At 31.5% G+C, this 144,179-nt stretch overlaps 6 protein-coding genes across 6 annotated transcripts; 4 read left to right on the top strand and 2 right to left on the bottom strand.

Moving 5' to 3' along the window:
- The first annotated feature begins 52,686 nt into the window (after positions 1–52,686).
- LOC109815913 (protein NRT1/ PTR FAMILY 5.6) lies at positions 52,687–59,845 on the top strand. The gene is made up of 4 exons (XM_029274890.2): positions 52,687–52,949; positions 57,112–57,329; positions 57,652–58,199; positions 58,830–59,845. Exons 1-4 carry the CDS (start codon positions 52,811–52,813, stop codon positions 59,701–59,703), a joined length of 1,779 nt encoding a protein of 592 aa, XP_029130723.2. The 5' UTR covers positions 52,687–52,810; the 3' UTR covers positions 59,704–59,845.
- A 17,802-nt stretch (positions 59,846–77,647) lies between these two features.
- LOC145957432 (uncharacterized) lies at positions 77,648–78,238 on the top strand. Its single transcript, XM_083073692.1, has 3 exons — positions 77,648–77,897; positions 78,012–78,062; positions 78,150–78,238. The coding sequence occupies exons 1-3, from the start codon at positions 77,648–77,650 to the stop codon at positions 78,236–78,238; spliced, it is 390 nt and encodes a 129-aa protein (XP_082929818.1).
- Positions 78,239–85,915: 7,677 nt separating this feature from the next.
- Positions 85,916–92,173, top strand: LOC109815922 (BEL1-like homeodomain protein 9). Its single transcript, XM_020380740.3, has 4 exons — positions 85,916–87,222; positions 90,442–90,803; positions 91,001–91,061; positions 91,260–92,173. Exons 1-4 carry the CDS (start codon positions 86,413–86,415, stop codon positions 91,755–91,757), a joined length of 1,731 nt encoding a protein of 576 aa, XP_020236329.1. The 5' UTR covers positions 85,916–86,412; the 3' UTR covers positions 91,758–92,173.
- Positions 92,174–98,883: 6,710 nt separating this feature from the next.
- On the top strand, positions 98,884–102,868 carry LOC109815921 (uncharacterized). The gene is made up of 7 exons (XM_020380739.3): positions 98,884–99,433; positions 100,449–100,625; positions 100,728–100,874; positions 101,071–101,172; positions 101,270–101,340; positions 101,454–101,521; positions 102,219–102,868. The coding sequence occupies exons 1-7, from the start codon at positions 99,254–99,256 to the stop codon at positions 102,449–102,451; spliced, it is 978 nt and encodes a 325-aa protein (XP_020236328.2). The 5' UTR covers positions 98,884–99,253; the 3' UTR covers positions 102,452–102,868.
- A 21,178-nt stretch (positions 102,869–124,046) lies between these two features.
- Positions 124,047–132,474, bottom strand: LOC114917031 (uncharacterized). The gene is made up of 2 exons (XM_029274889.2): positions 130,623–132,474; positions 124,047–124,238 (listed from the first exon to the last, which is right to left on the bottom strand). The coding sequence occupies exons 1-2, from the start codon at positions 130,758–130,760 to the stop codon at positions 124,047–124,049; spliced, it is 330 nt and encodes a 109-aa protein (XP_029130722.1). The 5' UTR covers positions 130,761–132,474.
- A 142-nt stretch (positions 132,475–132,616) lies between these two features.
- Positions 132,617–133,826, bottom strand: LOC109815910 (MIZU-KUSSEI-like protein (Protein of unknown function, DUF617)). Its single transcript, XM_020380726.3, has one exon. The coding sequence runs from the start codon at positions 133,527–133,529 to the stop codon at positions 132,843–132,845; it is 687 nt and encodes a 228-aa protein (XP_020236315.2). The 5' UTR covers positions 133,530–133,826; the 3' UTR covers positions 132,617–132,842.
- Positions 133,827–144,179: the final 10,353 nt, after the last annotated feature.

Raw genomic sequence — 144,179 nt, 5'->3', positions numbered from 1 at the left:
TCTCTAGTCCCAAATGATTTTAGAATAATCTAGTGGAAGCATGGAGAAATAAATCATCACTGAAAATGGATCTAATCTGAATAATAAAATGGTGGAAGAACTGTGCCAAGAATTCAAGATCCAACACCGCAACTCTTCCCCATATCGGCCAAAGATGAATGGGGCAGTCGAGGCAACCAATAAGAACATCAAGAAAATAGAGCAAATGATGGTTGCCTCATTTAAAGACTGGCACGAGATGTTACCCTTCGCTCTTCATGGTTATAGGATTTCAGTACGCACATCTACAAGAGCTACTCCATTCTCCCTCGTCTATGGGATGGAGGCAGTTCTACCCATCGAAGTCAAGATACCTTCTCTAAGGGTAATTATGGAAACAAAACTTTCCGAGGAAGAATGGGTTCAAAGCCGGTATGACCAGTTGAACCTCATTGAAGAAAAATGGCTGAACGCCATATGCCATGGTCAAGCCTACCAGAGGAAGACCAAAAAGGCTTTTGACAAGAAGGTCCACCCTCGAGTCTACCATGAGGGAGAGTTGGTAATGAAGAAATTGCTACCAACTCAAAAGGACAAAATCGGAAAGTATGCCCCAAATCACGGAGGACCATACGTGGAAAAACGAGCCTTCTCAGGAGGAGCATTGATCCTCACAGACATGGATGGAAAAGAACTTCGATACCCAGTCAACGCTGACGAGGTAAAGAAGTAATATGCTTGAAGACGTTGCTTGCATAAGCCCGCTAGGATGAAAACCCGAAAAAGGGCATCCTAGGCAAAAGTTAGGGCAAAACAAAAAGCCCGCCAGTACAAGGGTACTAGGCAAAACAAAGGAAAAATTATCCCCGCTAGGATACGTCCTAGGCAAAAGTTAGGGGCAAAAGAATAAGATGTAAAAGCAAAGCAAGCAACGGTCACTTGAATCGAAAACCGAAAGGCGGTTCAAGTGATTATCTTCTAGAAGCAAGCGTCTTGCAGCATCTACACTCCTGGCTCAGGCATCTCACCCGAAGCGATTAGGGGAACGGGAAGAGCGACAATTACAGATATAATTGTTTAAGCCAAAAATGTATATAGCCTACCCTGGCCAGCCATTCTTCAGAAATTCCTTCTGTATATCTTTCTGTAAAAACACTTGTGAATATTAATAAAATATCTATTCATTTCTTTTCTCTCTTGACCATGTGATTATGCCTCTAAATTGGTATTTCTAAAAAAATTGTATGAAATTCCTTAATAATCGGTCAATAAAGAAAATTGGAGGGGTTCCTATAAAATCCATAATCTCCTGCATAAAAGGCTCACAAAAATCCTCCCTCGCGTCTATGACAGAAACTCCTCCAAAGAAGAAGAGGATAGGGAGAGCCATTCACTTTTCTAAAGAACAAAAATAAAAACTTGCATCGCGTGCATCACACACATTAGTTGCACATTTAAAGACCTTACCACGAGGCAATTGCATAAAATAGAAAAAATAGAAAATTGCTTGTGTATGACAGCAGTCAACAAAAGCCGAAAACGAAAAAAGGCAAGGATACAAACAATACTCCTCAGTTTGTACAGAATAATTGAGCCTGGAGAGGCTTGCTGAAAAAATACTTCCTCAGAATAATTAAGCCTGGAGAGGCTTGCCGAAATAATACTCTCTCAGAATAACTGAGCCTGGAGAGGCTTGCTGAAATAATACTCTCGCAGAATAACTAAGCCTGGAGAGGCTCGCCGAAATAATACTCTCTCAGAATAATTGAGCCTGGAGAGGCTCGCCGAAATAATACTCTCTCAGAATAACTGAGCCTGAAGAGGCTTGTCAAAATAATACTCCTCAGAGACATTTCTGTACAGAAAAAGCCAAAATCCCCAGCGAGAGCTATCAAAGCAAGATCGACAAAATTCCCAATGGAAGCACGATCGCCCAAGCAGTATATCTAGTCAAAGGACTTAAAACTTCCTCAGTGGAAGATAGCTCTCCAACTCAGGTGTTGAGTGAGGCTAAGCCTGCAGAGGCTTTCTAAATAATACTCTGGGATACATAAGATCCCCAAATCCCCAGTCGCCTATCAAGTGGCACCCCTACAAAAGGAGAAAAATAAAAAATATCAATAAATATTCCCCAAGCGGAATCCGGCACTCAGCCGAACACCAAACATCAAGATAATTCGCCTACTCAGAGGCACTCTTTCAAAAAAGAAAAAAATCCAAAAGATCAATAACAATTCCCCAAGCGGAATTTGGCTTTTCAGCCAATCATTGAGCGTCAAGATGATCTGCCTAACAGAAGAGGCTAATCACAATCAATGACAAAATCCCCCAGCGGATAATAGCCTACACAGAGGCAACAAAATCAGAAAATCAAAAGAGTCACCCGAATAAGGATAACCGGGATACTCCACCAACGTCAAAGGACGTCAGCCAAACATAAGGCATCGCTCAATTCAAGAAGAGCATCTTCGTGTCTACACCCCAGGGAAACAGAAATTCCTCAATGGGCACCAACTACGCAAAGGAAAGTTGGGACACAAGAACCTATGAGTAACTGCACATCCCCTAGACGGATCCCTGCGTTATCCAGCCCTCAGTGGCACAAAATCAGAAAAAATGTCGAAGCAGCATCGTGGACTGTGGAGACAAAATCATCTCAAAAGTCTGGAGAGACGGTACTCAAACAAAGTCTGGAGAGACGGTACTCAAAGAAAGTCTGGAGAGACGGTACTCAAAGAAAGTCTGGAGAGACGGTACTCAAACAAAGTCTGGAGAGACAGTACTCAAACAAAGTCTGGAGAGACGGTACTCAAACAAAGTCTGGAGAGACGGTACTCAAACAATGTCTGGAGAGACGGTACTCAAACAAAGTCTGGAGAGACGGTACTCAAACAAGGTCTGGAGAGACGGTACTCAAAGAAAGTCTGGAGAGACGGTACTCAAGGTCTGGAGAGACGGTACTCAAGGTCTGGAGAGACAGTACTCAAGGTCTGGAGAGACAGTACTCAAAGTCTGGAGAGACGGTACTCAAGGTCTGGAGAGACAGTACTCAACCATCAGCGTCGTCAGAGACATGTCGATGTTCAACTTCCGGCTCGAGCGTCGAGTGAAGTTGACCCTGGAGAGGGTAAAACTCAGCTACCGAGGTTGTCAGAAACACCGAGGTATGCAACAACCTGGAGAGGCTACTCAACAATTTTCCACCGGAAGACGCTACAAGTCAGAAGGTTGGCATATTACCCGGACAATTGGGTCAACTCCTTTACTTGTCAATCGGTACACCAAAAAGCCGTTTGACTAAGTAAAGGGGGGGCAGCTGTAGACCCCTAAAATTGTCCGGGTCGGAAATAAAACTCGAAGACCCTCAAAGATCGAAGGAAAGTCAGCCAGAAGGACTCCTAGAAGACCATAGGATGGCTATCTGTAGGTTTAGAGGTCTTAGAGTAGCTTAAAATAAGGAAGTGGAGGGAATGAAGCCCAATACGGCCGTACTAAACTTAATACGGCCGTATTGAAGCTTCAATACGGCCGCAGTGAACTCAATACGGCGTATTGAAGTTTCTGAAACTTCAATACGGCCGTACTGAAATCAATACGGCCGTATTGAAGCTTCAATACAGCCGCAGTGAACTCAATACGGGCGTATTGAAATTTCTGAATTTCAATACGGCCGTATTGAACTCAATACGGCCGTATTGAAGTTCAAAAATTTCAATACGGCCGTATTGATTCCATAGCCCGTATTGCGCCTGTTCCCTATAAATATGGCGTCATTTTGACGTCATTGGACACTTGGAAACAGAGTTTTAACCCTCTCCTTGAGTATTCTGGGGTTTTGGAGCAGTGTTCTGCCCTAGAAATCACTCGGAGAGTTGATCCGACGAAGTTCTTGAGCCCCGAGCCATTTTGCTTGAGGATCGAACCTAGTCGAAGGGAAATCCTCCGGATTTCCGTAGTCCAAATTTTATAGGAGGGAGCGAGCGGGCTTGTAGAGCGAGGGAACGCCAAAAAGCTTCCCAGTTTTACGAAATATATAAAAGCACGCTTCAAAGGTTTCTTCTTCAAAATCCTTCCTTTTACTGCTTTCTGATTGTTGCATCGCATATCTAATTTATTCGCCATGTAGATATCTTGTTCATAATCGTTTATAATAAATAGGGGTAATTTAGTAATTTTACATTGTTATTTATAAAATAATCTGTCATAGGGAACCCGAAAGGGGCGCTGTGGGGTGCTAACACCTTCCCCACGCGTAACCGACTCCCTTACCCGACTCTGGTTGTAATGGCCGAAGTCGATTTTTAAATCGATTGCCTTAAACTTCTTTTTCCAATGTTTTGAGTAAAACATTGGTGGCGACTCCATGAACCCTCCTTTTGCGAAAACCACTAATCCATGGAGGGTCCCGCTTGGGATTAACATGGATTGGTGAGCCTTTTAATAAAATTGCTCGTTTGACGAGGTCTCAGTTTGAGAATAAGTCATTCTAGCAATCCACATTTTTAAACAAATAAACGAGTCCAACCATCCTTCGCGAATGCCGAAAGCCCGTTTCGGGCAGGTGGCGACAATATATAGGCATCAAGTGTCTCCGGAACGACCTGTTCTGGACACTTAAATCATAAGTAAAATTCACATCCAGAACGGCCCGTTCTGGGTTTGCATTAAAAACTCTCAACGGTCATAATTTGGAACGGTCCGTTCTGAAACCAGAACGACCCGTTCTCAATAAGATTTAAAGGCCATTTCTGAAATCCAGAACGGCCCGTTCCAGTTGGGAACGACCCGTTCCCAACTAAAAATCATAGGCAAATTTAATGATTTGGAACGGCCCGTTCCGAGCCACTAAATCACCTTCATTTTAGTAACTTGGAACGGCCCGTTCCAATTTTGGAACGACCCGTTCTGGGCTACTAAAACACCCCTATGAATTACTAAATTAACCTCATTGGGCTTTTGGGCCCTCGTACATTCTATGAAAATTGGGCTGTTACAATTCTTCTCTCTTTTATGAAATTTCGTCCCTGAAATTTTTGCAATTGGTAGACTCCTCGTATCTTGCTTTCTAATTCCCATGCAACCTCACTACCTTATAGATGTACAACTCTATTAATTTCACCAAGGAATGTCTATTATCAACAAGGGTAAGATAAGTAAACTTGATGAGTCTATCCACTACAACCTAATTAGAATCAAATTCTTAAGCATCTTAGGCAAACCTACAACCAAGGTCTATTCACACACTATCTCACTTCCAAACTAGGACGTCTAAAGGCTATAAAAATTTTAAAGACTTCTAGTGTTCCACTTTAGACTTCTGGCATACTACACACGAGTACACAAATTCCTCTACTCCTCTCTTCATCTTAGGCCACCACGCTTCCGCTACACCACTCTGATACATCTAAGTAGCTCTTAAATGAATGCTAAGAATACTCTTATGTCCTTTCTCTAAGATCATCTTTCTTAATTCGAGATTACTAGACACATATATTCTATCCTCGAACCCTTTAAACACCATCACTCCACTTGGTTCACTAAGAAAAGATCTAACTCCTAGGCTTCTCTAATCTCATCTGTTGCTTTTGACATACCCAACCCAATGCTCTTAAGGGTGAGCTTATACATCACGCTTATGTTTTTAACCTCCTCAATTAAATCCAACACATACATCATCCAAAAACGATATATCAGAGGTCATCATAATCAAGGCATATGCCACAATATTGGTTTTACTTTTATGATCATCTCTAAAGATCAAGCACCTAAGCGTAAGTTCACTAGGTATACATATCAGATCTCTAATTTCACCACTCCATCTACACCCAAGTCAAACTATTATCCATCACCTTATCCTATAGCCTCATATCTTGTCACCAAAATGAATCAACTAATTATGCTTCTCCAATTTCCTTTAACAATCCATTCGTTACTCAAGTCATACTTAGTCTCACACTACTAAGGGTAACCTTATAAGCCAAACTTAAATCTCTAATTTGAGCCAAAAAGATTCATCTCTCTCATCATAAGGGATGATAGATGTAGAGGTTTCCTACTCAAAACATTGGTCACCATAATGACTTTACTCAGATAATAACTAAGTTTGAAATATTTGTCCTCCATAAATTTAAACTCTCTTTTGTCTCATAATTTAATTCCTTCAGTCAACAGATAATTAAGGCTCTAATGATCAATAAATACCTCAAGCTTAGAATCATATAGGCAGTGTCTCTAAATATTACAACCGCTAATTTAAAATCATAGGTAAGGTAATTCCTATAATGAGTTTTCAATTGCCTAGAATCACAAGCTACTACCTTTCCTTCTTGCATCAACACTCCACCCAAACCTATCTTAGAAACATCAACCTATACCAAAAAAAAGGCTTACTAAGATCGGCCAATGCTCACACTAGTGCATTAGTCGATCTTTCCTTAAGAATTTGGGAACTACTCTCACACTTACTATCTCACACAAAAACAACACTCTTCTTAGTCAATCTGTTCAAAGGTAATACTATCTTAGAAAGTTACTCAATAAATATCCAACAACAATGAGCTAATCTAAGAAAACTCTTAACTCTAATTTGATGATATCACACCTTACAAAATGCCCGCTAATTGATCCATAAGGTCATCTATCTTCATATCAACATACATGCATATCAAATCATATTAGAATACCCACTTCAAACAATCAATATATATCATTCCTAAGCATGTACAAATCAATCACCATTTACTCCATATAGCATGTACATGAACCAACTTTACCACATAACATCATACAACCTTAAACAACCTCTCAATCCTCATGACATCTCAGAATCATGACAAAAATCAATTTTTATTCTTGCATTGCCTAACGATTCAAAAATATCATGACATCATACATATCCCTTCAACAACGATCAAAGAAAATGATACCTAGAGAGTTCTACTCATCCAAATGATCTCAAACTTATCTCAAAAGAAAGCTAAGAGAATAAGCTACGACTCTTATGAAGACATAAGATTCTAAAAGATCATCTTCTTAGCTAAAGATTTCAAAAACCGCAGTAGATATATTCGGCGCTTGCAGTTAGACCTTTGATCACCAATAGTAGCTATAACTGGAGTTCTAGACCTCCGCTTTACCTGATTCCTGTTCCATTGGAAAGATAACGTCCAAGGCTACAACTTTTGTGAAGACCATAAAATCTAAATCTATCAATACTATACTGATATTGGCACAACAAAACTGCAACGAAAATATCCCCTACACCATACAGCAATAGTGTACTAACATCCCACAAATAACCTCAACCATTCCAAAATCACTTCTTTCCACCTTAAACTCATATCCAAGCTTTTCACTACAATTCTAAACCAAATCAACTCACACATTCAGCACAAAAGCCTTATAACTGAAATAAAATCCTCATGCAACCTAACCCCTAACTAGGTTAATATGCAAGTATCAAAACTTAAGGAAATCACCAACACTTTGACCTTTCATCAAGAATGCTCAAAGCTCTAATGCTCAACACATAACCTCTTGGATTCAATCACTACAACTATAGCTTTCAGAAACTCCACCAATCGTAAACTCTTAATACACTCGACAAATAAAGTCTTACCCACATCCAAGGTTCTAATAGTTCTAGTTGGTTAGCACAAGGCTTCGTCCACTATTACTGGCACATATGCTCACAACACGAGCGATACCACTCAACCACTACTTCTTACATAAGCAAGAAGTATCAAAATAAATAAGCAATCATGAATAGCATCAACGCAACTATATCATGTTTTTCAGCCAAACTATGAGAAAATAATATAAGTGTAAGCACAACACTAACAATACAAGGGAAACATCATCATCATTATCATCATCATACTGCAAAACATTGTTAGAGTACACACAATTAAATAACAACAAACAAAATCAATCATCATACTAACATATCAATAAATTCCACAATCAATTCATTCTATCATTCATCTACCAAACAAGCATAGTAGAGTCATAACTCACGGCCGATTGGATCGACCTGCTCTGATACCACTAAATGTGACACCCTTACTACCCCAACACATATATTGTAACAATATAAATAAACTAAGGAAATCAAATTTTCAAAATAGGTAAAAAGGTTCACCTAAAACCTTTAGAAACATTCTTCAATATCTAAAATATTCTGAAAATGAAACTTGGAAAATAAAACATAAAAGGTTACAAAATGTTTTCAAAATAATAGGTTCAACTCCGTATACAAATACAATTCATGTCCTAGAAATTCTCTACCCCGATGTCACAATATCAGAGCATACCCATAAATCAACTGTTGACATTCAAGATGCCACTCATAGCCGGATCTTCCTCACCTAAAACATCCACAGAATGTACAGTGAGAAAAGAAAACATCTATATGTAAAACACATAAGGAAAACACAACATAATCTCATCATTATTCATTACTTAATGAAATATTCACAAGTATTTATATATATATATCATAATTAACAATCCTTTATCATCTTCACATCTCAATCCACAATTTCATCAATCCATCACAATCCATCACAATCCACACAAATCTTACAATTAAAACTATGCCAAGGTCACACCACAACTGACATAAGTGATACGGGTTAATTGCCTCACTCATCCCACACCATGCCAGGGTCACGCCCTCCCTATAGCATCACTTACCCAGGGGCCGTGTCATCCCTGGTCATTGATGTGAGGAACCACAATCACATCACAATCCACACAATCTCTTGCAATTAACCCTATGTCAGGGCTTCCATATTTGACATAAGTGATATGTGTCAATTGTCTCACTCATCTCACACCATGCTAGGGTCACGCCCTCCCTGTAGCATCACTTACCCAAGGGTCATGCCATCCTTGGTCATTGATGTAAGGAACCACAATCACAATCATAATTACATCCATACAACATCTCATCTCATAGCTCAATTCCATATCACATACACAATTCGATATACACAACAAATAAGTCCAACAAAATAAGGGTTTACACACCCCTCAAGCAATTCACATCTAGATTATCAATTCTTATCAAGTAATATAACAATAACATTCATAAATTGATAAAATAATCAATGGAATTATCAATTTAATATAATTTTAACATAAACGGTAAAACCCCCAATTATTTCAAAACCTAGCTCACAGGCACTTTTCTACAATTTCGTTTTCTCTCCCAAATCATCATTCTTACAAATTAAATATATATTTCTAATCCTCAACACATACAAAATCTAATGGTATCATTAATTCCTCAAACAGAAATAATCTAATTTTTCCAAAACCTAACTTACAAGCACTTTTCTATAATTTCGTTCTCTCTCCCAGAGCATCTTTTTTACAAATAAATCATATATTCGTAGTCCTAAATATATACAGAATCACATAAGATCAATAATTCTCCAAACAGAAATAATTATAAAATTACTCATAATCCTAAGGGACTCTTCCTCTACCCAATTCCCTCATGTAACTCTACATATAAATAACCTCTTTTTCCCCCGTACCTGGATAAACAGTAGTTGAAACTAAAATAGAGATCTCCTTGGTGTCCCTCGGTCTTCAAGAGTGTAGAAGGAGAAGAAGAGAGCAAAGAAGAAAAGAAGAGAAAATTGAAAAGTGTGCCTTTTGGGAGTGTCAGAGTGCTCTATATATAGGCATCATGTGTCTCCAGAACGACCCGTTCCAAATCCGGAATGGCCCGTTCTAGACACTTAAATCATAAGTAAAATTAACATCTAAACCAGAACGGCCCGTTCTGAAACCAGAATGGCCCGTTCGGGGTTTTTATTAAAAACTCTCAACGGTCATAATTTGGAACGACCCGTTCTCAATAAGATTTAAAGGCCATTTCTGAAATCTAGAACGACCCACTCCAGTTGGGAACGGCCCGTTCCCAATTAAGAATCATAGGCAAATTTAATGATTTGGAACGACCCGTTTCGAGCCACTAAATCACCTTCATTTTAGTAACTTGGAAGGCCCATTCTGGGCTACTAAAACACCCCTGTGAATTACTAAATTAACCTCATTGGGCTTTTGGGCCATCGTACATTCTATGAAAATTGGGTTGTTACAGTAATTATAATTTTTTTATATTTTATATTTTTAATAATTTATTTAAATAATATTTATGATATTTTATTATTTTAATTTTTAAATTATTTATTTATTATATTTTTATTTTATATATTCTAATTTTATTTGTAATAATATGATTATATATTTAAATAGTTTAATTTTAATAATTTTTTAAGTATATTTTTGTCTTTTCACTTAAAATATTTGAATTTCTATATTTTAATTTGAATTATTTTTTAAGTATATTTTTGTCTTTTTTTCCTAAATTTTTGGATTTCTATATTGTAATTTTAATAATTTTTTATTTCTATTATTTATTAATTCTTTTATTTTTTATTGTTTTATAACATTATTAAAATTTTATAATTTTAATCTCTATAATTTTATCTTACTTTTTATTTTATAAATATAATTTGGATTATTCATTTTATAATTAAATTATTTTTTTAAATTTTTTTATGAGTTTACATTCTAAGAATGTATTGAAACCCCTCAATCTTTGAGGGTACCATAACAATTCCCTAATTTTTTTTATATCAAAAAAATATAATGGTCCACTAAAAAGTGGAGACCAAAAATAATTACATAACCTTAATATATTTTGTATAATAGTTATAGATAAAATTTAAAGTTGATTTAAAAATTTAATATAATACTAATATATTTAATAATTATTTTGACAGAAAAAAAAGGTGTGTCTTATGTTTTATATGCCCAAAGGCCCTTAGCTGCTGCAGGTGGCTCATTTACGTGGAAAGGGAATTTTTCCTCCTCCCTCATTGTGGCTCCTTGTGGTCTCATCTCATTGCAGGTGATTCCTTTGTTGATAGATAGGAAGTTTTTGGTCCCATTAATGATGCAACTTCTCCTTTTCTTTCTTTATTTATTAAATCGCATGTTAGGGTTTCGTTTAAGCTGTGTTTCGCCCAATTTTTGTTTCTGGAACGGCCCGTTCTACAAGCAAAACGGGTTGCAGAACGGGCCATTCTGCTCGTATTGTGTTAATTATTCATTCGAAACGGCCCGTTCTTCATCTGGAACGACCTGTTCTTCATCCGGAACGGCCCGTTCTTCATCCGGATGAAAATATGATTCTGATTAAATATTTTGAATTTGTTCCCCGATTTTATATAAATTATATTTCAATTTTTTTATTAACAGATTGAGATTTTTGCTATTAAATTCTTCTAGTGGACGTTGTACTCTAACTTAGAGGAAACAAATTGTTTCACCGTACTTTCAAGGTATGCTTGTTAATTTTGTTTTTTGTGTTTATAGATAGAGAAAAAACTATTAGTATACATGCATGATACTGAGGCAATGACTAATATTTGGAAAACACTGAAATTTGTTTATATTTTGTGCTTGTATTTATGATTAAATTTTACTATTTTGTAATATGACTATATTGTGCTTTACATATAACTATTGTACTGCTTTTCAAGTTATATAATATAGAGGTCCACGTAACTAAATTAGTTGACAATTATATAATATGTGATAATTAACTAGGTAAATTTTTTGAATCTACAAAATATGTATTATTTTCTCTCAAATCGTGCTTGGGTATACGATAGGTGTTATAGTGGTAGAAGAGGTTTGAAAGAGTCTTTTGTACAAGGGGTAGATGAGTTTGTAAACAAGGCTCGTCAATAGGATCGTTTTCATAGTGATGGTGGGATTAGATGTCCATGTGTTAAATGTGATTGCACACATATTTTGGAGGATAGAGTTGTGAAATTTCACCTTTATAAACATGGGTTCAAGCCAAATTATTGGATTTGGACAGATCATGGTGAAGAGATGCCAAATATTTATTTAGATATTGATGATAATTGCATGAATGCATCAAGTAGTGGTGTAAATGTGGCACAAGGTTATCAATTTATGTCAATGCAAGAGATGGTGTGTGATGCTTTTAGGCAACAAGAGACATTTGAACCGAGAGATACACATGACATGGAAGAGCCTCCAAATGAAGAAACTCAAAAATTTTATAACTTGTTGCTAGAGGCAAATAAGCCATTGTATGAAGGGGAATCCGAGTCTAAATTATCTATGTGTGTGAAGTTGTTAGCTTGCAAATCCAATTGGAAGGTTCCTGATCAATGCTTAGATTTTATTTGCCAAATGTTATTGGACGTCACACCCATTAAAAGGGGTTTGCCAAAAAATTCTTATGATGCAAAAAAACTAGTATCAAAGTTGGGATTAGAGACTAAGAGGATTGATTGTTGTGTTGATGGTTGCATGTTGTTTTATGATAATGAATATGGAAAAAATGATGGAGAGTTAATTAAATGTAGATTTTTCCATAAGCCTAGGTATCAGAACCATAACACTGGAACAACTAATAAAAAACCAGTTCCAGTTAAGGCCATGCTCTATTTGCCTATAATTCCAAGGTTACAAAGGATGTTTGCATCAATGCAAATTGCTGGGCAAATGACATGGCACTATGAGAATAGAAGAAGTTCGGGTATATTACGTCATCCATCTGACGGTGAAGCTTGGAAGCATTTTGACCGCGTCCATCCAGATTTTGCCATTGATCCACGTAACGTTCGACTTGGTTTATGCTCTGATGGATTTACACCATATATTCAAGCATCAATTGCACCATATTCTTGTTGGCCAATAATTTTTACTCCATATAATCTTCCTCCAGAAATGTGCATGTCTAAACCTTATATGTTTCTAAGTTGTATCATACCAAGCCCATCTAATCCAAAGGCTGGTATTGATGTTTATTTACAACCCTTAATTGATGATTTGAGAAGGTTGTGGAACGGTGTTCTAACATGATATTTCAAGGAAGCAAAATTTCATGATGAGGGCAGCTTTGATGTGGACTATCAATGACTTCCCTGCTTATGGCATGTTGTCTGGTTGGAGCACTCATGGTAGATTTGCATGTCCTCATTGCATGGAGCATACAAAGGCATTTACTTTAAAAACTGCAACAAAGCCTTCATGGTTTGACTCACATCGTAGATTTTTACCTAGCGATCATGCATTTAGGAGGAATAAGAATGCATTTAGAAAGGGTGAAGTTGAAATGGATGGGCCACCACCTATGTTAACTCCTGAACAAGTTTGGCATAGAGTCATGAATTTACCAAAAGTCATAGAAGATGGTGTGCTTAGACTAGATGGACATGGACAATGACATAACTGGACAAAAAGAAGTATCTTTTGGGATCTTCCTTACCGGAAAGACAATTTATTGAGACATAATCTTGATGTTATGCACATAGAAAAAAACTTCTTTGACAACATATTCAACACTGTGATGAATGTATCTGATAAGACTAAAGATAATGAAAAGGCAAGGAAGGACTTAGCTTTGTATTGTAGGCGAAAAGACTTGGAGCTAAAGCCACAAAATAATGGGAAGATGTTAAAGCCAAAAGCAAACTACATATTAACTGTAGAGCAAGCAAAACTAGTTTATCAGTGGATAAAAGAACTTAGGATGCCTGATGGTTATTCTTCTAATTTGGCAAGATGCGTTGATGTTGACAAGAGAAAAATGATTGGAATGAAAAGTCGTAATTGTCATGTATTTATGGAGTGTCTGCTTCCAATTTCTTTTAGTTCATTACCAGTTCATGTTTTAAATCCACTTATTGAATAAGTAATTTGTTCAAAGATTTGTGCTCTACAACATTGAGGGAGGATGATCTGAGTAAGATGGAAAAAAACATTCCAATTATTCTATACAAGTTAGAGAGAATATTCCCTCCAGGATTCTTTGATTCAATGGAGCATCTCCCTTTTCATTTAGCATATGAAGCTAAACTTGGTGGACCAGTCCAATATAGGCGGATGTATCCGTTTGAAAGGTAATAGAATTATGACTGAAATTTAATGAAATTAATTTTGTTTAATTCTTATCAATTATTAATAAGTTATTACATTCTATAGATTCATGGGTAATGCTAAACGATCTATAAAGAATAAAGCTAGGGTTGAAGGCTCAATTTGTTATTCTTACTTGCACCGTGAAACAACTCATTTTTGCTCTCATTATTTCAACAACTTTATGTTGTCACCACGAAATTATAGAAACGAAATGGAAGTCGAAAGTCAAGGGTGGCCATATATGTTATCAGTCTTTAACCAACTTGGTCGTCATTCTGGGAAAGAGTTGAGTCATTGGTTAACTGATGCAGAGTTAAACTCAGTTCATGTTCATGTGTTGATCAATTGTATTGAAGTTAAACCATACCTTGAGTAAGTAATTTACAAAATTCCCAATATTTATTATATTAGGACTTCAATATCCTTATCATTTACAATTTGAGTGATATAATTGGACAGTTCATTCCTACAATCCCAACAAATAAGTGAATCAAATGCTTCTACTCGTATACATGCAGAATTTCCTACATGGTTCAAGAATCAAGTATGTATCCATAGACTTATTTTACTTTTTCTTAACTAAAATTCTAAACCCTAAACCTTTCATGAACCTTACCTTTGTAGGTTAACAGCGAGCCTTTATCTGTGAGAAACCAACACTTACGAGATTTATCATATGGTCCTCTGACTTGTGTTAAAGAATGGCACACATTTTTTTATCAATGGGTACAAATTTCACACCCATGCCTGGAGTGAGGGTGAAAAAACAATAAATTGTGGTGTTTATGTTAAAGGCCTTATAGAAGGAGGAGAAGATGATTTTTATGGAGTTATTCAACACATGTATGAGTTAAAGTACAACACCTCCATATATCCTAAAAAAGTTGTGGTATTTTATTGTGATTGGTTTGATCCATCGAGTAGAGGTACAAGAATTGATCCCAAATATAATATTGTGGACATTAAAATGGATAGAAGATATCAACTATTTGATCCGTTTATCATTGCACACAATGTAAGACAAGTGTATTATGCCCCGTATCCTGCAACACGAAGGGAAAAACGTGGTTGGTGTGTTGCAATCAAAACAAAGCCAAGAGGTAGAATAGAATCTAATGATATAGAACATGATGTACCTTATCAAGTAGATGAAATGTTACATGCCAATGAAGTCATTGAAGTTGAAGGAATTAGGGGATTACAAGATTTAAAAGTTGATCTTGAAGAAGTCAATGAGCAAATCAATGAAGAAAATGATTTGGCATAAAACAATGAAGAAAATGAATTTCATGATGATTTTGAAGATGAGTTTGAAGACTATATTTAGGAATAGGATTAGAAAAATTGGATTTGAAGTGTATGATTTTGATATCAAAGTGTATAATCATAATTATGCAACTAGTATTATAAATTTGATTTGTTGTCTATTTTTATATTATAATTTCATTTTGGGTATTATTTTGTAATTTTATTTTCAATGAATAGATATGTCATCAAGAGGTTGTGATCCTCCCCGTCCACCGTCACCTAGCAAGAATAAGGGGAAGCGGGTAATGAAGGGGAAGAAGAAATATGCGATTAAAGTATTGTCACGTAGAGACAACTTCACATCATTTATCCCATCCCCAGTTGTAGCATCCACACAATCCCCATCCCCAGTTATGGCATCCAGACCATCCTCATCCCCAATTATTGGTTCTATGTCATCCCCATCCATAGCTATTCATTCTACACCATCTCCATCCCTAGGTGCTACATCCACACCATCTCCATCCCCAGATGGTATAGGAACACCTAATGTTAATCAACCACCTGCTAATGAAGACTTAAATGATGAGGACCCTCCACTTGATGATCTTCCTTTAATTAAACCTACTCGTAATGGGTAAGAATAAATTAACATTTACATAATTTCTTAATTATAAGTAAATTTAAGTTTATTAAGGTTTAAAATATTATGTCTTTATTTTGTGTAGGTTTCTCCCATCAAAGATTGCATCAAGTGCTATCACATGGACCATTAAGCAGCAATATCATTCACCCTGGGTCACATGGGGGAAATTCCCCAGGCTGATAAAGATATTTTCTTTCAACGTTTTAAGGTAAATTAAAGATTTATAAAATATACACTTATATGTCTATTTAAATATAGGGTATTAGTTTGTTGATATGGATGTGGATCTGTTTGTTGATTTAGGTGTTGATGGAACTAGGTTGAAGAAGATTGATGTTCTTCAACATTTCCACCGTCCAAGACCTTTGCTCAATGAGGTTGAACACTTCAAAACAGCGGAAGCTCCTTGAAGAAATCTCCAATGGAGGAGAAGCACCTAAGGAGGTTCGGTCACCTCTTGAAGAAGTGAAGAAGCTTGAGGAACCAAGCTTCTAGGAGAAGGAACCTTGAGAGAGAACTAGGAACTAGGTTCTCACGGTTTTGACTCTTGAAAAATGAGAGAGAATTATGAATTCTATTTCTCATAAATGTCCAAAAGTGAATACAAGTGAGGAGAAAATAAATATATAGGGAGAGGTAGCTTCTAGTGTAAGCTAACCTTAACCATGGTTCACTAGGAACCATGGTAAGGTGTAGCTAACCATCCATGGTTTCTAAAACTTGTAGGAGAAGCTAACCTTGACCATGGTTCACTTAAGAACCATGGTAAGGTCAGCCTAACCTACCAAGGTTTAGAAACTTGGAAGGGAAGCTTCAAAACTTGAAGAAAGAACTAGCAAATTTTGGCCAAAAACAAATAAGAAGGCTAGGCGGCCAAGGCTCCAAAATGCTCCATGATATATTTTGAAATTCTTTGATTTGGTTTAGTTAGGTTCATCATATGATGATGAGACCTAGCTAAATCAAATCTATGAAAAATTAGGAGCAAAATGAGTCTAATATGCAAAATTTTGCCTAGGCCCAGTTCTGACCCAATTACTAGTCACACCCTCAAGCATTGTTAAATGCCACCCTTTTTTCCCTACTAAAAAAATATAAAATGAATGTATCAACTAGGGAGGTTAAATGGAGTTAAACTATCCAAGTAGCCTACCCTAAAATCAATATACAAACACTAGAAAAAGCAAGTAAAGTGCCTCACAAATACAAAGGCAAAAATAACCTATACAAGAGACTATGTACAAACTATACAATATTCACAAGTAGAACTAGGCCTTCTCTTTATGATAGAGTAGTCCAAGTGAAGAATACCTTGGGCTTGAAAAGCCCACTAGTCTTCAATAGGTCCAACTCTTCTTGAATCCTTCTAGTCATAGCTCTAGTGACTGGGCCCTTGGCCCATGGTCTATCAGGTGTTGATATTCCAATTCTTTATATTCAAACATAACAATTACCTTCTAGTTATAATATAAAGTTAGTATAGTAAATACTTCTTGATTCTCAATTTTATTCCAGTTTAGTTTTGTGTAATTAATAGTGTTAATCAATGAATTATATTGTATTGAATTATATATTATTGTTAAATACTTGCTTGTTCTCATAGACTTTCTAAGATGTTTCTTTGTTTATTAATTAATATATATGGTTGTTAATAGAGGATGGTGAAATTGAGTCCTGACCACGAAAGTAATATCAAAAAAAATTTCATTGCAAAAGCTTCTCATAGACTTTCTGAGATGTTTATGGATGCCCAGAAGAAAAATAAGAAACCAGATTGGATTGGAGATCGTGTGTGGAATTCTTTATTAGAATCTTGGAATGCACCTACATATCGTACAAAGTGTACACAAGTACAAAAAAATAGAGCATCTGAAAAGGGCGAAAGTATGCACACATGTGGCTCCATTAGCATGAATGAACATGCCATTCGCATGGTATTATATTTTACTCTTCATTTTTTTAATGCTTAATTTTATATGTTAAATTTTTATTTATATAATGTTTATATTTGTAAGAAAAAGAGCTTGGTCGACCTGTACACCATGATGAACTCTTTCAGCAAACTCATCTACGAAAAGATACTGGTCAATTTGTTGATGATAGATCTAGGCGGACACATGTGAGTCTATTATGTTACTTATTTTATTTGTCTTTAATATAATTAATGTTTACACTATTTTAACGTACTGTTTATGATCATAATAGGAAGAGTTTGAAGCTATATTTTCTCAAGCTATATCTAAGGTTGGGTCCACTGTTGGCACCTTAGAATGCACCCCTTTAGACCCTATTGAGGAGGATAGACTTAGGAGTCAATGTTGGAATGAAGTTATCGGTGCAAAATACAAGGGACGTCGTTATGGTACAAGAGATCTTTATGAGAATGAGGATAGCAGCTTTGTGGGGACATCTTTAAGTCAGTCTCAGAATACACAGGAGATTTCTCAATTGACACAACGAGTTTTAGCTAATGAGGAAGAGATGCGTCAGATACGCTCCCAGTATTAGACTGGGATTCAATCCTTGTCCTCCCAATATCAGACTCAGTTCAACACATTTCTCAATGTTGTACTCCCATTCCTACCACCTACTATGCAAACTACTTTTCAACAGCAACAACAACAACATCAACATCAACCTCAACAACCAAACAGACACCAACAAGACCAACAACAAGACAATCGGTGGCCAACAGAGGATCAACAAGCTAATGACCAACATCAAAAAATTCACTTGGATATTCTGATTATTAGACATTATGTTATAATTCTACTGATCGTACTATATGTTATTTTTAAATTTGAACTCCTAAACTTTATTTGTTATATATGACATTTTATTTTGTATGAATGAACTTGTTTTGATTTACATAATTATGATTGATTTAATATCTTTAAATAGGATAATTATTTAATACAATTTTGAATTTAAAAAAAATAATTTTTCACAGAATTTCTCACGGATTTATCCATGGGTAATTTCCCACGAACTAATCCGTGGGAAACTCCGTCGAAAAGTTACCCACGGATAAAAATTCGTTGGTAAATATTTCAGACGAGAAATTTACCGACAGATTGGTGTCTGTCGGTAATCCGTCGGAAATGCACTATTACCCACGGATTTTTGGCATTTCCCACGGATTCTGGTCGTCTGTAATAGCGAATTTTCTTGTAGTGCAAGCTTTTGAGCTCTTGCGTAATTTTATGCTTTTGAGCTCTTGTACCTTTACAATCACAAGTTTCTAAGCTTCCAAGCTCTCGCGCCTTGACAATCACGAGCTTTTGAGCTTGTGCACAATCCTAAAATTTCAAGCTCTTTTTTCCTTTACAATTATGAGCTTTCGAGCTTGTGTGTGATTCTGAACTTCTAAGCTATCATTCCTTTACGATCACGAGTTTCTAAGCTTATACATGATTCTAAGCTTGTGTGTGATCCTAAGCTTCTGAGCTCTTATGCCTTAATGATCACGAGCTTTTAAGCCCATGCGCAATCCTAAGATTTTAAGCTCTTGCATCTTTAAGATCACAAGCTTCTAAGCTCATAGGTGACACTAATCTTTCGTGCCTTAATGATCACTAGCTTTTGAGCTTGCGCATGATTCTAAGCTTCCAAGCTCTTGCACTTTTACATTCACAAGCTTCCAAGCTCGTGCATTATCCCGAGCTTTCAAGCTTTCGCACCTTTATGATCACAAGCTTTCGAGCTTATGTGCGATCCTAAGCTTTCGAGCTCTTGCACCTGTATAATCAAGACTTCTACAAACTTAAGTTTTTGAGCTCTCATGCCTTCACAATCACAAGCTTTTGAGCTCATGTGCAATTGTAAGCTTCTGAGCTCTCGTATTTGTACAATCATGAGCTTTCGAGCTCATACACTATTTTGAGCTTCTAAGCTCTCATATCTTTACAACTATAAACATACAAACTACGCAATTACAAGCTTTTCAAACTAATTAAAATCGAAGAGATCACATGATGACAAGTATTATGTAGACACAATCATAAAACAAGATAAAAGTACTTAATCAAAAACAAATTACCGACAACACACTCAAATTTTCTCACCACTTGTATCTTGGTCAAGCACAAGATCAATTACTAGATCTCCTTCAACAACAGGGACTTCAACAATAGGATCTATAGTTTCATTACTCTCCTTAACAATTGGTATGGCCTCATCAAAAATCATAACACTAGGAACCATACCTATCTCAAGAATAGGGGCCTCTAGTTCATGTCCATTGACCCCTCAACCACCTTGGCCTTAATACCTCATCAAGGTACCTGCTCATAAGTTTCCTTTGCCGCAGTAAAGTCATGCCTCCCTCAAACATGAAAGATTCTTCATTTAATTCAACCACCTCAATCTCGACCATTACCACCAACGTCTTAGAAGAAGCTTTCGTTTCCTCCTCGTTACCCTCATCCTTATCCTCATCAAGGATGTCAACCTTGTTCACATATTCTCCATTAAACATTTAAGGGTCCAAAAATGCACCTCAATGTTACAAATCTACACTTCATTTTGGATTTACTTTTGGAACTTATTATATCAATAGCCTAACTTTGTTAATTAGTTGATTAGTGGATCGGGGCTTGTAAATATTTTGATTAGACTCACTATATTGGTCTATTAATAGGCGTTGTGAGACTTGTCATGTACACTTTCTCTCATTTTTCATATTTTATAATTGTTTCTTTTACAAGTTTCTCTAAATTTTCTCTCTCTCTTGGATTTAACTTTCCAATTACTCTACACAAATTGACTGCAGTAACGTGATGAAGACGTGTGGCTAATCCGCTCAATTTGCAATAAAATTTGAATTTTTTATTCTATGTTTACCGTATAAGTTCTCTTTATCTTCTTCTTTGTTCTAGATTTAATAATCATTTTCATGATTATGAATTTCATTTTGATTAGATCTATAACTGAGATTCATGTTTAATTTTGGATCTTAATCTAGATTTAGATCTAAATCTAAAATAGCCTAAATCTTCTAAATCAATTGTTCACCATTTTTGAATTTCATGAAAATTGTGAGATTGTGATTATGTTTCATGTTTTTATGAAATTAATAGATAGAGATTTACATCTACATATAATTACGTTCACATTGATTGAACTCAGATTATATTTGAACTGTGAAAATTTTGTCCCAAGGAATAAATCTTGAATTGATACATTTATTGATTGAAATTTTCAATTGAATTTTCTGTTTTACATTCTAAATATTGCAATTTTTCTTTGTTGTTCACAAAAATCTCCTTCCTAATTACATAATAAATTTGGATTTAAGTGACTTGTGTCTTTGAGAAAAATGATTTAAATTGTTTACTATATTACAAATTTTGGGAAGAATCTAGTAATTTTTTAGTAATTTAGCAACGTTATCAACTATTATCATCATTGTACCGCCACTTATACCACATTATTATCGTCCCACCTCCACCACTATTGTTAGTGATAGTGATAATGATAGTAACAATAACAATAATTATGATAGCGACGACAATGATAATAATAATAATCACTAATGAAAAAAGATCTACAAAATTAAATATTTTAAATCAATTATATTAAAACCAATTTTAAAAATAGCTTGGTCAATTTTATAATTATCACACACTTTTTACATCGATTAAGATTTAACCGATTATATAAATATCTTCAAAACCAGTTACAAGGATAACCGATTTTATAAGTAGCTTATAAAAACGGCTTCTTTTAACTGATTATAAATAATTCAGGCATCAATTCGTCTAACTAAACATAGCAAATAGATATCTTTGACTAGGCAAACCCGGCTTGCTTTGTTTGCTGCATCTAATAATCCTAATATAAAAAATACCCAACAACCTTAAAATACTAAATTTCTAAAAGTTACAATAAATTCCAACATTTGGCATCATCTTTATTATTTTCACACATGACAGGCTTACAGTCACATCTCAGGCAAACAGATCAACATCCGGCATAACATGTGTCCAGATTTCCATTAAAAATCATCCATAGTTTCAGGATAAGTGAAAAATGGTAAAATAATGAGGTAAGCCTCAATAGCTTAGAATGATGAAAAAATCAATCCCTAGGGTGTGAACAACGCATACAAACTCGACAAAATTGTTGCTACCAGAACGAAAATGATATGCATCAATTAGAAACCTATGGAAAAATATAGTAAAGTTAAATTAAGTTGAAAATTAAAAAATAGTGAAAAATTAGGTACAAAATATATGCGAGAGAATTACCTAAATTAATTAGGTGTCTTAGAATTAATTAGGTCACTTATATATAGATAAATTAGATACCTAACTTTAAAAAAAAATTAAGAATCTTGTATATGTGTTATATATTTTTTGTTTTCTAGCTCTAATATTTTATTTGATTATGTGTTAGTTTATATATATTTTAAATATATTTTATATTGAGTAGTAACTTAGCATTTACTAAGTTAGCTAAAAATTAATTAAGGATCTTATATTGCTTAATAGAGTTCCTAATTTAGAAAAATTAGTTATTTTATTTATTTTTTTTAATTAAATTTATACACGTGTTAAGTGAACCTTAGTTTTTTGTTTGAGATTCAATATAAAAGATTAAATTGATTTAATCATTTGTATTTGAATTGTTCTCTTGGACAGTTTGAGATGAGTAATTATTTTTATACTTGTTTGATAAGTACAAGTTAAGTCTCATCTTAAAATTAATAGAATTTTGATTTATTGCATTTCGTGTTGTCCTTTAAATGCATATTTGGCTGTGATATAATTTAATGTCACCACTTTCATTTCATATATTTAAAGACTAATGTGAAATGCTACCGAAATTTTGCTAAATTTAAGTAAAGGGATTGTACTTGTACGTATTGATTAAGTATATAAAAAAAACATCTTGAATGGGATATAGTTAGGCATGACATTCTAACTCGAATCCGTGGGTACCTGCCCGAACCCACTTCAATTTAGATGAGAAAAATCTGTGTTGGCCAGGTTCAGATTTTTCCCAATTGGCAAAATCAGAGATAGGGGCGGGGATGGAATGTTAATACCTGCCCCCTCTCCCATCCCGCTTAATAATATAATTACAAATCTACCCCTATATATATAAATCAAAAAGAATGTAAAAATTATATATTATCTTACTTTTCTTTTATTTTTTTTAAATTTTTTCATATTTATTAGAAAAAAAAAAGGTCCAAGAGCGGGGGTAGGACTTGCCCCATTGTCATGCTTGGATATAGTTACACCTTATATAAAATAGTGAGATTGACATGGTCTTTGTTTGTTTATGGAGAACAAAAGTTATGGATCGATGTTGGATACATACGTCACACATATGTGAATAGTATGAGACTATATGATATTTTTGAATTTGTAGGTTTTATTTTGAGACACCCTCTAAACAAACTAGCTATTTAAAAATCATTAAAGTTGATTATGTCATGACCAATTTTAAAAATAAAAAATAGTCAACTTTAAAAGTCTTTTTTTCACTAGTAAATGTGACAACAACGACGATGATGGTATTAGTAGTGACACGATGATGGAAGTGATGGAATATACACACTATGAGACGATAGTAGACTAGTAGTAGTGACATCAATTACAATGATGATAGTAATAGCATAGTTTTAAAAACTGGACTGGTCATCAAAACGGTTAGGATACTAGGTCAGTGTGGGTCAAAGGTTGAACCGATGAGTCACTAATTAAACCTCATGACTTGGTTTTTATTAATTTTTTTTAAAAAAATATTCATGTTAAATATATTTTATACTTATAAATTTCAATAAATTCATATCCTATCTTAAATTTTAATTTTCATCTTAATTAAAATTATATATTTTTTATTTTGGATTAAGAAATACATAAAAAATTATTTAATTTTTTTTTGTTGAACCGGTTCAACCCACTGGTTCACTGGTTGAACCGAAAAACTGACCGGTTCACTCCGATTTGAAATGGGTCGAATGCATAACAGATCCAACTCAAGATTTGGACTGACTAGACCACCGATTCCTGGTTCAACCGGTCTGACCAGCCAGTCCGATTCAATTTTTAAAACACCGAGTAATAGTGGTATTAATAAATATAATCAATACAATAATAATATGTGATAACTTCATTTATATATTTTGATCTAAACTATTTATTTTAATTTAAAAATTATTATTATTAATTCTTATATTCTCCCGTAAATATATATATATATATATTGAATCATTAATCAATTCCCACTCATGATGTTAAAGTTTGTTTGCAGGAGTACTCACAGCTCTCCTCGTCATAACATAGATTTGGCGGAGCTCCGCCGTTAATAACTCGACTATCATCCCAAAAGACACAAGTTTACTAGAACAAATAATAATGAATTGAACATGAATGTAGGTATATATCATACTTATATAATTATATTTACAAATTCACTCTATATATGTAAGTATATGATACTTATCTCATGAATTTAACTTAACAGTTGTCTTTGAAAGTGTTTGTAACCATATGTAATCAAGCTTGCATACTGAACGCCAGTCGATACTGCTCGGGGTTCTATATATACCAGTTCAAATAGTAAATAGAGACTTGCACCAAAAGATAATTTCTAAAGATCGATAGATTCAGGTTATATAATAATATAACTAGCTAGATTTCAACCTTTAAACAATTAAAGAATTTTTCTATTAATTAATGAGACAACCATTACGAGGGATACCGTTCTAAGTGGAAATATAAAGTGAAGCATTAAAAAAATTGCAGAAAATCTTATCCAAGTCTCGTCAGATAGTATAAAACTGTGGAAGATGTTACATATCTAATAATAATAATTAAAAAAAAGGGAGTTTTAATTCGTTATGTTGTTATACCATCAAGCTTCTTTATTTATGTTTGTCTCTTTTATTATTGCAGTTTGCTTTTATTTTTTGTTTTTTTGTTTTTTTTTTTGTGTCTTTTATTTGAAAGTTAACCAAACAGTATAGGAATTTTTTACTCAAATAAATTTTTTTAAAAAAAATTACCAAAATAACATCTGTTCCAATTTATTTACAGAAGTAGCACCTTTTACTATTCAGACTCAAAATTCAGTTCCCGGGAAACCGAATTCTGAGCTGTTAAATTTTTTTTTTGCTCAAAATTCGGTTTCCGGGGAACCGAATTCTAAGTAGGGTTAAATTTTTTTTTTTCTGTTTGTAGCTCGGGGGGTGTGTGAATGTTGCAACTGGAACGACCTGTTCTCCAAGCAGAACGGGTCGTTCTGCTTGCACGTGTAGTATGTTATTTTTGAAACTGGAGCGCCCAAGCAGAACGACCCGTTTTGATCCATTCGTAATGTATGTATTTTTGGATCCGGGACGGCCTATTCTGAAAGGAGAATAGGCAGTTCCGTTATCTTTTTAGAACGGGTCATTCCGAATCCAGTTTTACACCATGCTCAGATCCAAAAACGCAAAAAAAAATAATTTAAAATTTAACAGTTCAGAACGTGAACAGTAAAAGGTGCTACTTGTATAAATAAAGTGGTACAGATACTTTTTTGGTAAATTTTTTATAAAAAAAAAAATTATTTTAGTAAAAAATTCACTGCATAGTGTACACTCCAAACAACAAAAAAAAGCCTGAGATGACATCTCTCACTTTCGCAGTCTCATCGGAACATTTTAGTCATTACGAAACTGGTGAGTCTGGCAGGATGCATGTAGGGCTAACATTATTTTATTATAAATATTTATATTAAAAAAAATATGGTCATAAATGATAGTGAATTCTGAGACATGTTTTTTTTTTTTTTTTTTGGTGCAATTAACTAGTACTTTAAAGTTTAAATAAAGCGGAAGCTGACATGTTCATGGGTTTGGTTGCTGTTGAGTAAATAATGAGATATAACTCATATATATGTTGTGGTGACAATGTGGGGTCCCGACAGATTTTAGCACATTGCTGATATGATTCACAGCTAATTAAGAAAGGCACACTTACGTGCAGCTAACAAATTAATTTCCAAATGCTGATAAATTAATTTGGTATTCAAAATCTCAGGTGGGGCAAGATGATCTAAGATGATAAACCAGCTTTAGGAATAGGGAGCACTTCTGTCAATAGAAAAGTACTTTAAACAATAATAAAAAAAGAAAATGCGTTTTGGAAACTAAATGTTAACGGTATTGAAAGATGTGTGGTAGCAATATAATGCTTTCTACCACCTTCTCTTGGTAAAAATAGCTCATTGGCCACAGTTGAGTGTATCGAGAGGAATTGTGAAAATTAAAAATTATTTTAAAGATTAATTATTGTTATTAGTGATTATTGTTATAATCAATTATAATAATTGTTTTAGATAAATTTGATGCAAATTTGATTTTAAAAAGAAAATGTTAAAAAATAATTATAAGTTTTAAATTTTCAGTTTCATAAAGATAGCTTATATTTTTTAAGTAAATAAACTGTTTACAAAATTAAACTGTTGTTCAAAACATATAATTTATTATACAAATAACTTTTTTATCATTTTTTTAAAGATATCAGATTGTAAATTGTCCCATGCTCTGATAGGACAGTGCTACTTGCTATACAATCAATGATAAGCTTAAAGTAATTCACAGTTTTCTATTTGCATTATGTGGTAACTTGTGTCCTCAACCTAGGTGAAATTCCTTTTATTTCATGCATGACCAAATTGCAAAAACAAAATCTAAGAATCTATGATTTGATTTTTAAAATTTTCAAATCTTTGATACCAAAAACTTGTTTGCACCCAAAACTAGCTAGTGTAAAATCATGTTTTAATAATCTCTATATAATTTTAATCTACTCAATATAGAAAGTGAGGCAATAATAATTTTATAAGTATTATCAACTTTATTATGTCTATTGTACCTTTAATTGACATAGAATGTGCATTTTATGTGGATGACTTTACACTCAGCATGTATAAAATATGACAAAGTGACATATTTATAATTTTAACTAACTTTATTATCATGTTAATATGCAAAAGTTCTTTCATATTAGCTTTTAAATATATTTAAATTTATATATAAAATAATTTTAACATAAATAAATTTATTTTAATTATTTTATTTTTTAAGAAGTACTCTTGAATAAATTGCTTATATACATGATGGAGGACCATCTTTGGTACTTCATGTGAAACCCATCACATGGTTCATGGCTAGGAGAATGGAGAGATATCATGTATGGATCCATTTCCTAGGCCCAATTTGAGTAGTATAAAATTTTATTGCTATATTCCAATTTTACCTTTGTACTTTGGAGTATTTTAGTTATAGAGTTTATTTTACTTGTATTTCCAATACCCTTGTATTTTGGGGTATCTTAGTCATAGGAATTATTTTCTTTTGTATTTCCCATTTTACTCTTGTATTATGGGGTGCTCTAGATGATTAGGGTTTTGATTTTGGACTAGGGTGTTAAATTAAGGGGTGACGCATTTTTGGTGCTCTTGGACCTATTTTTTGGTGTTAGAAAGGCTTAGGCCCAAGTGGAGGGCAAATGTTGCATGGTCTTATCATGCACCTAGATATAGCCAATCTAAACCCAAAGATTTCATCCTTGGCCACCAAGTTGCATCTAGGGTTAATTTGCATTTCATTTGGAGTGCATTTGCCTTGTGAATTTCGGCCATGCATACTCCAAATGCAACCCTAGATGCCTCCCCTCCTATAAATACCCAATGCACCACACCTTGTAAATACTTTGGATTATATGATATTGAGTGAACATTATTTGCCTCAACATCCCTTTCCTTAGTCACTAGGTTACCTTTGGCTAACCTTCTCATATCTCCACCATTGGAGAGTGAGAAACCTAGAGTGGCCTCCATCTACCTTTGGAGTTGCCAACCTTTGAGCACCCAAAACACTTCCGCCACCCTTCACCATATCACGCCTAGCTTCCTTTTTCCACCATAAACATTCATTTGCCTAACCTTTGGTGAGCCTAAATCATGGGCAAGGTGACTCCCTTCAACACATCACTTACAACCATGGAAGGAGGGTCTCCATCAATACATATCATTATTATATCACTACAGAAAAAGGGATTTTAACAACCAGAAAAATCGGTCACTAAATTGCTTAAATCGGTCGCTATTTACTTTAGTGACCAATTTGAAGTGGTTGCAAAAATCCTAGTCGCAAAGTTCTTTAGCGACGAAAATATGGTTGGTCACTGATTAGCGACCGAAATTTTCGGTCGCTAAGTGGTCACTATATATCATTATTGTCACTATAGCATATGGGGACCAATTTAGTGACCGAACCAAACGTCGCTAAATCGGTCGCTAAATGTATTTTTTTTTTAAATGATTTTCCTTTCCGTCACTAAGTTAGTCGCTAACATTTTTTAAAATAAAAAAATCATTTTTCATTTCGGTCGCTAAAAACGTTTTTTAAATAAAAAATCGATTTTAATTTCAGTCGCTAAAGTGGTCGCTAAGTGTGTTTTTTTTTTAAATAATTTCTAGTTCGGTCGCTATAAATCGGTCGCTAAACATATTTTTATTTTTAAAAAAAATAAAAAATTGATTTTTTTCGATCACTAAAGTGGTCGCTAAGTGTATTTTTTATTTTTAGAGACAAGAATATTGGTCGCTAAATTCGGTCGCTAGGCTTACTTTATTTTTAGACATGATCGCTAATTTTATACCTGAAACACTGTATTTTTTTTTTTTTTTAATTTTCATTTTGAACCTGTTTAACAATCAAACAATAACAGTAAAATTGATAATGCATATATAGTCCTAATATCACAATAAAATTAATTAAAATATATAATATATGATACAATCTACAAAATCACAACTAATAAAAAGAATCCAAAAAAGAAATGACATTTAACTAATAACTAATAGTAAAAATCAAATAAAGTATTCTAAACCATAATTAATATAAAACATCCAAAATAAGTCTTCAAATACACAACTAACTAAAAGCATCTAAAGGGAGTAATATAACATTTAACTAATAGTAAAAACTAAAACAAGTATATGATATCATAAAAGAGAAATACACATACAATCAACAATCTTTCGGTGTATCATCAACTTGATCATGCTGGTCGTCCTCAACATGGTGTCTAGGGTCATCCATAGTGGTAGTTGGTAAACTAGGCCCTGGCATAAGAGAGTTAATCTAAAAGTGTCGTAAGATTAACTACATCTGCTGATCTTGTTGATGCATACGCTCACTTTGCTGTCTCATGTGCTCATTTTGCAACTCATGATTTTTCATTAATTGTTCCATCTTTTGCTCAAACATCCTCTCCTTATCTGCCTTTGCTAGAAGCTCAGCATTCAATTTGTCAATTATTTGACACATTTCCTCTATTGCATCTACCATTGGAGGTTGAATTAACGTAGATTGAGCACGTGTTAACCGACTAAACTTTTTGCTCAAAGTACCAAGTCCATACACATGTCCTTTTTCATTCTCACCTACAACACCTAAATATATTTCATTTTCATTGATAGAGGCAAGAGACTCTTGTGTAGATGTTACTTCCACAGTACACTGTAGGACCTCCTCTCGACGTTTTTGATATCTTTCCTGCAAAATAAATTAAAACATCATATTTTTACAATTAATACATAAAGATAAACTTCAAAATATATTTAGAAAAGTTGAAAGGTAAAACTTACAGTAAGGTCCCGGGTCTTGTCATTAACCCAATCTCCAGTCTTCAACTTTTTTGTTTTCTCCACTATCTCCTATGCAGTTGGTTGTCGTTGAAATTCCTTAGACTACATATTTAAATATGTTTTACAAATCATCTTTTAGAGTGAACATAAAATTTTATACATCATTGTAGACACCCAATTTCGTCCGGGAGGTACAAAACAACAATATAGGACGTCAGGGACCCAAAAGACAAATTAGGGATTTTTTAGGGGCCCGGAACGGGCTGTTCTGGTTCCCCCGGAACGGGCCGTTCCGATTTCAGAACGGGCCGTTCTGGTTACCCCGGAACGGGCCGTTCCGATTTTGGAACGGGCCGTTCTGGCCCCGGAACGGGCCGTTCTGAATCCAAAACGGGCTGTTCTGAATCCAGAACGGGCCGTTTTGGTCCCCCCCGGAACAGGCCGTTCCGATTTCAAAACGGGCCGTTCTGGGGTACAAAATTTAGGCACAACGGCCATATCCAGAACGGCCGTTCCGGTTTTGGAACGGGCCGTTCTGGACCCCCTTCCTGAAGTCTATAAATAGACAGCTGGGGCTCATTTCTCCGGACTCCAAAATTTCGTCCAAACTTCTTATAGCTCGAAATTTCTCTCTTTTTCTCTCTTCCCCTATCTTTTTGTATTTCTTGAGATTTTTGTGAGGCATTGTAGTGTGAAGGGTTGCCAAAAAGCACCCAAATCTCCATCTTTGAAGATTAATAGAGCTCGTTCAAGAGGTATTCAAATCAATTTTCTTCTCTCTATTTTATTTCTTACATTTGATAAATATTGTTTATAATAAGAACAATCATGTAGATATTTTAGAGTCAATTGTTAATTTAAATTTTAAATCATGTAAATAATCATCAATAAAAGGGGATATAATATTTAATTTATTATTTCTTATCGCATTAACTTCATCATAGGGTACCGATTTAGGGCGTTGTAAGGGTGCTTAATACCTTCCTTACACGTAACCGACCCCCGAACCCAATTCTGGTTATCAAGGCCATTATTGGATCTTTTAAAAATCTTTTCTTTTTCCAATGTTTTGAGTAAAACATTGGTGGCGACTCCATAGAACCTATTTTCAAAACCATTGATTAAGGATTAGTCTGGTGTCCGGGCATTCTATTGGGAAAAACCCAAGTCCCACATCGACTAGAGATTAGGCAATTGAATAGTATATAAGTGGAAAGTAACCCTCACCTTACAAGCCGGTTTTGTAGGGTTGAGTTAGGCTTAATCCACTATTCTAACATGGTATCAGAGCTATCCTAGATTCTTAAAAATGGGCCACCCACCATTCATTGTTACATGCACCATGGGCATGAGGGGTGTATTCAAGTCCCGTCATTAAAAAAAAAAGGGTCACCTACTATTCATTGATACATGCACTATGGATATGAGGGGGTGTATTTCAAGTCCCGTCAATCCTAGATCATTGAAAAAGGGCCACCTACCATTTATCCACGTACCAAGCCTAATAGTGCTGGACGTGAGGGGGGTGTATTGGGAAAAACCCAAGTCCCACATCGACTAGAGATTAGGCAATTGAATAGTATATAAGTGGAAAGTAACCCTCACCTTACAAGCCGGTTTTGTAGGGTTGAGTTAGGCTTAATCCACTATTCTAACATGGTATCAGAGCCATTTAGATCCACTTTAAAAATGGGTCACCCACCATTGATACACGTACCAAGCCCAATAGTGCTGGACGTGAGGGAGTGTATTGGGAAAAACCCAAGTCCCACATCGACTAGAGATTAGGCAATTGAATAGTATATAAGTGGAAAGTAACCCTCACCTTACAAGCCGGTTTTGTAGGGTTGAGTTAGGCTTAATCCACTATTCTAACACATTCCTTAATTGATGAGATCTTTAAAAGGATGTTTAAACCATTAGTCGCAAGATCGGAAATTTTCGGGTTGCGACAATCATGTATAATGGATCTACAAGAACATCATATATATTTCTCTTTACAAAAACATGCAATTAAAGTAAATAAATTATAAAGGGTTTAACTTTTATTAGATTGTTGCTAAAATTATGATATCAATACAAATTATAAAAGATATATCTTCATTAATTTTTATAGATCATATTTTAATATAGCTTACTATAATTATCATATTTTAAATTATTAATCTGATGAAAATATTTTTAAAGAATCATGTAGCTGGGGTTAGTAGTTGAGTTAAATGATAGGTTTTTTAAAGGAAAGATATAGACCCTGAATGTTCTTTGGGGCAGTATGCCCTCTTTATAGTGTCTTTCAAGGAACTTTTCTGTATGTACAGTAAAATTGAAGAGATTTTCTGTATAAATGTTTGTTATTTTAAAAATTACTACAGAGGCTACCTTATCTTCCTCCTAAGTGTACTCCTTTAATTATTGAAATTATCTTTTGCCAAAACAAGGGAAAAAAGTGATTTTTTTGACTACTAGTTTATTGGTCAAAATCTGGAGTAACAGTCTACTTCAAATGGAGGATGAACCCTCAACATCAAGTATCAACTCCTACCTCCACATTTTAGTCCCCAAATTTGGCTCCTAGCATCAGAAAAATACCCCTCCCCTCCCCCAAAAAAAATAAATAAATAAATAAAACTTAAAGAAAACTACTATATGTATGTCTTATACAGAAAATGGCTCACTTCACTATGGTCATCCTAAACGTCTGGATAATTAAACCAAATCTCTAAAACCACACTCTCAGGTTGTTCCAAACATCAACTAACGCAACTTACACAAGTGTCAACCAGCCCAAACTCCCCTAAGCAACACATCCACGTGCTTGCTTTGCTACATATCATTTCCTCAATGTTGGATTGGCATAGTGGACAATGCCCGGTGGATCCCACAGACAGAACGAATAGAGTTTAAACAAGGTTGTCAAACTCAAGTCATTAAAAAATATATAGGGGGAATATTTTTAGCATCATTTTAAATTAATCTCTACAGTATTACAAATTAGTCTTTCAGGTAAGTCATGGTTTAGGCTCTAAAAACTGTTAGAGGACCAAATGACATGTTAATGTTTTTCAGAGTCTAATTTGCTTCTGCCAAAAAAGTTGAAGAAATAATTTTGTAGTTTATTCACTGTCATTTCAATTCCAATAGCAGTTTATTGTTCCTCTCCCACAGATTAAAACTATGCAGCTTGATTTTTAATTATAGTATCAGAGTCATACAATATTGAGATTAAAGTTGAAATAAAAATACCAATTTCTCATAATGAGCTGCTGTGGATATAGAGCCACCACAATAGGCTGAAGCCCCCTTATCAATAGCTCAATTTGCCTTGGCAGTGGAACTCTTATTTTTGAAACTCTCAGAACCCCAATATTGGTCCAAAGCTGCTCGAACACTAGCTTGAATCCATGTCCCTTTATCTTGACCATTCCTGACATTATTCATGGCATTTTTTAAAATGCGTGAACCTTTTGTTTCAAAATCAGACATGATGACTAGCTCTTGTTGTGGATCCCACCTAAACTCTTTCTGTAAAAAAAAAAGTGAGTTATTCAACAAACATAATTCAACAAATAACACATTTTAAATGAAAATCCAACTCAATATACCTTAAACTCTCCAAACCATCTGTCTCGAAGGTCAAGTGTTACTTTCTTCCAAGAAGGACTTGGTTGATCAAATTTTTGCCTAATGATTCTTGAAATGATAACAGACGGTCCATTGGCTAGTGTAAACCTATGTAAAAAGATATTGTCAAAGTTTAGGATATATAATATTATAGCAAAAGGAAGTATAAAATCAAAATTTACTTACTCTCTTTTTCTGCATAAAGTCAAGGCCTCTGATCATTTGGATGTCCAGACTCTGAAGGTGGTGGATACTCAGGTGTAAGTGAACCTTCTAGTGTCGATGGTGTGTCTTCTCTAAAAAAAGTACCAGGAACCGATTCTCCTACAATTGTGGGATTATGTTCTTCTTGAAGGGCATGTTGTGAAGTCTATCCAATAGGATTTGTTGACTCTGAATAATATCAGACAATATTCCATAAAAATCATATTCTAATTGACCATTGGTTCCTCGTAGGTAAACACCATGATTAGAGGACTTCATGCCTTCACTCCAACAAATAGTGTGGAATTTGTATCCATTGATGATGTAGGTATGCCATGATTCAACTTTTCTTTTAGGACCCCAAGCCAGATTAACCAAAAGTGGATCTTGAATATTATTTTCTGAATTTAGAACCTACAAAATTTAACCATGAACGTTGTAAATCATATTATTTTGGAAAAAGTATTTGGATAACTTATAAAATGTTAACGTACATATTTTTTAAACCATGTAGGAAAACTTGTCGAAATGTCTTTGTCAATTTGAGCATCCGAAGTAGTAGGATCAAGCTCCCTTAAAAATTCAGTATAAATACTAGAAGAAAAAAAACGATTACTCAAACTACACATCATAAGGTGATTAACATGTATAGTTAAAGTTGTATATTAGGATCAAACATTAATATCTTACTCTAAATATGGCTCAACCTCTTCACAATTTTGAAGAACATACAAGTGGGCAGCTTCAAGGTCACGTTGGTCTAAAAAGTACGTCTTTGATTTGTCAACCGCTCTTCCTAGGTAATTAAAAATTGATATAGGAGGACTAGATGAAGAACCTTCACTAGCTTCAACATATCGCGACATCCTTGTCCTTCTTGTTTCAATATGATCAGGATAGTAAAATGAGGCAAAGGTAGATGTCTCCTCCACTAAATAGGCTTCACAAATTGAACCTTCTACCCTAGCCTTATTCTTGACTTTTTGTTTGAGGGAATGTAAAAACCTAAATAGAAAGATGAATTAATATTAAAAATATTTGAAGATATAATTTAATGGTGTGCAAATGATGTAACCAATTTTGTACTTCTCAAAGGGATACATCCAACGATATTGGACAGGACCACCAACTTTGGCTTCATAAGGTAGATGAATTGGGAGATGCTTCATTGAATCAAAGAAGGTTGGTGGGAATATTTGTTCTAACTTACACAACAACACAGGTATGTTATCTTCCATAACTCTAAGTTGTTCAACATTTAGTGTTGTCAAAGTAAGCTCTCTAAAAAAATGGCTAAGTTCAACAAGAACCTTCCAAATAGGTTTTGGTAATGAGTCAAACGCAATTGGAAGCAACCGTTGCATAAAAACATGACAATCATGACATTTCATTCCATGTAACTTTCCCTGTTTAAGGTCAACACATCTACCAAATTGGAAGCATACCCATCTGGCAACTTAAGTTCTTTAACCCAGTTACAAATAGCAATTCTTTGGGATTTGGTCTATACATATGTTGCCTTTGGTTTCATAAGTTTTCCACCACCAACATCTTTCAACTCTAGCTCCTTTCGATTGCAAATTTTTGCCAAATCCAATCGAGCATTAAATGTATCCTTAGTTCTACCATTGATGTCCATCACAGTGTCAAACACATTCATAAAAAAATTTCTCTCTGTGTGCCTGACATCAATGTTATGACATAAAAGTTGCATTTTCCAATATGGTAATCTCCAAAATATACTTTGTTTCTTCCAATTATGTTTAACACCATACTCAGGAAGTTTTTTGTCTTTATGTAAATCATGGAAAAAGGGTAAGTGTGCAACCCTATCCCAAACTTCAAGACTAGTCAAACGTGGAGGAGGGTGGTCAGTCTCGACTAACCCTTTCTTGAATTCCTTTTTATTCCTTTTGAACGGATGATCAGGTGGAAGAAATTGGCGATGACAATCAAAATAAGAATTCTTGAGACTCTTATCAATCCAAAATGCCTTTGTTCGTTCCATACACATGGGGCAACCAAGTCTCCCACTAGTTGTCCAACCTGATAACATGGCATAAGCTAGGAAGTCATTAATTGTCCACATCAAAGCTGCCTTCATCATAAAATTTTGTCTTAATTATACATCATAAGTCAATATGCCATCATTCCACAAGGTGCACAACTCATCAATGAGTGGTTGCAAGTACACATCAATCTTGTGCTTTGGATTTGACGGACCTAGAATTAAGAATGTTAAAAGCATAAATTCCCTGTTCATGCACAATCCAGGGGGTAGATTGTATGGAGTTAAGATAATTGGCCAACAAGAATAAGTTTTTCCAGATTGACCAAAAGGATTAAACCCATCTGCACATAACCCTAATCTAACATTCCTAGGGTCATGACTGAACTCTGGATGAATTCTATCAAAATGCTTCCAAGCTTCACCATCAGATGGATGACATAAGATAGTCGGGTCCCTTTGATTCTCGCTATGCCATCTCATGTGAGATGCAGTGGCCATTGAAGAGTACAATCTTTTTAATCCTGGAATGAGTGGAAAATATCACATTTTTTTAAGAGGAATCTTTTTTTCAACACCTCTTCTAGTGACCATCTTGTAACGATCCATTCCACAAATAAAGCAATTTGTTATGCTCTTATCTGAATTTTCTTTATAATACAACATGTAGGGATGGCAAATATACCCGTATCCGCGGGTAATACCCGAACCCGTCCTGACTTTGACGGGGAATACCCGGTTTGACCGGGTACGGGTAAGGGTACGGGTAAAACTCGATATATTAAATCGGGTACGGGTACGGGTATGTACTTACCCGCCCCGTACCCGTACCCGTACCCGTACCCGTCCCCGTTCTCATTTTTAATTTAATATTCACTTTCAACTTGCGGGGACGGGAATGAGTTTAACTTGCGGGGACGAGGACGGGTATCATGAAACCCGTACCTGCCCCGCCCCGTTGCCATCCCTAACAACATGCATCCTTATGGGCAACAATCAATTTTCAAACAACCTAGACCCAACTTTTGCACCGACCTCTTTGCATGATTAAAATTATTAACCATTAGGTTGTCTTTTGGCATCATCTTACTCATAAGTTGGACCATTCGATTAAAACACACTTTAGACATGTTATAATCAGATTTCAAACTTAAAGCTGCTAAAGAAGCTGACCATTCAGTGTGACTCTCACACCCTTCCCATAATGGTGCTTGAGCAGCTGCAAGCATGTCAAAAAAAGTTTGAGCTTCTAGATTAGGACTTTCCTCCATAAACTCAAATTGAATTACACCATCTTGTTCTATGTGTTGACCAATTGAAGGTCCAGCATGATCCATGATCATTTGCTCATAAGGATTGAATTCTTCCTTTCGTTCACTGCTTCCATAATATGAACCTTCAACCACCATCGAAGGAAATTATGGTAAGTCTTCACCATGGTTTGACCACCAGTAATAATTAGGCATGAACCCGTGTTGATAAAGATCTAACCCCACTTGATCCACAAACTTGAAAACTTTACATTTGCATTTGACGCTAGGACATCTCATTGTTTCACCATCTATTTTAAATTTCTCTTGACTAATAACAAACTGTAGGAACTCATAGACTCCTTCTCTAAATTCGTCTATCAAATGTTTGTTAGCATCCAGCCTCTGATACATCCACTTTCGATTCTCAGGAATCTCCATTAATACCTAGTTAATAGTTATTCCCTCATGCAAATGTGTCATACATAATAGAAAATATTTTATTATGTAAGTCAAATCTTAAAACACATTTAATGTTCTAACTCTAAGAGCCAAAAGAATAGAAAATTGTACGCTATAATTCATTCTCACTTATAAACCATAATAATATATATCAGAAACATAATAATATGTATCAGAGACATAATAAGATTAAACTAATCTTAAAAAATAAATATATATCAGAGACATAATAATATATATCTGCAACTAGTTTTATAATTGTTTAAGCAATTGTAATGATAACAACTACTTTTAAAGGCCTTTTCACTTATAAAACAATTATAATAGATCTAGAGGTTTATAAAATAGTTCACAACTATTGATGATAACAATTATAATTTAAACAAGGTCATTAAACTACTATAATTTAAGCACTATTTTATAAATGAAGCTATCATTAAACACTAACATATTTTGGTGGTGTTGGAGATGGGAAGACATCAAATATATAGCAGAAAGCTAACACAAATCTTATAGAATAAGAAAACATTGTAAAATATATACCTTGCTGACATAAGGATGCAAACACAAATGATTCTTTTCAAGCATACTTTATATATAGTAATAATAACTCATTACTATTGTCCAACATATTATATTCATATGTTCTCATATAGTAAAACTCTAACAGTAACAATTAATCCAATTACTATTAGTTTATTATCATCACAAATAAGGATGGGTAGAAAATAGTCTTTTACCAAAAAGCTCTGTCTTGAGCATTTTTTTTTTATTTTAAGCTTTGTTAACAAAAAATGAGATAAACACACTAAGATGATAAAAACTCAATGATAAAAAGGCCATAAATACCTTGAGTAAATCGGAAACCTTCTCAGCAATATATTTTTGTTGAATATTGGCTCCCTCCTATGTTACTTATCAACATGAATGCATAGTATAGCTTTTCTACGTACAAACCTTTTTAACAACAAGAAAAATATCATGGTGAATAATATATTAAGAATTTGGTCTTAAATCAAGCCCAATGACATCATGTGATTCATGTACCCCAACTTTACCTAGTGGGATAAGAATTTTGTTGTTATATAAAATCGGAAACCGATTTTATTTGGTTGCTAAAATTGTTATAAATAATATTATTTTTATTTTTTTAGCGACCGATTTTAACTTGATAGCTAAAATTATCATAAATAATATTATTTTTATTTTGTTAGCGACTGAAACCGTTTTGTCGCCAATTTAACCAACAATTGTTATTTTAGCGACCGATTTAGTGACCGATTATTAGTCACTACAAAATTCGGTCGCTAATTTGGTTTTTAAATAAAATTTGCTGTCAAATCAGATTCGATCACTAATTAAGTCGCTATTAGCGACGGAAATAAATCGGTTGCTAATTTTGGTGGCTAAAATGACTTTTTTTTGTAGTGACACACGTACAATTTTAAATTAAAATTTTGTAACTCTTTTTATAATTTTCATGGCTTAAATATGTTTTTAGTCCCTCAAATTTAAGACAAATTTATTTTTGGTCTCTCAAATTTAAAATTGTTGTTTTTAGTCCTTGTAATTTTCAAAAATCTTGTTTTAGTCCCTTATTAGGTCACCAATAACATATTTGAAAGTGACTAATTAAGACAGTTATGCAATATCAACCATATTTAATGTGATATTTTCACTAATAGAGACACTAATAGGTAGATTTTATGCAATGATGTTTGATAAATTTTTTAACAAAATTTGAATATAAAGACTAAAATAAGATTTTTTGAAATTACATGGACTAAAATCGACAATTTTAAATTTGAGGGATAAAAACAGATTTATCCTAAATTTGAGAGATTAAAAACATATTTAAGCTAATTTTCATTAATGAAAAAGATATACATATCATTATTTTATTTGTTTTGGTTTTGAATTGATTTGACATTTATAGCTTTCAATTTCAAAGTTGAACGTGAATGAAAACCAAAATGTAAATCACATGGTGTATTGAATAATTAAGGACATGGTCCACTAATGGTTGACTAAAATATATTTTAAAAATATTGCCATCTTCTGTGAGGTTATAGTGCGTTGAAGAAGGTCCAAGTGCTTCGGCCACGAAAGAGTATTGAGCTTAATTACCCGTTGACAAGGACGGAGCCAAGGGGGGACCTACGGGTGCCACGGCCCCCCCAACAATTTTAATTTTTTTTTATATACATATATATTACTATATGGCACCCCCTATTTTTAATATAAACTCATATTTTTAATATAAACTCATATGTATATTACTATATGGCACCCCCTATATGGCACCCCTAGTATTGAAATCCTGGCTCCGTCCCTGCCCGTTGACCTCAACTTCTATATAGAGTCCACTACTTGATTACCAAATTGAATTGTAATTTGACAAATAATGTTGCCAATATATATATATGTTGCTCCACGCCTAACAAAAACAAACAAAGACAAGAAAGCTAAAGCTTAATAGACAACATCATTAGGGTCACAAAGTTTTGATCACCAGCTTTAGTTTAAAGGAGATGAATATAGCTGTCTTCGACCATGGGTGCTCTACGCCCACAACGCACGGAGAGACAAATAAAAAAAATTGTGGCCATGATTAAAAAATATAAATTTTGAAAATGCATTTAAATTATCTTATTTTACCATAAAGTCGTAGTATTAAACTTGATTCAACAAATCAAGACTCAAGTTTTATGAATAGAAAAAATGTGATTAGTTAGAGACTACATTAAAGATGGTGAAATGTTAAGTATATATATATATATATATATATATATATATATATATATATATATATATATATATATATATATATATATATATATATATATATAATATAAGACTGAATATTTGGGCATAGAAAATTTCTCTCAAACCACATTTTTTATCCACAATATTCAAATTTGAGACATTTAAAGAATTAGAGTTTAGTTTCAATTGAAATTAATTAATGTAAGTTATGAATTATTGATTAAAATGACTTTATCTAAATTTTCTTTTGGAGTAAGGGAATTTTTTCTCATATATAGATAGAGAAAAAGGAGGGATTTATTTACTCCAAGCAAGTTTACTTAGACATACTTCACTCAATAACTCATGTTTAATATTAAATTTTAACAATCTAATGGTTAAATTAAAAACTTTTAATATATACATCAAGTTTGTAAGTTTTTTAAAAATTTGAAAAGTATTTGATAATCCATTTCATTAATTCAAATTGACAAATAATCATAAAAACATTTTATATGTTAATTTGAATTAATGAAACAAAGTATTAAATAATTACAAAATTTTACAAAAAAATTTACAAACTTTTAATCATAAAAAAAATTTATATATGCATTAAAAACTTTTAATTTAATAGTTAGATCATTCAAACTTAATATAGAATGAGAGTTATTGAGTGAAGTAAATTTAAGTAGACTTACTTTTAGAGTAAATGAATCTCTCTTCATATATATATATGTGTATATATATATATATATATATATATATATATATATATATAAGTGGTGATCAAATAACACTGATGTAACTTTTATTAATTATAACATCGCTCAATAATTTTAAATTATATATGAATTTTGTCGATCCAATTGTGAAATTATAATTTCATATCACCTTGCATGTTAATGTAAAATTTTGTTAAAATTGAATAGTAATTTAAAGATAATTAAAGTATTCATATTTTAGTATATTTTGAAATATATATTATATTACATCAATTTTAATCTATATGGATGAAGTATCAAATTATCTTGAATTAATATAGAATTATATATATATATATATATATATATATATATATACATATATATATATATATATATATATATATATATATATATATATATATATATACGTGTGTGTGTGTGTGATCCATTTACTCTTAAGTCATGGTAAACTTACTCCACATAATAACTTGTGTCATACACTAATTTTAACGAACCAACTATTAATTTAGAAGTTCTTAATTAATGAAACGAAGTATCAAATGATTTTAAAATATTTTAAGAATTTGTATGTTTAATATATACATTAAGAACTCTATATATATAGAGAGAGAAAAAAAAAGAGAGAGAGAGAATGAGAGTGTATTAAGTGGCAAATTTAGAAATTTGAATTAGTGAAGCCAATATATTTTAAAAAATAAAAATGAATAATTATTATTTTACATTAAAAAATATATGTTAAAATAATAATTTTTTAAATATATTTCATCATATAAATTATACTTTATAATTAAACATGCAAAAATTAGAAAAATGTTCAAATATATAAAAATAGAAGTATAACATTGATGATGTATGGCCATAATTAAATACTTTTGCAGGATGATCTAATTAGAAAATATCATTATAAGTTGTTAATTTTTATAATAAATAAGTAAAAAAATTTATATCAATAGTGACATCTTATTGATTGTGAAAGTAAAATAATTTTACATTATTAGAGTATCACTATTAAACTCTAAAAATAAAACGATAAAAGATAAAAATTCAATATATTTTTTTATAATTGTATCAAAATTAGGATACCCATTTACACAACCTCAAACATACGTATGTTTGTCACTGCAAATATAAATGGCCTGATTGTGGCAATAATTTTAATTTGTAAATTGTAGTTGAGAAAAAGCATTTGCCAAAAGTGAATAGTAACATTATTCATTATATTTTATGCTATGAATACGACCTAAAGGACAAGCCCAATATTCTCAATTGGGTGGAAAAGCCATCGTACATTCCATATTTAGTTGTTCAGAATAAATCGTTAATTTGTTTGGCTATGCAATTCTGCTTTTATGTATCTCCATTTCTTTGGTACGGTATGGAATAAAAATTATGACAGGTTTTAATAACTGCACACAAAATTAATTATTTTACTTTTCAAAGGAATTCCTTCTCGAGTTTCAATCCACTCACACAAAAATGAATTGACAGAAAAAATTTTCTAAAAAAAAAATATGCTGGTTCAATTCATATATAGTTAATTAATTAACTACAACATATTAGAATAATTTTTTTAGTTCTTATAATTTTTAAAAATATTATTTTAATTTTTTTATTTAAATTTGTTAAAGATACTTATTAATGTTTCTATCAATGAAAAAATCTAATTAAACATTCAATCTATCATTTTTCAACTGTGTTATTAATGATTTAAAGGGTTATAACCAAATTTTTAAAAATTATAGAAATTAAAAATAATAATTTAAATTTAAAAGATAAAAACAAATTTATCCTAAATTTTGAAAAATTAAAAGTATATTTAATTCCAATAATAATTATAAAACAAGAAAGAGAGGTGCAATCAGAACCGACCAATATGAAGGGTGTTCATTCGAATACAATTTTGTTGTTCGCAATAATATATTTTCATAAGAACAGTTACCGTAAAAAAATCTTCTTCTTCTTCTTTTTTAAGAACAACAAAAGCTTTGATATCTTACACTTTTGAAGATTCGCATCTTGCTAAATCGTACGTAATTGTTGGAAAAATGACTAAATTTGTAAGTATATGATAAACTATAATTTCCATGTTTGACTAGAAACCCTGAATCATACATACAATAAGTTTCGATCTTTTTGCCTAATGTATTTAATGCAGACATCTCACTTTGAACATGACACTCCAATTTTTTCAGATCTTATCACCTTGCTCACAATCGATTGTACTATAAATAAATTGTACTACTAATTTTAAAATTTGGGTTCGGTGCAAATGCGTTTGCGTCGCGATCTGACAACGAAGCTTAAAATGGTTTTTTTACAAAAAGAAAAAAGTTAAGAGATAAAAGATACATAGTTGTTGAAATATCATGACTTTCTATATGTTTACGACCCTTTTTCTCATCAAGTTTTTATGCACTTTTTGCTGCATGAGACTAATATCTACTTATACATGCATAGAGAACAAAATCAAGTAATACTACTAACAGTTAAATGTACTAAAATGACATATTTCTTAACTATATAACAATATTATATAAAATTTTAATTTTTTTTATCGATATAATCACTGAATTATGTGATATTATCTTGGTGATTATCAAAAGTATGTAATTAAAAAATTAAAATTAACTTATATTTAAAATATCATATTGTATATTGAAGTAATACAATTAATAAAGTAACTTTTTTTTTTTAAGATTTTGGAGTAATTGTATTTTATATACCTTTTTTTATTATCAATTTTCCTTTTTTTTGCTTCATTTCTATCACTGTCACTTTTTTCCTTTTTTTATTTTAATGTCTTCTTTTTTTCTCCTTCGCTCAAATTGACTCCAAAATAAAGTGATGTTATATTTTTCCAATTGCAACGATTTAATTGATTAAAATTAATAAAAGGTTTTTAAAGATGTCAATATATCAAATCTGACACATCCATGCGATGTAAGTTGATACTTGATGTTGAATCTATGAATTACCGGTGTTAAGCGATTCAATCAATCTAATCCAATTTGTTATTAACTTAGTGAAAAATTAGATTGAATTGTGTTGCACACATTTGTTTGGGTTGAAAATTCCAACTCAATTCATAGTTACTAGTTAGGATGATCCGCTAATTTATTAAAAAATATATAATATTTTCATTTTATTTATCAAATTTCAAGATCAAATATAATTAAAAATAGAAAAATATTATATAACCGGTAATGAATCAAATGATTTAAATGTTCAATGGAAACATGTATAATAAGTCTATCAACAATAATAAAATAATAATAAAATAAGTTCTTCAATAACATTAAAATTAAATAAATCTACAATACAATCACTAATCAATTCATTAACAACAATTTATCTATTCTATATCTATAAAGGGATATATTTTGCTAATCACCTTTTTGGTTTCTACTTTGCAGTTAACCATTATACCTTTTGGATTAAAAAAAATATTATATTATTTCTAAATAACTATTCGTAACTTATAATATTTATCTACGTGTAATTATTAGATGTACGAAGTACCTCAACCCCTCTAGTAACAATAAAATACATACACAATACAATTATAAATAAACCTTAAGCAAATGAACTACAAATAAAAAAAATCATAAGTCATGATCAACAATAAAAGAAAGGAAAAATACAAATCAACTTGTCATTTAACTCATTGAATTATTAGGTAAAATACACAAGTAAAATACAAGGGGATTGACTTGTATGTTTAAAAACTTCTAATTAAAACTTTTTCAACCTAAGTTAATTAAGCGTGTTAGCATATACCAATAAGATCCATCTACTTTTTAAATAACTCATTACTTTAGAAATCCACAATTAAACATGCTTAATTTAGAGTGATTTAAGGATGAGTAACCTTCTAAAAAGTTTTCTGAAAAGTGTGCGAGTAATGACAAAACACATTGAAAAGTCTTATATTGATTTGTGGGAATAGTCGATGATTTTAAGGCATTTGAGCATCTCAAAAAGACTTACCTATGGAAGGATTCTAATCGATGAAGAGTTTGACTAACAATGAGTTGTGTGGAGCCACTAAGATGTCAAATCTGACGGTTGTTACAAATATATCATTACCACGAATACAATACATTGTCATTGAATGCAATCAATTCGTTCAAATGATTTCAATATTCCTTTTTAGTTTGATCAAACTGCTTACACATTACAACTTCAATATGTTACTTTTGTTTTTATCAAAGTTTGAAAATTCTTCTATACTTGATTATGAAAACTATTTGGACCTCCAACATGAAATTAAAAATTGTCACTTTTTTTCTTCTTCCAATTTATAAAACATTTTGTTATGAATACATCATTGTTACCTTTATGTTCCCCAACATGTGATCTCATAAGATAACAACATTAACAATATGTTGCATCCTCCTTTCAGTAAATGGACCCAATTTGAAGATGATTTTTTTAAAAAAATATCTTCCTATTGTTAGAAACAAAAACCATTCTAATTTTAATTAATATAATATCCATAACATTCAATATTTATTTTAAACATAAATATAGAATGAGTAAACAAAAATAAAAAAAAAATACTTAATTTCCTATTAAAAATTAAAAATAATATAAACAAAATAATATAAAAACCATAACTTTAAATATACTAACCTCAAAAATCACTTTAAATATATAGTTGAACTACTCATATATGAAAGAGTAAAGATGAAGAAAGAAGTGTTTCTTTTTTCTTTTCAATGTCACTCTTCTACACTTCTATAAAATATATTAGAAGTGGAATATAGCCTCAAAACAAGAATAGAGTCGTGAAAAGTTAAAAAAAAAGTTGAGAGAAAAATATATAAAATATCTAAATAGAAATTAATAACAACTTGCGATTTTCTTTTTCTTCTTGATTTACATGAAATGCATAACAACTAAGTCATTTCTACGTTTTTTTTAGACACATACATTACTATGGGCATAGCTTTTATAATATTTAAAAATATATTTTTTAAAAAAAATTCTTCTTTTGCGGAAAAATCGTTGCCAATGGCTCGAAGATTTAGTTTTAATTGTAACTTCCTTTTGTGTTTTGGTTTTTAAGTGGGGCTATATACATAACTATAATGTTAAGTGAGGAAGGTAGATCCATCTTTGGATGGAGCTAATGAGTTCACTCAAGAGTTACAAATAATATATACCAAAACTTTATGAGATTTTTGCAGTGGTCAAGGATAAAGAGGGATATATGAATTTGTTTATGTTTGCCTAATATGTCAAAATTCTAAGGTAGAATGCCAAAAATCTTCAAGAGAATTGCAACCTTTAGATGTGCCTAAGTGAAAGTAGGATAGTATATTCATGGACTTAATGGTTAGGTTATCTAAAACTGCAAAAGGGTTTAGATGTTATTTGGGTATTAGTGGACATGTTGACTAAATTTTCTCACTTTAGGTACTCTTTAGAAAGGTTATAAACCTCTATGTTAGTAAGATAGATCAGTGTTTTAAAACTCGGACCGACCTGGCCGGTCGGACCGGTTGGACCGGGAACCGGTGGTCCAGCCGGTTCGAATCTGAAATTGGATCGGTTATGCAGTCGACCCGTTTCAAACCGGATTGAACCGGTCAATTTTCCGGTTCAACCGGTGAACCGGTGGGTCAAACCGGTTCAACCACTTTTTTTTTTAATTTTTTTTTAATTTTTTTAAGGGACCATAAATCACAAAAATAATAATGAAAATTGAATCTCTTAATGAAAAAGCAAGGAGTCTTATTAAATATAACAATGACTACTTGTTCTAATATATTTGTTTGCAATATATACAACTTAAATAACTTTTATAGTATATTATTAATTTTAAATTATATATTTAATAATGCAATATCTATGTAAATATTACATATATTATTTTGTGATATTAATTGCAAGCATATTATATATGTACATATTATTTATATTTTTAATTTGTATTAATATACCGTTTAACATGTAATTTTTTTATGTATTTTTTTACAAAATAAAAATAAAAATAATTTTAAATAAGATAGAAAAATTGAAATTTAAAATAAGATATGAATTTATTAAAATTTATAAGTATAAAATATATTTAATATAAATATTTTTTAATAAAAATCGAGTCACGCGGTTCAACTAGTGACCCACTGACCCAGTACCTTAACCGGTTCGATGACCGGTCCGGTTTTTAAAACTATGAGATAGATAGATTACATGGTGTAGCCTCTAGCAAGCATTGTTTTTTTACAAAAATCTCAAGTTTACGGCTAGATTTTGGGACTGTTTGCATAAAGACTTGGCCATTAAACTTAAGTTAAGTTCAACCAATCATTTTCAAATAGATGACCAATTTAAGAGAACCATCTAATTCTTAGAAGATATCCTTAGAGATTGTGTGTCAAAACAAGAAAGCAGTTGGGATAGGTTTTTTGCCTTAGATAAAGGTCACTTATGATAATAGCTACTATTTTGGTATTTGGATGATACCTTATAAATCCTTGTATAGGATGAGATGTAAGATGCCTTTTTGCTGGTTAGAACCTTATCTTAGGGCCTAAACTGGTGTAGTAGATCACTGAAAATGTTAAGTTAATCCAAGAGAGAATGAGAACCAAAGTAGACAAAAGCACTACCATGCCTAGAGAAGAAAATTACTCAAGTTTAATAACGGAGATTATGTATTTTTGAAAGTAACTCCTTGGATTAGAGTTTGAGCATTAAGATCTCACAAACTTAAACTATAATTCATTGGTCCTTATCAAATCTTGAAAGGATTCACCAAAGTCGCCTACCAAATAACTTTACCTCCTTCTCTTTCAAACATCCAGCTAAAAGAATATACCTATGAGAGGATTAATGACATAAGAAAGGTGAAGTAACTAAGAGGGAAGAAAATTCTAATGGTCAAGTTGTTTGGGGAGGAGCTTCTATGGAAAGAGTTGCATAAGAGCTAGAAAGTCAAATGTGAAATTCATATTGAGTTTTAGGTAAATTTCGAAGACAAAATTTCCATTAAATAGGGAGGATATTAACATCCAAATTTTTATAAAATAAAATAAGATAAATAAATAACTAAAACAACTTGAAAATATTAGTTGTAGTAATGGTTTTTAATCAAATAAGAGTTATAAATAAAATAAAAAGACTTTGCAAAAGTAAGTTGTTAAGCTTTTGGCCCTCGTCAATCAAATAACATAGTTATTAATTAATCTAATACTCTATTTTGCCTTTTTTTAGTTTTTTTCTTTTTAGAACCTTGTGCCATCGAAACCTTGTATAGCGGAGCATGGATCTACAGGAGAGAAATATCACACCATTACACTTTTTCTTTCATAAAAGCATTATAAAGGGGTGAGTTGCCACACTCATGAGTATTAAATAATTGTGGATAATGAGGTTTCTCCTCAACCTACAAGTTTTGGAGGGATCTTGAATACCCTAAAAGTATGTTGGATCATATGCATATATTGTTAATTTCCTCTATGAATGATTAGATTAATTATAGTGTTGTTTTTAGTATGTTCTTATTTTGGATTGATTTGACTCTACTTGTTTGATTTGGTACTTTAGGGTTCAAAAAATTGACAATTGGAATTGATTTAGATAATATGATAAATGTTATCCCAAATGCGTGTTTAAAAAGAGCTACATATATCATACCTTAATATATAGTTGAGAAATGTGTCTTTTAGAATTGTGTTCACACTGTTTGGAAGTGTACGTCATTCAGAGAGCACGAATGTGCTTAAGTGATAACCACGATCATGCATATAGGAAGCATAGTTATACTGAGTTTTCCATGGTTATGCTAAAATATGAAGTGAGGATGTACTTTCATGAACATGGATGTGCTTAAGGGTAGAACGAATGTGCTCAACTTCGAGAAGGAGTTGTGAGAAACCAATAATACCCAATTGTGCTTACCCTCACCTAGCATGACCATGTTGGTACCTAGCACAACTGTATTGCTCCCTTGTTGGAACTAAATGCCTTTGGGACTTGAGTATGGAGGTGAAACAATTAATAATGAAGAAAACTAGTACGATGGTAAAGTGACAAAAGTATTAATTAGCACAAACATAAAGTTTAAGAACAATTGAGAAATACTCCCTTCATTTTTTTCATTGTTGTTTAAGGTTATGCACAAGAATTAGGAAAATAATTGATATTTTAGTTTTTCAAAATATTTATTACTTATTTTCCTGTTATATCCTTTAGGTGGTTGGAGAAGAAATAGGTACATTAAAAAATAAATAGACACATTGTTCAGTAAACATATATTAATTATCAAGGATAAAAATGAAAAAAAATTAATAAGTCATTGACCTTAGAAAAGTGACAATGAAAAAAAAATAACAAAATACTGACAAAATGACTATGAAAAAAAACGGAGGAAGTATAATCTAGTAAACGTGTGAACAATCAAATATAGTAGACCATGCGACAATAATTGAGATTAATTAAAATCATGCTTATTTGTAAGATGCGTCAATTGCATATATTGTTTCTTTGATGAGATATCGGTGTGGAATCTAGGCATGGCAATCTAACCCGCCTCCGTGGGTACCCGCCCGAACCCGCCCCGATTTGGATGGGGAAAACTCGTGTTTATCGGGTTCGGGTTTTCCCCGATTGATAAAATCGGGGGCGAGGGCGGGGGCGGGACTGTTAATACCCACCCCGCCCCCGTCCCCGCGCGCCCCGCTTAATAATATAATTAATTTTTTTTATATATATATATAAACCAAAATTATAAATATTTATATGTAAAAATTTATATTATTTTACTTTTCTTTTATTTTTTAAAAATTGTTCATTTATTTAAAAGAAAAAAAGAAGAAAAAAATTATGAGCGGGGGCGGGAAACCTGAACCCCGCTGGGGGCGGGGATGGGGACCCAGATTTTATCTCCGGCAGGTATCGGGGGCGGGGGCGGGGAACGTAAAACCTGCATCCGCCTCGCCCGGTTGCCATGCCTAGTGGAATCCAATATTAATGAGGTCAGTGAAGGTTTACTCTAGTTTATTAGTTTTTAGCTTGTTTGATAGTTTAAATTGTATATATGATTATTTTAGGATTTTTTAATTAGTTTATCTAATTATTATATTATGTAGAGATTTTTGATGTACTAGATGTCTAGATGATACTAATTTAGATCATTTTAATTATTAGTTTAAATATTCTGATGTACTACATAGTTAGTAATATATATGTATTAATTTGGTGCATTGGAAACTTATTGATTATCTAGATTGTCTAGAATTGTCAATGATCTGTTTGATATAGTCAAATTATATTTGCATATTTAAGATGACAAAAATCAAATTTACTTATTTTGAAAAAATACCATTCTACGTCGATTAGAATAACTGAAGTAGAATAATTTATTTTACATTTTTTTTCTGATGTGAAAATGTCTTTGATTTCATATAGTTGGAATATCCATTGAACAACTGGTGTAAAAAAAAAAAAAACATTTTAATGGATGTGAAATGTGAATTATAACGTTGAATTGTTGTGGTTGGTTGAGATGTAACTTAGATGCACAATGCAAATGCAATGAGGTATATATGAACCCATGAAATATAATGGGCACGCATGTGGACATTGTTCCACGCAATAATAATGTTTTCCAAAGGGGCAGTTACTAGGACCATATTTTTATCAAGATCTTTCCTTTCGGTGTAACTTCTGTATTTCGCTGTTATAAACACTTCGTCTCTCTTAATTTAAAAAAATTATAAATAAAATGAAAAGGAAATAAATTAAATGAGTGATTGTTTAAAAATTTGAGTAGTTGTTTCGTTTGTTTTTTTTCTTCTTAATAAATGAAAGATGTAATGATTTATTAAAAGTAGAAATCAAAAACAATTATGAATTATGTATCACTTTTATAATATGTGTGTAATTTTGACCTATCACGATTCACAAGCCACATTCCGATTTATTTGTTTTTACTAAAAGTTAGTCACATTACATTGCATGTTAAGGCAATATGGATGAATTTTTAAGAAATTTATTCAAACTTAATTATGTCATGCCATGATTTTATAAACTACTAATATTTTAGCGTGTATATATTTCATAGCTAAATGTTTATTATATTTCATAGTTAAATGTTTATTATAAAATAAATATATATATTTAAATTATCATATGTATAAAATATAAATTTGGAGAAGATGTTTATTTATTTGATGTCTGTCAAATTTTTTAAGGAGATTAATTCTCTTATGTGATTAAGAATACTCCTTAATAATGAATTAATTTTTTTAAAAAATTTAATTATTATATATATATATATATATATATATATATATTAAAACTCACATATGTAATATAATATATTAAAAAAAATCAATTTTTGATAAAATAAAATTTGCAATATGTATGTTTACTTTTTGTATTTTTTATTTATTATATACGCTGATTAAAAAAATCAAAATAGTAAAATTGTATACGTTGATTAAAAAAATCAAAATAAGAAAGATCAAAAGATTTATATTATATTTAGAAGTGTTATTATAAAATATATTTTAAATAAATTATCATCTAAAATATATATTAGATATTAAAAACATGTTTATATCATAAATAAATTAAACTTGATTTTTATAAGATTTATCATATTTATTTTTATATTTTTAATAGTGTTAAATTATTATAAAGTAGGTCTTTAAGATTGTAGTTCTAACCAAACATTTAAAAAATATCTATGATAGATAAATAAGTCATACTTGAAATATATATTTTTAAAGAAAGTTAGGTTCAAACCTACTAAATTATAATAAAATCTAGTCTCACGTAATTTATTTTCATCTTTAATTATAATCGTAGATATAAAAATTTATAAAAAAATAATTATGATATATATTTATGCTTTTAAAAATTATATGTAAAATTTTTAATACTACAAATATATAAATAAGTATTGTCCCTACTATCTAAAATTTCTGGATCCGTCACTGATTATAATAAATTATATAGACAAATAAATATTATATATGAATATAAAAATTATATTTACATTTCATATAAATATATATTATGTAAACTATATTTTAAATTTATGATAAGTATTTTAAACTATGAAATAATATTATTTTTAATTATTAATAATATTTATAAAATATTAAAATTTAATTCATAAATAAATATTATAAATAAAAATTAAATTAAATAAGAAGTTAAAAGAATCTTTAAAAATGCTTTAGATAAAAATTAATCTTCTAAAAATACTCTTGAACAAGATAACTTTTGCATTAAAAGAATTGAATACATAAAAAATTAGATTATATAAAGTAAAGAATTCCTACAAACGTTTTCAGTACCATTAAAAAATATATTGGTTGATTAGTTTTTATTTTTAATTAGTTTTCTATTTTTATCTTAGTTACTTCATTTGAAATATTTTTTATTTTAAATAATTAAACATATCTTTTATGTCATTTTAAATGTATCAACTAACTTATTAACTAATCTTACAAGACATTTTCAATTCATTCGGTTGGTTTAGAAGTTTTTAGTTTTTTAAGTCTTAGCTTAAACTAATTCTATCAAATACATCCTTAATCTAAATTGATATATATATATATATATATATATATATATATATATATATATATATAACAATATTTTAGACATGTGCCCTTTTTTAGATAACATGTTGCTTGTTCATATGAGTATTTAATATAATTGTATATTCAAAATTTAAACTTGAGATTTCTAATCAAAGTAGAACAATCTTATACCAACTAACTCATACATTTAGTGATTCTCATTTTTTTTTTATAAACTACAAGTATACTTCATTCAAGATAGACATATTTAAAACACTTATTCCATGTATTGTGCATTGTTACTGATCTAAAATTTGAAGTAAAAATTATTAATTAAGTTGAAATTAACAATTTTAAGCACGTGCTATATGATTTGATCATATCTCAATTGAAACAACTGCCAACATAAAAAGATTAAAGTTTTCTTTTTCGCAACTACTTTTGTGAGGAAAGAGAAATGTCGGAAGTGAAAAAGAAAAAAGTAATAAATGTTATTTATAAATAAAATATGGGGGTGAAAACTGAAGAAAAGAAAGAGAGAATGATATAAACACAATTAAATACATATTTATTATGTCAACAACAGAAAATAAAAAGGAATAAGTTTACAGAAAAAGAAAAAAGGAAGAAAGCAAATCCTCCTCTATAAAAAGAGGTGACCATGTATTAGACAATAGCAAGGAAGGATATAGAAGCCTTCACCACCCTTGCAGTGTTAAAGTATAGCAATACTCAATCAACCCTGTGAGATGGAGAAGGTGAGTGTGGAAGTAAAACCAGAAGAGGGTGATGAGATGAAATGGGTTCATGATTCTTCACTGGACCACAAAGGCATGGTTCCACTCCGAGCTTCAACTGGTTCTTGGAAAGCTGCTCTCTTCATTATTGGTAAGGAGTTCAGTTTAATTATTATTGCATAGTAGTTATTGAACTTGGACAAATTTATTTGCTATGTGCATGTGTGTCTTTTCTTTATGCTCCTTTTGCTTCTCAATAAAGTGCAGGGAAATTGCTCCTTCCGGCCCTTCAAATATTCCCTTCATGCATATACTTTTATCTTTTCTATTTAACTTTTAATCATACTTTTCAATACATGTTCAGTTTTCCCTCCTTGTGTTTAATTTTCTGAAAGCCCGTTCTGGATTTCTAGTTAATTATTTGTTTGTATCACTTTTGTATATGTAGAGTTAATTCACACAAATATTGAAGGGTAGCTCAGATGACTATTGCATAAACACATACAAATTTTTTTATGAAAGGAGTTTGCATGCTTGGTTTCTCACGTTATATTGAACAAAAGTTATTAATTACTGCTAATGAAAAATAGATGTTACTAAAGAGACACTCCTTGATGCAATATGTTTTAGGCACTGGTGTGCTCAGTTAAATAGTTTTATTAAATACTTTAATAAAAACAATTAAAAAAAATGAGAGTAATATATTTTGTCATAAAACTTACTAAAATAAATTAAAAATATCTGATAATAATAAGTTTTTTTTCTTCTGTGAAATTAACTCATTAAAAATTGTAAGCTATAAAAATGGTTATAAATAAGCTGCAACTTATAAGTAACTGCACACTCCTTGCAAATAGCCTAAACAAATAATCTCCTTAATTAATCATACCCCCAAGTTCATATATATGTAGTTGAGTTTTGAGTCTTCATAATCTCTTACATTTTTTCATGAGAATATTTCCAACATAAACTACATTAATCGCCCACACATGCATGTATCATCATCAATTCATCACTGTATATATATTCCCAGCCACAAAGCAAACAATCTCCTCTCATAAAAAAGAAATGTCTCATCCAACTTATTAATACATACACACATAAATACTCAATAATTCGAATCATCTGAGTAGAATAACTTTCCGATTCATGAAAATAGAATGAATTAATAGAGTTTACATACGAAATATCTATATTCCATCACGAGAGTCAAATCAAAACTCTTATACAGAAGACTAGATGGTGGATATAAGGTTCTCAAAGCCGCATATAAGCACGTTGGAGACAAGAGTTGAAATAGCAATAGCAAGCATCTACTCTATGTTTAGATGCTCACACTTAAATCCTCTCTATTTACTTATTTGGTTACTTAGTATGGAGATGAATTTAGTAAAAACATATTTAGAAATTCAACTTAAAAATCAAAGCAAGCACTTGCAAAATCATTTTAGGATATCATTTGAGTTGTCAGTTAAAGGTACGTAGTAATCATGAGGATATGTTCAATCGAAAGAGGAATTATTGGCCTGAACCAAAAAAGAGAAGCAGCAAAGAAAAATATTATGGTCAATTTCCCGTAGTAGTACTCTACACTAGTTAGGTCAAAAACAGTACAACCATGTAAAGCGGTGGATTCCCAGTCCCACATGCCACTACCCACATATAGATTTTAATTATCCCAACACCATTAAATAATGATCATAAACGATATCAACCACATAAAGACTAATGGTTGCTATCACTAAGAATGTTGCCATTAGTAGTGGTTCTTCTTTTTAAGATGCTGACCCTGATTGAAATCAAGCATAGTGGATGGTGTTTAAAGGTTGAAAATATACGTGATTATTGTCCATGGACCAATATTGCATGAACATGGAACTTACTGAGTTTATGTATATAAATTGTGCCACACTGAAGTGGCCGACCTTATATCCTCAACCACAAACTAACAATTTCAACATTTCACTTGAGAATAATACAATTATTCAGAACCCACGTGACCTTCCTCTAGCTTTGACTTTTAAGTGTGAATTCATACTGTGAATACTAACGGCCTTCAAATCAAAACTCATGTGAAAAAAATCAATCCAAACGAAAAATTAAAACTCATGTGGAAAATTGTAAATTAAAAGTTTTATTCGATTTTTTTATTTTCCTAGATTGTATTGTTCATTTCGGTTTTTAAATTGAAATATGAAATTATATATAAATATTTTTTTAAAATATAAAATATATAAGTATAAGATATTTGATACATAATATATATATATATATATATATATATATATAGTTAATCATCCATACACTGCCGGTGTAAAAATTTTTACACTGGCAACCAATCATATCTTTTAAATTATTTTATTTTATTTTTAAATCATTAAATAAGCAAGTGACATGGCACTATTAAAATATATGATTGATTGTCAGTGTAAAAAAAAACTTTACACTAATAATGTATAGATGATTAGTTCATATATATATATATATATATATATATATATATATATATATATATAAATTTTATCTCAAATCAGTCAAAATTGGTAGACTCGGCTGGTTTGGAATTCTGCAAGCTGCAAGCACTGCCATATTCACTTCACGTGTTCCCCATATTTACTTTACATTAGTGCCATGGGATTTTAAAGTTTTGTTTTTGCCACTTTACCAAAGCTTTAGTACTTATATGGCAAATGTTATTTACATAAATTTAATATAAATTTTATAAATTTAATATATATAGTAATAATTTAAATTGTTTTACCAATAATCCAGCAAAGCAGTATTTTGTTCGAATTGATATCAGTCTAAATTTTAAAACATTAGTACAGTGTAAGTGTACTCATATTAACATGGGTCTCAACATAACTATATTAGTGATGAATCTCAATCGTAGTAACTAAATCTGACTCTTTATGTATCTCTTAGATCGGATTAGAACCCACCAAAAAACATCTCCTTTAACAACTCAAACATCTCCATTATCTGTAGCTTTAGGTAGTGTATGGATGAAATTTTTTTAACAAAAAATTAAAGGATTTAAAATTTTTAAAATTTGTTATACTTAGATTCAAAATTTTATCATTTATTAAATATTTTATTTTGATAAATTAATTTACATGTTTTATTTTAAGTTTTTTAATTTTTATCATTTTTATTTTTAGACCTTAAACTTTTCTTTTCGTTAAAATTTTGGTTTTAAATGTTAAAATTTGTTGTTCATGAATTTTTTTTTAAGAATTGAGTAAAATTTATTCATAGACAAAAGTGAAAAATTGAGAAAATTTTCAAGAATTGAAAAATATTTAATCGATATATATATTAAGATTAAAATTTATAAAAATAAATATTAGTTAATTTTAAATATTTAATAATTTAAACATGAGTAATGATATATATTTCAAAATAATCGTCCGAAATTTTTTTCAAACACTTAAAGATTCACGTTGATATATTTGATTTTTTAAAAAGTTTAACCGTTCAGAAGATATTTTGGAAAAGGATTTAGTATTTTAGTTTAAACAGTATTCTTATTATTTACGATAACTAAGCTTCTCTACTTGAGTTTTCATTCGTCATTTTCTTTTATGTTATTATAGCAAGCTACAAGTCATATCAAATTATACTTACTTTATTCATAAATAAAAAAATTTATTATTATACTTACTTTAAATGAATCAAAATCCTTGGGATTTTTTTTACTTACTTTTTCCCCCTTCTCCTATGTAAGACTTTGACTAAACCCATGATTCTCTTTGCGTGTAAAAAAACAATAGAAAGAATGGAATCGTACCTGTTTGCTTTCTCGTCGAACTGACGCTTTCCAAGCACAAGATTAGGGATTAGTGGCTCGAGTTGTTTGTTCTCTTTCAAATAGTACGTTCATCATCCACCTTTTGTGATCCTATCACTAAAAATAAATTTTAAAAAATTATTATATAATGACATATACTATATAATGATACAGTATTTATTATTAAAAAACAATTTTTATCTATAGTATAAGTAATATATATATTGATACATTATTAAAAAAATATAAATATAAATTATAATAATATTAATAAATTTTATTTAAAATCAACATTAAAATTATTTATTCCAATCATTTGAAACAAATTTTAATTACTTCCCAAAATTAATTTGTTACCAAATGCCCACAAGATCTTCCGAATTAGAGTATCTAGAGCATAACTATTAGCATGTGTTTATAGAAACAATCATGTTGGAGCTCACAATTTTTAAACTATAATTGTTTATTTTCATCAAGTCATTACTCATTAACCTTACCATTTTAATTTGATCCTTGTTTTCAGCAATTGAGACTAGTGAGAGGTTGAGCTACTTTGGAATAGCAACCAGTTTGGTTCTTTACCTGACAAAGGTTATGCATCAAGAACTCAAGACAGCAGCAAGAAATGTGAACTACTGGTCTGGTGTCACAACTTTGATGCCACTGTTTGGTGGATTCATTGCCGATGCATACTTGGGTCGTTACTCCACTGTGCTCGCATCATCCATTGTTTATCTCGTAGTAAGCTCCACCTTTATTCAATTACTTCTTAGCATTACACAAGTCCTATGCCTATACTTTTCCATAAAAATAAATAAATAAATAAATTTTTTCATAAATTAAAATTAGTTTATAAATAAATTATTTTATAAAATTCTCTCTTACAAATATCTCCAAAATCTTACTTTTTAACTTATGTATAAAGTAATTTCAATTTGAAAAAACTTAAGCACAAATATTTACGGATAAATTTATCCCACAAGGCTATATTATCATTTTTAATTTGTTTTCTTCGGTATCTTCTAACTATGAAAAAATTTCTCATGGGTTAAAAAAATCACAGGGTTTGATTCTCCTTACTCTTTCTTGGTTCTTACCAAGCTTAAAGCCATGTGATCACACAAACGTCTGCGCTGAACCAAGGAGAATTCATGAAGTGATTTTCTTCCTTGCCATCTACTTAATATCTATTGGAACTGGAGGGCACAAACCTTCCTTGGAGAGCTTTGGGGCTGATCAATTTGATGAGGATCATGATGAAGAAAGGAGGCAAAAAATGTCCTTTTTCAATTGGTGGAATTGTGCACTATGCAGTGGACTTATTCTTGGAGTGACCCTCATTGTTTACATTCAAGACAACATAAACTGGGGTGCTGCTGATATTATCTTCACTGTGGTCATGGCTTTTTCACTGCTCATCTTCATAATAGGAAGACCATTTTATCGTTATAGGGTACCAACTGGGAGTCCCTTGACTCCAATGTTGCAGGTTCTTGTTGCTGCCATTTCCAAAAGAAAGCTTCCATATCCTTCTAACCCTGCTCAATTGTATGAAGTTCCCAAGTCTCTAAGCAACAATAGGAGATTTCTCTGTCACACTAACAAACTCAAGTAAGTAGCATGACTTCGTAGTATTTGGAAAGCAAACAAAAGTTAAACAATTGGTTTAATTACCCTTTCCAATCCTCACATTTTCATAAACTTTACCTTTGAATCTTAATACATATTATTTTTTGTCTCCTTTAATCCTTGTTGTTTATTTCTATAAAGACTATGAGATAAATCTTATATAAGTATAGAAATTAAAATGAAACAAAAATTGTATGTATAGAAACTATAATAAAATATTTATAATTATAAAGACTAAAAAATAACATTCATGAAACTATAAAAATTAAAATGGTAGTTAAACCTAGTTCTTAATCCAACCAAAATGTATCACTTTTTTAATACTATGTTTTAGAGATTAATTTTGATATACTCTCAGCTCAAAGATTTTCGCAAAGTGAACCAATTAGAAATCATCCTAAATTTGACTTTTAAAATAATTGTTACAAAAATTACCAATCTAACCATACATGACAAATCCATGATTGAATGACAGAATCAAAAACTTTTATTCTCTATGCTTCATTTTGCAAACACAGAAAAGAACTGATATGTTATGCTTTGTCCCATTTTAACCTGTCTTGCAATTTATATGTTAACATGTAATTCATTATTTATATAATTTGATTGCAGATTTCTTGACAAGGCAGCAATTCTTGCTAGTGATGGAAGTTCAGCAGAGAAGCAGAGTCCATGGAACCTAGCAACTGTGACTAAGGTTGAAGAAATGAAGCTTATAATCAACATAATCCCCATTTGGTTATCTACCTTACCTTTCGGTATATGTGTGGCACAAACATCCACATTCTTCATCAAACAAGGTACCAAGTTGAACAGAAAGGTAGGCAATGGATTTGAGATTCCTCCAGCTTCAATCTTCACCTTTGCTGCCTTGGGGATGGTGATTTCTGTGACCATATATGACAAGATTCTTGTACCTGTGTTAAGAAAACTAACTCAAAACGAGAGAGGAATCAACATTCTTCAGAGGATTGGTTTTGGAATGCTTTTCTCTGTTGGCACAATGATAGTAGCTGCTTTGGTGGAGAAAAAGAGGCTTGAAGCTGTTGAGAGGGATCCACTGAAGGGTTCACTAACAATGAGTGTCTTCTGGTTGGCACCACAGTTTCTCATCATTGGCTTTGGTGATGGGTTCACTCTTGTGGGGTTGCAAGAGTACTTTTATGACCAAGTTCCTGACTCAATGAGAAGCCTTGGCATAGCATTTTACCTTAGTGTAATTGGGGCAGCGAGTTTCCTAAGTAGCATGCTAATAACAGTTGTTGATCACATGACAAAGAAGAGTGGGAAGAGTTGGTTTGGGAAGGATTTGAATAGTAGTCGCTTGGACAAATTCTATTGGCTTTTGGCAGCCATAACCACTGTGAATTTCTTCTTGTTTGTGTTTGTTGCTCGTCGATATTCATACAAAAATGTGCAAAAGGTAGCAGTGGCTGATTGCTATGAAGGGAAAAGTGATAGTGAGGGTGTGGAAACCAAGGTTTAGGGGCATGTAAACAACAGAGGGAAATGTTCCTGTGTAGAACAATATATTATCACCACATCTCTTGTCAGCTTATATTTATGCTGCTTACTCTTATATATTGTTCTCTCATCCTTAAATATGATTTTGGTTTTGGGTTACTTAATCTGACGAAAAAAAGTTAGGTAAATTATTACACCTACTATCATTTTTCTATGATCAAAATTGAAGTGTTATCTTAAAAATATGTTGGTAAATGTATGTTATTAATGTTTACATTAAATGTAAATATGTCTAAGTGTAAGATGAGTTGCATTAACATTTAATACAAATCTTAATAATATACACTTGTGTATATTGTTGAAGTGATATTGAACTCTGATAGAATAAAAACAAAAATAATATTTATGTTACATTACCTTAAGTATAAGTAGCATAGTGAACAATGCATTTTCACATACTCTCTGAAATGGTAAATTCTATATTAAATGTCAATTTTATAACAAGCCATGTCACTCAGTAGCTCAATGTTATCACAAGGTTCAACACCGTTCACTTACAAACCCCTTTAGCTTTAGTTGATTTCAACTTTTGCGTCCATACCAAGTTTTGACCTTGGGAATTCGAATTTGCTAACTGGCAATGGAACATGAATTTCTATTTTACTGTAAAAACAATATCTCCCATGTTTGTTTACATCTCATGATAAGAAAAAATTTATATTGAAATGCTTAGTTTCCATTAAAGAAAGGAATTGATGATTAAAAGAAATAGCAATAACAACTTGGTAATCAACCAGAATATCCATTCTCTATCTACTCCATGTTATAAGATTATTTAAAATCTTCCACAGCCACAAGCCCTAGTTAATAGCAGTTGTAATTTTAAAAGAATTAATTCTAGAAAAATAGGAAGAAAAAGTTATAAACTTATTTAGAAATACTTCTAGTGGAGAAAAATAGGAAGAAAAAGTAAAATAATTTTCATAAATTAAAACTAATTTATACATGACTTATAAATAAATTTTTGGAAAAGCTAATAGGAAAAAGTTCCTTTTGTATAAGTTAATTTTATCTTATAGAAAAATTATTTTTTTTTCATTTTTCTTATCTATTTTTCTCTTTTATAAGTGTTTTTGAAAAAAATTATTAAAACAAATTCTAAGTTGTAGATCTGACTTTTAGATTGAATATACGAGTCCATCATGATTAATACATTTTCAAGTTCAGTAACCTGACCCAATTTAATGGTGGATTAAAATTTTGCTAGTTTAGCTAAATATTTGGTAGGATGTGGTCCACATGGAATGGTCCATGAGTTTCTTTTTTAAATGTGAAAATTAAAAATTGACAAAAGTTATATACACCTCAAAAGTTTCTTTTAAATATAATTTGAATTTATTTTTTAAAAATAAATTTTATTTAAAAAAAAAAACTATCTTCTTCATTCACTCCCTTTTCCTCCATTCAGCGCTTTATCCCTCTATAGTCATGTATATGTCTCTGGTACAGTGCATAATCAAGCTCTTCCTATTGAGTTGGTCATACACCTATGCACGCACCTGCTGAAGGGATGATAGAGGAACCATTGGTGGAAAGTGGGAGGCCCAAACGCATCATCAAAAAGCCCACTAAATTGCGTGACTTTATTTGCTATAAATAAATCTTAATATACAAATAATACTGAATGGTGATACTCTTTTGTTTTTACTAGTATTATATTGTTAGCGCAAGGTGGGTGGACAATCTTTCGTATTGAGTCCATATAAATTTTGTAGTGGAATTGGAAAAGAGGTGAACAGAGATCATAACAAAATTATTCTCTCTTGCTTTTTTCTTCCTTCGTCTTTTTTTTTCTAGAGCAAACACCTGCTCGAAAGGTGCTCTTCTATTCCTACTGTATCACTGGTGCTTTCATTGATTATTCTTCTCCATTTTGTAGATTGGGTGCCATGTCTTCTTCCACTTCTTTTGTTATTTCTCAAAAACAGTTGGATACTCTCTCCGATTCAATTCATGCTTCCTTACAACAGTTCATGATTTCTGTGGAGACCAAGACGGCTAACCTTCGTACCGAGTTTCAACAGACTCACGCGGATTCTTTGAATCATCGTTCACACACATTGACACCTCGCTCAATGAAGCTCGATGTACCGCGTTTTGATGGTGCTGACCTTGATGATTGGTTGTTTCGTATTGAAGCTTATTTTGATTATTATGGAACCCCACCAGACACACGATTGCAGATTGTCTCCTTTCATTTGGAGGGACGTGCAGGGGCTTGGTTTCAATGGGCCAAGAGAAACGATCTATTTTTTAATTGGCCTTCTTTCATTACCGCGGTTAAACACCGATTCGATCCTAATGTTTATGAGGATTATGAGGGAAATCTTTCGAAACTCACATAGACGTCATCGGTTGCTGAATTCCAAACTCAATTCGAGGAATTGTTGAACAAAGTTACGGGTATATCGAAACCTCTTCTCATTAGTTTTTTCATCACCGGTCTTCAGGCGGACATTCGTCGTGAGTTACAATTCCATCGTCCAGCAACACTGATGGAAGCCTTTGTCATGGCTAGTGCTTATGAAGCTCGGATGGATGATGTAGTTGTTACGGTAAAAGGAAGTCCTCGTGGGCCTTCCTCCTTTGGCTCCAGACATGTAACGGGTCGACCCCAACCTTCAAGTGTAGGCCCAGGGGATGTCTCTCGTATTCCAACCACCAAGCCCAATTCTCAAACTGCACATACAGCCAAACTCCCACCTCTCCTACCCTCACCGACCCTTCTGATTCGACGACTAACACCAGCAGAATTGCGTGATAAGAGAGAGCGGTCTCTATTACAATTGCGATCAAAAATTTGGACCCAATCATCGTTGTCAAAGCAAATACTTATTGCTTCTTGGTTGCAAGGATAACGATGATCCTACCAACGAGGATGTGGGAGATCATGATACGACACCCGAGGAGGTTTCTGGTGATATTTCCACCCTTCACACTCTTTCTTGTCAACTTCAGGGTCGCTCTCTACGCGTGTTTGGATCTTTTGGCTCTAAGCAATTTCAAGTCTTAATTGATAGCGGCAGCACTCACAATTTCATCAAACCCTCGTTGGTTGAACAATTGGCTCTTCCAGTAACACCTATTTCTCGTTTTCGAGTTTCCATAGGCAACGGTGCTTTCTTAAGTTGTCAATATAGTTGTCTTGCAACGTCTCTGATTCATCAAGGAATTGAATTCACAGTAAATCTCTTTGTGTTGGAGATTGAAGGTCCTGATTTTGTTTTTGGGTTTCCTTGGCTACAATCGCTTGGTCGAGTATCACATGATTACTCAGCTCTCACTATGAATTTTATTTGGCAGGGTCAACAGGTGACTCTTAGAGGTGAAACCACATCTCTATCGAGTCCAATTTCTATCCATCACTTACAAGCTCTTGTTCACCATAAGGATTCTTCTTTTCTTTTTTAGCTTTCTAGTTCAGTGGTTGATAGGGATAATGTTTCATCGAAGTTTGCCTTTCCATTGGACATTTCCCCTGCAGTTCAACCATTATTGCTTAAATACAAGGATCTTTTTCAGCCCCCTTTAGGCCTACCACCTCATCGTGTTATTGACCATCGCATTCATTTGATCGCTAGCACCAAACCTGTCAACGTTCATCCATATAGATACCCACACTTTCAAAAGTCGGAGATGGAAAAGTCAATTCGCGAAATGCTTGAGCAAGGGATCATTCGACCAAGCCATAGCCCTTTCTCATCTCCTGTGTTGCTTGTTCGTAAGAAAGATGGGTTGTGGCAGTTTTGCATCGATTATAGGGCCCTTAATGCGGCCACTGTGAAGGATAAATTCCCAATTCCTACTATTAATGAACTCTTGGATGAGTTAGGGGGTGCCTCAATTTTCAGTAAGCTAGATTTACGTGCTGGATATCACCAGATTCATGTACACTCTAAAGACGTATACAAGACTGCATTTCGTACTCATGATGGCCACTTTGAATTTCTTGTTATGCCTTTTGGCTTAACAAATGCCCCATCGACATTTCAGGCAACCATGAACCAACTATTTTCATCTTATCTTCGAAGGTTTGTCATTGTTTTCTTCGACGATATTTTGATATATAGTTCTTCTTTGGATGATCATCTTCAACATTTAGAGCTGGTTTTGCATCGTTTATACTCACATAAATTCTAGGCTAAGCTCTCTAAGTGTTTGTTTTGCAAGCATTCCATCGAATACTTGGGCCACATTGTCTCTTCTATAGGTGTTCATGCTGATCCTAAGAAGATTGAAGCCATGGTGCAGTGGCCTCATCCCAAGAACATCAAACAGCTCCACAGTTTTTTAGGACTCACAGGATATTATCGTCGATTTGTGGCTAAATATGCCTTAATTGTTTCCCGTTTTACAAACCTTTTGCATAAAGGTGCCTTTGAATGGAATGTTGTTGCAGATTCGGCTTTTGCAGCTCTCAAACAAGCCATGGTCGAAGCCCCTGTTTTACAACTTCCTAATTTTTCTCAAGAATTTATTGTTGAGACTGATGCTTCTAATGATGTTGTTGGGGTTGTTTTAATGCAAAAAGGCCATCATATTGCTTATTTTAGCAAGAAGTTGAGTCCTCATCTTCAAGCCTCCTCTATTTACGTCAAGGAATTACATGCAATTGTTGAAGTTGTGCTTAAGTGGCGTCAATATTTGCTAGGTTCCTTATTTGTGATTCGCACTGATCATAAAAGTATCAAAGAACTTTTGCAACAAGTGATTCAAACCCCGGGTCAACAAGCTTATGTGAGAAAACTTATGGGTTTCACAATTCGCATTGAGTACAAATCAGGTAGCTCTAATAGTGTTGTAGATGCTCTTTCGAGGGTCCCTGCTACCCAGGACGATAATGCAACTACTCTGCCTTCAATTTTTCTTGCCTTAGTTTCTGGTCCTGTCTTCCAAATTATTGACCAACTAAAGCAAGAGAATCTCACTGACCCTTTTCTTCAATCATTCCATTTCAAACATCAACATGGAAATCTACTTTTTCCTTATTCTGTAAGGCAGGGGTTGTTGATATTCCATGGTAGATATGAAATTAGTCCTACCTCATCCTTATGCACAGTGTTCATCAATGAATTTTATGATACTCCTAGTGGTGGCCATGCTGGCATCAAACGTACTCTTTCTTGGTTATCTTCTATTTTTTATTGGCCCAAAATGCGGCAAGTTGTTGCTAACCATAATGCTCAGTGTCTTTTATGTCAACAGGTGAAGTATTCCACTCAAGCCCCGACGGGCTTATTGCAACCTCTGCCTATTCCTGAAGCTATATGGGAGGACATTACTATGGATTTTATTATTGGACTTCCTCCATCAAAATAATTTTCTGTCATTATGGTGGTGGTAGATCGTCTCTCAAAATCTGCTCATTTTGGTCCTTTACCTTCTCATTTTACAGCCAGCAAAGTAGCTACTCTTTTTATTGATCTGGTTGTTTGTCATCATGGGTTTCCTCGCTCGAGTGTCTCTGATCGTGATCCAATTTTTATGAGTTCCTTTTGGCAGCAACTATTTGCACTAAGTGGTACAAAGTTGGCCATGAGTAGTGCCTATCATCCACAAACTGATGGCCAAAGTGAAGTTGTCAACAGGGGATTAGAGCAGTATTTGCATGCTTTTACATAAGGCAAACCAACAGACTGGGTCTCCCTTCTAAGTTGGGCAGAATTTCATTACAATACTAGCTTTCATAATAGTCTCAACATGTCACCATTCCAAGCTCTATATGGCCGCATTCCTCCCACGATTCCTCAATACACTGGAGGCATGACGGCAATTCAGGCTCTAGATGAGAGCCTTACTACTTGAGATGAACTGTTGCGCACCTTGAAACCAATTTGCTGGCTGCACAGAACTGCATGCAAATGAAAGCTAATCGGCATCGTCGTGAAGTGACCCTTGAGGTTGGCGACATGGTTTTGGTCCTTTTACAGCCTTATAGACAATCGTCAGTTTCACAAGGTCGTCATCACAAGCTTTGCAAACGCTTTTATGGACCATTTCCTGTTTTGGAGCGTGTGGGCCAAGTTGCATATCGTGTGGGCTTACCCGCAGAAAGCCGTATTCATCCTGTTTTTCATATTTCAGTTCTCAAGTTGTTTCAGGGTCAGATGGTTTCACAAACTCACGACTTGCTAGCTAGTAGTTTTGATAACAAGCCTATCAAACTTCCTGTAGCAATTTGTGCATCTCGCACTGTGTTGAATCATGGCATTACCCAAAAACAAGTTTTGGTGCAGTGGGAAGGACATACACCAGAGGAAGCCACTTGGGAGCCATTTTCAGAATTCTGCTCTGCTGATCCAGCCCTTCACCTTGAGGACAAGGTGAATTTTGAAGGAGAGGAAAATGATACAGTTCATAATCAAGCTCTTCCTATTGAGTTGGGTCATACACCTATGCACGCACCTGCTGAAGGGATGATAGAGGAACCAGTGGGAGGCCCAAACACACCATCAAAAAGCCCACTAAATTAAGTGACTTTATTTGCTATAAATAAATCTTAATATATAAATAATACTGAATGGTGATACTATTTTGTTTTTACTAGTATTATATTGTTAGCGCAAGGTGGCTGGACAATCTTTCGTATTGAGTCCATATAAATTTTGTAGTGGAATTGGAAAAGAGGTGAACAGAAATCATAACAGAATTATTCTCTCTTACTTCTTTCTTCCTTCGTCTTTTTTCTGGAGCAAACACTTGCTCGAAAGGTGCTCTTCTATTCCTACTGTATCAGTCTCTCTTTTTTTTTCTTTTTTTCTTGATTTTTTTCTGTCTAGTAATAAAAACACTCACTTGCTCACCTTTTTTTATATATTATTTTTTAATTTGTTAAGCCCTATTTTTTTGCACTATTAATTTCAAATATTTTTAAACTCTAATTTTTCATTTCATCTTTAAAATTACATACATTGAATTTAAGGTTATGAATTTTATGAAGACATCATTTTTAAAGGTATGACTCGTCAATTTTATAATGAATTATTGATTAAAAATAATATATTTATTATTATTATCGCTATGAAAATGTGTTTTATGGTTCTTAAAATATAATTTCGAAAAGTATTTTCTAGAAGAATTAAAATATTTCTCTTTTAGAAAATTCTTTCCGAAAGGTTTTTTGTTTGTCTTTCTGAAAAGTACTTTCTAGAAGTATATTATTTTCCCCCCGAAAAGCACTATTCAAAAATATGTTTTACCACCCCCAATTTGAAGAGTAAAAGTATATACATTATATTTTATATTATCTTGTGATTTTAAAAATATCATAAAATATAATAAGCCACCTTGTACTATAAATTATCAAATGATAATAATGGAATATTAAAAATAAGGCTTGAATATAATTTTTGTTTCTGTAATTTAGTGATTTTTTACTTTTGGTTTCTATTAAAAGAAAATTGTTTTATCCTTAACCTTGTTTGGTGTAGCATCCCAAATTCTCTTAATAAATTATTAAAGACATCTTAATTTAATCAATTGGAGGCCATTTTGAAAACGAGAGTATTTGATAAAAAAAGAATATCTTATGAATTTAGTTATTGTAGATAACTGGAATATTTGTTTTTATTAGTGAGAAATAATTAATTGGGCATTACTAACGGACTACGTGCGATTAAGGTTAGCATTTTATGTAAATACGTTAGTAAGGTTAAGGTTGTCTCACTTTATTAGCACATGTATCTTTTAATCTGAAGAGGAGAGAAAATCAAAGGTAGTGGGAAAAGACCATGAAGATCCAAACCAAGAGTTTAGCATCCATCAAGGTAAAGGGGAGTGAGAACCTCACTCTGAATGTGGATTATATGTTAGGTAGTGAGGTTGACTCTCAATTTGTTGGTTTTGTATGTATGTGTGAGGGATTAAACCCAAATCTTGTTTGTAATAGCAATGTGTATTTGTTGTCTCTTGATTTCTATATGTATGTAATTGTATTATTGATATGTGAGTTGCCTTTGTTGTGAATCTATAAGTGTCTATGGGTTCTTGGAGAATCCTAAGGATGAATACTAGGGGTGTTCAAATTGCTAAACTAAACTAAACTAGAAGAAAACTAAACTAAACTATAATAAATAGTTCACTAAACTAAATTGAACTAAAATAAATATTGACTAAACTAAACTAAACTATTATCTAGATTAGTGCACTATAATTCTAGGAGTTTGAACTAAACTATAATATCAATTAAATTAAACTATTATTAATTATAAATTAAACTATTATTAATTATAACATTTTTCTATTTACGTGAGATTATTTTCATTTTTTGTTAATTATAGGCGTGCAGAAGAAAAAATAAACTTCAAATGTAGGTGGAAAATTGAATTGGTGTTTTTTTATTTCGGTAAAAATTACCATAACAATAAAAGTGTTCAAACTTCAAATCTAAAATCGGATACTCCCATGAGTGTTAGATATTATTTAACCCACAGAAATTACGTGTCATGTAAGTATAAATTAATTCTTATTTATCAAGATTAAAATATTATATAAATCATGTTTATGAAAAATAAATAAATATTATATATAATACTCTAACTCTCACTATCAAGTCAATATAATAATTCAATTGAGTTGTGGTTTAACCGCGTAATAACAAATTTTTACGTGTAAAAAAAAATATATGCATAAAACTTTAAATGTAACGTTCAGGACAGTGAAACACTATTTTGCTAATTTTTCTCTAGAAGTCAAAAAAGAGCATTCACTAGTACAAAAGAGGTGTACTACGTCGGTCATTTTTAGCTTTTTACGTCAGAAAACATACTGACGTAGAAGCGGGAGACGTAAATTTTACATCGGATACGCAAAACCGATGTAAATTTACGTCGGACATTACGACATCCGACATAAAAAAGTAGGAAAAAAATAAAATAAAAAAAATAAAAAACATAAAAATGCCATCAGAACGGCACGTTCAGAACAGGCCGTTCTGTTCTGCTTGCAGTACGGGTCGTTCTGCTTGTAGAACAGGCCGTTCTGCTTCCAGAACAGGCCATTCAGCTTCGTATAACAACCCAAAAGAAAACGCCCACTACCTATACAAATAGAACAACCAAAAAATCAAATAAAATAGATAGCGAGAGTAGCAATGCGAAGTAGAAAAGTGTTAAGGAAACCTTGATTCATACCTGAGGAGCAGCAACAATGTGCAAATGAGTAACAAAGGATTCATCCCTCTGCAAAAGACAAAAAAAAATGATTCAGTAAAAAGGAGAGGGAGAGGGTTTAGAGAGAAAAAAATGAAAAGTGAGGAAGAGTGAATACGCGCGGTGTGCCTCGCGCTCTCTTATTCAAATTTGCGTCCGTAAAAAGTCCAATCTACGTCGGACATAACACACCTCCGACGTAGATTGGACTTTTTACGTCAGACCGTACCAGGTCCGACGTAAAAAAGTTCGCAAAAATTACAAAAATGCCACCGCATTTTTTTTACGTCGGATTTAAGTATTTCTGACGGAAAAGGGGTGATGTAATATGCTAATTTTCCACTAGTGATTAACAACACCCTTAATTTTGTTGATCCTTTAAAAAATTAACTATCTTAAATGAAAATATTTTTCAACAAGAACATTTATTTTTCTCAAAGGAAGTGTTCTGGTAATTTTTCTTAACTTTTTCCCTTTTTTAATAAATCACTTTAATTTAATTTTAAATTAAAATTTAATATTGTTTAAAATTATCAATAATTAAAAACAACTTTATATCACAATATACATTATTTATTATAAATTTAAAAATATAATTTATATAGTAAAAATATTTATTTATGACAAATTTCAATTACAATTAATAATTTATATAGGCAAAAAATATTTATTTATTATAAGTCATATATATATATAATTAATTATCTTCTACAAAAATATTTTTAAGGACTACTATTTAATTAAAGTGTTTTTAGTTATTTTTCTTTTAGAATAGTGTTTCTTGATATTTTTTCATATAGCTTATAATTCATCATTATTGTTTTCATTTCTAAATTAAATTTCAATTTTTTTCAAAGAATTAATCAATAGTTAAACAAAACTTTCATACTAAATTATTTAACACGGATATAAAACGTAATTTACATAATAAAATATTTACATATTACAAATCTTAATAATAATATAATTTTCATATTGAAAATATTTTTTATTTTAAATTTTAATTATACTGAATAAAAACTTATGGTATGCACTGCAAATAGCCACATATTAAATATGAGTTTTTGTAAAATAGTTAAAAACTGAGTGTTAGTAATGTTCTCTTTAAAAGTCCGAACGACGAATGTGGTAGTCTGGTAGTCTCCAACTCTCCGTGAATGTGTTTCAGACTTTCAGTGCTTTTATTTGGTTTTAGTGAACTGAACTATTAATTTTAATAGTTTAGCTTTATAAACTACACTAAAAATAATAGTTTGGTTTAAACTATTAAAAAATAATTTAGTTTATTTTAGTTTAGTTTAGTTTAGTTATTTAAAAAGTTTAGTTTTAAATAGTTTTGTGGACACCCCTAATGAATACTAAGTAATTATTGGGGAAAAAATTTCATATAGTAACACTATTAATAAGAATGAATTAATTAGATCATAGATACCTTTTCTTTAACATAAATTTGTGTAAGTTGTGAGACTTGTATGGGAGCAATTCATAAATATGCAAAAATAGATTTTACTGATACTGCATTAGGCGCCACTTAGGAGACACCAAGCACTGAAGCAACAAAGGGACTATTGTGGCAATCACACAAGGCATGGGAGGTGTGTCTCAAGTGTTAGAGCCATGTGACACCTTCTACTCCATATATCATAATAGAAGAACAAATGAAAATTTGAATAAAGGAAACTATCAAAGATAAAAAATCAATGATTTCAATATAGAGAGTACCACATTTTCAATATAAAAGGTATAACTATTGATCATCACCATTTACAAACTAAATTTTCATAACTTAATCTTTTAAGACATTGTATAGTTCAAACACCTTATCTAGAGTTATATATGTGCTATCAAGTTGATCTTAATTTTATTATAAATCTAATACAATTATCTACAACTTCTATGTTTACATCAAGAGTCAATTCTCTAATCTACTATTTTTAAAAATTACAAATCGAAACATTTTAGCCTAAATTTGACAAATTGACTTTCGCTCACTAATTTGAGTTTTAGACCTTCTTTTTAGGTGATTTCAACGACATTGGAAAACTAACATTCAAGAATACAATTCATATGAAGACTATGAAATCTAATTCTGATATTATCACACTCGATGCGACTATTTTCGTGCTTGATGCAGAGAGGACAAAAGCCTTTCATGAGTACCTATATATGCTTGACATGGCTAAACTCATACTTAGCACAAAACGATTCAAGAATAACATCAAGTGACACCCAACATGACCCATTTGAGCCTGGTGTAGTACCAATTTGTGAAAGACTTACAGGATGTGTGAAAATCACACAAGACGAACCTCAAACCCCAGAACTCCAAACTAATTGATAAATTTTTTAATTAAAGTCTAATATTACTCTATTAAACCATCAATTACTTAAATCCAACATCAATTTCACATATTCATTCAATTAATTTCAATCTTCACTATATTCTATAAATCATGGGTTTCCTATGAGAACTACATGCACTCACAAATTCTCAAACAATTCAAATTACATGAAATTAACTATACATATAGTTCAAACATCATATATAACACACATAAGAAGAGTACAAAACAAAAATTCACAAATTGCAAGACATAATTGAGATTCTTCCCTCACAATATACAAGAATAGATAAGAAATTAGAGGTCACCCTCACTATCCAAACATATATTTTACACCTTGAGAGAGAGACTACTCACTCCCTCCTCTTACTTTGATGAGCGCTAGAAGATGGACGTGGATCTTTAGGGCTTCTCCAACAATTTTTGGCTTTTCCCATTCTCCATAGTATAAAGCATATAAGAAAGTAATGAGACACGTGAAAAATAGAAAACTAATGTAACCCTTTTTTTAAAAATTTAACCTTCATTTAACCCTTCAGTAAAAACATTTAACCATAGCTCTCTTTTCTTTTACCTCAAATATTAATACTTATAAATAAACATTATATCAAATAAACATATTTCTCCCAACCCAATTATAAATAAAATAAAATATATAAACATTTATAATAAAACACATATTTTCCAAAATGTATTTAATTACATAAATAATTAAAAAATATATATTTCTCCAAATACTTTCAATAACAAAATAATTTCATAGATCTTCTTTATTAATAAAAACACTCATAATTATTACAAGCTTCTAAAATATTTTATAAAATTCCTTTAATTAATTAAAATAATTATAAGAAAATAACTTAGATAACTATATATATAAAAATAAATAATAACTAAACAATTATATTAGTAGAAAATCTAGGGTGTTACAGGCCACAAAATGCTCACAACATTATTGACGTCGAGTGTGAACATAGTCAGTCAAGTGTGAAAGATCTAAAGGCTTCCTATTATGAATTCACTAGGTGCAAGGATAGTCACATCGGATATGATGTTTCTAAAGGCTTTCAACCTCGACACATTGAGCATAGGGTAAACCATATTGAGCGCTACCGTGTTCTTGAAACTAAGTTAAAATAAACGTTTGCATAAAACATGTGAGTAAAGTGAAAAGTAAACCTTATGAACGAATGATTAAGATAAGAATTATGTGCATAGAGTTGGGAAGAATGTATGAGATGATGATGTGAGATATGTGAAACTGTGTGAAATGTGAAATGTGAAACTGTGTGAATATGAATTGTGTAACCGTGCATAGTACATCATGTGTATTACATGTTTTTGTGATAGGTATGATGTGAAATATGCTACCAAGGAAGGTCCCCCTTGTATAAAAGCTTGAAAATCAATGACGTTGGGGATAAATAGGTTTGGGAGCCCCAATTTCACCATATTGTGCGCATAGGGTGAAACTTGACCAACATAACTATCTCGACATGCCACTGGTGTATTTTCCCTTAGTGTAGAATGTTGTGATGGCCTGACTTGGCATGAATTCCTAGGCTACTTAGCCTTTGGACAAATCTAAAGTGATTTTTACTGGTGCCACATGCATATAGTTAGGAGAGTCTTGTCCTTGCATGAACATAACATAGCCATTGTATTTGAACTATGACTTTAATGAATAACGAGACATGTTGTAATAGCATGTGATTAAATAATTATTTCTTTGATTGTTATAATGTTATAGATGGAATAATTGCTAATGAATAACATGTATGTTTTATATTAAGTTTTTGTATATGTGTGGCAACTCGATCATTTCCTACGTCGGTAGCCATAATGAGATGTTTCTCACTCTCCTTTTCTTTTGTTGTCTTGTTTTGGTGTGTTTATGTAGGTGAATATGATTACGAAGGAATTTGAGTTTTAATCTAGGATCGCTCTAATAGGATGTGACATCAAGGCTTTATTTAGGAACTATTTTCTTTTAACATTGCATTAGGAATTTAGTTTCTTTTGAGATACTTTCGCTTCAGTTAATATTCTTTGTAATTGTTTTTAGTTTTTAGTCTTGTTATTTTGGAGAGTTATAATGTGAAACCCTTTCCTTAGTTTTATGTTTAGTGTTGAGATTTCCGTTAAAACACTTTTGTTATAATTGTAAATCAGTTTAATTCTATCAACGGTCTCAAACACGGCAAGTATACCGGCCGTTCAAGTAGTAAAATTATCGTATCCACAGGGATTAGAAGGTAACATAAGCATTTATTGACTATTCGTGACTAAAGAATAATTCCAATTTCATAGTTTGTCATGCAAGTGTAAATTGAAAGTTATGACTATTGGAATGTTTAAACTATAAAATTTGTTTGGTTATGAGTGGAAAAGGCTAGAAATGGTATAATGGTTTTTGTGAGATTGTGGGGTAAGATTTCACCGAACGTTATACTAATGAATCCTTAATCTCTTGTTACATACATTGCTTAGTCAACCCATAAGTTTACTCAAACTTAATCCCTTAGAGCAAGAGCCTAGGTGCGGATATTGAATATCAATCCCTTGAGTACCCAATATCTACACCCGCATTACGGGCTAGGGTTTAAGACTACTAATGGGCCAAGCTCCATTCCCAGATACATTTCCTACTAGGCATTTGTTTCAGAGCTAGTTTCAATGGTTATTTTCCAATACCTTATGGAACCTATATCATGCAAGGAGAATCAATTCAAAGCAAGCATTAAGAAACTGAAGGAAAGAACCACTCAAAACAATGAGGGTAAATACAAAATAGAGATGAAGGGAGAATGAAGAAACTGAAGGAAAGACCCACACACGAACGACTCCAAGCTCCGGGAATCCCTTCCACAGCTCCTAAAAGGCGCCTAATGTGTGAATGAGGAAGAAGCCCTCGAAAATGTCTTCAAATACGAGCTTGGGGAGTCAGATTCGGGTTTCGCGCCCGGCGCATAAGTCTTTGCGCCCAGCGCAGGGCCTTCAGGAAGGTCAAGTATTCTCTGCCTCAGGACACGCCCGGCGCAATTCCTTTTACGCCCAGCGCAGATATAACTTGCAAAGGTGAGATACTCTGTTTCGCTCAAGCCCAGCGCGGGTCATCTTGCGCCCGGCGCAGTTACTCTTCTCTGCTCCTTAGCTTCTTAGATTTCCAATCCTAGGGGTCTTCAATCCTCAAGTCTCTAGCTCAATACCTGCACAAAAAATGAGGTGTATTAAGGTATTGTTAGCTAAATTTGGGTTAGTTATATCTGCACACAAAATGAACCAAAAAGAGAACAATTATATTGCAATGGTTCAAAGGATGAGTAGAATTGTTCATTAAGTCTTGTCCAAAAAGAAGTATAATTGGGACTTAACATTTAGTTAATGAAGTATTTTTCAAAGTACTATTTTTATATATTTGAATTTATGCATCAGAGTTAGAGGGTGTCATATCTAACCTTTCAAAAATAGTCCCTAATGTTTACTCTTATTAAAAGAACTGACATGACTAATGAAAAACATCTTATATTTGTTATATTCACGTAACCATTGTCACATAATTAAATATTTATTTAATATTTTGAGAAAAAGTCAAAATGCACGTTTCACTTCATATAAGTGTGTATGTCGCGATGGCTTTAGGGGTTTATGATTTGCTTTATCCCCAATATTTATCTCTCCCTTCAATGGTTGCTAGCCAAGCTTCATCTCATGTAGCCTAGTCGATTTCTCAAGTAATCGTGCCAATGTATGGGTGTGGAAATGCAATGCGATATATATTTTGAAGACCGACAATGCTTGAAAAAGGTTTTGGAAATATAGAAATTGGAATGTGGGTATGGCAATCGCAGTAAGGTTTTTTTCATAACACCCTATGATTTTTCACCTTTTTTGTGTAGACAGAAGGAAGTTGTAAGCTTTTTGTTTGGGCTAATGAGGTTGGTGCAAGTAGAGATACTCAAAGTAGTTGTGCTTTATTAGATTAAAGGACAACCTTTGATCCCTCCTTAGGAATGAGTTTTAATGTTAACAAACTTGAACATTTTTTATAAACAAATGTTTTTCATATCATATAAGAAAGATTAATTAGAAAGATGTTTGGTTATGATAATGTGTAGCCTTTCAGACAAATCACTTTATTTGTCTAAGACGAATGAATTAAATATATCATTTATGATGTATGATAACCAAATCATGTATATCTATGTTATTCCTTAACAAATTGAAGGAATAAAAATCTCTTTGTTTACTTGAATTTCATAAGGGAATGAAGATTTGTTTTTCATCACAAAGAAAGGCAAGAAAATATCTCAAAGCATGGGAAGTCTCAAATAAAGTCATTTCCAACTGGCACAGACAATAATTCCTCCCACTTTGTATCTTAAAGGTGATAAATAGTCTCATTATCATATAAGAAGTGACAATTTAGTGAAACACATTTAATACATCAACAAATATCATATCCTACAAGGAAGGAAGATGAAGAAAGACGAAGTAAACTTAAGAGAGCAGCTCAAGGATTTGCAACGGTCATCTTTATAAAATACCCATATAAAAAAGCTTGAAGATTCAAAATGAAAGAGAGAGAGACACATATAGAAGAGCATATTCATTGTAAATGCATTATGTGCAAAATTTAAAATATAAAATAGCATTATGTGCAAAATTCATAATATAAAATAAAATTACAAATTAAGAAATTAAGTAAATAATTTTTAAAATATTAACGAAAAAAATAAGGTCGCTATAGCCTATAGCGACATTGTGTGCTATAGGCCATAACGCCACTTATTTAAATATTTAAATACATAAAAAGAAAAAAAATAAACTGAACGATAAGTATATAAAATAAAATATATAAATAAAGAAATTACAAAAAAGATAAATATATAAATATAAATTTATATTAAATTCATAATATAAATTAAAATTAGAAAAAAAGAAATTAAGTTAATAATTTAAAAGAAAAAAGGAAAATAGAAGTCGTTATAGCCTATAACGACATTGTGTCACTATAGGACATAGCGTCTTCATTGCATGCACACCACGTATCTTTTAACCGTGAATTTAACCAATGGCAGGTGGACACGTGGTATGGTAAGAGTAAAAATATGAAAATTGACCCTATATATAACCTATTTATCACTACAGATGGTCCCCCACCTCCCCCCAATTTGGTTCTGGTTTGAAATTTTTTTTTTCTAGTGTTATTTTTTATATTATTTAATTTTTTTTATATGTAACTTTTATATATTTATAAAATTTCAGGTTATTGCTTTTTTATTGGGATATTTTCATATCAGGTATAATCTATTTTAGGTATTTTTAATTTTTTGTAATTTTCCAGTGTTTTATTTGCTGTAATTAGTTATATGTCTTTTTTTTTATTGTTTGTAATATTTGTAAAGTCGTTATAGGTTATATCATATAAATTAATAAATTAAAAATTAATTTATACCAATTTAAAATTTTGTTATTTGATTGTGTGTAATTTAGTTATGTTTATATTTTATTTTTTTATTTTCTGTAATAATTATAAAGTCGCTATAAGCTATATCATGTTAATTAATTAATTGAAAAAATTCATTTATTTAAATTTAAAATTGTGTAATTTGATGGTCTGTAATTTAGTTATATTTATATTTATATTTTTTGTAATAATTATAAAGTTGCTATAGGCTATATCATATAAATTAGTTAATTGAAAAAATTAATTTATACCAATTTAAAATTTTCTAATTTTATTGTGTGTAATTTAGTTATATTTATATTTTATTTTTTATTTTCTGTAATAATTATAAAGCCGCTATAGGCATGTTAATTAATTAATTGAAAAAATTAATCTATTTAAATTTAAAATTGTATAATTTAATGGTATGTAATTTAGTTATATTTATATTTATATTTATATTTTTTGTAATAATTGTAAATTCGCTATAGGCTGTATCATATAAATAAATTAATTGAAAAAAATTATTTATACCAATTTAAAATTTTCCAATTTGATTGTGTGTAATTTAGTTATATTTATATTTTATTTTTTATTTTCTGTAATAATTGTAAAGTTGTTATAGGTTATATCATATAAATTAATTAATTAAACAAATTAATTTATTTAAATTTAAAATTTTGTAATTTGATTGTTTGTAATTTAGTTATATTTGTATTTGATTTTTTACTTTCTGTAATAATTATTTAAAATCATTTATAATAAAATTAGTAATAAAGTTGTTGTAGGCTATATCATGTTAATTAATAAATTTAAAAAATAATTGTATTAAACTTTTAAATTTAACTTCTAAATTTATTAATTTGAATGTGTGTGATTTATTTATATTTTGAATTTATTTTAAGGTTGTTAGTGTTATATTAGGATTTATTTATAATTGTTAATGTTTTAAAATTAGTGTTATAGATGACATCATCATCATCTTCTAGAAGTATGCGTGTCACATGTGGACCTATTGACGATGATTTATTGACACTGCAAAATATACATGTGTCACAACATGTTTGGAATGGAGAAAATGATAGGAGATTAATAACACGACGTGCTGCTCTAATGCGTACCGGCATTTTGGGAGTTCCACACCAAATAGTGTCGTTATTAGAGCAAGCTGGTTTCGGATGGATTGTTCGTCTAAGTTATATCAAAGTTAGTCCTGGTTTGTTAATAGCTTTGGTAGAACGTTAGAGACCGGAAACACACACATTTCACATGTCATTTGGAGAGTGCACAATTACGCTTGAAGATGTTGGTATGCTTGTTGGTCTTCCAGTTAACGGGGAACCAATATTGACTCGAGGCAATGGTAATATATTGGAATTAGGTACTAAAATAATTTTTTTTAACTTAATTTTAAATTTATACTAATTGTTTTTTATAGTCGCTAAATAATTTGTTTTATTTTATGCAGCTCACGAATTGTTAGGGGTTGTTCCACCTGAATCTAAAATTAAAGGACATTGCATTAAGTTATCTTGGTTGGCAACCAACTTCAATTAGATTGCAGATGACATAACTGATATACATCAGCTGCTTCCTTATGCTAGAGCTTGAATATTACGTTTTCTAGGAGGACTTCTTGTTCCTGATAGATCTTCCAGCTTTGTGTCATTAAGGTGGTTGGTGTTTTTACGTGACTTTGAAACTATAAAGACATATATGCATGGGGTGCAGTTGTGCTTGGATGCTTGTATCGCAATTTATGCACCTCTACTGATTACAAAACGCCAAGTTGTGGTGGGTTTACACTTTTGTTACAGTTATGGGCATGGGAACGATTCCCAACCATTGTCTCTTCAGCATTGCCACCTATTCCTCCAGGCTGTCCTATTGGTTTAAGGTATGATCAAATTCAAATGTTTACATTTTTATAATTATTCAATTAATTTTAGAGAATTTAAATGTTAACATTTTAATTTCAGGTGGTCCAACACAGCCACTAAAATAAGTATGAGCAATTTCTTTCATGTACTTAAGCCATCGAGGTAAATAAGCATACGATTGTTCCCATTCTCTAAAAAATTTAACAATTGCTTTTTGTTTAGCCATCCAAGCCTTTCTATAAGATATTTTAAACCCAGTTTGAGATGTTATTCTCTCTTGGATAAGGCTAATCTTGATTGTTGGATCTTGGTTAACCATTCCTACATATTAAATATTAGTAATGAGTAATATAAATTATTAGTAATATAAACAATAAACTTTGCAGAACTTACCTTGTATAAATGATGCAATTAACTCAGAATCTAACTTATCATGATCTTGTGACAAAGTCATGTTCAAACACGTATGACGTCCACCCCACTGAGTCACTTTCCACTTATCATATTTCTTTGACTCAATGGCTCTCATATACCATCAACATTCATCATGTGCATTTGGACACCTAACAACCCACTTGGTCTTTTTTGACTCAACCACATAAAAACTTTGATACATTCTCATTGCATTTTTCTTTACTGCATTTTTAACGACATCTTTATTCTCAAATTCCAACCCCACATATAAATCTTGGCCAATTGACCAACTATTACGCACATCCATCTCTGGGATATCTTCTTCATCGGGATGATTCCAATTGATGCTAGTGTAGTGGGGTAAATTACCCCAAAATTAACTTTCACCTAATTTAATAATAATAAATTTAGTAATTTCAATAAAAATCAATTTCAACAAGCTTTTTTTAAAAAATAACATAAATTATTCACAAAATTAATTTTCAGATGTTACTTTCAGTAGATGGATAAATTGAAATTGGTTCAACCATTGGACTATGAAAAATAACATCCAACTCCACTTTATTATCAGATGCTTCACAATTATCAATTTCATCTTCATTGGATTCATCAATACTTTCATATGATAATGAAACATGATAATCTTCATCTGCTTCATCATCTTCATCTTCGTCTCTTGTCATCAATGGTGATCGTTCAATTGACAAATTTTCTAATGAAAATGTTGAAGATTCTTTCATACTTATTTCAGCATATAATTCCATTATTGTCATCACATTCTGGCTCTGAAATACTTCTATCATGCATTGTACATCTTCATCGTCACTCAATTCCAATGAAGAATATTTGTTGTCATCATGCTGTGAAACTACAAATCTGTAACTTACACATAATATCACTTGATTTGACTTAAGACGAAATTAATTTGTTGTGAATCCTTCTCTTTAATATATCCAAAGTTATATCTCGCTTAATATACATTTCTTTTCTTGGTCCATCAAATGTTATACCTTCAGAACTTTTATACATCCTTCCAGTGTAAATATAAGCTATTATTTGATCCATAATATCTGCAAAAAAAACTAATAATTAGTACAAATAGCTATAATTTAAATTTCAACTGCAACAAAATTTCACTCACAAATTTTAATCAGAGCTCCAACTATTATACTTATAGGTGTGATTTCAAATGCGAATAAAACGTAACTTGGAGGAGATGTATATATGCTGCAATAGTCGTTATAGGCCATAGCGACATCATTTTATTTTATTTTTTTATAAAATTTTTATACTGATTTTTGTGTTTTTTTTAAATTAATTATAATAAATCTAGAAAACATAAAAAATATATTAAATATATAACGCATAAAAATAAAACTATAAAATCAAATATTAAAATTAAATTTTAAGGTAATTATGCAACATTTTAATTAAATTAAATTAAAAACTAAGTCATTAGGGTCCATAGTGACACAAAGTCGTTATAGCCTATAGCGGCACCTTTTTAAATTATTTTTTTTATAAAATTTTTATACTTATTTCTATGTGGTTTTTTTTTTAAATTAATTATAATAATTTTGAAAAACATAAAAAATATATTAAATATATAATGCATAAAAATAAAACTATAAAATCAAATATTAAACTTAAATTTTAAATTAATTATGCAACATTTTAATTAAATTAAATTAAAAACTAAGTCGCTAGGGCGCATAGCGACACAAAGTCACTATAGCCCATAGCGACACATTTTTTTAAAATTAAATATTAAAATTAAATTTATAAACATATTACTGAAAATATAAATTTAATTATATTAAACAAAATACTAAAAATATAAATTTAATTAAATTTTTTAATTTGTGTAGTTTTAATTAAAAATATAAAAATGAAAATTTTAAAATAAAATGTAAATATTTGAAAAAAAAAAAAAACAAAAGGATTGTCTTTATAGCCCATAGCGACACAATGTCGTTATGGCCCATAGCGCCTTTACATAATTTATTTTTTTAATAATAAAATTATATTTTTTATGTGGTGATGTAGCCTATAGCAACTTTAGAAAAATCACTCCAGCCTATAACGACTTTGTTTGGCTAAATTTTAGCCAATCGTAGTTACCAAAAAAAAAAATCCACGTGTCAATGGTGTCACTATGGCCCATAGCGACACCATAGTAAAATGTCCCAAAGGTGTATATAGTTTCAAAACAGTCCCATTTACATAAATAGTTTGGGAAAGTGCCCTAAATTGGTCAATTAGCCTAACATTAAATACAACATAGTTGCAAATTTTTTTACACTATTACACACCACCAGAGTCACCAAACTATTTAACTTAAGTACAGACTATCAAAGTCACCAAAATGTGTACATCACATATGTTAACACAATACTATTGTACTAAAAAAATATCATACGAAATATTTCATGGCACATGGTTATGCCACCAAAAAAAGGATAATCATACACTTTAAATAAACCAAAATTAGTTCAAGGTTTTTGTGACCTTTGCCTTGTCCTTTCTATTGATATTTGTATTAACTCTTACAACCCTCTCTATTGTTAGATTTCCCTATAATTGACCATATGTCTTCATAGTTGCATTCACTACTGATACACATATCAACAACTATCTTGAATGGTTTTGGCTTATTAATTGCATATAAAGTAGATGTACAACATTTAATATTATGTTGAACATTTGTACTTGATATGGCTCCATCAACAACATTGGCATAAATATTGACATTATTTTGCAAGATTGTCATAGATTGTTGTAATTGTTGCATTCTCTGAAAAGAAAAGAAAAAAGAAGGACATATGGTATAAACTATGGTAAAGCATAAAGTAAATAAAAATCAAAGGACATTTGTCGGGGCATTATCATTGATGTTAACTCTTGAGTTAGCTCTCGCTAATTTTTCCTATAACTCTTTTAGTTTGTTGACTTGATTGACTAACTCATGCAAGTTATTGACTTAACTTATTCATAATTTCATTGGGACTTAATTCAACAAACTCACATTGTGGTTGTACATTTCATCCCTATTTTTATTCATTTCCTCCTTCTTCTACCAATGGTGCTGCAACATTTATAAGTAGGGTAACTTTCTCTACCTTACTTTGAAATTAAAGAAAAATTAAACAAGAGGATGGACATGGGTTTATATACACACACTTGTCTCCATTGATTGAGAGGCCTTTTAGGTGATATCCAAAAGTAAAATCGTGAGAGCTTGAGCCCAAAGCGGACAATATCTCACCAATGTGGAGATATGTGTATATGTGTGGTAACCCCCTCGGTGCACAACAAGTGGTATCAGAGGTCTGAGGTGACCGACTCGACGAGTATGATGGATGGTAGGTGGATCCAAGTTTGGGATCCCTTGTGTCAAAAGTCTTCTTAATGGTGGGTTCATGTGGAAGAGAGGCTTCCCAGTAACATGGAGGGTTAGGAGGCATGTCCCGCTGTCACGAGGGAGCTCATGATCGAGCGGTGGTGCAAGCACTCTAAGCGTGAGTGAGCTCTGTGGGGCCACCATCGGATAATACTCGTAGTTTTCACTGCAAGGGAAGGGGTAAAAACCATGGTCCTTTATTTAAGGGGAGGATTGTTGGGATGCAAGAAAAGTCTCACATTGTTCAAATAAGAGGATGAACATGAGTTTATATACACATACTTGTCTCCATTGATTGAGAGACCTTTTGGGTGATGTCCAAAAGTAAAACTGTGAGGGCTTGAGTCCAAAGCGGACAATATCTCACCAATGTAGAGACATGTGTATATGTGTGTGATAACCCCCTGGTGCTCAACATGGATGATTGGTATCGATTGGTTTACATGTTTGCTATCAATGCATGGTGTTTTCTCTTGTAATGAATGAATGATAATGGATAATAAAGGAGTTTGAATTGATATAATGGAATTTGGGTAATGGAGTTTTGAGATTTTACGGAGTATATTTTTAAATTAAAACTTTTAAAGATTCTTTGCATGGGTAACCTCATTCAATGAATCACATATATATTACTAAAAATTCATACAAGGTCTTAATGACAACCTTTGTAGCATGTTTTACAAAAATTAATATTTTAATCAAAAAGCCTTTAGAAGTACTTTATTAACCACCAACACCGAAGAAGATGATACCTCTACTTAATCCCATGTATAGTTGTCGGTGCTTCAAGTAGTAGGGTTTTATGTGATGAAACAAAACCCACATATACAATTTTAAATGAAGACAACATGTCCTTTTGTAGATTGTTCCAATATCATCTTAATTTATTATTGGACTTGAACATTGCATGTCTAAAAGTATCAATTTAATTAATCTATCTTAATTAAATAATCTTTTGTCAAATAACAAAATCAAATATTTTTTAATTAATTATTAAATTAAGTCATATTTGATATAATCAATTATTTAAAATATTAATAAACTTTGTATGTGATCCTATAAATTCTTATTTAATATACAATAATGTTATATCTAATATAATATTAAACTTATAAATAGTAATTGAAATCTAGCAATGCATCACTATTACTCAAGCAATGAGAAAGTTAGGTGATTTGGTTTCAACCTTGAGCAACCAAAATATTGGAGAAGACAATGCCTTTTTTTTTTCTATATTGATTGAACATGAGACATAAAAATATCATTCTTATTAAGTTCGATATATCATATATTTCCTGATATTCGAGTAGACGTCCTATTATAAACAAACACAATATGATCCTAATGGCTCATTTTTGTGTGATCATGCATATTCACTTTTCGATCTATCAAGATACCAAAGAGATTACTTTTATTATATAAGAAGGATGAATTAATCTTGTGTTTACCACTCATATCCCTCAACATAATTCATTATTGAGTTAACACTTATCTTTACAAATATCTTGTTACAAATATCGTTTAATAGTTTTAAATCTTACAAATCCCACATATAGGAATCATTCAATCAAAGAAAGAAGATGAAGTATCATATCTACAAAAAAAAATTATTGGTTTAATATCAGTTCAATTGGTTAATTTCTTTTAAATTAAATAAATAAAGGAAATTAAGTTTTTTTTTAATTTTGTTTTCAAAATATGAAACAAGATAAAAAGACACGAAAAAATATTAAGTAATTCAATAGATCAAGAATGATTAAGTATTAGCTATAATTCCCTCGATTAAGATCAAAAGAAGAAATTTAACAAGTCTTTTAAGAAAAATAATAATAGAATCATATTTTGAACACAAGAAATTAGAACATGACTGAATGTCATAATTTAAAGAGAAAAAAATTAAAAACATTCATGATCACTTAAAATAATTTAGACAAAAATACGAATTACGATTATAAGAATAATGGTAGTTAATATAAAAAGAAGAAGAAAAAAAAAACTACCATCTATCCTACAACAAATACATACCAAGCATCACTTGTTGTTTTTTAATACATACAAAACAATTTTTATTTTAAATACACCTATTATGAGGATGACATGTCTTAAACAACATGCTTTAGGTGATTGTCACGTGACTCTCTTGAGTTAAAGGCTTGTGTGGCGCAAGCATTAAATTACCATTGATTAGAATCACTCATCAATCATCATCCAACCTTGGTGACCTATTACAGACTTAACCACATTTATAAGGATTCCAACCCCCAACCCATACCCGTCAAATCATTATTTACATAGTAATAAATAAATAAGTTAAACACATTCGTCAATATGCATATTTTTTTATTTCACTCCGAAATGATGTGAAAGAATAATCTTTCTTATTTTAACCTCAATGACGGATTAGAAATTTAGAATCCACTTTGTTTATTTAATCCAAATTATTGTTCCATAAACGTACCGTTAATTTAAAATAAATAAAAAATATTAAAAAGAGTAGGGCATTATTATTTAAACCCTCGTAAAGCGAGAGAGGATGAGTGTTGAGAACGGCAAAAGCCTTTCTTTCATTCACCGCTCTGTTCCTCCGTTCTCACGTGCGTCATCCTATCACCGTCAGTATGTATCACTACCATTACTTTTATTATTATTAATGCTGAAAATATTTTATTTAATAAAAATATTTAAAATTATCGACATTTATTATATTAGTTAATATTATATTTAATATTCAAATTTTAAAATCTTGAATTAAATTTATGTTATAAAAATTGATTAATTTTTAATATTATTTTTTATTATTTAAAAATTTAAAGATAAAATTATTTTAAAAATGGATTATTACTTTTATATATATTATAGATTATTATTATTATAAAATAAAAATTAATTACACTTCTATCATTTTCATTGTGCAAATTCGATTTTCTACTTTTTATGATTTTCATTCTCTGTTTTGATTATAGAAATGTGATCTATTTGTTAATGAGATATCTAAAATAATATTTAACAAAAAATAATGATAACATTAATAGAGTATGATGTTACCATTTCTGTTAAGTACTAAATATTGAATTAATAGATGAATTAAAATTCTACGATTAAAATAATGGGATTAAATTCAAAAAGTATGAAAATTAAATTCCCAAAAAATGAGACAAATAAAAAATAAAAATAAAATAAACAAAAGCTTTGAATCTATTTTAATAATTTTAAATCATTTTCTAATCCAAGTGTTTAATAATTTTTTATTTTATTTCCATTTAATTGTTGATTTTTCTTAAAGGATATTTTATATATTTGTGTTTTAAGATAACATAATTTTTTCAATTAGTATATCTTTATTTTATTTATAATTAACATATATTTATAATAACACTGGAATAAAAATAAAACAGAAAACTTCAAAATTATTATATGGGAATAAATGTATACAGTATACTACATATTTTAACATAAATTCACAAAGACATGCGACACAACAGGGTTCGGAAAGCGACAAAAACTGAGAAACCCGGTTGTCAGAAATATCTGCAACACACACAGGAGCAACGTTGTTCGATTATTACCGGAAATAGCCGGTTTTTCTCGAGCCCCAAGGTGTATCATGAGCACCTTCTCTTTGGAGTTTCAAGAAAAAGAAAGAGACTGGAGAAGCCACAGTTACTTGTAGAAAACACTGCACACAGAGAGAGAAAAGAAAAGAAAGACAAATAAATAAATAAAACACTGTGTTGCTTGTGTGCGAGTGAGTGTGTGAGTTTGTGTGCAGTGGTTTCAGATGCGTGTGGAGACCAAACCCCATTCCACACCCCAATTTCTCAAATCAGTTCACTTCACGTATCTCTGTGACAAACTGCGCCACTTTCGCTGCTGCATAAGATCATGATAATTATTATATCCTTTCCTTTCACAGTCACCATCACTTCCACTATTCTTCTCTGCAACTTCCGTCACCTCTTCTGCTCCACTCTCTTTCTCTCTTCTCCTCCTTCATCATCAACTATAACCCTTCTCTTTTTAACTCTCTTCTCTTCACTATGGCTGAGGGCTTCGAGCATTACCATGTCCCACAACAAAGTAGAAGGGACAAGCTGAGAGTTTTTCCTCAGAGCCAACCTGGTTTCGTTGAATCCTCCACTACCCTTCACCCCACTTGTCCAACTTTGCCCTCTCTCTACGACCCTTCACTTATTCCCTCTGATTTGCTAGCTTGTGGCACCCCACAAGGCCACGCTACAAAGGAAGAAGGTTCCAATTTGATGATGGGGTTTGCGGAAGGAGGGGTTGTGAATGGTGACGCAATTCAGTTTATTAACAGTGGTAGCAGCAACAACCCTTTTCTCTACCACCTTCAGAACCTTAGGGAGTTTGGTGATAGCTACAATGATGGGAGTGAGATGATGGTGTTTAAGCCCGAGCCTTTGGCTTTGTCTTTGTCTTCTCACAGTAGCAACACTCACCACCCTTTGGAACTTAATCTTCAGCGATATGGGGGTGTTGTTTATGGCGATAAGGGTGGTGGTGGTGGTGGTTGTGTAGTTCCGGGTTTGGTTGGCGGGAACTGTGAGGTTTTGAGGAATTCAGTTCCACTTGGACCCTTCACGGGTTATGCTTCGATATTGAAGGGATCGAGGTTCTTGAAGCCTGCACATCAATTATTGGAAGAGTTATGTGATGTTGGGGTTCGTGGGGTTTACGCTACCGAGAAGATTATTGCTCCTGATGCATCGTTGATGGAACCTACTCATGAGGGTTTAAGTGCTAGTGGAATTGGTGGGGATGATCCACTCGGAGAATATGGGAATGAGGGCAAGAAGAAGTGTAGATTATTAACCATGCTTGACGAGGTATGTTTATTTTTATTTATTTATTTATTTATGATTTTGGATCTGAGGTATTGTTAATTGAAGATTTTTTTGCTTCATGAAATGGAGTTTCATGTTTGTTGATGTAATTACTATTATTTTTTTTTTGTTTGTGTGTTTCGTTCTGCTAAGTGTTAAGGTTGTTACTGTTTTAGATAAATTTTGTGGAGAGAAATAAATGGATTCTTGGCTAAAGTTTGCCTGGGTTTTTTTGGCCTTAAAAAGTTGAGTCCTAAGTTATCATAAATGTATACTTAATGATTGCATTAAGGGGTTTGGTGGTCACTTCTGTACTAGCATTCGATCTTGTGGATTGCATGAAGGAATCATGTTTATTTATGGTGTGATGTTTTTGTGATTTGTATATGGCTGAGCTTTCATTTATATTCTATTTGCTTTAAGATGCTTGTGTTTCGTGGGATAGATGGCCTCGGTGAATTTGGTTATCTTTTTGGAAAAGTTATTGGGAGGGAATATATGCATGAAGATAGGGGAGTGTAAAGTGCCTGACATGTATAGAAAGATTTTGTAGCAAGGGACTATGTCATCCATATTGGTTTGGGTAATTAATGTGCAATAAAGTGATTGAAGGAATCCATTGGAAAAGATTTATACTCCGAAAAAGTGTGTATTGATATGATCGTGTTATTCTAAGATTTAAGAAACTTACATATGTCAAGGTTTTTTTTAACCTTTATCTACGATTGGCTTTAGGTTGAGATTGGGATTAAAGTAATTCTATGATTGTGTGATTGGGATTTTACTCTAACAATTCTATTAGAATTCCTGATGCGATAATAGTTGCATGATATGTCGTATCGTAGAATATAATGTTTCACTTTATACTTGACAATTATTAATTGCAAATTGATTCTACGAATAAACTGATCTTCGCACATGAAACTGTACTATTCTACAAATAGACATATAGATGTATAAAATGATTTTAAGCCTGTACATGGCTTGTGATGTTTAATTAAAATTAGGATGCAAGTCTTATATATTTTGTAATGAATATTAAAATTTATAATTTTACATTAAATATGAATTAACTTTTTCAAGTATGATGAAACTACAGTGTAAAATTATTTAGATATCATTGTGCCACCACAAATATGTCTCTTGTAAACGATCATAATACCTGTAAGGCATATAGACGTACTATATGGGAGCACAGTGGGCTTATATTGTCAAATGTAGGGTATCAACGTACACATGCATTGTGTCCCGATCAGTTGCTTCAAAGAATAAATATAGCCTTGAAAAGTGAAAAAGGTGATGAATAATAAAATGTTATATATCTACATGTGGCATTAGAGCATGTGACTTGTCATCTTAATTATAAGATTGGTAGTGTTGTACCATTTGGTAGTTGTCATGTTCGTGTAGGCTTTATGGTTTTTCTCTGGTTGGAACCTATTCTTCTTAAGCAGCCATTTTAGCAGAGTTCAATATTTTTTTTTTTTGGAGGAAATACACGGCATAGACATGTTTTGTAGCCCCTTAAATTGATAGCTATTTATTGAAGTTGATATCAAAAAATAGAATAATCCATGCAAGCATTTAAACTCAATATGGAAGTGATCGTGGAATATAAGCAATACCTATTTGGCCAGGCCAACTACTCAATGATAGAATAAGTAATCCATACAAGTTGTCTGATGTGTATAAATCGATATATATATTGGTTTTAATCTTTTGTTGGTAGAAAAGTTGGTCAAAAGACATGATTGAAAGGTGAAAAGAATCGAAGGGAAATGGAATAAGAATATTCACTAGTTCAAATATTGTATTTTCCTTATAAGCTACTAGGAAAATGTTTAATGAACAACACTACTTGGTCCCTACATTTCTTACACCGCAGTTCTTGGACAGGAATTGGTTCCTGCTTGTGGAAGACCCACATATCTGTGGGTCATTGCCCTTATGCACTAATACAATTATAGGATTATTTGGATAAATATTTCCAAAAGCACTTATAAAGAGAAGAAAATAAGAAAAAATGGATTTAAGTCTTTTCATAAGCAATTAGTTTATGCACTAATTTGTAGAAGCTCTTTCATATTAGTTTATACATAGACTGATTTTAGTGTATGAAAAGCTAATTTCATTTTCCTTTCTATTTTCTTCTCCTATAGGTGCTTCTGGAACAGTTTATCAAACATGCCTATAATTATAATTTTACTATATGTTTTCGAAGTGGAAGAAATTGTTTACAATAAGATCAAGATATTACTTTAATCCCAATTTCATTTCAATAATATATAATTATCTTAAAGATTTCTTCCAAATTGATATGGTCAAAACTCTAGTTGTTAGACGCAGTTTTATTTTTGGGCCATTTGACATGCTGAACTGTATCTTGTTTGATATTTTTTTTTCTAGTTTCATGTTATAAATCTTTGCATGGGCAGAATAGTTTACCCTTATAAGGATTAATACTCCAAGCATTACAATTTACCAGCAAGCTCGAACTTCTGAATTTTTAATTTCCTAATATATCATAAAACAAAGTTCACAATTTAATTTTTACTGGACTTCTTCACATCTCCCTATTGTACAAAATGCTTCGAACTTCAACCTATGATTATGGCTTCTGAAATTCAAATTTATTGGATTCAAGGTCTATAAATGTGTGACTTTCTGTCTAAGTTGTTTTATTTGCTTGCTATTTTGATATTCTTTAATTTGTTTGTATTGAGCCTTGTGACGTGTAGATAAGATGTTATTATTAGATGCTATGATGAATAATGATTTCTGTTATGTTGTGTGGAGTTTCACATGTGACTATTACAAATTATGTGCTCCATCTCTATCTTAAGAATGTATAGGTTTATGGGAATGTAACCAACCATGGGTACCAGATTGCTTTTGCCTGATAAAAATAAATGCAATCTTAGCTCTAATTTTTTATTGGATGGTGCATTCCATTGCTTTGTTCTTCTCTACTTTTAGATGGATGATCTGAAATATGAATATATAGAACCAAATTAGAAGTGAAAAGTTGTAGAATTGTATGATTAATTACAAAGCTTCATGTCTTTCTTTTAGTTATAATATGATTGTTAAATTAAATAGTCCCTGCTGCTACTAGCTTTTATTTTAATTGGAATCTGGTGATCTAGTCTTACCTACATAATCACCGAAAATTTCAACATATGATACTAATTATATGAATTCTTCTTTGTGAATCACAAACAGGTTTGCAGGAGGTACAGGCAGTATTACCAACAGATGCATGCAGTAATAACATCATTTGAGTATGTTGCTGGCCTTGGTAATGCAGCCCCATATGCAAGTTTGGCTATAAATGCCATGTCCAAACATTTTAGATGCTTGAAGAATGCTATTACTGACCAGCTGCAGTTCATCAACAAGGCTCCTTTTCAGATAAGCAACAGGAAGGATGAATCTCCAAGGTTTCACAACAGCGATAGGGGCACTTACAGCCAAAGGCCAGGGTTTCTTGAGCACCAACAACCAGTTTGGCGACCTCAACGAGGACTCCCCGAGCGTGCCGTTAGTGTTCTCAGGGCCTGGTTGTTTGAACACTTTCTTCACCCGTAAGCTCTATTTAAAATTTATTAACGCATGTCGAGTAATGACTTGTCCTTGATATAAACTTTAAGGACATGTTGGTTTTTCATTTTTTTTCCTTTCTCACCTCAACAACCTCTACATGAATGTTTACATGTATGGAACCCCTAACCCTTTCATGAGACGGAGTTTATGTTACTCAACTTTGGTTCTCTTGATACAGTTATCCAACTGATACCGACAAGCTAATGTTGGCTAAACAAACTGGTCTATCTCGCAACCAGGTGAAGTTTCTTGTTATAAATCTTCTATTTTACGATAATTGTGATGAGAATCGAACTTTAGTCTTAAGTCTTTGTACATGTACTTCAACTGTCAGCTCTAGGTTGACCCTAATGACCCTAGTGGTTCATCTTATAAATCATTTGATACACTGGTTGACAGATGCCATAAATGTTTAATTGACTATACCTGTGCAACAGGTGTCTAATTGGTTTATTAATGCAAGAGTGAGGCTTTGGAAACCCATGGTGGAAGAAATACACACGCTAGAATCACAGCAAGGTCAAAAACGGCCACATAGGGAAGAACAAAGTAGGAAAAACTTGAATGATCATTTACCTTCAGACAACTCTCTTGTTACCGAGAATCCATCTGCATGCATGGAAAAGTTTCATGATGATGGCCCTTACAAACACCCTAGGAATGAACTTGCAAATATTCAAGTGAGGAATAATCAGGAGCAACTGAATCAGAGTAACACAAGCAATCAGCTAGTGGGTGTTGGAGTGAGCAATAATGGTGTGTCTCTCACACTTGGACTTCACCAAAATCATGGTATTGGGTTGTCTGAGCCATTCAGCATGAGTGCAGCTCAGCGATTTGGTGTTGCCCTTCAGCATGAGGGCTATGCTATAAGTGGTTTTGAATCACATAATCGACATTTTGCAGGACAACTGTTGCATGATTTTGTAGGCTGAAGATATCTTCAATCTACTAACCTTGTTGCTTGGACTTCATTTAATTTGGTATTATATTATACTAACCATATTTCTGTTGCTTTAATCAACCAACAGAAGTTAGGAAAAGGAAAGTGATTGAAATATTGGCCTTCAATGGTACTGCTACTAAGTTTGTGATGATTAACTGGTGTTATTATTAAGCCCTCAAGAAGTTCAAGACTGTAAAGTTATTGTAAATTCATTTTAAGGGGAAAAAATATTGTCATAGGTCTATCCAATTCACCCTTGTGTTGTTGGCCTTTGTCAGCAGCATAAAGCTAAATATTTTTACCCTTTTTGTAATGTTGATCAATCCAGCAAAACGGATTTCAATATGTGATAGTTGAATCTTGTGGACAAGGTTAAATATATATTTCCCTTTCTGGAATGCTCAAGGACTAGTGGTATCCAATATTTGCAGTAGTTTTCTTTTTCTATTTTAATGGAAGCGGAAGCATGCTGCTGATTTTCCCTGCGTGATTCTTGTGGACTATTGTTAGTTATAAAACGATGGCTAAATGACATGTATATTTATTTGATACCGTGCCTAAATTTTAAGGAACTAATTATATGTTTAATTTTTATAATCAAATATTTTTTTTTAACTAAAAGATTTCTTATGAATTTAATTATTCATTTTTATTCATTTTTGTTTTTTGTTTTGTCATGGTTTAGAATGTTAAATAAATTTAAACCATGTGGAAGATAAAATGTAATGAAAATTTATCGTTTTATAAAATTTGATATTGCGGTTTATGTTTCATTGAATTATGGTAATTAATATTAAATAGCTAAACAAAGTGAATTTTAATTACTTATATGAAGTAATTATAATTAAAATGTTGATAAAAAAAGGTATTTGATTTGATAGGTTAAAATTTGCTATAAAAACAATGCGTTAAAAAAAATGGCTCTGCCATGTGAATGGATTCCAAAGGTAAATCATTACTTCAGTAAGTAAATTCAGTCAAATTAATTTGGATGATATGGTTATCAACTTAATTATATTAATTAATCGTTTTAAATTTATCGCATTATATATCAAATTATTTAAGTTTGAACTTTGTTTTTAATATAAAAAAATATTTTTTAATCTCATGATTGATTGAAAGCAAAATTAAAGACAATCAAGATAAAGCTTTTAGTATCATTTGATTTTATGATGTTTTAGTATCATTTGATTTTAGGATTATTACTTTGGTTATTGAATTTGTTTAAAAATTTTAATTAGATTTTAAATTAAAAAAATTTAATTAAGTTTATTTTTTGTAATATATATAGACTGTGGCATTAGAAATTTATTTACTATATGTGAAAATTTCATATATTTATATTCCCATTTTAACGATTACATTAAGTTATTATTCCATAATATTATTCTACCGGTTAAAACTTTTTTATAATTAACCTTTTTAGTCAAAAGAATTCTAAAATAACGAGATAGTTAATTTTACTCATTAAAATTTTTTTATTAAACTTTTTATATGTGTTAGTTAATAGAGTTTCATAAGACATTTTATCATATGAGCTATATATTTAGTACTACCAAATGATTTAGATGAGTTATGAAGATCATCATTTATCTCTACTTTTTCTTTATTTGTTATAGGTAGATGTTGGCTTTCTCATTCTCTAAACTATTATTGTTTAGATTTTTCCAAGTGGTTATTAAGGTTTTCTTCTTCTTTGTAGTTGACAACCTTTTTCTCAATATGGTACATTTAACCTTTATATCTTTTGGTTTCTTACATTCAAAGCATAGGATCCCACTCTTTGATAGATAGACTTTTTGAACTTGTTTTTCTTCCTTCTTGGTTGGAAGCTTTTTATCTTTCGTTCTTTTTCAGCATCTTTTTGAATTTCTTGGGAATATGAGAGATCTCATCACTTATAGATTCTTCAAAATCCTATTTTGAAGTAGAAAATTCATAATGCACCTTGAGAGTCTTTCCCTTTTCCTTCTTTTGACTTGGTTCACCTATTTTAAAGACTACAAACTCAGTTTTTATTTAACCTCTTTTAAATATATGAATTTCGTGCACCCTTAAAGCTCTTAAAAGCTCATCAAGAGTGAGAGTTTTATAAGATCACGAGTTTCAGAGATAATTGTTATCTTAGGTTTCAAGAATTTAGGTTGATTATCTAAGATCTTCTAATTATTTTGGTCTATAATGAACTCAATGCTCAAGGACTTCATACCATTGAGAAGTGTTTGAAAGTTGACAAACATTTCATCAATATTTTTAGTTTCCTCATGATGAACAACTTCTAAATATTTTTAGTTTCCTCATGATGAACAACTTCTAGTGTTTCTAAAAGGTGGCAACATGTCTCAATTAATCATCTCCAGTCCTCTCATGAGTAACTTTTGTTAAAATACGCAAAATGTTGACATTAGAGACTATGGCTAAACATTGGCGAAACATCTTACTTAGGAAAAACATAATGCTTAGAATTAGATGTATGTTTGATTGGGCAAATGCTTGTGGGAGATTGTTAGAGTTAGCCCTAGTGGTCAATCTTTATTTGTATTGTGACTTTGATAAAGACATTTAAGTTATCATGTTAGTTGTTGTTTGTATAAGTATAATAATGTTCTTAGAATAATATATTCATTCAAAGATATATCAGATGTGAATGATTGTGATATTTTTTGAACAAAAAATGTTATTATGAAATCATCAATAGGAAAATATTATTGTTAACTAGGACAACAAGAATACATTATAACTATGATGTGAATTGACTAATGACCACATCTCTCAAGTCATGGATATGAAATATCAAGTCAAATACACATGCATAAATATTAGGAGTGAATATTTATAATGGATGGACCTGTTACAAGAAAGCTTCATAATAAGTTATGCAAGTGTCATAAGGGTTTCTCATAATGACCATAGTAAAGTAGTCATTTGACTTGAAATCACTACAATTCCTATGTAGCAGTTGTAGGATTTGATGCTATCAAATGTTATCTATAATAGGATAATTATAAAGGTAATTAATTGGGTATGCAATGAATCATGTGGAGGTATGAGTGATGTAGAAATGAGTCTTCCTTCTTACATAACAAGATTTGTGTTTGTGGTTTCTCGATAGAGTGAGACCTGAAGTATGTGTGGTCACTTAGGAATAAGCCAATATGAGATATTGGACTTATTCGTGCTTGAATGTTTATTTGGGTATCAAGAAATGCATGATTGGACTTATCGAGAATGACATTCTTATGTCGCATGTTCAATAAAACGTGTAATAGCCTGAACACACTAAAATGAGAGAATCCATAAGTTTGTATAAGTGTGAGATTGTATAGTTGAGGAAGGTTCTAATCAGTGAAGGATTCTAACCAATGAAAAATTGCGTGAAGTGTCATTTTATGAAGTTTTAAGGAGTGAAACTGCTAAGACATCAAATCTAAGAGTTGTTACAAAAGGTATATAGATGAAGAGAAAAATTACCTATAGTGATTATGGTTGCGAAAGTTTGAAATTACATCATCAGATTTTTCTCATTAATTTGGTGGTAATGATGCATTGCTAGATGCTAATATTTATTTATATTATTTAATATTGTTATATTTAAATATTATTGTCAATTTAGTGAGAACTTATGAGATCACATACAAAATAAATGTTTAGAGCAAAGTTGTTAAATTAAATATGATTTACTTAAATGAATAGGATATGGGACTTGTATTATACAAACCTAACAAGAAGGTAAATTAGGTTAACAATAGTTTATTAATAGATAGGTTACCTATTCTTGAATGTGCATCCATCTAAGAGAAATAGAGAAAATCACTTAGAGTTTTGTGTCGTCTCACAAAACCTAATTGTGTTCACCCCATGATTGACATCAAAACCCTACTTCTGCGTTGCTTGCATGGATTAACTAGAAGTACCATATCCTTTGGTGTTGATGATTAGAAGGAAACAAGTTATTCATCCTTCAACCAAGGAAATGACCTTCTAAGAACGACATAAAGTGCATTTCAAAGGTAAAACTCCTAATCCTTAGTATGGTTTTTGCGTTTAATGTGATTTGTGGGAAAAAGATTATTAAAGAAATTGTTTTTGAAAAAATTTACCACGTGAAACCTCAAAAACTTTGATGACATCACACATTTCCTTTATAGTCTTGTGGCTTCAAAACTTGTTATACTTTGTACTTGATAAAGAGAAAACTATAATATATCTAGCTTTGGAATTAAGCTACAACATATTATAGTTTTCCTAAGTATATTAACTTTATGGTTTAAGAACATGTATAACCACATATGTCTTGATCTTTTATATCTTGTATAGAGTGGACTTAATGAACATTTTCATTTTGTCTTTCTAATAAGGATCATCACCATTAAAAAACAGGGGGTCAAGTAAGAAAAACACTTTTAGGCAAAACCTATCCATTTGGGCTATCTATCTTTGAATCTTTTCCTTTAACAGTTGTTAAGATGCTTAACTCCTTAGAGGTTGAGCTCTAATACCAAAATGTTAGGAAAGAATTACAATAGAAGGAGTTGAATAGTATCTTACACTTTTTCACCAACAAAAAAAAAACTTCCCAATAGACGAAGGTAGTATATGTTAGTCATCTGATATCAAACAAATATAAGAAACTGAAGGAGTTTAAGAGAAGATTAAATCCTAGGTTTATATATTAGTTCATCTTTACCACTAAGACTATTGTCCAATCTTTATTAACAAATTAAGTTCCACTAACACAACTTTGTTTACAATGAGTATTATTTCTCAAGCTACTCTCTTGGCTCAACAAAGCAAACTCTAATATTTTTTTGATACAAAGTCTCTCTAAACTTCAACAATTCAAGTATTCTTTCACAACCTTTTTCTACCTTCCCAACAAATAAGAATGATAGAATGTACAAGAGAGTTAGGTTTATAAAAAAATATATATTAGAAAGTAGGTGCAAAAAAGATATTGAGTATGTAAAAGAATGAAAATCCATAACACATTATCTTAAAGAGTCCTTTGTTATATGTAGTTTCCTATGAGCAAGTGACTGTTGGGTTTTTTTAAAACCTTTTCATTCATCTACTATTGCTTCTGGTTCATCTTCATTTGAGTAAGAACATTTGAATTTATGTGTTAAAGTATTTGATGGCTTGCGTTAAATTGACCACCTTATCAAGTCATATCTAATATGGTAGCAAACAGTGCTTATAGACAAATTTGTATAGAAGTAGGCTTTTTTTTTTTTTTTTTTATCAAGTTGAGGCGGATTTTGTCTTATTATAAGGAAGCTCCCAATGAGAGAGAAGATCAAGTCTTTACTCAACTTTGATAATCCTAAAGTTGCTCATTTTTGTTCTATATGTAGAGAACACAAATCATAATAATACCGATTCATTTACGACAAATATGAGTATGATTTTTTGGATTTTACTTATAATAGATGATAACTTCAAATGGTAATTATTAGATGGTAAACAAATGAACTTATATACATATTCAAAAAACATTTGTTATTAATAAAAAAGAGGGGTACGATTCATCCTTTAAATTAACAATGTAATTCCAATCTTTGAACCTGAGACATCAGCTATAAACTTGAAACCTAGTTATCAATAAATATAGTTAATGTACAAATATTTGCACATTAGAATAAAAAAATAATAGATAACATTATTGTATTATCTTTCATGTATTTGATATAGAACAGTAAGATAAGAATGAATTGTGTTCAAAATTCAAATAAAAAATTATTGTTTTTTCTAAAATTACACAATTTTTTTAAAACGTAACTTTTAGTTTTTTATTTTTACAAATTGTAATTTTTTAACTAAATTATAGTAAATTATTTTTATTTAAGTAATTACTTTTCTTAAAATATCACTAAGAGTTATATATATATATATATATATATATATATATATATATCTAAAATTATAACCATTACTCAGTTTTTTAGAAATATTTCAATAATTTGTTTTTTTTTTATTTAAATACATATATTTTGGTTTTCACTTTTCTTTAACCAATTTTACCCCTTGCTTGATGTTGTATTCACATTTTTATCTTTCTTAATTAATTTCTTTCATTCATTGCCAAATAATCTTCATGAAAATTTTGATTTACACTCATTATTGTGTATTTTTGAAAATTTATAAATCAACTAGTAACGATGACATAACTACAAATAGTTACTTTCATTACCTACAACTACAAGTAAGTACTTTTCGTCTTCTCGTCCTTTTTACAAATCGATTTATCATGATTTTTTTTTATGAATCACAACACACTACATTCTATTTCTTTTTATAACATCGTTACGTTACAAGGTTGCCATGGGTTCATCGCTAAATTCCAAGCCTAAGATCATTAAAGACACTTTTGGTTACATGTTGGAAAATGTTCCGCATTTAGCCCTTGACATTCTAGTATGCCTTAACCTTATGCTTTTTCTCTCTCTCTCGGTATGTCTTTTAATATTAAAATAATATCTTTTATTTGATAAATTAATATATCATTTTTGTGTTTCACAAGCATATTCTAATTTTTTTGTAGAAAAATCCAACTTACTCAATTGTCAAGTAAATTTACATCTATCAACATACATATATCTTATTTTTTCTTCTTATCATTTTGCCAAACCAGATCATTCATACATGTAGGTAGTGAAAGTAACTTTTTGTAATTATGTCATCGTGGCTAGTTGGTTTATAAATTTTTAAAGATATACAATGATGGATGTAAATCAAAATTTTCATGAAGGTTATTTGATTATTAATGAAAGAAAGTAATTAAGAAATATAAAGATGTGAATATGACATCAAACAAGGAATAAAATTGGATAAAGAAAACTGAAAACTAAAACACATATATCTCCTTTATTTATTGTTATATATAATATTTACCTAGACTAAAAGTAAGATAAAATTCCCCTAATTTATTAACACAATAAAATATGATAATTAATTTATTTTATTGTATTGTATTTGTATCTTAACCACGACAAATCTTGAAAATAGACATTGCAAGATAAAAAGAGAAGTGTAAGAAATATAGTAAAAAATCTAATCTAATTATAATGGCTACTTAAATTGTAACAAATTATTTCTACTACAGTACAGGCGAGAGCGGCACTGAACTAGTGGTAGCAAACACGGCACCGTCCAAACTTTGTAAAACCCTAATTCTAATTATCGTTCACACCTAAACCCTTTCACTTTTTCTCTTTTTGTTGTTTTCCTTCACTTCAAGGCTTCACCTTCTCAGGATCAAACCAAAGGACCTGTTGTGTTATTCTCCATCATCTTCACGCCCCTGTTCCTTGTCGAGTGAAGGCCTTCCCATCACCCATGTAACAACAACCCATCCTCTTCTGGGAACCCGCAGTTCGAGGTTTCCTAGGTTAATCCCTCTTCTGGCACTCCGAGGAAAAAAGAAGAACAAGGGTCTTTCATTTGTTTATTTTTTCATTTAAAAATTAGATTTTTGGAGGGTTGGGTATGGAAGCAGCGCGAGTGGGTGTGGCGGTTGAAGGTGGGCATGGAAACAACGTGAAAATGCTGCAGAAGAATCAGCAAACACAAATGGGAACGCTGTCTCAGCTTCTTGCTGGTGGATTAGCAGGTGCATTTGCCAAGACGTGCACTGCTCCACTTGCACGCCTCACCATCCTTTTTCAGGTTATTTGTTTATCTATATATTGCTGTTTAAAAAATGTTATAGTGAATGTGTTTGAATTTGGTGTTCCCTAGCTTGACTTGGATGTGAATTTTGACTTTTGAGGCTTTGGCTTAAATCGGGTATTGGGTTTTGGTTTCTGGTTTAGTTGGTTCACTTGGTTGGTTTTAGTGGGGGAGGCAGAACATGAAGCTTACATTCAATTCTAGTCTACCTTATCGTCTATGCTTATTTTTATAAACTTCTAAAAGATAGTAAAATGAATTAAACTTCTCCCACGAGTTAAAATCAGTTTATGCACTTTAACTTTTATAGAGATTCTCATTTAACTTCTCCAAATGCTGGTTTTAAGGGCAAAGTTTAATTCATTTACCTTTTTATCTTTTTACAAGTGTTAAAGTTTATTCGAACCGCACTTGATTGAAATTCTTTGTTCATAAAGGGTCTATGTTCTTACTGTTGTGTCATTTGAAGGCTGCAAGTGCCAGAGTCATGAATAGTATCTGTTCACTCCAGCGTATCACACTGTTCTTTTTAGATCAGGGAATAGCGCTTTAAGCTTTTGTTAGTTTTTATGTTGTATTTATGTCCAAAGCTTTTCAGTGTTAAGTTGGGAGAAATTGTTAGTTTAAGCTTTGAAGATTAGCATGCATTCTTCAGGGTTCATATGTATTCTTGTTGCCTTGTTTATTTAATCTTATTATTCAGGAATTCTTTCCCACCATCCATTTTATGTTCTGTTCATTTCTTGTCTCCATTTCATCTCTACATATTCAAAGTCAAATTTTGATAATTGCTAGACGGATGATTATTCTTCTGCTAGAAATCATGCATTTCTTGATTGTAAACTTTTTTGAAGTTTTTATCTTCAATGATATTTAGTAACGTCAGTATGTAAGTAATTAATTGATTTCATTGAAAACGTTTAAGTGTATATCCATCATTCTCCTTGTTAAACTCGCTCAGTTCTTTCAACTATTGTTTGTCTTACTCTTTTACACGCCTTGACTTTATCAGGTGCATGGCATGCATTTTGATGTGTCAGCATTGAGCAAGCCTAGCATTTGGGGTGAGGCTTCACGTATTGTCAATGAAGAAGGGTTCAGAGCATTTTGGAAAGGCAATTTGGTGACCATAGCTCATCGTCTCCCTTATTCTGCAGTCAACTTCTATGCTTATGAACGTTACAAGAATGTAACCTCTGATGCCCTTTACATAATATGTATGTGGTCCAGAAGTTGTTGAATGTGTTTCTAAAGTTTGAATCAATTTCATCGTTTCTTTATTGTGTTACAGCTATTACATTTGCTTCTGGGGGAGAATCTTAGAGGAAATACCAGTACAGATCTCCTTGTGCACTTTGTAGGTGGCGGTTTGTCCGGTGTAACAGCTGCTACTGCTACATATCCTTTGGATTTAGTGAGAACACGACTTGCAGCACAGGTAATTACCAATTTTTGTGAGTTGAGAATTTTTGAAACTCAGTTGTTTACATTAGTGGCTACATACACATCAGTTGTTTACATTATTTTAATTGACATTTACTGTTTCATTGAATTTGATCCAATTTGTAATGACTTTCTGTTTGTGGTTTTATTTTTACCGAGAGTTGAGACTAACATGCTTTGTTTCTCTGCAGAGAAGTTCCATATACTACAGGGGCATCTCACATGCTTTTAATACCATTTGTAGAGAAGAGGGGTTCTTGGGTCTCTACAAGGGACTTGGAGCTACATTGTTGGTATGCTCAAGATGTGTTTTCAATTCTTGTTTTTAGCTTCTTTATGTTGATGATCCTGCTATATTTTACAACTGACATAACTACTTGTGTGGTACAGGGTGTTGGGCCCAATATAGCTATAAGCTTTTCTGTCTATGAGGGCTTACGTTCTTTTTGGCAGTCCCGAAGGTGAATGAATATCTGTATTTGCATTGAACTGAGAGTACTTTACGGGGAATGTTACCTCCTCATGTGTGATGTGTATGCTTTGTAAATATTCAGTCTGTTTCTTTAAAATTTAGGCCGGATGATTCTACTGTCATGATCAGTCTTGCTTGTGGCAGCCTTTCAGGAGTTGCAGCATCAACAGGTTGGTGTTATTGATGGTGGCTATATCCAATATCATTTTTTTCAATTCTCAAATGTTTCTTTTAAATATAATTTTAGATAAAAGATTCCATATCCTGTTCTAGATATGATGCATGCTTTTTAATTGAACAAATAATGTTAATTAAGATATGCTTGAATAAATTTGTTCAGGCATTATTTGGTATGATTGTTTGTTTTACGTTTACGATTTTTGAAATTTTTTCTAAAACAAAAAATAATTTTCAGTTTTAAATTTTTGTAGTTTTCAGTTTTCAGATTTTAATACCAAGTCTTAAATCCAAATCATTCCTTCCTATTTCAAACTTGTTTTTTGATGGGGGTGATGGTAGCGGCACTGGCAGTGGTAGCAGCATGGTGGTGATTATTGCATTGGTAATGACAATGACAATAATAGTAATGATGACGGTTACGGTGCTAATTGTTGTGGTGGTTGTGGCAGTGGCTGGTGGAGGTTGCTATGGGACAATGATCATTGGCTTATGGATGTAGTGTGTAGTACCTTTAAAATGAATCAGTTAGGAAGTGTAGTTAACTTGTTTTCTTTGAAAGAATATGTAATTTCTTCAGTATCAATTTTCCCAGGAAGTTATATGGTAGAAGCTATTATTCTCTGATCAATAGCAGTTTCCTCATGTGGCACGAATTTGTGTTTAATTGTTGTCCCTTGCAACATGCAGCAACATTTCCTTTGGATCTTGTAAGGCGCAGGATGCAGTTAGAGGGCGCCGGCCGCCGTGCACGTGTCTATAATAGCAGTTTGTTTGGGACATTCAGGCACATAATTCAGAACGAAGGGGCACGAGGTTTGTATAGAGGCATTTTGCCCGAGTACTACAAGGTTGTTCCCAGCGTGGGCATTGTCTTTATGACATATGAAACATTGAAGATGCTTCTATCTCCAAGAGATTAGCATATATATGATGCTCATGACTTCTTCAGTTTCAATCCTTGGTAGGAAATTTTGTGGTGAATTTTATTGTCGTAGCCATGGGCACATTTTTGTTAATGTATAGGTAGTAGTTATAATTGAGTGAGTGACGTCAATTGTACGTAATTCGAATTTTAGGCTATAGTTATGGGTGGTTAGTGAAATAGCTTTGTTGTAGAAAGCTTGCCACGATTAGGACATTATTTTTCCCGAGACGAGACTTGGAAGTCTCTCTCTATCATTTAATTATCTTGGCCTATGTTGTGGCGGCATCTTTGTTTTGAGAGTAATGTGAGTTATATATTTTCATCATGGAAATGTTAGCAGTGCTCTTCACATGTATTCCAATACACCTTTTTATTAATTAAAATGCATGCAAGATCTACTAATTGGGATTTAGACTTTAGATCTATCAAATTTTTCATGAAGTAAACTTGCATTTATGTTTTCAGCCTACCATACAAATGAGTCAAAAGTAGCATGTTTAGGTCATTCATACATCGGACAACTGGATGGTTAATAGTACATCATCAGGACCTTAGCGTAACTGCCTTCTACGCCCGCAAGTGTATATATATATATATATATATATATATATATATATATTTTAAATAAAAGTATTTTTTCTCTTTTATTAATTTCTTTTACTAAGTCATTTCTCTCTCCTATTAAATTCCTTTTTCAACCTATTTTTCTTTCCTATTAAATTCTTTCTCAAACTTATTTATCTATCTCTTATTAAATTCTTTCTTTAACTCATTTCTCTCTCATCTCTCATGATGCCTCCTCCCTCTCTCTCTGAATAAATAAAAATTAATTAATAGAAAAAAGAAATAACTTAGTAAATGAAGTTAATAAGAGAGAAAAAATATTTTATTTTTTTTAAATTAAATTAAATTACTATAATATCTTTTGTACGAATTAACCAAATCAAAAGAAATGAGTGATATTTTTGTCCTAAAATTGTGGTGTAGGTTGTTAACATACTTCTACTAAAAAATAGGTGGGAGTATATTAGCATTCTTCATATATATATATATACATATATATATATATATATATATATATATATATATATAGTTAATCACCTATACACTGCTAGTGTAAAGTTTTTTTACACTGACAACCAATTATATCTTTTAATTGTGCCATGTCACTATTAAAAGTAAATATGTTTATAGTGACATGACACAATTAAAAGATATAATTGGTAATGTAAATTTTTTTTACACTGACAGTGTATAAGTGATTAACTTATATATATATATATATATATATATATATATATATATATATATATATATATGTAGAGAGAGAGAGGAGGGATTTGTTTATTTCAAGAAGAAATTTATCTATATTAATTCTACTTATAACTTATATATTACATCAAATTTTAAAGATCAAATTATTGAATTAAAAGTTTTTAATGCACAGATTAAGTTTGTAAGTTTTAAAAAAATTTAAACATTATTTAATACTTTGTTTCATTAATTTAAATTAACATATAAAATATTTTTATAATTATTTTTCAATTTGAATTAATAAAATACAGTATCAAATAGTTTTCAAAGTTTATAAAAATTTATAGACTTTTGTGTATTAATTACTTTTAATTTAATAGTTAAATCATTAAAATTTAAAATAGAATATGAATCAATTAGTGAAGTAAGTTTATATACTTTGTGTAAATGAATCCCTACTCTAAACAGAATCTTCTAAGAGTAAATTTACCTAGATTTATTTCATTCAATAATTTATATTCTATATCAAATTTTAATGCTTGTTGGGGTGCTCGAAACTTGGTTGATATGGTGAAATGGAGGAGTCCTCCTAGTTTCGTGTTTATGGCCTTAGGAGTTGATTCCTTGTCAAGTTTGTAATCTCGTTTTCCTTTGTTTTTATTTTTTATTAATTTACCAAAAAAAATTAAAAGTTTTTGATACATAAATCAAGTTTGAAATTTTTTTTAAAAATTTAAAAATTATTTAATATTTTATTTTATTAATTCAAAATAACGTATAAATTATTGGAGATTGAAGCATGTATATATATAAAAACACATTCCAAGCTATCTTTACAAGCTTCCGTTCTTTGGATCAACTATGGGATAGATCCTAAGTCAGTGCTTAATCACTCTTATCTCTCTTTAAGAGTGTATTGTGCAGGGATTGAATCTAATTCCTCCTCCACAAACTTAGCAGATGTTATTAACCTTGGTACATCTATTGTATTGCTCAAATATATGTAGGGATGATAATGGGTGAGTAGTAGCCTCCTGTCACTCATTTTGTTTAGTATAGGTATTTATTTAGTGAGTGTTTATGAATCTTTATGGGTAGTTATAGATATCCGTAGATATTTGTTAAAATGTAAAATTTTAAATAAAAAAGTAAGAAATAAAATAAAATAAAAATAAATAATTTAAAAACATTTATATTAAAAAATAATTTTGTAAAATATATTTTTATTAAAATAAATAATTATGACATATATTTCTAGTGAAAATAAATCCAATCAAACTATTTTATGTATAAATAAAAATATTTTTAGAGTAAGAATATTTGTAAATGGGTATGATTTCTGTCTCATTATTAAGCAGATACCAATTTAACTTTACCCATTTATTATCCATAATAAGTTTTATTTGTAAATATTTGTAAGTACATATATATTTGTTTGCCATCTCAAAGGCATATTGGATGTCATGAGTATTTGTAAAAATAATTAATTAAGGACTTAATTATGTCTTTAGTCATTATACTTTCATAAACTTTATCTTTTAATTTCTATAATTAAAATTATTTCTTTTTAAATTTAATACATATTATTTTGGTTTTTTTTTTTAATTTAGTCCTTGTAAAAATAAATGATAAGGACTAAAAACACACACACGCAATTTAAAATAAAGTTTAATAAAATAAATTATATTTAAAATTATTTTTTAAAATCACATGCTAACTAATAAAATATATACCTATTAATACTAAATATAAATTGGATAATTCTATTCTCTAAATTCTAAAATAATGTAATTAACTTCTATATATTAAGCACTAACATCTATTTTGTACGACAATATTTTTAAGGACTTTTTTTCAATGAAAAAGTTTGTAAGAATTTTTATAATCTCTTATCTAATTCAGTTTTTATTTATCATACTTATTTATTAATTAATTATTGATATTTTAAAATAGATTATTAATAAATAAAAAATATTTTTCAATACAAATTATTTATCATAAATATAAAATATAATTTATTTGTTTAAAAATACTTATGTATACATATTTTAAATATAATTTATATATTTAAATATAGTATTTTATATACAATTTATATAAATTTTAATTATATTATATATAATAAACAACTAAAGTATTAATTCGTATCATCTAGCCTCTAAATTTTATTTGTCCATGACTTTTGTGTAATTTTTTTGTTATTTAATATGTAACTTTTATCACTCAATATGTAATTTTCACAGTTCAATATAAATCAACAAATTAAAGAAAAACTGATATTCTCCTTTTTAGGAAGGAGTCCCGAAAGTGAAGTCGAAAAAGTTTTATGCCAAAGTACAATTGTTGGCGTGTTAGGCATTCATTTCATTCAACTTTGAACAACCATCATTATCTGTGACATGTGAGTGACCCATGTTCTGTTGGGTCCATAAACTGATGTACTGTCCTGTATGGTCTCATATATATTCCACCAAAAAAAATTCCAATCAAAATTTACAAATTATGTACGAATTGGAAATTTGTATCATGTGTAATCTGATTTTCATTTAATGGTGAGATATCCAATTGATTGAAAGTGTAAAATTACATTACACAAGATACATGACTATTGCACTCTTTCCTTTAATGCACACAAAATTCTTTAAAAAAAATATGATTGTTGTGAAACAAACATACAACACCATGACAATTTTTATCATTCTGAACTTAAAAGTATAGAATAGACTATATTGAAAAGTAAATATTTATTTTGTGTGCCCTATAGCTTCCAATAAAAATTAGTCACTATTTTTAAGATGGATATTTTATATCAATATCATAATTATTTTTAAAAAAATCTATACAGTTCTCAAAGAAATATGGGAGGATTAAATCCTTAAAGATCCAACTAAATGATAAAAATTGTAGTAATTCAGGTTGATAAATATAGACTCTCGAGAATTTTTTGGAATGCAGAGGGTCCTCATCTGTTGCAGTATCATTCATTTTTATGAGATCACAGCTATCCTCTATAGAAGAGGCATCTTTACGTTGTTTAGTGGCATTTTGAACTCAACAATAAATAAGATTACAGATTATTATTTTGTGCCTTTTAAATTGCTCACATAATTTATGAATATTGAATATACATTTTTATTAATCAAGTTTATACAAAAAAAAAAAAAAAGTCATTTTAAAATGTCTAACAATAATCTGAGTCATGATAAATGTCCATTCTATAATCGGGTGAATTGAAGTGGAAAGATAAGACCATTGGCTTTGGTTCAAATCGAAATATTCATTCTCTTGCAACACGGTTTGCATTATGCATAGGTTAACATCGATATATAATAGTGTCTGCTTCAGTCTTAAATATCAGGAATTTGCTTTATTTTGTTGTAAACCAGTAAAACGGGAACAAATTGGTCCACCTATATGCTCACGTTATTATGATCTTGCCCTCAAAAAATTGAGATTCTATACCTTTCAAATTAATTTCAAGCACAACACTCGATGGTCCTAAGGTATAGAATATGATCTAGAAAGTATTAGATTTAGTTAATAAATATAACAGATAACATTTATCACTGGTAGTGGCAAATGACAATGCAGAACATTTGGTGGTATCTATTCCTGATGGAATGAAGTGTTACCAGGAAGCTTGGTAATCTTATTAGTAGGGTCATGCAAGGTGATGCAACCTTGTGGCTCTGCTGGTTCTTCATCTCGTGTATCAATTAAAAGAAAGAAAGTTTAATTATATATAGCCTAAACTGAATATGATATGTGATGTCAATTAAGGATTGTATAGCTATGCTTAACCCATACTATAACCACCAATTAACTTAGAAAATTTTATATTATATTTTTTTCAATAGGTTGTCACTTGTAACATTGTATGAGCACCAAACTCTAGGAGGTCCTCCAAGTTTGTTAATTTGAATAAAATAAAACATAATATGTATATTTATCGACGTGAGTTCTGCATTTATTGGAGAATTACCATTTATAGTATCAGGACACCTAACAACATACTTTTTAACAACTCTTACTGATATAGTATTCTTTAGTATGAGTTAAAATTTATTAAAAACTATAATATAATGTCATGAGTGCAACTCATTAAATATGAAGTTGAACCTACAGGTTGTGTGATTTTCAATAAATTTAACTCAATAGTGCAGAGTGTGTTCCAGAAAGTACGTTAGAGAGTATTGTTAGGATTTCTCTAAAACCACATGAATCTACAATACAGCCAAGTTGCCTGCAAGTTGTAAGATTAAGACAACGAATAGCTGTCCAATCTCCAAACTCCACATTCCTAACTGATCATAAAAGTTGCTATCAAGATTCAAGATACAACAGAGATGGTCATAAAAGCATTCCATTCTAGTTCATTATATCATTGCTTTGGACAGAGATGGTCCTCTTTGGATTATAAAGCAGATTCTTAGTCATTCGAACCACTATAAATTCGTATGATCATTCAAATGACCCTCAATCCAACATTCCAATCCACTACAAACAAACCTTTAGGTAGATTATTTACTAATATTCTTTCTTTCTTTCTTTCTCTGCCATTAGCTTAATACTCCTTGGAGGAGCAAGTGTTGAGCGGGGATGGGTAATCTGCATCCTGAGGTTTAGAACAATACTTGTATTGGAACTAGTCCTTGGGATGCAGATTACCTCTTCCTTATCACCAACTCAAAACCAGTTTAATAAACTTGATAACTTCCATTGGTTCTATACTTGTTGAATGAAAATAGTGTCAGGAAGGGGTAATCTGCATCCTGAGACTTAGAGCAATATTTTTGTTGTGTCTAGTCCTTGGGATGCAGATTATCTCTTCCTTGACAACAATGCAGACTGTTTAATTAATCATTTTGACATCAATTTTTCTTGGTGGAGTCAATATTATTGGGTGAGGACTCTGCATCATGAGGTTTAGAAAAACATTTTAGATCTTTCTAGTCCTTGGGATGCAGATTATCTCTTCCTCATCACCAATGCAGAACAGTTTAATCAAGAGGATGTCGCTGTGGTTAATGCTCTCATTTACTGAACAGTACCAATTTATATGCCCAAACAGAAAGAAAAATAACTCATTAGCCACTCCCTTATTCTTACTTTATTGTTGTTTAAGGTGATGCATTATGCTAGTGCATTTCTATTAAAATACTATTTTTCATAAATGATTAATTACATTGTATGCATTTATTTTTTAAGGATATTATTGGGAAAAGTATTTAGTATTTTTTATATTTTAAATGGAAAATAATTTAAGATAGAGAAATATTCTAAAAATGACAAATGAAATCAGGAGATTGAATAGTATGAGATGCTTCACTTGCGGGTTGCCAAATGTTACCAATTAGAAGCACTGAAGTACACGTGGGGAACTCTCCCTTAAAGAAGTAGGACTAGGTCATTGAAATACTCCACTGATCATCATATATTACTTAAAGTGTAATTTAAGCACCCCATAATACCCAAGTCTCTATCATAATCTTACACCCTTTAAATAGAGTTATAGACCATATCCATACAGAGAAATATTCACAATTTATCTGATGACAGTTAAAAATAATGCAGCTAGTTTAAAAAACAATAGACAAACAGTTTAAAACTCAGCTTATAACCACACTATCTTAATTATATATTTAATTAATGTAAGATTTTCAACATATACCTCATATTAAAAATTAAATATTTAATTTATAAGATTTATAAGACTGAACATCTATAAATCTAATAATTATTCGATAATAAATAATTTGATAGACTCAATAATAATTATTAGAATAAATTTTATACCATCTTAAAATGAGCTTAACTCAACTCCAAATACTAATTTACTAATTTATAGGATGAGTGTTGCCCCACCAATATATACTAATTTCATATTTTACTGATTAATATAACTAAACTAACGTGGGATCACCTACAAAAGCTTGGTGACTTTGGAAGAATACGATATGCAGTATGTATGTTCATCCTTAAGTAACTTTTATTTTCTTTAAAGTTTAAGCTTGCATAAAACACAGGCCACTTAGGATCATCTAATTGAGGTGTGAATTGGATATGAATCCAGTGAAGTCAACCTTCCTATATATCCTGGTTTAGATCAGAAGTTCCTTCATCTCTTCACTAACTATATGAAGCGTCTGTTTAATGCATGACAATGAACATGAGAATTCTGCACCTCCATATGTTTCTTCAACTTTTTGTCTAACAATATTATTTGAGGAATATTGGTAAAACTCTCTCTAATACTCTTTTTATTATTAACTAAAATATATTAAAGATTACAAATTTGGTGGGCCTCAAGTTTCATTTAATAACTCTATTAATTTAGTGACAGAACTACTAAAATTATTGAATGTAGTTAGCATTTCTCATTGTTTTCTACAAGAAAAATCAATAGTAATATCCACGTGCTGCAAAGCATGAGGTTGAGCTTAACAATGACAAATATTTACATGAAGCAAACTGTTGTCTCAAGTCATAACATATGTTGCAATATCACATTGCAGAGATGGTTTTAAATTGCATTTTATAATCACAATTGCAGCTATAATATTGTGCTTGGGCAGCCTCGGCACAAATGCAATTGTTGCCACATTAACAACATCTGTATCAATTGTCCACTAATTTTAATAACAAAATGTAATTGCAATTTAAAACTACGATAAAAATTAATTTAGGTGTAAGTAAATGTAGGATAAAGTGTAAGCAAAGCTACTTGTATAAAAGAGATTTGGTGCCACTTGACAGTCTTTTGCTATCTGCTAGATATCTTCGAAGCCTCAAGTCTAACTATTAGCAGAAGCAGTCTTAAGTACCTAATTGACAAAAAGTAGAATGAGATGGTTACATTTATTATGTTTAATGCAAATGAGGAATTTTAATTTTGTTCCTTCTGTTTATTAAATTCTTTACAATAAGAAAGATATGATAGAATCTTCAAGATATCTCAATCCTGAAAATTCCAGCTACATCTTAATAACAGTGGGGGTTTTGTCGTTTGTGGAATGACTTGATGTATGCTTTCCTTTTTAACAATCTTAAGTACATTTAAAACTACATATATGCTTTTCTGATTCCAAGGCCATTTGGATGTTTATGTTGAAGCTTTTTAGCTTTAGAAAACGTTAACAAATCTTGTTAAGAAATAAAAACATGTATATAGCATGCATTCTATTAACTTTTTAATAAAAATATTTTATTTTCTGATTCCTTAACCATTAGGATATTTGTTAATGAAGATCCTTTATTTATTAAATTTTGTATTAATTAATAATTAAAGCTGACATCTGATTCCAAGAAAATTTCTTAGGATTTTCTGGAATAAAGTGAACTGAAAGGACATATGTTTTGTCCATATATGTCTTCTTAAAAGTTTATTTTTCCTCATTGACTGTCCCGTCACTCTCTCGCCTTTATCCTGCATGAGAGGAAAACGGATAGCACTGTTGTTTTGATTTGAAGATAGATGGGAAAAATATTATTGCTGCGTACACTACACTAAAATTAAATTTTTGCGACCATTATTTTACCTTTTAAGGATTTTATATAAATAGTTATTATTATTATTATTATTATTATTATATTAGTAATTAAATAATAGTTAATATATGTAAAATCGTTAATATTATTATTAATATTTATTTAAAATATTGATAAAAATCATTAAATTATAAAAAATTTAATTAAATTAATTATATATAAAATAATAGTTATAAATAATAAATTTTAATAACTAATATTTATTAATTACAAAATTATATAATTTATAATTGATTTAATAATAATTACATTTTTACCACTATAAAAATGTCATTAAAAATTGTTTTTCGGTAATACGTATATACCCTCTATTAATTATTCAGAATTTAAATGATTGTGAACACGTACTATACCTTTTAATCATCACGAACACTATCATTTAAGCCAAATATTATTGGTATGTTTATAATATATATGACAGTAAAGATTAAAATTCCCGTGAGATCTGTTTTATTTTATATTAATTTGTAATTCTCTCCCTGTTTGATAAAAAAAAAAAGAGAAAATATTTTTGTGTATTGAACAGATAAAAGTCCTCTTACTTATATATATATATATATATATATATTAGAGCACCTCCAGTGGGGGTGCTTAGGGTGTATTTTAAAAATAAGCAACGTTGCTTATAAGAAATCCCCACTGGAGCTATTCTAGGTGGCAAAACAAGTCCAAAAATTTTTAGCACCGTTGCTTGGAGAAGCAACAGTGCTTACACTCTGAAAATTAAAATGAAAAGGTTTGATTGGCTGTTGTTCATCCTAGGTGGAACATGACAGTGATTGTTTTTGCAAACAAAAAACAGATAAAACTTCCACACCTAGTTCTCCCTCTCAATGGACTCCCTCCGATGGCCATGTTTTGAGCAGCGGCAGCACGTCTGGGGCGGCGTGGTTATGGAAGCCGGCCGCGCACGATGGTGGTGGTGTGGTAGTCGAAGCCGGCCATGCGGATGGCGGTGGTGGCGAAAATCGTTCGCAGCACGCGCGTCTCCGGGGTCCTTCGTCGCGCGAAAATTGTCCGACCAGATCTCCTCTGGCGCCGGCCGCTCCGTCCAATCAAACCTCCTCTGGTGCGCGCCTCTCCGCCCGACCAGACAGCCTTAGCTCCGTCCACAGCTCCGCCCAACCAGACCTCCGCCCGGGACTCCTCAACCGCCCACACGTCTCACCAGGGTGGGTCTTTCATGGTGAAACTTTGAGAGAGAGAGAGAGTGAAGGGTGAGAATAAGAGAGAAGAAAAAGAGACGTTAAAGTGAAGGTGAGAAACGGAGAATGAGAAAGAGAAAGTGAAAAGTGAGACTTGAACGAAATTTAAAAAAAAAAAAAAAAAGACGTTGGGATGCTTATAAGCAATTTGCATTGGAGTAAAAATTATAAAAATGTAGTATGGGTTGCTTATGAGTGATGTGGTACAGTGGGACCTATTTAAAGTGGTTGGGAGTTGCTTATAAGCAACTCCTATTGTAGATGCTCTTAAGAATGTTTATATCATATATTTATTAGTTTACCGAGATTAACCTTTAAATACTGTAATTTTTTGATATTAGGTTAGAGACTAAGTCCCCAACCTGATATATTACTGGGTTGGTTGCTTTATATATGTGTGCATCGACCTTGTCCATACATGAATATCACATAGAACCTAGAGGAGATAACTTTCAAAGGTCAACTCACCGAACGATTTCAATCAGGCTCTCGGAGCATTGTATTTGTAATGTATATCTGCACAATGAAATATTAAGTTTAAAAACATTTTTAACTCTCCTCTAGTTTCTATGTATCGTAGTTAAGACATGTATCTAACCCACATATCTATAATTTATCAACTTTATCAACTTTCAACATTCAACTCATTAGCTTTAATAACATACAACTTATACAATATTCAACTTTCAACTTTACGACATAACAACTTAAACAACATAAACAATGAACATCTTTGCAACATTCACAACTTTGATTGAACAATATCATAAATCAACTTAAGTCAACATAAAACAACTCACAACATCACAACATGTTCAACTTACTGTATCATTATAAATTAGTTGCCAAACACTCAAGCAATCAATTTTACATCACGCAACTCATTCACCATCAATCAACTATATATAAAACAACATACAACTCGTGCTCAATGCCACTCCCTAGGCGCCCAATGTTAGTGAGGCAGAGAGCCCTTTATCTTGCGCACACCCGACATTGCACCACTTGCGTCAACGTGATTGAGGCAAAGAGTGCCCTCAATCTTGTGCTTGGGATGGCAACACCCATGCTTGACCCTAATCAGATAGAGAGCTCTCTACTCGACTCACGTTTAGTGCCACTCTACTAGTACCCGATGTGATCTCAGACAAAGACCATCCTCTCATCTCATGCCCAAAACCACTCAACCCATGTCCAACGTAATTCCAACCCGAGATGAGTTTCTCTCCTCACGCTTGGCGTCACCAATCATGCATCCAACATGAGTGAGATAGATGTTTCTCCTTGGAACCATGTTCGACGTCTTGAAGGTGTTCTTGACACGATATCAATTTCTGCACTTATGTAAGAATTGATTCCAATCCGAAGCACCTAAAAAATAGTAGCCCAATAACATCCAATGCAACATACAACAATTATGCATTATATACAACTAAGTTTCATCATTAAAAACAACATGCAACAAACATCCAAACAGAATCAACTCAATTTTTCATATTTTTCTTCAAACCATGGAAACCCTCTCAACTTCATCTTCTAAATCATTCAACACCTTCAACCTAATCAATCTAATCATCAACAAAATATAATGCACACCTCAATCAAAACCATAGTTTCCTTTACCTCTTGGAGACTTAAATCCACAATAGGAGAAGATAAGGAACTTCGTGGGACTCTGACTTGAATATTTCGCTTCCACAAGCTCAGATTCTAGCCCCATAACTACTAGGGTCAGTTGAGAAAATGGTTGAAAAGAAAAGTTCTAGTAAGAAAGAAGAAGAAAGAAGGGAGAAGGAGGAGAGAATCTCTCTTTAATTTCTCTCTAGAGTTCTTGAAAATCTTAGGTTATAAGCTTCCTTTTAAAAAAATTTCTTTTATATATTTCCTAAGCCAGCTCTATTTATCTTTGATCCAACCCTTCATAAATCAACATGTCCTCAAGGTCTCCCAGTCCCAAAACTCTCAGCAACAATTGTCAAATTAAACAATTTAACGAGTTTTTTTTTTAATTTAAAATGTTAAAATTTACTAAGTTTTATAATTTTTAACTGAAAAAAAGAACCTTTAAAAAACAAAAAATAAAAAAGTTTTTCAAAAAATATTAATAGAAGGATATTGATAAAAAGATGAGAGTAAGTGTGGTTAACAATAACACCCCTCAAAAAAAAAAAAAAAAAGGTGTGGTTAACAATGTAACATTTCTCGGAAGGTGTATTTAGAATATAATCTAATCTATCCTGTCTTGTACCAAATTACTAACCGCACGAAATGTGTACCTTTTTTGATTGCACAATAAAATCCTGATTAATTAATCTAGTTGGATGCCGACCAAGTATCTTAATTTGTTTAATATTATTCTTTGTTTGAATATAGACGCTAGACGACAGGTTTGCTGATGAGAGCAGATCGAGCTTCATCACACTCACTGCACACAGATATAAATCAAGATTCTGGGTGCGGACTACGGAGAGTGCGGGAAATAATATTAGGGCATTTCCCATCCAAGGGAAGATGCTTGCTGTCTTTGCAGAGTATTATTATTATTTATTTTTATATATATAGTTTTATTTAAAGTATTTTTTTTTTAATTTTATGAGGCAATAAAAGTTCTTTTTTTAGTAATCAACTGTTTCTCATTATTAAAAAAAATAATATTTTGAACAAAATAATTAAATTAAAATTAAAAAAATAAATATATGTTTAATTTATCAAATTTAAGATAAATTTATTTTTGATTTTTTAATTTTAAGATTATTAATTTTAATTTTTATAATTTTTATAATTTTTATTTTAGTCTCTAAGACCACCAATAACATATATAAAAATAATAAATTGAGATAATTATACAGCATCAATAAAATTTAATATAATACTTTTACTAACAATGATACTAGTAGATAAATTTTATGTGACAGTATTTGACAAATTTTTAAATAAAATTTGAATATAAAAATTAAAATAAAAACTTTAAAATTATAGAAAAAAAATCAATTTTAAATTTGAGAAATTAATTAAAAATAAAATTATCTTAAATTTAAGATATTAAAAATATATTTAAGTCTTAAAAATGTAAAATTATAAGTTTATTTAAGTTCTTTAGAATTTCTCTTACCGAAACAAAATTAAATATAAACTATTTAGCGATAGCATGACAAATTGAAAGTCACTAATCAAATCTTTAGATATACTAAGCAATGTATGAGTTGTACCCGTTGAAATTGTCTTCACTCTATTTATACCAGCTGAAAAAGACATTATGTACATTTATTTATATAAAAAAGATAATTATTATTAATAAAATAATCTTTTATATACACAATTTTATTTTATTTTATTCTTTAGTGTGTAAAACAATTAGAATATAAAATAAAAATAAAAATTCCTTTTTAAAATTGACACTAAAAAAATATATTCTTTATAAATACAATAAAATTATCGGTACAACGTAACATAAATTACAGATAATTATTTGGCGATATAATCTTCTATAGTTATTTTTTTGAAAAATTTATTCAAATAGAGATTTTTTTAATACACAATCTCTTTTCTTATTAATTTTAAATTTATTAAAAAATATAAAATCAATAGATAGATTAAATAAAAACTCACAAAATTAAAGAAATAAAATGAATCTTACTCAAAATATAAAAGACTAAAATATCTTTTATTTTATTTTCACTTTTATTTAAGCCTAAAGAGAACATGAAAATATTTAAAATTAAATTTTAATTTTGATATATTATTAATATAAAATTTTAAGATAGTCATTATGAAAGTGGGTATTATTCAATCATTTGATACACATAATATGTGAAATTAATTCAATGAGTTTATTTTTTAAATATGGGGAAGCCTCTAGTCAACAAATATTAGTCTGGAAAAATGTAGATTCTTTCATGGGGCTCTTTCTTATGCTAGAGTTATTCAACTCAAAGATATTTTGTGTTTTGGCCATAATTGTTTGCCTTTTGTCTACTTAGGTGTTCCTCTTTTTAAGTATAAGCCTCCGACACGGTTTTTACAAAGTGTGGTGGATAAAATAAAATCTCAGTTGTCATGTTTGAAATTCTTTTATCCATTATGCGTAGAGTGCAGTTGGTTAATCATGTGGTGTTTGGATGTTATTGTATAATTTTCAAGTTTACTCTTGACCCAAAGCTCTTCTTAAAAATTTGGGTTAGAAACATTATTTGATCTAGAGACTTTGATTCAAGGAAGTTGGTCATTGTGGCTTGGAGAAAAGTTTGTCAACCTCTTTAGGAGGGTGGTCTTGGTTCCACCCTTTTGTAGTTCTTAATGAAGTTGCTTCATTACGTCTAGCTTAGAACTTTGTGCACTCTATTGTTCACTGGGCTTCCTTAATGAGACCTCAATTTTTATCACATGGCCTTTCTATGGTTAGTTTTAAAGCTTTGTCAATTTGGCTTCTTGTATTTTGTCAATAGAATACCGTGAAAACTAACATAGGTTGGGTTTTGGAAACTAGTTCTTTTATTAATTTTTGTATTGATGTTTGGTGCATGGATACTTCAATTACTGATGCTTTATAGATTCCTATTAGTATGAAACCATCTCTAAAGGCTTTGGTGAATTGTTTCATTCGTAATTCTGCTTAGAGCATTGCCACATTGATCTTACAGAAAGTCTTTTCTTTGCTTATGGAGATGCATGTTCCTAGTAGCCAAGGTCTAGATCAACTTGTATGGCATCGAGCAAGCTCGGGTATCCTTTTTTTTTTTAAGGAGGCATGACTTTTTATTTATTATAACATCCCGAATTTTCTACTAGTATAATAGTTAATTATCGTTTATTTTTATATTTATGGAGGTTATTTTCTTATAGATATTTTAATGGATTTTATAGAATGTTTTAAAGGTTTTTAATAATTATGACTATTTGAACAATAAATATTTATGAAAATTATTTTGTAATATTTTGATTTTTAGTAGCCCAGAACGGGCCGTTCCAGACTACTAAAATGACCTTGAAAGACTAGGTTGGAACGGGCCGTTCCAACACATGATTCTTTGAGTAAACTTTAAACCCAGAACGGGCCGTTCCGAATGTGGCTGTTGTGAGTTGGAACTCATATCCAGAACGGGCCGTTCTGATTCTAGAACGGGCCGTTCCAAATGTGAATTTTGGACATGAAGTATGAGTCCAGAACGGGCCGTTCCGTATTTGAAACGGGTCGTTCCGTATTTGAAACGGTCCGTTTCGTATTTGAAACGGGCCGTTCCGTATTTGAAACGGGCCGTTCTGGAGACTACTGATGCCTATAAATAGAACGTTCTGGCACTCCAAAAACACATTTTTTCACTTCTGGCCTCTTTTCTTCTACACTCTCTGAAGACCAACGGGAACCCAGAGAAGGAGATCAACAAGATTCGGTTTTAGTTTCAGCTCCTGCTTATCGAGGTAAGGGGGGAGTGAGAAACCTTGCTCTGGGTGTGGGAATGTATGTTGGGTAGTAGGATTGGCCTCCAATCCTGTGTTTGTTGTATGCTCATGTATTAGGGGTTTTCCCCAATTGTATCTGTTTCACCTATTGTTCCTCCTGTATGTAATTAATTGTATGATTTGAGATTTTTGTGGGTTCCTAAGGGAAACCCTATGAGAAATAGACAAATTTTGAATGTTCTCTAAATATAAATGTATAATTTTAATATATTTATTGGTTCCTATGGGAAACCCTAAGGGAATGCATTTGTAATTGTAAGAGGTAATTATATGAGTAAGATGTTTATTGTATGAATTGGAGTGCTCTGTGGGTTCCTATGGGAACCCTATGAGAAACAGACAAATTTTAAATGTTTTCTGTTTTATCTCCTGAGTTTTCTCTTGTGTTCCTTGATGTTTGCGGAGTGTAAATATGTGTTTAATTTTAAAAATAGACAAGTTTTAATATGAATTAAAGTGCTTTGTGAAAATTGTGATATGACAATGAGATGTGATAATGTGATATGATAATGAGATGTGTGAATGTGATATGACAATGAGATGTGTTAATGTGATATGACAATGAAACATGAAAATGTGATATGAGAATGCATAGAGTCTTGATTGACATGCATCATTTGCATAAATGTTTTTAAGGGTATGATATGGAATACACGGCCAGGGAAGGCCCCCTAATGTAAAAGCTTTGGGAATTAGTCCTTGGGGATAGCTCGGTTTGGAAGTCCCAGTCTCGCCCATTGTGTGCATGGGATGTATCTTGCGCGGCTTAGCTATCTCGACCAGACCCTGGTAGTATGTCCTTCTAGTGAGAGTGCGCAGAGGGTGTGACCCGGCATGTACTCCTAGACTACTCTTCGTATATTGTTAGCGACAATATGTCATGTGATATGTTACTAGCGCCACATGCATGATAAAATGTAGTCTGTGTCCATACATGTTCATTTTAATGTTATATGAAAAATTGATATGTCTTGGATGAGTGAAATGTGATGTTATTATTAATTTATCTATGTTAAACCTGTTTTGTTTGTGTTTGGTTATCCGGCGTATATTTCTACACTATGAGCTAGAATGAGATGTTTCTCACTCCCTTTTCTTGTGTTGTTTTTCCTTGACTATCTTACAGGTAAGTATCAGCATGAGGCTGAGGATGTTGGTAATGAAGCTTAGGCTTCTATGTTGGGATTTGCTCTGATAGGACATGTGACATCGGGACATAAATAGAATTAGATTAGAATGTCTTTATTAAATTATTTAGGAAGACCTTATATTATTTCTATGTAATTTCTGCTGATTAAGCTACTGTTTAAGTTATGGATGTGATACCCTCTATTTAAACATGTTTGGTATTTCAATTATGAAAAAAAGAGTATGTTATTCAATTTTTGTTATTTGTGTTATGGTATTTGGGGTAGAAGGTGTCTCATTTATCCTTATGAGCCCATAGTTTCATGGGCTAAGCGCTTATGGTCCAACTCTATACCTTTTTCACATTCATTTCTAGTTTGGAGGCTTTTGCAAAATAGTCTTCCTTCCAATGATCAGCTACATATTTGGGGTGTGGATTTGCAACCTATGTGGTGTATTTGATAAATCCTTGAAGCATCTTTTTCTAAGGTGTGATTTTGTTTATTCTCTATAGTCTTAGTTGCAACATGTTTTGAATTTGTCTTTGGATCTCATTACTACGGGGGATGGGGCTCTCAAGTAAAAGATGTTATACTTTCTACCTTTATTCATGTTCCATGAGTGATTTAGATAGCTAGAAACAACTTGCAATATAAAAATATTAGAATTTCCACTCTTTCTTTCTATGGTAATTTCGACAATATCCTTATCTAGACTGCTTTTAAAGGGTTAGACTTCTCATTCTATGCTTGAGTTTCATATTCTAAAATATTTTTTGGTTTCAATTCATCCCCTGGGCTTTTTCATGTGATTCTAGTGGATTGACATCCCCCTGCTTGTGGTTTCATCAAATACAACACAAATGGTGGGGCGTTAGGTTCTCTGAAGCTTACTGCTAGTGGTGGCTTGTTTAGAGACAATAGAAGACCTTTCTTAGGAGGGTTTGCTTTATAAATTGGTGTTGCTGGTGCTTTAAGGGTAGAGTTAGTTGCTGCTATGCTGGCAATTAAGCATGCATTTTCTGCAGGTTGGCACAACTTATGGTTGGAGTGTGATTCAAGGGTGGTGGTTTTGCTAGCTTTTCTTAATCCTAACTTAATATCTTGATCTATTCGTAGTAGATGGAAGCATTACTTGTTTTTGTGCTCTAAGAAGCAGTTTCACATTTCTCACATTTTTCAAAAGGATAATCAATGTGTTGATAGATTGGTGGCCTTTAATTTAACTCAAAGGAGTGGATTTGTCTAATTGGACTCTATCGTCTTTTATTTTATCAAAGTTTTTTTGTTATTGTTGTGATTTTCCTTCTTTTTATTTTTGTTAATTCTTTTCCATGAATTTTGGTCTAGTCCTCTATTTTTTTTTTGTTATTTTTACCTTTTATTTTATAAATTTAGGTGTGCTACAAATGATTATCTGACTTTGAGGTGTCAATGTTATTGGAATGTCTCTGTCCTATAATAATATTGAATGTGCTTAAATTTTTTTTAAAAAATATATTTGATACATATTTGTTTATATAATATTTCATTCAAAAATATATATAACTTCTTAAGGCCTAATGGCCGTATAGTATTGGCATCTATTTTATGTTAGGACTTAGGAATATAAAGTGAAAGCACAAAATAAATAAATAAAAGGAAAAAAGAAAAGAAAGATGTTCCTTATCATTCGTGTCTAAAGCTATGCTTTCTAGATTACAACAGGTTGATTAAAATAGAACAAAAGCACGCATTACATCCGTGTAGGGATGGGAAAAAAACAAACCATACTTTTTGGGTATATGTAGAAAAAAAATTGATATATATATATATATATATATAATGTATATAGGTATGTTTTTACCTGTTAATAAATATTGTAGAAGTGGGTATAATAGTATTTATATTCATTGGTACCCAGTAAAATTAGTTAAATATTTATATATTTATCTTACATTTTTTAGTATTATTTTTAATTTCAAAAAAAAAATAATGTTAAATGCAAGTTCATAAATTAATATCAATTGTATATCTTTAATATTTCAATAAAATTAGCATATACAAACTTAAATTTATTTGTATTTTTTCAAATCACAAATATCTATGGATATCTATAGATATTCACAAATATTTATAAAATTCACGAGTATCCACCTAATAGATACTCGAACGAATAAGGGGCAGATCTTTATCTGATAGGGCAGGACGAGTATCCTACTACATGTCCCCATGTGGCCCCATTTTCATCCCTACATCCCTATTATTCACTTTTAATTCTCTTTTTCCAAATTTTTGTGATACATTTTTTAGGCATATATATACATAGTTTTTAGGAGGGATCTGTTTACTTTAGGAGTAAATCTACCTAGATTTACTCTGTTCAATAACTCATACTCTACATTAAATCTCAACAATCCAATAGTTGAATTTAAAGTTCTTAATGCATAAATCAAATCTACAAATTTTTAAAAATTTTGAAAACCATTAGATACTTCTTTTCATTAATTTAAAGCAACATATAAACTATTTTTATGATTATACGTCAATTTGAATTAATGAAACAAAGTATTAAATGATTTTAAATTTTTTAAAAAAAATTTAGATTTGATTTATGCATTAAGAACTTTAAATTCAACAATTGGATCATTGAAATTTGATATAAACCATGAATTATTGAACGGAGTAAGACTAAGTAAACTTATTCCTGAAGTAAATAGATCCCTTCTCATATATATATATATATATATATATATATATATATATATATATATATATATATGAGGATGGATCAAATGACTTTAAGAGTAATTATTGATAAAGTTACTTCTCTCAATAACTCATAGTTTATGTTGAATTTCAACAATCCAACCATTAAAGTAAGAGTTTTTATGCATAAATCAAGTTTACAAATTTTTTAAAATTTTGAAAATCATAAGCTACTTTGTTATATAGTTTAAATCAATGTATAAAGCGTTTTTATGATTATCTGTCAATTTAAATTAATGAAACGAAGTATAAAATAATTTTTAAAGTTTTAAAAATTTGTAGACTTAATCTGTGTATTAAGAATTTTTAATTTAATGATTTGATCGTTGAAATTTAATACATATAATCAGTTATTGAGTGAAATAATTTTATTAAGAGTCACTCTTTGAGTCATTTGACACATCCTCTCTCTTTATATATATATATATGTGTGTGTGTGTGTGTGTAGAGAGAAAGAAGGATCCGTTTACTCAAAGAGCAAGTCTACTTAGACTTTCTTCATTTAATAACTCATGTTCTACATCAAATTTCAACGATCTAACAGTTACATTTAAAGTTCTTAATGAATAGATCAAACCTGCAAATTTTAAAAAACCTGAAAATCATTTGATACTTCGTTTCATTAATTCAAATTGATGGATAATCATAAAATTATTTTATACGTCAATTTAAATTAATGAAACAAAATATCGAATAATTTTTAATTTTTTTAAAAACTTCTATGCATTAAAAACTTTAAATTTAACAGTTTGATCATTAAAATTTAATGTAAAATATGAGTTATTAAATAGAATAAATTAGACTTATTTTTTGAGTAAATCAATCTCTCTTCATATATATATATATATGGGCAGATCGATGGAGGAATTTAATTCATGAAGAAATTTGATAAATAGCAAGAAAAAACATTATGTAAAATAAGTGGTAGTTATATACGATTGGAAAAAAAAAAAACAGAATTCACAAACGAGAGGTAGAGACCAAATGGAGCCTAACTCAAGTGGTTTAACATGGTGTAGGAGTGTTATAAATTTTCTTTTTTATTAACGTTGATTTATATATATATATATAGTTAATCACCCATATACTTTACACTTAAAGTTTTTGTATATTGACAACCAATTATATCTTTTATATAGTGACATGACATAATTAAAAGATATAATTGATTATCAGTGTAAAAAAACTTTACACTAACAGTGTATAGATAATTAACTTTTTATATATATAACAACAACAACGACACGACAGGCATAGACTGCTACAATTAATAATTTTTGTTCTATGTAGACCCAAATGGCAATATTAAATTCAGCAAGAATTTATTCATTTCATTATTCCTGAGCTTTAACTACTATAAGTTTCTGAGACCAAACACGACTGGACTCAATCGACCTGCTACATTCTTCAACCATCATTGGTTCAAACCATCTTGGAAGAGACCGTATTGGTTTAGGATCAGGTAATCTGCATCCTGAGGTTTAGAAACTATATATTTATCGAGTCTAATCCTTGGGATGTAGATTACCACTTCCTTGTACTATGACCAATATATAGAGCATATAAACCAGTTCGATAAAATTCACATCCATCTTTACTTTACTTCCATAGTTATATAGCAATGAAGATGACATTCTAAGGATTATCAAACCGATCGAAGGTCAATGAAATGTTGGAAATTCTCAAATCATACATCTATTTAATGATTAGTGGAATCTCAATATTAATTTTATTGTATTTGATTGCACTGCTACTGGAGTTCCTTTGCGGGATTGCTGGTGCACCGTGAGACGTTGAACCTCTCTACAGGCTAAACAGGTAAAAGATGTCCTATATTTATACGAGTGTCCTAACTACTTATGTAAGATTCAGTGCTCAACACTTGATCCTCTTATTTTGTTTGCATGTATCTATTTTGTGTTTATGCAAGAGGTAAGCGGATCAAAATAATTCATATGTAACTTACCTCTCAGAATAAATATATAAAGCCATTAAGGATGAAGTACACTTTATGAATATATAAATATATTTTGCGCGTGTTTGTGAAATTTATCAATATGAGTAAATTAAGTTGCTAATATAGATTTTGTTCGTTAGAGAGTGTCAGATAGAAGCACTTATGTAGAAACAGAAGTACGTGGACAAATATTTTATTCAATATGGATAATTAACCAGAAATAATTGGGAAGCAACATTTTTGTATAACCATCACATAATTTTGAAATTTACGAATCAGAGTTAATTATTTCTAGCCTTTTAATTGGAGCACTCCAATAGCTTCTTCTCTGCTTTGGGTGAAGTCCTTCCCATCTTTGAAGATCAGAAACTCCATCATCTTCACGCGGAAGAATATGAAACTTCCACATAAATGTGTAATGCAAGATCCAAAGTCTTTTCCAACCACGGAATTCCACGCAGGTCCATATGCTTCATCAAGTTTCTGTCTATCATGGTAAAAATTTGCAGAAAATATTGTAAGAATTTTATTTTATTTCTTGCAGATTTTCTTGCAAAAATAAATTCGCAAGTAATGTTTACTAAATGGTAGAAAAATTTTGCAGGTGACATTTCTTGCGGATTTTCCTGCAAATTTTAATCTGCAAGAAAAATAAAAAAAATATTTAAATTTATAAGTTTAATATTTTAAAAAAAACTTCAAGTCCCACATCAATTGAAAATAAAACAATTAAAGAGTATATAAGTTGGGGCAACACTTACCTTACAAGTTGATTTGTATGGTTGAATGTTAGATTTATAATCTACAATCTTAGAATTTAAAAGATTATGCATCACATGTTGGACGCATGAAAACAAATGTTTCGGATGAATTTATTATGAGTATTTAAAAGTTGAAGAATTATTGATAGAATTTATAGTAATTTCTTTAATTTTTTTTTGTAAAAAATATTCTTGCAGAATTTCTTGCAAAAAAAATTTGCAGAAAACTTTCCTACAATTTTTTTTGCAAGGAACTTTTTTGCAAATTTTTTTTTGCAAGAAACTTTCCTACGAATTTTTTTCCCAGGAAATTTTCCTGCGAACTTTAAAATTCGCAAAAATATATTATCCACGAAGGTATTACCTGCAGATAAAATTTCGCAGAAAAATTTGTAGAAACAACGTTTTCTGCGAATTTTTCATAAAAATTAGCAGAAAAAATCGCATATAATAAAAGAAATTCTAGTAGTGGATCAATGTAAAGAAATTTATACCAAGTCATAATCAGAAATCACTTCTTCTCATAAAAAAAAAATCAGAAATCACTTAAGTAGACCCTTGGTACACAATTTATTTTTCCCAGTTTTTCAAGAGTCTTGAGAATATTAATTTTCATCGTGTTTAGTTCATTATTTAAAATATAAAATTTTATATAAAAAAGTATTATTTTGAGAATTTGTTTTTACTTATGTTTTTATGAAATTGTTTCGACAGGGTGGTGAAAATATGTTGTATAAATATAATGTTACGTTAATTAACTCATTTAGTATATATATAGTAATTAAAACTAAATGTAATTGATTTTTTACTTAATTTTAACTTTTAAATTATATCATAAATATCATGTGTATTATACTTAAAGAAATATATTAAATTTTAATAAATCATTTCAAAGAATGGTTTGAAAAAATTATTTTATTTAAAGTAAAAAAATAATGAAAATTTTCATAAAGAAAATACGGTAGACATATTTATGATTAACAAAATATCAACTGACTTGTATTTTTTCTTCATTTTCTCACTTTAACTAATAATTTTATTTTAAGAAAGGTGAGTGATTTAAAAATTAGAGAGAAGGTATGTGTCATTTAAACAAGATTCAAGGAGATGATTGTAATTAAAAAAAACTAATGAAAATTAACTTTACAAGAGAAACTAACAAGGAAAAAGACATTTATCTGCGGTTTTCTTCGAAATTTTGTATTTTGATAGCATAGTGACATATTTCGTTCATGTACTTAATTTCAGCAAACGAAAGATGAGGTTTGGCTTTTGTCGTTATGTAGTAATTATACTAAGGAATAATGAGGAGCCTATAGTTAATTTGTTACGTTTTTTAAGGTCCATCCTATATTGGTAAGCTTTCGGATGTAACTTAAAATGGAAAAATAATATGGAATATCAAACGGCTTTCTAATGAATTGGTGATTCTATGTTTGTGTTGATTCTAATATGTGTGGGAGGCTTTGAATATTTTTAAAAAAGTACTCATGTTAACCCTTTTGTAGTTAAAATTTACGTACAACATGCTAGTTTATGATAAATTTATCAACATAATATATGTTATTAAATTTTATTTAAAATTAATAATAAAATTATGTATAGTTATATGTCAAATAAATTTATATCTATGTATATTATATTTATATTGACATTTTTTTATATTATTATATATAAGATTTTTTTAATGCAAATACTTACCTTCATATTAAATGAAATGTATACGAAAAAATGATAACTCTTTTTTTTTTGTTCGTCCCTGAAGTATCCACCTCGCTACGTTGGAGGCACCTCAAAGAGTGGGATAGCTGGCCCCAAGATTTAACGCGACTGCATACACAAGGCAGGATTCGAACCCCTAACCTTGCTTAAGCGTGGATCAACCCCTACCGCTGGCTGAACCACACGCTTGGGGTTCTAACTCTTTAATATATTGTTAATTTTATTTATTATAATTTATTAAAAAAATATATAAATTAGAGTGTCATTTATTAAATGTGGAGTGAGAGACTCGTATTTGTGATATTATATTTAACAAGTTCCAATTAATAAAAATGTGTGTTAGAAAGAATTAAAGCTTCTATTACTAATATTTTTGTGTTTTATTTATTGAAATTAAGATAATTAACAATACTAAAATTTGAATCTAAAAATTTGTATATATTTTCTCTTCTTCTTTTCATTAAGTTGACCCAATGGTTCTTTGCATTTTAAAAATTTTGTAAAGCTTTTGAATTTGTTCCACCAGACAATTAACATTTTGTCCAAGTGCGACAAATTAAGGATCTAAACAAAATCATGAGAATTCTTGCTACTCCCCACTAACCAGAGAGAGGGTAAGGAAGTCTTAGGGGATGATCGATGCCTTATACTTATATGCTACACCTTCTTTATTTAAGTCTATATAATTGATGCAGACATGTTGTTTAAGGAAAATTATTTGAATTTGTTCTGATCCATTGGAACTTTTGGATTAACTTATTTTGCAGAAATGGAATATTAACATTCGTTTTTCTTTTTCTTTGTCTCGCACTCGCACCCCGTCTCCTGGCCACCATTAGATACGGCAACCAATTATCTAACATCTTCTTTCTTTCTTTTTCTTTAATTAATCAAAAAGTATTTCACCAATATGAGGTTTGGTCATGGGTCTAAATTTAAAATTTTAATTTTAATTTTTTTAATATGTGCATCCACATTTTATGTCTAACTTTACATGCATTCCTTCAACTACAAGCAGATTCACTCGTGTAGAGAATATAATATTCCTAAAAAAAAAGTTTACTTAATTGTTTTTCAATTTAATTTCATAAATTTTATCTTTTTAATTTCTATAATTAAAAATATTATATTTTAATTTCTATATATACATACTATTTTTTTTTCTGTCTCTATCTTTTATTACTATAAAAAATTAAAAGATAAAATTTATAAACTATAGGGATTAAAAAGAATAAAATCAATATATATATATATAGACTAATAAAATGAAATGTTTTTAATAATAAGGACTAAAATGTTAAGTTTATAGAATCACTGACATTAACTTAATGGCGATGGATTATGATAATACCATATGATCGTAAATTAAAATCATGATATTGTCATTATTATTTTAATAAATTAAAAAAATGTAAAGTTTATGAAAATAATGGGGACAAAAAGAGTAATTAAAAGAAAGTAATATGAAGATCATAGAGTAACAATTAAGTGGGTCTTCAAGAATTTTGAGTATACATGGATATTTATAAATATATGTAGATATTAATGAAATATAAAGTTTTAAAAGAAGTAAAAACAAAAAAAGGAATTGAATCAAATATTTATACTTAAAATAAATAATTTTGAAATATATATATTTATATTAAATATAAATAAATTTAAAATGTATTATATACTAAAAGTAAATTAGTAAAAATGATTTTGTATACTATAAATACTTTTAAGTAATCTCAAATCGTGAATACTTGAAGATACCTTATTATTAATCTCGTCCCATTAATCAACTCTTATATATAAAAATAAAAATAATTATTTTGTATAAAATTATTTTTAGTAACTTTTCTTTGATAGTAGATATGTTTAGAGATTCTTCTAATTTCATATCTAATTCAGATTTTATTTATAATAGTTATTTATAAATTAAATTTTAATATTTTAAAATAAATTATCAATAAATATATAAAAAAATTAATCAATTAAATCAAAATAATAATGTACTAAAATATAAGTTATTTATCAAAAATTTAAAATATAATTTATATTTGAATTATCTAATTATTTAAATTTTTATGTATAATTTATATATTTAAATATAATATTTATTTATATACATAATTTGTTTTCAATGTAATAAACACTTAATATGTGCATCTATAAAACATTAGTAATTGACTAAACATTAAGCTATTTATGTTCAATTTATAATAAGTTTTACCTCTAAATATTCATTAGATGTGTCAAAATTAGTGTGTTCCATTGGGTTGGTTTGTCGGCTTGCATGGTCATCCTAGGCCAAGTTCTTTATTTTTAGGCCAAAAAAGATAGGGTTAATTTAGCTTAGCTTGACAAACCAGTCAAACTAAAACAAGATAATATAAATTAAGTTCAAAAATTACTAGAGTAATTTGAGCTCAAAGAAATCAGACCTTTTCGCCTAGTGTTTCTTTCCCTTTAAATTACAAATAAAATTATTTAAAACTAAATTGGCTCAATCTTACTTGACCCGATAAGCCTATATAGGTTAGGTTGGAAAAAGAAAAAAGAAAACATAACTTATGTAAAAGTCGAGCTTATCCTATCTCGGTCAGATTCTCTCACTTAGTTGACAGGTCAAGCCAAACTTGCTAGTTTCACAACTAAATTATTCATAAATGTGAAATTTTTTTGCCATCCTAAATTATGAAGTTTTATGATCATCCTAATGTCACACCTTAAGTGATAATTAGTAGAAGTATTATGAAGTTTTATGATCATCCTAATGTCACACCTTAAGTGATAATTAGTAGAAGTAAGAATCATATGTGTATATGTAACTTTTTAATACATTTAATAATTATTTTTTATGATTAAATATGTTTTTTTGTTGTTATAAAATTTTAGATTTTAGGGTCTATGTCTTATATTTTTTATTTAAATATGCTTTTAGTTCATACAAAATGAACAAGCCTTTATTTTGATTCTTGTAAAGATTTTTTTTTTATTTTTCTAAAATTTGTAACTATAATTTTTATTTTTTACTATTGTGTGATCATTTTCAATTACTTGTTTGCTTATTAAAAAATTAAGTAGTCATCTCTCATATTATCCATAATTTTTAATAATATTATGTCAAATACTTAACATTTCTAAAAAAATTATAGATCATTAAAACAAATATTACCTATATATTTTAAAATGATAGTTAGAGACTAAAAATAATGACTCTAGATTTTAAAGAGATAGAAATAAAAGAAAAATATTTTACATATATTATAATCAAAATTTTCTTATTTTACAAGAAAAAAATGTTTACAAATTTTAGAATAATAAAAAACAAATAAAAATTTATAAAGACTAAAATAAAAATTCACATGTTTTAAAAGGACTAAAAATATATTTAAGTTCGTTTTTTTTATTCATTTATGATTTTATTTTATTTTTGTCATCAACATAAATATTTAAGAGAGAGACTTAAAGTAAGGAAATAAATAAATAAAATTTAATTATAGGATTAATATTGACGACAAAAAAAATATAAACAAGAGACCAAATATTATAAGAAATAAAATTATAAATTATAAATTTTATAGAGATTAAAAATATATTAAACCTATTTTTTATGACCTATTTTTTCTGCCACCATCATATTACTCATTTATACTCTCTTTGCATCAAAAGTGAAATAGAAAAGAAAATTTATGGAGGAAACAGAGAGGAGGATAAAAAGAAAATAAACAAATGTATCATTTGAATAGAAAAAACTAAGAATGAAAAAGGTGAAGAAAAAAAAAACTTTGTTATTTGAATGAGTGGAAAAGAGAATAGAAATAAATAAATTATATAAAAATATTTATATACTAAGTACAAAAATAAGTCTAACTCGAACAAAAAAATAACTTTATTATTATTATTATAAAATATTTATTATAATTTTAAAATCTTTAAAAGTTTTTATAATTTTTTGTGTATAAATGGTACGTTATTCTTTTAATGTGTATAAATAATAAATAATCCTTTTAATAAATTGTGTTAAAATGTGTATTTAGATGTAATCATGTAAACCCATCTTTACAAAATTATTCTGTAAGAAATAAATTACCTCATTTATATTCTATTTGTCTTCTTTTGTCTATAATCGACCTGCACTTGTTTTTTTCCCCTAATATCCTATCTATTTTCTTAGTTGTAGGAAATGTCGCAGAAAACATGAATAGGAATAGAATTTCTCCGACATATTCGTAGTAAATAAATATACATGCAAATTAAGCATATTTCACAAGAATAATAATTCTTTATGTTTCATCATGAGAACACTTGCAACAACATACTAATCATGAGGCAAACATGCATATGCAGAGCAACCAGAAAAACTAAAGTTAAATGGGTTGAATATTTTAAGATTGACATGTTTGATGAAATGAGCAATGGACTGACAATCAGAAACTTGGTGGGCATCGAGAGCTTGGTGTGCTAACTCCATAACATAGCTCTGCATCCCTTCTGACATGTCTGACTCTTTCACCACACCTTTTCCTTCCAACATCTTCAGCAACACAGGAAATACTAATAGCACAACAGAGGCTTAATTATAACAAGTACAGTGCTTGTTTGTGACAGCAAAATCTTCGGTGGTCGAGATTGTTAGATTCATAAAATCTTCCCATTTCATTTTGTTCTTTTCTTTATTTTGTATTATTGCCCTCAAAAAAGTCCTTTCACTTTTCTTTCATCGTGGAAAATGAGTTTTGGACTCACTTGCTGATGTTGCAATCCAAACAGTTGTTATGAAAATATCGCCTTTGACTGTTATTAGAATTACGGCCTTTAAAATGATTTACACTTTTTTACTCGTTATACTTTTACAATTTTGTCTTTAAAAGAATTTAAGAGAAAAAATATTTATAAATTATGTCTGGTTTTATTCCAGTTGATGTAAGAATTTTTTACACACCGGAACAACCGGCAACCATTTCCACTAACAATTTCGTGCACTCTATTTCAATATATCCTAAGTTACCCTTAAACCTTAGCTGGCCTATTTCTGGTAATATTTTAAGTGGGAGAGTTTTATGAGTAACATAACATGTTCATACACACCAAATAATTGTAGTTGCGATAACTTTGCAGTTGTATTTGCTTTGGGGGCTAATGTGGGCCAATATGTGGTCCTCAATTATAGACTACATCACGTGATGCGGTTTGCACTTCAAAACTCTAGCACCAAGCATTGAAGTAACCCTATTTTTGGCATGCTTCAAATGTATATATACAAGTCCTGATAAAAATTTATATACTAGCTAACACATAGCTGGAAATTTCAATGAACAAAAAGCTGAACCAAGCATCGTTGTTGTGCTGGAACTGCATCAATGATTGCCAAAGTCCCCCTTCCCCAAAAAAAATTAGCAAACAAATGGTCTCCAATTACATGAATATAGGCCTAGCATACGTGTTAAAGGCTAGGAAGGTTCTAATGAAAAGTGATTTGTGGATACCAACACTAGTGTGCCACCATCTTCAAATCATGGGTACAACGAAAAAGAATGGTTCGACCCCATCTTGCACACCTAGTTGTAAAAGCTTAGCTGGTATTCTACCATTACATTATGCAATATACACGGTACTAGTAAAATAATATAATTTGGGATGACTCAACAAACAAAATTATACCATAAGATAGGAAAAAGGGAAAATATATTCAACTTGTCCTCAAAAAGATTGACAGCAAGTAATTAACACATTTTTGAAATGTCCAGTAGCCACAAATATTCCAAATTCTGGATGAAAAAAAAAATTACATTTTCAGTGAGATACCATACCAAACAAGTAATGAATCTTTCGGAAAGGCTCCGAGACCGCAGATTTATATAGTAATGGAAAGAAATCGTAATGAATCATAACTGATAAGGTAATCAATTCAAAATTCCAAAATCATAAATGAAATAGCCAAATAGGAAAGATTCCTAGACCATCCCCTGTTTAACCCCTGTTACATTATTATTATTATTATTAGTATAGACAAATGCCAAGAAGAATACAGTATTCGCGATGAGATTAGTCCTAGAAATACCCATCAACTTTACACAGAACTCACATGGCCAACAATAACAACACAGTCACCCCCATCACCCTCCCCCTTAAACAAAGTGTACGGATCTCACAAGAAAAAAAAGAAAGAAAGTAAAATTCCAACACATTAGAAAAATCAAGAAAACCAATAAACTAAAATTGACATAGTGTGGTATCATGAGCATTACAATCCAAGTACGTGATCAGAAAAGAAAAAAAATATACAAGATTCCAATCTCACAAGTAAAAAAGGTTAGAAAAATACAACATATTCAAAAAAAATTGATAGTGCAGTATCATTGACAAATAACTTAGTCTTCAAATATGTAATTAGAAATTCAATCTCAATCTCAATATCAATACCATATCCATTTCATTTAGTTTCTGACTCTGGACGGGAAAATGTGTGATTGGCTCTAAAATTAAAGAAAACAAATAATTTTCTGTTTAGCCCCTGAGGAAAGAAAAATTATATTTCCCAAGAGGGTTTGTTTCTTTCTTCTTTACTGTACCAGAAAATAAATAAAGCTCGAAAATAAAACAAAAAACCCATGACTCAACGCGTGGCACCGAGTCTGGATCGGAGCAAGAAAACACTGAGTTCCTGGGCGGGGCACTCGTCGGGGTTGATGAGATGAAAGGACTCAGAATCGGCGTTGCCGACGACGTGTTCGAAGTTGGCGCGCATGTACATGAGTTCCTCGGAGCCCGACCCGGAGGACCCGAACCCGGAGGGGATGACGCCGGCGCCGACGGTGACGCACTGCATGGTGCGGAGGATGGCGCGGACGCGGTCACCGGCGCGGCGGCGGGCGGCGAAGCCGGTCTTCTTGCCGTTGCAGAAGGCGGTCCAGAGGGGGACGCGGCGGAGGGGGCAGGGGGCGGCGGCGGCGGCGCACTCGAGGGCGATGCGGACGAGGCCGTTGCGCATTTCGCGGACGAGGTGGTCGGTGGAGAGGGGGAGCTCGAGGAGGAGCAGGGGCTTGGCGGAGAGGCGGTCGTGCTGCACGCAGAACCACACGTGCCCCCGCCTGTTCCCGAAGATGGTCCCGATCACCATCGACTTTGAGGGCCGCGGCGCCGCCCCCGAGGCCCCCGTCGAGGACGACGTGGAGGACGCCGGCGAGGAGGGCCGTGTCTTGGCCGCCCCCTTCTGCTGGTCGGCGGCGCACGGGAGCGGCTGTTGCGGCTTCGAGGGGAAGAAGCACGGCAGAAGGAACCGACGGAGCGTGTCGATGGTCATGGCTTTGGTTTGAACAAGTTAAAGGTTTTGTGGAATGTGTTTCTTGAAGGGGTGATCATGTGCATGCTCCTTCGCTCCCTGCATGTCTCCATTTATATAATAATCATAATCATAACTGCTTATTATATATATAGCGATGGATTTTGGATATATGGACCAAACATTTTACTCTTCATCTCTTCTGGAGTCGCTTTATGCTTACCCCGTTCATCTCTAACGTCGCTTTACGTGTTTCCAGACTTTATTTTTAGGATTCATTTACTTTATTATGCATATGCTAATTGCCACCTCTTTAATTATACAAGAAAGAGCAGGAAATTAAACTAAACTCACTCAAATATTTATATCATGCTAGCTTGAGCTGCAAAGTGCCGATCGAATGCAGCTTTTGGATGATTAATTAGTTTTATTTAATGATGTCCTACTTAGTAGTATTAGATCTAGATGTATATCATAGCTTACTCAGTTGTTTAAGATTTAAATTTTGATATTAAATACGAAATAAATTATATTTAAAAAATAATACTTATTTTGAGTGCAATTATATGATTTTTCGATGGAGATTAATATCTACTGTGATATTTAATCACGTGATTGAAGAAACTTGAGCTTAGGTAAGTTTTGTTGGTTTTCAATTTTGATGAAGCCACGTACTTGTTGGCTCTTATTTGTATATATAGCATGAATACTATTTGATATTGAACATGAATTATTAAACGAAGAAAGTCTAGGTAGACTTGTTTTTTTGAGTAAACAGATCCCATATATATATATATATATATATCGAAAGAGAGGAGAGATCTGTTTACTTTAAAAATAAATCTATCTACACTTATTTTATTTAATAATTCATGTTTTACATTAAATTTTAACAATTTAATTATTAAATTTAAAATTTTTAATGTATAAATCAAGTCTATAATTTTTTAAAAGTTTTAAAAATTATTTAATATTTTATTTTATTAATATAAATTGATATATAATCATAAAATTATTTTATAAGTTAATTTGATTATTAAAACATGAAAAATACTTGTACCTATGATCAAAATGTTGTTTAATAATTGTAGTGATAAATCATCATCACAACTAGGAGGTTGTGGCCAGGACGAGGCAATGACAAAGCCAATGAGTCCGCTATCTAAAAAATAGTTTTAAGTTAAATTATTAGATTGTACATTTTATTATGTAGTTAATTTGTTAATAAAATTATACAATTTAAGAACATGAATATACATAAATATTACATAAATTAATTGAAAATTTTGTCGTGAAGTTACAGAAAAAATTAGTTTATATTTTCTTTGAATTAAAAGAAAAGTGACATTAAAATGAAACGAATATAGCTATTAAACTTTATAAAAATAGTATGGTTTGTAAAAAAAATATTTTTATGAAATTGAAAGTGATGGAACTACATATTTATTAAATCAACTTATTTTCTTATTCTCAGAACTTATTTGAATATTAAAATATGAAATTAATTTTGATTTTTTTGTGTGAATTCAATGAAAATTTAAAAAAGGATAAATTAAACAAGTTATATTAATTCTGAAATAAATTTAATTTTTAGTGAGCATTAATTTGATATTAGTGATATTAAATTATTTTTTAAATTAAAGATATTAAAACAAATTATTTTTAAAACTATTTAATTATATATAATTAATATGATTTTTTATAAGCATGTAATATTTATAAAATAGTATTAAAAATATTTATAATTATTGTTATTGTCAAAAGATTATTTCAAAATTAATTTTTTTATATTCAATTGAGATAAAGTATGGTCCAAGATAATAATTCAATGAATTACCATTAAATGAGATGTTAAAACTATTTAATTATTAAACTTTGATTAACAAATTTTAAATTTTAAGTTCAAAAATTTAGAATAATAAAGTAAATATGATGAATTATATTAGAATATGTCTCATAAAATTTGTCTTAGGTCTCAAATTTTCTAACAGGATCTTAGCCTCTCTTCAAATGGAGAGAGTGAAGTAAGGTTGTGATATGATATAATGAAGATCATAGTGCGTTAACCTATGAGGGTTTAAGGTTTATGGTTTAGAATTTAAGATTTTCATTATTGTTCAATAGGCCAACAATGAAATTTGTTCATTTAAACTCATATCATCTAATTTAGTAGTCAAACATGCTTACTTAATTTGATCACATAAAATAAAGTTGACTAATGATAAATAGATAATATAATTATTTTTTAATATTAGCCCAAATTAATTATTAGAATATAAAATTTTAACAATCTTTCACTTGGTTTGTAACTGTAACGTAGTTAGTAGACTGGAACGGGGCGTTCTTAGACTGGAACCAGCCGTTCCAAACTACTAAAAGAAGGGTAATTTAGTAGCCTAGAATGGGCTGTTCCAAACTACTAAATAGGCTTATGAATCTTGGACTGGAACAGGTCGTTCCAAAATGATCATTGTGAGTTAAATTCAACTCTAGAACGGGCCGTTCTGATTTTAAAACGGGCCGTTCTAGACGTGCCAGAACAGGACGTTCTGGTTTTAGAACGGGTCGTTCTGCATGTAAATTTTACACATGATGAAGGAGCCTAGAACGGGCCATTCCAGATTTGAAACGACCTGTTCTGGCCACTCCAGACTTCTATAAATAGAGGTTGTGCAATTGAGGAGAATGAGAGGTTTTTAGAGAGAAGTTTTAGAGAGAATGACTCTAAACTAGGAAGCTTGCTTTGGGTGGATTGAAGTCCCGGGTTGAGCTTCGGAAAGGAAATTCTACTTCTTCTCAGTTCTTGGCTATTTTGAGCCAATCTTCAGGTAAGGGAAGCTAAATTGTATTTTGTTTGGTTGTATGTGAGTTTAGGAACTCATATGAAGTTGTATAATTACATTAAGATGTATGATGAGTAAAAAGTGAAATGAAGAGATGCATGTTGAGTATAGTGTTGTAAACTAAATGAGTAGTTGTGCCAAATAGAAAATGCGTTGAATACATGGTATGTTGCTAAAGTTGCTATATTTATGTGTGGATTATTTATATGTTGTAAAATATGATGAAATGATAATGTTGTGAGTTGTGAGAAGCGTGATGTGAAATGTGTAGACATGTTGAGATTTATACAAAATTTATTAGTAGAACATGTTGTTAAGTTGTTAGAGAAGAGTTGTATGTTTCTATAAAGTTGTATGTTGTGCCATGTGTAGAAAAAAATATTATTTTATGATGATTAAGTTGTAAATTATGAGTTGAGCTAATAAGTTGTTGAGTTGATTGTGTTGTTTAAAGTTGAAAAGAGATGTTGTGTTGTTAAAATGTATTGTTAAACAACATTGATGAATTATTGTGCTGATAAACTATGTTGTTCAAGTTGAAAGTTGATTAAGATGATGAGTTGAAAAGTTGTATGTTTTTTAAGTTGTTGAGCTAAGCTGTGCTGTTGAGTTGTAAGCTGATTAAGCTGTGATGATGAGTTGTTGATCACTAGGACTAGGGGAGATGTTTTTGAAGTTGCTCATCCCATTGTGTGGATTGAAATAGTTGTGGTGCTTTGAGAGCCCAATTTGTTAAAAAACCCTCCTTGGGAAGTTGTCCCTTGGAATGGACGTTGTGTTGTTCTCCTCTAGGACTTAGTTGATCCCGTGTGTGGGCAAGGTCGAGGCACACGTGTACAAAGCGACCACGGTATAGGGGCTAGGCCAAGCTATACTGATTACAAGCAGCCAGATGTTTATTGTTATAAAGTTGTTATGGTGCCTATTGTTGTAAAGTTGAAAAGTTGGGGACATATGGTGAAGATATATGTCCTATGTTGAGATACATAGTACTAAGGAGATAAGTTGAAAGTTGTTTTAAAGTTGAATCCCTTAGTACTATGTGGGCGACATGGAAGTAGTCGATCCATGTCATGGTTGAATGACCAATTTGAGTAAGGTATCTAGTTAGAGATGTAGTCTTTGACCAAGTACTGGAGGTTGCGTGGTACTTGGAGGACAGTGGGTGGGCTAACTCCATATGTGGATTGGCGATGCTAGTCAACGCCGTGGTAGGCTCATACCCAAATCCTTCTGTCCTAACAGTAGTACTGGACCTCCAAGTCTAAGTTGCACACCTGAGCAATCGTCTATTGATGTTTATACCTGGTTCTCTTCGGAGTTCCTAACGTTGTCCTATACCTGACCTGATTGAGATAGGTCAAACGCTAGGTTCCGTAGGGTTTATGCCACCTAGACTACTCAACCTTAGTTGTTGGAGATCTCCAAGTTGAAATACGTGACGACGCATAAGTTGTTGATGAGTTGATTTTTTGTTGATACGAGTTGTATATATGTTGTTGTATTGTTAAGCTGTGATTGTGTTGTATGTTGACCCTGTTGAAGATGATGATAATGTTGTTATGATGTAAGTTGCTTTTAAACATGTGTTGTTGAGAGATGTGTAATACATGTGTTGGTTGTTGTTATGATGAATATAGTAACTATTTCAAATGGTTTGTACATTAGTTGTGTTGAAGTATTGATTAGTGTTGATATGTTGAATATAAGTTGAAATGATGTTAAGATGTATAGTATATGTGTTGTTTGTCTTCTGTGTCGGATCTGAAGATAAATATATAATTGTTGTGTTTCATATTTGTTTATTATGAGTTGTTTATTATCTCTAGCTTACCCTTGCATGTTTTCATGTGATTTGGACTGTGATGATCATACGTTGTATTGGAGCAAGGCAGGGATTGTAACATCCTAAATTTTAAATTAATTAAATTTTAATTAATTACTATTTTTATGAAAATAATTTATATCATTTTATTTAGTAATTTTATAAAATTGCAGTAGATTCTAAATAATAATAATTATATTTACGAGAGAAACTTGAGTCAAGTAGTTATTTATATTTATATTCTAGAGAGCAGAAAATAAATTAGTATTTTAAATAATTATAGAAGTTGAAACTGTTTTATTTATTTTTTAATTATTTAATTACCATTTTAATTAAATAGAGGGGGATGGGCGGGTGAGTATGGGCCTGGCCCAGTCAGAATTATTAGAGGGGTTTTGGGGGTAGTCAGTTACCTAATATTCATTTTAACGTCAGACGCTTGAAGGAAGAGGGGAGAGGAGAAAATTCTTGAAGGAAGGCGTAAAGTGTTCAGATTGCTCCGTCGTTCTTCTGTTGGCCTTCGTTCATCATCCTTAAGGTACGGGGGAGATGGGCTTCTTCATATGTGAATATAGGGGCGTTCGGGTAGTGAGGGCAATCCCTAAGTCCCTCTAGGAACTCTATTTAAAATTCTGAACGATTATCTGTGCAATCGATGTTCTAAATTCTTAATTCATTTGGAAGAACTTATTTCTTGAATTGTCTTTGAATTCCATTGGGGCTTTCTTGTTAATTCTTTATCCTTAAATTTGATGACTTGAATTTTATGTGTTAAGAAGAGTTTAGATTTTTTTTTTTGTAAAACCAATGGAAACCAATTTTTGAGGCTTGAGATGTGTATGGATTGATTTGGAACGTATGAAGAATATAAATGGAGTTAAACTGAACCAACGGGGTGTGGAAGTAGTGAAAATTGGTAAAAACCTTGTTGGAACTCGTAAAACGCAGGTTTAATTTCACAGAGGGGAGTCTGGGCAGAGATTTGGGCGCTCAGCGCCAGTTTTGGGCGTCGGGCGTCGGGACCCCGACATACGTTTGTAATTTTGCGATATCTTTCTGTGTAGTTATCCAAATCGAGTTCTGTTTGTTTTGTTAGAAACTAGACATCTGGAGCTACCATTTAGACACAAGAATCGTGTAAAAATATTAATATTTGATCAAGTTATGTGAGTTGCAATTTGAGCCTTCCAATCTGTGTGCAAACCACAACATCAATTTTTGTGAGCCCTGAATGGTAACCTAAACGACTTTATTAGGATTTGTGTTCTTCATGAAAGTTGTAGATATTGATGTTAGGATTCTAATGGAGTTGGGATCACTTAGAAAGGATATGTATATCTCGAGTTATGGTTAAATTATTAACTGAATGTCATAGATATTGTGATGTGTGTGAAGAATTATGTGAAATTTGTGATCTATGATGTTGATAACTTAATGATAGGTACCTAGCATGTGAGGATGATATTGCATGGATTGTTATTGACATGTGATGATGTTATATAATGGAGATGCATTAATTATGAGTTACGTGGGATGCATGAGTTGCATGAGACTTATGAGTTGCATGTGGTGCTTGAGAAGCCAGACGTGGCTATATTGCATTGGACCCTGGGCCCAGAGAGGGGTTGAGACAGGGGGGACCATGACGGTAGGCATTCCATGCGTGGGCCGTTGGGTGTTTAACTGCGCAGCTCACTGGCCACAGAGGGTTTAACGGTGGGTGGATTGCCTTTGCACGGGCCACTGGGTGTTTAACCGTGCAACATACCGGCCCTGGGAGGGTGTGAGAACGGTATGCCCGCATTGGCAACAACTAAGGGAATTGACGAGGTACGCCCATTGTGCGGAATGCCAAGTTGAGACTCTTAGGAGAGGAGATGTGTATGAGCATATAGTGAGCATGTGTATGAAAGCTTTTATGATTGAAAAAAAAAATGATGTTTGGTAATTATATGAGATGTATTTTTTGTTTATATTTAATGATGATATTTTGGTGCACGGTGTGGGGTGGGAATTGGGTAGCTCTATGTTCATATATGATGTTATCTATCTCTCACCGTCCTGTTTTTATGTGGTTTTCTTTTAGGTGAAGATGAAGGCACTCATAGTGTTGAGTTCTAAAGGGAAAGGGTTCTGCTCTGATAGGATGTGACATTGGGGCATGAATTTAGGATGCTTTAGTTATGAATTGTTATTTGTCGTTTGAGGAGACTTATTTTTAAGAGTTTTATATTCACCTTATATTTGTAAATTCTGGATTCCTTTCATTTTTCTTTAGAGACCTTGATAATTTTCTTTTAAGAGTAAAACTTTATTATTATTATTATTATTATTATTATTATTTCTATTTATTTCAAGACTTGTGAACCTATGAGTTTTTATTAAAATATGTGGACCCTTCTTGATGTTATATTTATTGAATTATTCTTATTGTTGTTACTTATTTATTATGGGGTAGAAGGGTGTCACATTTAGTGGTATCAGAGCAGGTCGATTCATTCGGCCTTGAGTTATGAGCTTGCTATGTTTCTGTGGGTTGTGCTGTGATGTTGTTTAACTGAGATGATTGTTTTAATTGGTTTGTTTTGTTTTGACTCTCTACTTTTCTGTGAATCAGAAAAGTGATGTCTGGGGGAGGTAGGAATGATCGTGCTATCGCTGAGGCCTTGATGGCTATGGCTCAGGCTGTAGGCAACCTGAACCAACATCAAGAAATGGACTGGCTTGCCCGGTTCCAGAGGAACCATCCACCTACCTTCCGTGGTGGTTATGACCCGGATGGTGCTGCTGACTGGATGTTTGAGGTGGAGAAGATATTCCAAGCTATTGAATGTCCACAGGTACAGAGGGTATCTTTGGCTGCCTTCATGTTGTCTGGAGATGCTGGAATCTGGTGGTAGAGTACCTACCAGAGGATGATTGCTGAGGGTACTGCAATGACGTGGGATAATTTTAAGAGGTTGTTTTTGGAGAAGTATTTCCCACAAGATATTCGCAACAAAAAGCAGGTGGAGTTCCTTGAGCTGAAGCAAGGGGATGATACTGTGGCAGATTATGTGGCCAAGTTTGAGGCACTGGTACGATTCTGTCCCGCTTGTGAGGGTGTTGCAAATGAGGAAGCGAAATGTGTGAAATTTATTAGTGGTCTTCGACCGGAAATCAAGCAAGCTTTCAACTACCAGGGCATTGCTAGATTCCACGAGCTGGTGAACAAGTGCAGAGTTTATGATGAAGATAATCGGGCTAGAGTTGCTCACTACAAAAGTGGAGGGCCTGTAAGGAATCAGAGCAGGCATGGGTCTTCTAGCAGGAGTAAGCCTTACTCTCGTCCTGCTGGAAATTCAAACAGTAACGGGGTAGTAAGGGTTCAGTGCATAGGAGGAGTCAAGCTCCATCCACGAGCCAGACACCTAGAGCTGGGAGTACTGGTTCTACTCCTTCCTTCACTTGCTTCAAGTGTGGGAGGCCAGGGCACCGAGCTAATCAATGTAGGGATAGGGAGGTCACCTGTTTCAGATGTAATGAGCGGGGGCACATTTCTCGAGATTGTCCACGTGCACAACAAGGACCAGTGACGGCTAGTGGAGAGGCTGGGGGGAGTGCTAGTGCTATTCGGGGTACCGGTATCAGCAGGAGTGCTAGTGCTAGCGGCAGTGCCAGTAAGCCGAAAGCTACAGGGAGAGTATTTGCCTTGAGTGGTACTGAAGCCGCTCAATCCGACGACTTGATCCAAGGTATGGGTTTTATTGCTGGAATTCCTTTAGTTGTATTGTTTGATTCGGGTGCGACTCATTCGTTCATATCACATGCTTGTGTTTCCAAATTGAGATTGCCTGTTTCTTCCTTACCTTTTGTATTGAGTGTGGAGACGCCAACTAGTGGGTCAGTTTCTACGTCCGGCGTATGCTTGAATTGTTCTGTTCATATTAATGGTAGAGACTTCTTAGTTGACTTAATTTGTTTGCCTCTAAGTCAGCTAGACATCATTCTTGGTATGAACTGGTTATCTTCCAACCATGTTCTTTTGAACTGTGCTGATAAAACTGTTGTTTTTGGTCAACCCCTTGAGAGAAAGAGCAAAGACTTTTTGACTGCCAACCAGGTTGAGGTGTCTCTGAGAGAAGATGCCCAGGTATACATGTTACTAGCTTCTTTGAGTTTTGAGAGTAGCGCTGTCTTGGATAGATTACCTATAGTATGCGATTACCCTGATGTGTTCTCTGAGGATATGTCTAATCTACCACCCGAGAGGGAGACAGAGTTTTCCATAGACTTAATACCGGGGACGGGACCCATTTCAGCTGCACCTTATAGGATGTCGCCCTTGGAGTTAGCCGAGCTTAAGAAACAACTAGAGGAGCTGTTAGAGAAGAAGTTTGTGAGACCTAGTGTATCACCTTGGGGAGCACCTGTCCTATTAGTGAAGAAGAAGGATGGTAGCATGAGGTTGTGTATAGATTACCGCCAACTCAATAAGGTAACGATTAAAAATAAATATCCATTGCCTAGGATTGATGACCTTATGGACCAACTGGTGGGGGCATGTGTGTTTAGTAAGATTGATCTTAGGTCAGGTTACCATCAGATTAGAGTGAAAGAGGAGGACATACCCAAAACTGCATTTAGGACTAGATATGGACATTATGAATACCTTGTAATGCCTTTTGGTGTGACTAATGCTCCTGCAATTTTTATGGATTATATGAACAGAATTTTTCATCCGTACTTGGATAAATTTGTAGTTGTCTTTATAGATGACATACTCATTTATTCCAAAACTAAAGAGGAGCATGAAGAGCACTTAAAGGTAGTACTTGAGATTTTAAGAGAGAAACAGTTGTATGCTAAATTGTCTAAGTGTGATTTCTGGTTAGAAAAGGTGAGTTTCTTAGGTCATGTGATTTCAAAGGGGGGGATCGGTGTAGATCCTTCTAAGGTAGAAGCTGTGCTTAAGTGGGAATCCCCTAAATCTGTGAGCAAGATTAGAAGTTTCCTTAGACTAGCTGGGTATTATAGGAGGTTTATAGAGGGGTTTTCTAAGATAGCATTGCCTTTGACTGAATTGACTAGAAAGGGAGTTCCCTTTGTATGGAATAGTAGGTGTGAGACTAGTTTCCAAACCCTTAAGGAAAAATTGACTAGTGCACCAGTTCTAGTTTTGCCTGACCTTAATAAACCTTTTGTAGTATATTGTGATGCTTCTAAGATGGGGTTAGGTGGAGTGTTGATGCAAGAGGGAAAGGTAGTAGCTTATGCTTCTAGGCAGTTGAAAATCCATGAGAGAAATTACCCTACCCATGATCTTGAATTGGCAGCTGTAGTATTTGTTTTAAAGATTTGGAGACACTATTTGTATGGTTCTAAATTCGAGGTTTTTAGCGACCATAAGAGCCTTAAGTATCAGTTCGATCAAAAAGAGTTAAATATGAGACAAAGGAGATGGCTTGAGTTCTTGAAGGACTATGATTTTGAGTTGAGTTATCACCCAGGTAAGGCAAATGTCGTAGTGGACGCTTTAAGCGGAAAATCACTTCACATATCTTCCTTGATGATTAGAGAGATGGACCTTCTAGCTCAGTTTAGGGATCTAAGTTTAGCTTGTGAGACTACCTCTAGTAGCATAAGATTAGGCATGATTCGTGTAAGTAATGACATGTTGAAGGAGATTAGAGATGCTCAGTTAGAGGATTCATTCTTAGTGGCTAGGCGAGAGGCGATAGAAGGAGGTAGTGGTGGAGAGTTTGTATTGGGTAGCGATGGAGTAGTAAGATTTGGTGACCGTGTGTGTGTACCTAGTGAGGCTACCCTTAGGCGTTTGATACTTGAAGAGGGGCATAAAAGCAAACTTAGTTTCCATCCAGGTTCAACCAAAATGTATCAAGACTTGAAGAAGATGTTTTGGTGGCCTAGAATGAAGAGAGACATAGAGGAGTTTGCGAGTGCTTGCCTAGTATGCCAGAAGGCTAAGGTAGAACACCAAAAACCTTCAGGATTACTTCAACC

This window comes from Cajanus cajan, chromosome 4, assembly GCF_000230855.2.
Source record: "Cajanus cajan strain Asha chromosome 4, NIPB_CcT2T_4, whole genome shotgun sequence".
Lineage (NCBI taxonomy): Eukaryota > Viridiplantae > Streptophyta > Magnoliopsida > Fabales > Fabaceae > Cajanus > Cajanus cajan.
Note: the sequence above shows the minus strand (reverse complement) of the source record. Positions and strands in the feature narration are given on the sequence as shown.

Bases quoted from the DNA above. Each gene is read 5' to 3' on its own strand.
- LOC109815910 (XM_020380726.3), bottom strand. From the start codon at position 133,529: ATGACCATCGACACGCTCCGTCGGTTCCTTCTGCCGTGCTTCTTCCCC.
- LOC114917031 (XM_029274889.2), bottom strand. From the start codon at position 130,760: ATGTTGGAAGGAAAAGGTGTGGTGAAAGAGTCAGACATGTCAGAAGGG. The intron at 124,239-130,622 runs GTCAATCTTAAA...CATGATAGACAG, and splicing joins TTGCTCATTTCATCAAACAT to AAACTTGATGAAGCATATGG.
- LOC109815922 (XM_020380740.3), top strand. From the start codon at position 86,413: ATGGCTGAGGGCTTCGAGCATTACCATGTCCCACAACAAAGTAGAAGG. The intron at 90,804-91,000 runs GTAAGCTCTATT...CTCTTGATACAG, and splicing joins TTTGAACACTTTCTTCACCC to TTATCCAACTGATACCGACA. The intron at 91,062-91,259 runs GTGAAGTTTCTT...CCTGTGCAACAG, and splicing joins CTGGTCTATCTCGCAACCAG to GTGTCTAATTGGTTTATTAA.
- LOC109815913 (XM_029274890.2), top strand. From the start codon at position 52,811: ATGGAGAAGGTGAGTGTGGAAGTAAAACCAGAAGAGGGTGATGAGATG. The intron at 57,330-57,651 runs GTAAGCTCCACC...AAAAAATCACAG, and splicing joins CATCCATTGTTTATCTCGTA to GGTTTGATTCTCCTTACTCT. The intron at 58,200-58,829 runs GTAAGTAGCATG...ATTTGATTGCAG, and splicing joins TGTCACACTAACAAACTCAA to ATTTCTTGACAAGGCAGCAA.
- LOC145957432 (XM_083073692.1), top strand. From the start codon at position 77,648: ATGACATCATCATCATCTTCTAGAAGTATGCGTGTCACATGTGGACCT. The intron at 77,898-78,011 runs GTTTGTTAATAG...TTGGTCTTCCAG, and splicing joins TTATATCAAAGTTAGTCCTG to TTAACGGGGAACCAATATTG. The intron at 78,063-78,149 runs GTACTAAAATAA...TATTTTATGCAG, and splicing joins TGGTAATATATTGGAATTAG to CTCACGAATTGTTAGGGGTT.
- LOC109815921 (XM_020380739.3), top strand. From the start codon at position 99,254: ATGGAAGCAGCGCGAGTGGGTGTGGCGGTTGAAGGTGGGCATGGAAAC. The intron at 99,434-100,448 runs GTTATTTGTTTA...TGACTTTATCAG, and splicing joins GCCTCACCATCCTTTTTCAG to GTGCATGGCATGCATTTTGA. The intron at 101,173-101,269 runs GTATGCTCAAGA...TGTGTGGTACAG, and splicing joins GACTTGGAGCTACATTGTTG to GGTGTTGGGCCCAATATAGC.